Source organism: Carex rostrata, chromosome 31 (genome assembly GCF_964058835.1).
Source record: "Carex rostrata chromosome 31, lpCarRost1.2, whole genome shotgun sequence".
Classification (NCBI taxonomy): domain Eukaryota; kingdom Viridiplantae; phylum Streptophyta; class Magnoliopsida; order Poales; family Cyperaceae; genus Carex; species Carex rostrata.
Window position 1 is genome coordinate 5,105,845 of NC_135948.1, and position 144,179 is coordinate 5,250,023.

Here is a 144,179-nt window from a genome sequence, read left to right on the forward strand (position 1 = left end):
TTTCGAAGTTTGTCGTTGTTTTTCGCATTCTCAGTGAAGATATCGTCTCTCTTATCTTATCATTTGTCCTAACCTCACATGTTTACAAGAGATGCCTTAGATAAATACATGTACAACATACATGTGCTTTAGAAATGAGAAAAATAACTTACAAAAAAATTGATAGAGATGCATTATAACAGAAAGACACAAATTGATGACGTGGGAAAAAATTATATTTCTTTTATCACGCATGGATCATACAATAAAACTGTGTATAATTATTGGAGCATTCATATACATCCTCTGGAAAAAAAAAATCGAGGGCAATTCCAGAAAAATTTTCGTAGGGTATATATAAAAAAATGATAACAAACTATTTTAAAAAAAATTGTTTTAAAAAAAAACAGGGGGAGCAGGGTCAATGGGCTGTCTCATTCTTGGGACCGCAAATGCACATGGCAGCCCTCAAGAAAAGAGTTGCCCATTGGTCATGCAGCTCTAGTATTTTTCAAATTCTAAGAGAGTAGAGAGTTCGGATCCTACGAGGTATATCATCTGAGGTAACAAAATATTTTTGTTTAGATCCGATCTGTCGGATCAAAAGCTGTATGAATACTAAAGGAACTTTGTGCATTCTACCTCAAATCAAATTGACCTGTATTATAATCGGACGGTCCAGATTTAGATATCAATATTATGTTACCTCGGATATGGACTCGAGGTATCGAGGAATCGAGCAACTAGATTCTGTGTGGGCCATTTGCGCATGTATTCAAATTTAAATTAATCCTGAGTCATCTATAGATTCGATGACAATATTCTTTTAATTATTAAATTGATTTTATTTTGTTTCTCAAGATCAACCAAGAATAATCTACTTTCCAGGAAGCCGGGACTTAAAAAATGAGCGAGCGAAAGGTACCGGTACCGCACGAATTCATGGCACATTTATTTAGCTCGTGCCTAATAAGACCAGAGAATTGAAACTTCGACGTTCGTTTTCTTTCCCTTTTGCTTTTTTAAAATTTTGTTACTGTTATTAATGTTGTTGTCACTTTCTTTATCCATTTCAAACTTTTTTAGGTCTCCTGATAACTTTCAAGTTTCAACACTTCGCAATACGCCAATACCCACGTACTCATTTCTGGGGATTTTTTTCATAAACCATAATTAATAAAACGTTTTTTACGGAACCAATATGATTGATTTTTTTTTTCAAAAACCATAAGGACCGTGGGGTTCTCACGGTCTCAACTTTTTTTTTCTTTTTTTTTTAAAAAAATAGATTTTTTTTCCAGACCGTGAGTTCCCACGGTCTCATTTTTTTTTTTTTATAAAACAAAAATTTTTTTAATTTTTTGTATTAAAATATTAGAAATGTTGAATATATTTCTTTGAAAATAGATGAAATATAATATAATTTGATTTATTAGAAAGACTGCAATAAATAACCCGGATAAATATTTTTCAGGTCGGATTTTTCACGGCTGTAAGAAAAATTAATATATTTCTTTATGTGTTATTAGAAAAAAAATAAAAATATTTAGATTCTGAGTTATTGATCCCGGTTCAAAAGTAACTTCTAGGTAATCCAAAAAATATTGTGATCCTTCTAGGACATTTAATTTATAAAAAGTTATATCTATTTTGAGATTTCTTTTTGAATAACAATCATTAAATGACTTAAAAGTTTTTGTTTTTTTCAAAAATAGATACAACTTTTCATAAATTAAATGTACTAGAAGAATCATAATATTTTCTGGATTACCTAGAAGTGACTTTTGAACCGGGATCAATAACTCAGAATCTAAGCATTTTTATTTTTTTCTAATAACACATAAAGAAATATATTAATTTTTCTTACAGCCGCGAAAAATCCAACCTGAAAAATATTGATCCGGATTATTTATTGCAGTCTTTCTAATAAATCAAATTATATTATATTTCATCTATTTTTAAATAAATATATTCAACATTTCTAATATTTTAATACAAAAAATTTAAAAAAATTATGTTTTATAAAAAAAAATGAGACCGTGGGAACCCACGGTCTGGAAAAAAAATCTATTTTTTAAAAAAAAAAAAAAAAAAAATTTGAGACCGTGGGAACCCCACGGTCCTTATGATTTTTGAAAAAAAAAATCAATCATATCGGTTCCGTAAAAAACGTTTTATTAATTATGATTTATGAAAAAAACCCCATTTCTGGACACCGTTAGAAGCTTCCCGTTTTTGGTTGTTTTTTTAACTTTTGATGTAGGTTTATATAGGCCTATTGACTTGAGATGGTATCGTTTGTACCTATTTCAATCTGACCTATTGATGGTTTCGATGAAATCGGTAGAGTTCGCTAGCTACTTCCTTCCAAAATGGAAATTTCAAGTATACCTCAAAAACTTCAAAATTCATAATTACATATTCTCCCTCTAAAATTTATAATATTATACATCCTAATATTGTGTTTGTGTGTTGTAACGGAAACATATTATAAGAAAATAAAGATTCTCATGCAAAATGATATATTTTTATTGAAAAAATAGATCAATTATATCTTGCATTGTTCTATTGAGTACTTCAATTGCTCGTCAATTTGCCATTGTTGTTTCATCCCATTTAATCAAAGTAGTTATTTGCAATAATTGTACAATTTTATTATGCTTATTGACATTACAAAGAGAATTGTCCTCAATTTTGAAGGGAATGTTAAACCTAAAATGTGCAGTTTTTTCCCAGACATATTATGTGCTGCAAATGCTAACGAAGTATTTTATATTAAAACTTATTTTAAATTTATTTTGAATTTATAAAGTACACATTTATTCTTTATTAAAAAATAAAAAATATGTAGTTTATTTAAAATAAATGTCAGTCTTCTATTTGATCGGTTTCCTAAGATAAACATAAACAGTGCATATCTCTATTTCTGACGCTTACAAAAAGCTTGAATTAAAAAAATTATCATTAGTCTTTTTTTAAGGTTATCATCTAAGTAACAGTTATTTTGAATTCAATTTTTTTTTATTATTCTTACGTATTGTTTAGAACTTTTTATTGTCTTTATTTACTTCTTTTATTCAACAACAACGACCAAAAGACTTGGTCAATGGAAATTGAAATTGGGTCAACTACATGGAACAGTATAGTGTGAAGTGTGAACATGTGTATTGGATCACAAATCACAATCACATAATTTGGTGCATTCATTTATTCCTTGTTGTTAAATTTCTAAGCAGTTTCTGCATATTTGGAGCTATCAGGAGGCCCTCTAGTTAGCTGAACCAAAAAATTAAATGCAGGAGATGTATAGATTGAAACACTTTATTAATTATATAATAATATATAGTTGACGTCCGTATTGGTTTTGATTACTTCCTCTATAATTACTAGTAGTGCATGTGCATCTTTTTAGTCATGTGGTTTAGTTAATTGAAATTATTCTCTTATATCAACATTTAAATATACTAATAAGTGACATCGATAATTCTAGGAATAGATTCTCTAAAACATACTTATATAAACGCACGTGATATATAATTGTTGGCTGCTGGGACCATGATGTGGATATATCATTTATAATTACTTGACTGTTATGAAGTAATAATAATACTCTGTACCTGTTGCTATCATGTTTCTAATACTTCCCCGTTTCACCTTCTAAAATTGAAGAACTTGAACATTTGAAGAATATTCTTGACTGTTATTTTCAGTGACATGGAAAACACAAATACTTTTCTTCTTCTTTTTTTCTTTTTGTAGTGTGGGACATGCATGCATCAGTAGTTTCGCATGCAAACCGAAATCTTAATTTGATATATCTTAATTGAATTGACAAGATGATTCCAGGAACCGAAATCTGTGATTGTCAAAAGAGCATTGCCTCCTCCACGAAATCATTGGTACCAAAATGACAAGGGAAGCTTCCAGTCTTCCCCCTCTTGTGAGGATAAATAAAATGGCATGCTGTTGAGGGTAAGAAAAGACCTTTTTGTACTCCTCTAATGGGCCCTGCTGCTGCTCTCTATTTCTGGTACCTCTTTCTGGGAAGCTTGTCTCCTCGGTCTAATACCATTTGACTTGTATTCGGATGTAAAAGTTATTGTGGATTTTTACATAAAATCTAAAATTTTAACAACATCCGGTTCAAATTAAACAACACCTGCCAACATATTAGGCCACTGGTGATAAGCCAACAACTTAGTAAGGGTAAAGCTAGGTGGGATATAATGGAAATCAAAAATGTCAAATGTCTGATTCGATAACTCCATTTGGAACCTACCAGGAAATATGGCGTCAGGATCTTCTGTGGCATATACAAGCTGCAATATCATTAGGCATGTTCAATACTTCTTTCAAATCATAGTAAATAATCAATGATGAGTTTGGCTAATATAACATCAGTGTCATTTCAACCTATATAATGCCAACTCTAAAACCTATCAAATCGACTTCGAACGACTAATCCAAACCGTTCAAACCGATTTACATTATGAGTGATGTGTTTACATACAAATTTTTTATATTTTTGAGTTATTTTAGTATCAGATCAACCGGCAAAAATATTGAAAAATTAAAGTATTAAAATTAATTTAAAAACTCATACATTTGACTGCTTGACTTAATACTACATAAATTCGAAATGTTATAAATTTTGCATGTAAACGCACAAGGCACAACTAATGAAGTAGATCGGTTTGAACGGTTTGGATTCACCGTTTGAAGTCGATTTGATAGGTTTTAGAGTTTGTGTTATATAGGTTGAAATGACACTGACTTGTTTATTATGTACTATACAGGAAATACCACACAGAATCTACGCTAATTGTGTTTTCTAGAATGTAGAAACCTCAACGGGACAACGGTACATAAAATTGGTTTTCAAGTTTCAATACTTGAATAAAAAATTCTAGTCAAGTCCTGAGATAGAAGAGCATTAAACAAAGCATACAATACAAGACAGACGCACATGTTGTAATACAATTCCTATCATGGGTAACATCCATTCATGCTTTTTAGTTTAGCACTTTGACGATTCACGAATCTAAAGTCTCCTCGTAACGAAACATAGAATAGTAAAAACTGAAAGAAACATCAGAGTAGTTTCTCCCCACCAGATAGGAAGGTCTCTATTGCATATGTCGTTTTCACAACGATTCATGCATCTCAGTTCTGGATATTGTGACTTGTACCTACCAATCTGAATTCACAGAAAGGGGTTTATAGGTACATTTTTTTTTACTAAGAAGCAGCTAAATACAAATTTTGGTGTGCTGTTGTTATCATCTGTCTAATTTAAGTTTGATTCAAATGGAAATTCCATCTTACATTTTATTTCTAATTTGTCAAAGGTGAAAGAATCCATCTGTTGCTATTATAAGAAAATCAGTACATATTTTGGGCACAGTATATGAAGAAGCAAGAACAAAACCACCATGCCCATAATTTTTTTTCGCAAGTAATTGAAAATTTTAAATTCCAAACTGGTGCACATACATCAAGACTGGTGCATATACATCAAAATTCGTCAAATTTACAGTTCGTTTTTTATAAGCCAAAATATCAATGATTTTGGACTTGACGAGATGACAGTTTCCATTTTTTAGAATTTTCAAATTACCAAAATTACACTAGCATTAGCATAATGACACAAAAGAAAGGTGGGCATTGGATCCCGCTATTAATATTTGAACAATCCATTTAACATGCACAATTATCTGGCAAAACCAAGCTACAAGTCTCATACCAAGCTTGGAAGTTCGGGACAAGGGCACATCCATTTAATTTTCAAACAAGCATCAGATATAATCATCTAACAAAACAGAGCCATTTCATATTAAAAGAGCTCAGTATAAATAACCCGAATTTCATAAAAAAAAAAAAATGTAATTTGGCATTAGCATCATCTATATTAAGAAAGGTAATGTTTTAAATATTACGTAAGAAACAGAGAGCACAGACTGAAGCAAACAGAGTGACACAGACTGAAGCTTATGCAACAAAAGAGCAAGACAAAGAAAACAGAGATTCAAATGACAAACAATAATAAAATTCACCATCACCAAACTTATAAAGAGTCGACAAAATTAGACTCATTTCTAAGATGAGGATCACTGAAGCCTTCATTTCTACAACCAGAATTCATCTGGATGCCAAAAAATATCATTACAAGGGCGATGAATAAAATTAAAGTACAAAAGGGCGAAAATGGACAGCAAAAATATGCCCATCATTGTGCATGCATGATTTCAATAAAAATACAAATCAAAGAAAGAAAGAATATATCACATGAAGAATCAATAGAACGTTGGCAAGGTGAAATCAATGTGCCAACAAATTTACTAACAGGCGCATCCTCCTCTTTGTTCAGTAGGCTCTGTTGAGGTAGCTTCTGGAAGGGTCTGGAAGTATCTGAAACCAGAGAGAAAAATTTGAACAAAAGGCATCCAAATGCTTTTACTTTACTGAGGGAGAAAAAATCCTGGCAGTATTCTAATATATAACATGTACCCCTGCCAGTACTCATGCACCAGTAGAGGTACATACTCATGCACCCCTGCCAGTACATCCAGATAATACATATCAAGGATGAGGCGGGTTCAAATGCCTCCATTTTTTGTGCCTCCACTTTTTAATTTTATAATAACAAAAATTCTAAAACTTATATGTCAAAATAAAACTGTTAGATATGATCTATATGATTTTCTCTACATGTACATAAAAAATTAACACTTTTCAAGTTTGTTTATATATGGATCAATAAGTTGAAAAATCTAAGTCCAGAAATTGTCCACATCAGTGCCATTTTGCAAGCTCTTGATAACAATGAAAACAAAGTTGAAATGCCATGATCTTTTATGTGTGTATAGAGAAATATGATATAGATCATATCCAACGGTTTTATTTTGACATTTAAGATATAAATTTTAAGTTATAAAAGTTTTAAAAAAGAAGGCACAAAAAATGGAGGTAAATGTTGGGAGTGAGGCTATGGTAGTGCATACCGCAGATTGGCCCGTGCTATGGATCAATATCTCCATTTTTAAAGTCCAAACAATTGATCTGAAATGTTCAACATGATCTCCATATGAAAATGTTATTGTAGATCAAACTTTATATTTTTAGAATTCTTTTACTATTTTTTAGACAGGTGGAAATTCACTTGATCTGAAGATTCTAGACCATTGAAAAGTAGTGATTTTCTACCTATCTAAAAAAATAGTAAAAACATTCTAAAAAATGCAAAATTTAGTGTACAAGTACATTTGCACATGAAAATCATGTTGAACAGTTCAGATCGACTATTTGAACTTTGAAAACAAAAATATTGATCAGTATTACGGGATCTATGCTATGCATAGTACCGTAGCCCTGCTCAAATGTTGGTACCAGGCTGGTAAAGAAATGCTTGCTTAAACTAACATGTCCTGGTTGCGCTCATGGTCTAGTGCGAGTTTGGCAACAGAGAGAAAAGCAGCATCGACATTGTAGTCCTCCTTCGCCGAAGTTTCAAAATAAGGAATATTTCCATTAGCAGCACACCAATCTTGCGCACTCTTCTCAGATACCTGATATCATTTTTTTACTTGGTCAATCTGACTGAAGTAATTTTCAATAATAATTGCCTCATATGTGCTCCATGTAGAAAACCACATCAGAAACCAAAATAACACATCGGAAAATAAAAGAGTCAACCAGAAAATAGGAACACAACAAGTAAAAAAAATTCAGAGTTATAATAAAAATAGTATATTAGACATAGGGATGTTTTTCATTTCAAGACAACAGCACCATCAACTATACCAAGAACAAGTGCACTTGCCATCACATATAGAAGCACGGGGTGGTTAGAAGGTATTCGACCCTTTAAACTATCAGTCTGTGAAAAAATAATTTATAGGAAGTCTTACAGATCTGCTGTTGCCACCATCTATATCAATCTTATTACCGAGTAAAATGAAGGGGAAATTTTTAGGATCTGATGGGCTAGCCTGAAAATAGAAAATTACAATTTCAATTAAGCCAAAGTCCAAAACAATCATATTAACCCCCGTGGGTAAGCTTTCAAGAAGAAATGAAAGCTTCTGGTTCTATGTCACTTTTTCATACATACAACAAATAAGTGTGTAAAATATTACCATGGAAAATACATGCAAACCGAGAAATTATATTTGGGCAATAATTTCAAAATGGGTGATACAATCAGGATGGTATTGATTACGGTACTTCATCAGTTTAGGTTCTTTTTTTTTTAGGTGCTCATTGGCCTGTTCTTGATGTTTGAGCATCAGATAAAATAAAATGACAAACCCAAGAAGTAAAATATAGATAATAAAACCAGCACATAAGAGTTAAGGTACAGCTCTGCACTTAAAAAAAATAATGGGCCGTATAGAAACAGGAATTGAAACACTTATTCATCCAATACTGCTGGACATTGAAGTTAATTTACAATTAAATACCACTTCTCTTTATTGACCTGACTAGAAATGAACCCTTCCCAAACAAAAGGGTTATCCTCAGTACAAACAATCAGTATAGATTTGGTTCTGTGCCCAGTAAAATTACAAGCTGGTCATGCTGGTACCTTTACTACAAGGAGCTTTTTCTTTTCTATTTCTCTGACTTTCCATTTTCATCATCTCAACTGAATTTCTTATAAAAACGCAACAGTAATCACGAAACTTCAGAAAAAAAAAAAATTAAACAAAAAGAAGAATCTACCAGACCTGGTTAAGAAATTCTTCACGCCAGTTGTCAAGTGTGTCAAAAGACTTCTTGACATTGACATCATAAACTAAGACACAACAGTCAGCCCCTCTATAGAAGGCCACACCTAGGCTTTGAAACCTCTCTTGCCCAGCCGTATCCCATACCTATTTAAAAAGGTAGATAAATTGAAAAATCTTAGTCTTGTTGTCATAATAAATACTGATTTACCGCATAACTCATAGCATAACATGTACGTGCATGTTCCTGTGTGCTCAGGGGCGGAACTAGAAAATTTAGTTAGGGGGGCCTGAAACTTAAAATACATAATTATTAATTTGTGGTTAGTGGGATTTGAACTCAAGACCTCCCAAGCACAAAATATAGTCTTAACCACTATACTACAAGCACACATTTAGTATTTTATGAGGGGGGACGAACTATATAAAAACTTTAAGGAAATGGAAATTCAATAAAATTTCAACCTAAGTGATTAAAAATTTCAAAATCATGGGGGTGGCTTAGCACCTCGGGGCTAAATGTAGACTGTGTGAGCTACAAATAGACCCTAAAGGAACCATCCTCCCTTTTTGGTTCCTCCTTCAATAAAGTCTTTCAGTTTCAACTTTTAACCTAAACATTGTGATTGAATATGTATCATTCTGATTTTTACAATATTAATCTTTCATTTAAAATGGATAAATTTCAAGTCAGCAATGACATGGAATGATTCTTTTCAGTGGAGATAATATTTCAGTGTTAGAATCACCCGTTTCACATCTGTGCCCAAGGATTTTAAGCTTTTAAACTAGAGAAAGGTGGTTGGGACCACATTGGAAGTTTCAAGGTAGAAAAACCAAAGACAGGAACCATTGATAACTTTAAGAAGCATTTTCATGCATTGCTCAAGAAATAAGGGGCTGTTGGATTCAATCCTAATTGTACCAAATACAACTCGGGTATGTACAGGTCAGTTCATAGTTTCATACAAATTTTGCCTTAAATTTCAAGCCAAAAGAAACCGAGGGAAGTTTACTTCTGTTTAAGAGTGTGAAAAATTGTATAGAAAAATAGACATAAATTAACTGTTTGCTTTCTTTGATTCTTTGTATAATATCAATCATGGCTGTAAAGTTTGTAATAAAAAAAAATAAAGATGATAGCATACTTGGAGTGTAACAAGTCTGTCTTCGACCAGGATCTCCTTAGTCATGAAATCAGCACCTATGGTGGCCTTGTACTGTTGACTAAATTTCTTATGCACATATCTTTAATCCAATCATTAAGAGAAACCATTATATAAGGCATTCCTTACTATACAAACTATGTTTACCAATCAGAAAATTCAACTATTAGCAAAAATTATGTTCTCTTCTCAGATTTACAATAAGAAAAACATAGCACAGCACATTGATGAAAAATATATCCCAATTGACAGACACATTTATGATAAAAGATATATAGCTGACTGATCCAAGTGTTCAGTGATATATATTTTCATATACTACCAGAGATACTAAGCTAACTTTCAATAATGCAAGGAACCAAAATGGCCGTCAATTTGGTGCTGTTACAGTTAAAACAAGGAAACGTGAAACCCTAGCTGACCAAGGCAGACCTCCAGTCAATGTGATCAAGCTAATATCCAAAGCGTTAAGAAAATAATTGATTAGATAAAAAGAGTACTAATTAATCCCCAAAAAGGATACTGGTTCATCAACGATGTCTTCCCGACTCTGCAGATCAAAACACAAAATAAATTTTATTTCAAAATAGTTAACAGATCAAAAGAGCACGGTCCAATACATCTCAAAAACCTACTAGTCGACGAGATCTGAGCTAGATCGGAACCAGAGACCAAAATCCCCAGAGGAAAAAGAAATTAGAAGAGCAATGAGAGAATTTACCCACTATCGCCAAGTACTATGACCTTGAGCAAGGTTCGGCGCCTCGCAGTTGCCATTTCCGAACAGAGTCGAGGGAAGAATAGATATCAAATAGGAAAAAAGTAAAAGATCTTAGAAAAAAGGAGCAAGGATTGGATGAGAGATTTAATTATTAGTCGGAGAGAGAGAGAGAGAGAGATGAGAAAGAGAAGGCGGAAGCGCCCGTGGTGTCTCGAGAGCACCGTTTGTTTGGTCTCGAGCGCAGAGCACGACCTGGAGAACTAATTATTCAAATACACCCGGAGCAGCAATAAATATTTGTATGGTGCTGTGTGTTTTTTTTACTATTTCCAATAAATATATAAAAAAAAAGTTAAGCTTGTCCAAATTAATTTTTAAGAATCTAATTTATAAGCGATTAAGCGTCTTGGCTAAAAAATATTATTTTGTATCCAACGTTGTAGATTGCATTTTTATCAATGTTCTAAATAGCGCGCTATTTAGGTATAGCGCAATTTTTTTAACCCGGCCGCTATGACGCGATAAACGCTATTTAAATCATTAATTTTTATTAAACATGATATAATAGTACCAGAGGAGGGTTCAAATGCCTCCATTTTTTTAAATTTTAATAATTCAAAATTTAAAACTTAAAAGTCAAAAGAAAACCATTGGATATGATCTACATCATTTTGTCTATGCACGTGTAAAAAATTATGATATTTCAATTTTATTTGGCTTGTCATCAAGAGCTTGTTAAAAACTTACTAATGTGGATCATTTCTAAACGTTGATTTTTGAACTTATTGATTCACATAAAAACAAATTTGAAATGTGATAATTTTTTATGAGCACATAGAGAAAATAACATAGATCACATCTAACGGTTTTATTTTAACTTTTAAGTTTTAAATTTTAAGTTATTAATGTTTTAAAAAATGCAGGCATGGTGGAGGCATTTGAACCCTCCTCATAGTACTATTGTGTATTCAACAATTAATTTATTGTGGACATGATTATTTTTGTTTTTTTGTAAATTTGTAAAAAACTGTAGTTGATTGCCGCATTTATAATGTATAAAGCTATAGTATAAAAAACTATGAAAAAATGAGGGGAACTTGAAATGACATTTCATCGAAAAATAGAAAAATTATGATTTTTGTTATCAAGAGAATTATTTAAAAAATTGAGATTTTGAATTCACAATTTGTGAGTCCAACTTTGTTACGTAATATTCTTACAAATATTAGAATGAACATATCTTTTAGATCCTATATTTTAATAATTTCAAATAGTTTTAAAAACATAAAATACACCAGTTCATCACTTCATCTGTTTTAAACTAATGAGTAATCTTAATATATAAACGTACAAATGTGAATATATGTATTAGATCATGGTGATATATCATATATGGCATTATTACAACACATAAAAATCTCAATTAGTATATTCATATGAATAACTTGACTAGATCTGATTCAAAATTTTACTTTAATAAGCTAATAAATCAGATATGGATGCGTAATGTTTAATCCGATTCGATTAGCTTTGTGTCAAACAATTCATGATCCACCACAGACTATTTCACCGAAGTTGCTCCCTGAATTGAATCTTTATCTCCATTCTATTATTAAGCATGTTGGATGTCCGATCCGTCAATGGCTACGATTGAAAGATGTAATTTTGGATTTAATCTTAGCCCTCCAATCACATAATATGTCTTCTTTTGATTAAATGCATCTGAATAATGTGTAGAAGTCTAAATTTAACTAAAAAAAATACTCGCCACACGATACATCATAATTAAAATTAAACAAATTCTGAAATTTAGCGATATAATTATCTGTTTCCTTATTTCTTCCTTTTCCAATTGAACCGGCTCCACTTTCCATTTCTATACAGCGAATCACAATGGAAATCATTTTTTTTTCTTCACTTCCTTATTTCTTTTGCTTTGTTTCTATAGATATTATCGTGAGTAATTTAGAATAAGTTTTATCAATTTTGTTTCTATATATCAATTAAAATCATTAAAGCACAAATTAGACAGGCCACCTATTTCTCTGGCTTAGCTGCTAGTGCAAACATAAACCAAAAATTAAGGTTTTGTTTGTCACTTTGTGTTAATTCAAGAATATAATTTAAGATAAATTATTATTTTTAGTATTGTCTTTCTTAAAATTTTCTTTTTTGTTGGTTTAATTTTTGAATCAGTATCTGCGCCTCGAACGAGCTCCCCTCCTGTTAGGAGACTGACAGCTGCAAACCTTGATGTTTTCTTTATCAAATTATCTCAGGTATGCAGTGCAAGGTGATTACAATTGTACTTGAAAATAAAAGATTATGTTTGTTTATTACAAAACTGTATCATTTATTCTTAATATGATGATATGTGTGTTTGACTGTGCATGTAGATATAAACGAAAGGGATTTTGTAATAGAAGCACTAAGGTCAATTGCAGAATTATTGATGTATGACGATCAGCATGACGCATCCTTCTTTTAGTGAGTTGTAGCCATCCTAGATACTTAATTAGCTTTGTTTTTTTACTCCTAAAGTAAAAGCTTTATCCTCTCTTGATAATATTTTTCTTATTTTTCATCTGATTTCAATTAGAACATTTCTTTAGCTTGAAACATTTTTTTTTATAGTTGAATATTGTATGCTTGTTTTCGCAGGTTGATCTGGAAAGTGCGAAGATATACACTGCAATTAGTGACGGCACAATCAATTAACTTGACAAGGTGTTTTTTTAACATATTGAGTAACTTCAAAATTTGTAATTATCACAAAATTTATTTTCTAAAGGTTTTGTAATATTGTATTAAATCAATTTTTCAAGATGCAAAAGAATGACGCTATTAGGGCGCTATACATTTATAGAAGAGCCTACCAATAGGTATTTAATAGTTTTATTTAAAGTTTTGTTATTGGCTTGAAAATGTTGCATGTGTGAAAATTAAATTTGTATCAAGAACTTTGCACATGTTGCATGTGTGAAAATTAAATTTGAATTAAGAACTTTGCACTGAGGCTTAGTTAGGCAAATTGAGGATTTATTATGTGATATTTAGAGGGTTGAGATTAATATGGTTTCTTTTTCTATTTTTTTTAATGAAAATATGTCATTTTTTATTATTTATTTTTTCTTATAATATGTTTCTGTTGCAACGCACGGGCACGATACTAGTATTCTATAGCCGAGTTAAAAATATCAAATAAACAAAAATACCAAATAAAAAATAAACCTTCAAAGAATGTAAGTAAATATAAAACGTATAATAGAAGAGGTTCGGACAAATCTTACACTATCTAAATGAGCAAATAAACTTTAGTTACATAAGATATCTAATTGAGCAAATAAACTTTAGTTACATAAAAAGGCAAAATAAGTTTTAAAAAGTAACATAAATCATGTGAAATTCTCAATTTTTAGATCTCTACAAATTAAGAAAAGAAAGAATCCATGTTAAATGTAATGACAACTTTTTTACTATATTTTATATTTGGTTCATAATGTTACATGGAAATTGATGAATAATGAATAGAAAGAAGAGGGATCTAATTACATCTTTTTTTTGGTGACATTGGATTACACCCTGTATTTTCAAGGTCCAAATAGTCAAACCAAACCGTTGAACATGATGGATATATTAAAATGTGATTGCAGATCAAAATTTATATTTTTTTTGAATTTTTTTACTATTTATTAAGATGGGTACAAAAATTCAATGGTCTGAAAGCAACAATTTTGTAAAATAATTAATAAATAGTAAAATAATTTCAAAAAAATGTAAAATTTAATTTGCAAGTATATTTTAATATATCCATCATGTTGAACAGTTTAGATCAACTGTTTGAACTTTAAAAATATAGTGTAATTCGGCGTCACAAAAAAATGGTGTAAGTGGATCTCTCCTATATAAAGAAAGCAAATTATGTATAAATGATGGTCTTTATTAAGTTTGTTCCGTTTGTTAAAAGTAGCCTCACAAATTATTAAAATACTAAGTTCATACTTAAGGTTGGATTAATCTTTAACTAAGTTGGATGAATGTTGACAAAACAATGGATCGAATTAGGACCAAGCCATATAACGATAATATGAATTTATTAATGATTTAATTCGCCGTTAACACCCCACTATCTGTATAATCTTTTGAGAGAATACTACCTGTTTTAATTGAATATTCAGCTCAAATTTAAATCATAGAGTTAAATTCACGGTCGTAATTGGAACACGTTCTGCACGATGGAAAATAATAACCATTTTCAACGACTCTGTATAAAAGAAATGCTCCGAGAGCAGGAAACCAGCAGATCTACAGCCCGGAATTTGGGAGTAGAAAAGGTATAAAAGTATGAACCCATTCGGTGGACCATCCATTAAAAGGTGGGATATTCCAGAAATTAATCCGTGGGGCCCACTGGTCTGTTAGATTAACGGATATGTGCCTGGAGTAGATGAATTACTTAAGAAGTGGTCTCGCGTCGCGCCAGGCGCCAGCCAGCGAGGCATTTGAAAAATGGGATATTATTAAAGAGGCGCGAGATCCACGAGTTGAACAGCGACTACAGAAGAAATGGGCTGCTGCCTGCGTAATAGTTCGGAGTTTTTGCGTGCGGAGCTTTTAATTTGGTCTGTTTGTTTTGAATCGGACGGAACATATCAGATCTTGTTCGAATTGAAAAAAAAAAATTCTCAAAATTTGCGAAGCTTTTAATCTGTTCCGTCCGATTCGAAAAGAACGGACCGGATTAAAAGCTCCGTACGGAAAAACTCCGCAGAAGATACGCTTCCGCTGCCTACTGCCTGAGCACAAGCGGAAATAGTGCATGTACCTGGTGTACCGGCAGTTTGTACAACTTTGTAAACTGTAGAATGAGTTATGGTCCTGCCCAACAGAAATGGTTTTAAATGTGGTTTTTTATGCGGTTTGAGAAAGCTAAAACTGTAGATTAAATTTGCGTTTTTGGAGCCTAAAACTGTGAATTAAAACTGTAGTTTGAACATTTTTTTCAAATATTGTCAAACATATTGTAAAATTTGAAATTTATTATTATTTTTGAATATTAATAAAAATTTAGGGAATTTATATCAAACAAAAAACATAAAAATAAAAGATGAATTCTCAAGCGACAAACATTGTTCCATTTTCTTCATTTTAAATAAAGAGTTCAGAATTACTGGAAAACAACTCAATGCAGATCCTTGCATTATTTTGGCTGCATTTAGTTGATAATGAGTGTTTTAGTTAGAGAAAACTTTTTTCTAATAATGTAGTATTTCCACCAGAGAAAGTAAGGCTTTCAGTAAAAGTATGTATTTATTTTTGAGAGAATATGAAAGTAAGAATGTACCTGTAATAAAACAATCAATAAAATGTTATATAAAAAAAGAACAGCAATAGAGGAATAGTTTTCAATGAAACGTGTAAGAACGTTAACTAAAAGTCACTCTAAAAAAACTTGTAATGAACACAATCAATGAGAACTTGATTTTTTTTTAATTTAGACATAAATTTATTTTAATAATTTTATATGACACATAAAAGACAATAAGATTTTATGTTTATTCTTGTTATATTCTTGAGATTTTAAAATCTTAAAAAAAAAATTATTAACAGAAAGATAAAAAGTTTCATAATATGATAGGCACAACTCCTTAAAAATCTATTACCAACCTCAACTGTTCTGCTCTGCTCTGTGCTAGCCAAGCTTCTAAATAGCGTTTATAGCGGTGTAGCGGGGAGACAAAAAAAAAAGCTTTAACGAATAGCGGAGCTATAGCGAAAGCTATTATAAATAGCGTTTTTTTTATTTCAAAAATTATATTTTATATTTCTACTAATAGTAAAAAGAGTGATGCTTCTATGGACATAAGGGCCTATTTGTAAAATGAATATATTTTTATTTTCAAAATTCAAACAGCCGATCCGAACCGTTCATCTTGTTCTCCATATTAATATATCTTTGGAGACCAAATTTTACATTTTTCTGAATTTATTTACTATTTATTAAGATGGGTATAAAAAATATCAAATTCAGACCATTGAATTTTGTACCCATCTTAATAAATAGTAAAAAAAATCAGAAAAATGTAAAATTTGGTCTCCAAGCACATATTAATATGGAGAACAAGATGAACGGTTCGGATCGACTGTTTGAACTTTAAAAATAAAAATATGTTCATTTTACAAATAGGTCCTTATGTCGATAGAAGGCTTTGCCTAGTAAAAATGTCTCATCAAGAAAAAAAATATCAAATTAATTAAGAAGTTCTAATATTATTCATATTAAACCAATACAAAGTTCAAATTGTCATTCAAAATATCCCTAATTCAAAAACTATCGATATATTTTATATTCAAAATATACCACTGCCATATATTAATGCATGATACAAAATTTAATTGATATAGCGGTATAGCCCGCACATGTTCCATTGTATTGATATAGCTTAATAAAGTAAAAAAAAAAAAACCAATCTAGATATTAAGGTCCGTTAAAATTGCAAAATCATGTTTTCAGAAAAAAAAAATTGCAAAATCATAACCCATGTAGCATAGCGGACCGCTATTGCCGCTACGCGCTATGCACTATAGCGGACCGCTATTACCGCTATAGCGGTCGTAGTTTGATTAGCGCAGTTTTAGCCCGTAGCTTAGCTTTCTGGGTCCAAAACCGCTATAGCGGCGCTATAGCTAGCTATTTAGAAGCTTGGTGCTAGCACAAGTTGTTCCTTGCCGTTTTAAACATAAAATATCACAAAAAATTAATAGCTTTGCAGCTCGTTGAATGCGTTAAGAATATTATTATTTGTACTTAAGTAATGCATTAAAGTATAATAATATACAATCCCAATTAGAAAATTAGGTACTGTCAACTCTTTTATAGCTCCTTTACAATCAAATGGGTTTAAGTGCGCGTTTTGATTTTTGTTCCTTTTCGACCAATTTAATTAATTAATTACGTTTTCCGAGGCACTGCGCACACGGTCCAAGCGGCATTAAATTTTTTACTTTTACGTGGAAATTTTTTTTTACTAATTCAAGTAGATGAGACCCCGACATTTTTATTTTTACTCCATTAAAAATTATTTTAATAATAATAACTAAAGTTTAGTAATAATTTTAAAAATGCCCCATCCGTGAAATTTTTCCACAGATTGAAATTTTAATTTCAATTTTTTTTTTTATAAAACAAAAATTTGTTTTTATTTTTTGTATTGAAATATTAGAAATGCTGGATATATTTTTTTGAAAATAGATGGAATACAATATAATTTGATTTATTAGAAAGATTGTAACAAATAACCCGGATCAATATTTTTCAGGCTGGATTTTTTTCTAATAACACATAAAGAAATATTAATTTTTCTTACAACCGCGAAAAATCCGGCCTGAAAAATATCGATCCGGGTTGTTTGTTACAATCTTTCTAATAAATCAAATTATATTGTATTCCATCTATTTTCAAAGAAATATATCCAACATTTCTAATATTTTAATACAAAAAATAAAAAATAAAAACAAATTTCTGTTTTATAAAAAAAAAATTGGAATTAAAATTCCACGGGTAGGGTATTTTTAAAATTATTAAGTTTAGTTATTATTGTTAAAATAATTTTTTAATGGGGTAAAAATAAACATATCGGATGAGACCCGAAAGAAATTTTAAAAAATATACTTGTATAATTAAACAGAATGAGACTATTAATAACAATGGTTTAAAATACGGTTTTGTTCATGCATGCGGAAGGCCACTGCATACCGCATATGCGGTATGCGGACGCATATGCGGATTTTAAAATTAAAATTCACGTATATATATATGTATATATATGTATATAGAGATGGGCTACGGTGAGTTGCGAAGTAAAACGCGTTTCTACTTCATGCCGTATTTTTATTTTGGAAGTCCAAACGACCAATCCGAACCGTTAGATGTTTAATCCATATTGAAATGTGCTTGGAGACCAAATTTTATATTTTTTGGAAGTTGTTTACTATTTATTAACCATTTTTTAAAATTGCTGTTTTGCTGTGAATACTGAAAAACAGTAAAATTTTCTGGACCATCAGATCAGCGACTTTCAAAATTGCTTAATAAATAGTAAAAGAATTCAAAAAAATGTAAAATTTGGTCTCCAAGTACATTTCAACATGGAGAACAAGATGAACGGTTCGGATCAACGTTTTGAACTTTAAAATCACAAAATATGAGCGTGAAGTAAAATAGTCGCTTTACTTCGCAACTCACCGTAGCCCATCTCATGTATATATATGTATATATATGTATATATATGTATATATATGTATATATATGTATATATATAGAGAGTTAGGCTGGGGTGCTATGGATAGCATAGAGGCCTCTATGCTACGGCTCAATATTCGAGGTTTCAAAATCCAAACGGTCGATCCAAACCGTTCATCTTATTCTTGTTGTTCGTACAATAATCTTTTACGTCTATTTGACTAATTTGCAAAAACATACAATTATTGAATTTTACGATTTCTTCTATTTTAAGAACATATAGGTCCAAGAAGAGAAAGAACTGCGATGAAATATGCTTGGACTGAAGAAATCACGAAGACTTTTATCAAGAATATAAAATGTAAATTCAAAAGATTGATAAAGTATGTGTGAGGTTGATCAAAGTGGGATAAAACGTTATGAACGTTTACAAAACGTTGGTAACGTTTTATAATGATCAGAAGCTTCAAAAATATCAAAAGAAAACCAAGTTATAACGTTAGAACGTTTTATAAAACGTTGTAACGTTTTACAAACGTTATAACGGTTATGAAACGTTGTAACGTTTAACAGGCTCAGAACAACTGAAGAACAGGTGTTCAGTATAAACTAGAAACGTTGGAACGTTTAGAAAACGTTATAACGTTTATAAAACGTTGTAACGTTTTATAAAACGTTGAGCAACGTTTTACTAAGCTGTCAGAGAATTAAAACCCTAAATCGCATTTGAATAAAACGTTGGTAACGTTTTATATCAAACAGCTCATTTTTGAGCTGCCACTATAAATAGATTGAGGGGATCACTTTCAAAAGCACCTGAGCCGACCCTAATTATTTCAAAAGTGATTTTCTGAGAGCTTAGAATCCACCATTGTTGTGAGAGCCTATAACTTCAAAATCCCTCAAGCAACCTCAACCTACTTCACCAATCTAGCTATAGATTAGGTTAGAGTAAGCTATTGAGTGTTTCTCTTGTGTTCCTAGATAAACGAGACCTTGTTCTCACCTCTTTGAGTTGGCCGTTTGACTTCCCGCTTGGTGTGTAAGGGCTCAACGGTTCACAAGTTGTAATCCTTTCGTATTGGGTAATAGGAAGGCGCACCTCACAAGGTTGCGAAGCCCCGGAGACGTAGGCCTTTGTTTTGCCGAACTCCGTTATCACCCCGCGTGTCAAATTTCTCTAAACTCATCTCTTTACTTTCAATTGCAATTTAATTTCAGTTTTTTGAGCAATTAGAGGTGCCCCTTAGTGTAACAATTCTCCATATTAATATCTGCTTGGAGACCAAATTTTACATTTTTATGAATTTTTTTACTATTTATTAAGTATTTTACAAAATTATTGATCCAACGGTGGCTGCACAAAACAGTAAAACCGTTGGATTAGCGATTTTCAAAGTGGCTTAATAAATAGTAAAAAAATTCAGAAAATTATAAAATTTGGTCTCCAAGCAGATATTAATATGGAGAATAAGATGAACGCTTCAGATCGACTGTTTGGATTTTAAAAACTCGAATATTGAGCCGTAGCACGGGAGGCCACTATGCTATCCATAGCACCCGAGCCTAACTCTATATATATATTCATATTCATATATTTGAATTTATTTTTACATAATAACATAACCAACAATAATTTTTTAATTTTTTTAATATAAATTTTAATTAAAATACAATCAAATTATCAAAACCGCATGGAAGACTGCATGGCCGCATATTTCAGTCCGCATGTCCGAATATTTCAGTCCGCATGGCCGCATATTCAGACCGCATGGCCGCATTTTTAATCCGCATGACCGCATATTCGGACCGCATGGAAAAACCGCATGGGTATTCTGAGCACGGCTGCCGATCGCATACGCATATGCGACCCATGCGGCCGCATTTTAAAACACTGATTAATAAAATGTACTTTTTATTAATTCCACTTAAGGTGTTCAGCAAGTTAGTTAGGCTTAAATTTTAAGTTTCACTAAGAGAGAGATATTTAGTAAGAAAAATTTAAGAAAGTGAGTCTTTAGCTTTCTTAAAGAGACTTAATTGCTTAAGCAGTTAAGCCATGTAGAATGGTGGCTTAAAAATTAAAGCAAAGTTAAGAAAGTAGGCAAAAGAGACTTAAAAAAAGTGATTTTAAGTTTTGCAGCAAGTGTTTGACAAGCTTAAGACTCCTTAGTCCCTTAGGCCCTGTTTGGCAGTAAAAAAAAAATTAATTTTATTATTCACGTGGAAAAAAAAAATCGTTCGGACTGAATTTTTTTTTCTTCACGTCAACTGTAAAAATCAGTTGAAAACTTTTGATTCTTATTCTCATTCTTATTCCTTATGGGCTGCCGAACAGAATCTGAAGGAGCTCTAAGAAGGATGTGCCAAACACTAGTACACTACCACTGTAATTACAATAAGAGCTAGCGCTTAACTAACAAAAGACTTAAAAAAAAAAAAAATACTAACAAAAGACTTGTGGGATTTGACAGTGATTCCACATATCAATTGATTAGGCCGCTATTTCCTTTGGATTTATTAGCAAATAATGCGGCCTAAGTGCATTTAACAGCTGCAATTGTTGAATGCATGTCTAATCCTCAATTTCCTAGAATTTGGTCATAAATAAATTGCGATAAAAGATAACAATTTACATGCAAATGGCTCCTCAACTAAATTGATATTTCATTTTGCATGACACAAATTTAGTTGGGTAAATAAGTCTCTCTCAGTGGAACACACACACATATAAAGCTATATATATGGTGATATTATACTAATTGTCCTTAAATATGAAATATATATTACATGAAATAAAAATAGCACAAAGAGTATAAAAAGAACTAAATTGGAAGAAAAAGTACCTTGCTGAAGATATTTATTAAAATATTAAAGTTTTCCCAACGAAGATAAAATTTTGGACGAAATAAAAAATAATTTATAACTGTAAGATATTTATTAAAATATTAAAATTTTCAAAATGAAGATAAAATTTTGGACGAAACTAAAATAATTAATAACTATATAAATCATTATTAAGCAATTTATTAGGTACATTTGCTTCTCAGAAATTTAAATAATTTTATCGTTTCACTTTTTTTAACTCTCACTATTCAATTTTGAACAGTCTCCATCCATATATCTCTTAACTCTAACTCTCTGCTATTGAATTTCCGATTTTTTTATTTATATCCAAAAAATAAATAAAATTTTAAAAAATATCCCAATCCGAACTGAAATTCGAAATTTACCCAAACCGGTTATCCAATAACCAGATTTGGGACAAATGTCCGGTTAGTAGATTCCCGAACTCAAGAAATAAAACCGGTTAACCACTAACCGGAAAGTTTTTTTTTTTTTTAACCGGTTAATCACTAACTGGAATTTTTTTTTTAAAAAAAAACAGAAATTTATAATTTTTTTTATTTTTTGTATTAAAATATTAGAAATGTTGAATATATTTCTTTGAAAATAGATGGAATACAATATAATTTGATTTATTAGAAAGACTGCAACAAATGACCCAGATCAATATTTTTCAGGCCGGATTTTTCGCGGCTGTAAGAAAAATTAATATATTTCTTTACGTGTTATTGGAAAAAAAACGTTTAGATTATGAGTTATTGATCCCGGTTCAAAAGTCACCTCTAGGTAATCCATAAAATATTGTGATCTTTCTAGGACATTTAATTTATGAAAAGTTGTATCTATTTTTGAAAAAAAAACAAAAACTTTAATTTATTTAATGATTGTTTTTCAAAAAGAATTCTCAAAATAGACACAATTTTTTATAAATTAAATGTACTAGAAAGATCACAATATTTTCTGGATTACCTATAAGTGACTTTTGAACCGAGATCAATAACTCAGAATCTAAACATTTTTATTTTTTTCCAATAACACATAAAAAAATATATTAATTTTTCTTACAGCTGCGAAAAATCCGACCTGAAAAATATTGATCCGGGTTATTTGTTGCAGTCTTTCTAATAAATCAAATTATATTGTATTTCATCTATTTTCAAAGAAATATATTCAACATTTCTAATATTTTAATACAAAAAAAATTCTATTTTCAAAAAAAAAAAAAAAGCAAAATGCACAAATGCACAAATCCGGTTAACCAATAACCGGACTCAAATCAAATTTCCGGTTAATGGTTAACCGAACTGTTTCAACTGGTCCGGGAAATGGTTAACCGGAAATGTGATTTGAGTCCAGTTACTGGTTAACCGGTTTTGGTAGTTTTGCAATTTTAATAGCTAGTTGGTTATTTTTTGGATATATATAAAAAAATCGGATTGAATTTTGCAACAAGGATATCAAAATTTTCAGGAAATAATTGGAATTTGAAAGTTACAAATAGGAAGGGGTATCGAATAAGAAATGTCAAGGAAGTTTGATAAATTCAAGTATGAAAAGATTAAGGTTGCAGTGGTTTAATTTTTCTTATCTTTTAAATTTGAATTCAGATTTTCAATTATCGGATTTATTTGAAACTGATTTTTTAAATTGTTGATATTTTCATAAAAGAGAGAAAAAGATTGTTATGTTGCAATTAGGGGCACCTCTAATTGCTCAAAAACTGAAATTAAATTGCAATTGAAAGTAAATAGATGAGTTTAGAGAAATTTGACACGCGGGATGATAACGGAGTTCGGCAAAACAAAGGCCTACGTCTCCGGGGCTTCGCAACCTTGTGTGGTGCGCCTTTCTATTACCCAATACGAAATGATTACAACTTGTGAACCGTTGAGCCCTTACACACCAAGCGGGAAATCAAACGGCCAACTCAAAGAGATGAGAACAATGTCTCGATTGTCTAGAAACACAAGAGAAACACTCAATAGATCACTCTAACCTAATCTATATCAAGATTAGTGAAGTAGGTTTGAGGTTGCTTGAGGAATTTTGAAGTTTTAAGCTCTCACAACAATGGAGTAGGCTAAGCTCTCAGAAAATCGCTTTTGAATTAATTAGGGTCGGCTAGGATGAGTGGGAAGAAACCCCACTGCTCTATTTATAGTGTCAGCTCAAAAATGAGCTGTTTGGACTAAAACGTTACGTTTTAGTTCAAATTGTGATTTAGGGTTTTAATTTTCTGACAGCTCAGCAAAAGCATTCAAAAACGTTACAACGTTTTATAAACGTTACATAACGTTTTGTTCTGTAAAAATCTTGATAAAAACAGGAATTGTTTGAAGCTCAGATTTAATTAAAACGTTACAACGTTTTCAATTTGAATTTTAGCATATACAGACAATACTGAAACGTTATAACGTTTTACAAAAACGTTACAACGTTTAAGTTGATCTGTACACCTGTGCTTCAGCCGTTTTGTCAATCCTAAAACGTTACAACGTTTTGTAAAAACGTTGTAACGTTTTAAGTTATTTCTGAGTTTAAATCAAGCTTTTACTTCAGTGTTTTTGGCATAATTAAAACGTTACCAACGTTTTACTTCTGTAAAAACAGCCTCAAACTTATTTTACCACTTTTGATTTTACAATTTGTATTCTTGATAAAAGTCTTCATGATTTCTTCAGTCCAAACATATTATACTGCAATTCCAACTCTTCTTGGACCTACATAATCTTAAAATAGAAGAAATCGTAAAATTCAATAATTATATGTTTTTACAAATTAGTCAAATAGACGAAAATGATTATTGTACGAACAACATGTTACAGAAACAATGACTCAGAAGCAGAAAAAGCACAAGGTAACATCATTCTATATAAATTTATGTTTTTAAATTTTTTAATATTAAATTTTCTTTTTTCAGATCTAATATTTCATCCGGATTTATTTTATTTATGGGATGTATTGAGTAGTTGATGAATCAGTACTCTGTTTTGTTCAAATATATCTCATAAATAAAATAAATGTTTTGTTTTATTTTTATATATATCTCGTGTTTTGTTTTATTTTATTTAAAATCAAATAATTCTAAAATCATGTTTTGTTTTATTTTTTATGGTAACAGTACTCTGTTGTCCATCCTATCTATGAGGAGGAGCTGATCAATTGACTTGTGGACCTGAGAAAGTTTTGATACTCCTAAATTTTTTAAAAATGATGGATTAATTTAAAAAAAATCTACAGATGTTATAAAATAAATATGAACAAGCATAAAGAATAATAAGCAAGATAGAGAGAGAAAATATGTCAATCTCTTTATTCATACATTTCTCATATGTGTACAATACAATACTACAATGACTCTATTTATAGGCTACCAATTGTAAATGAAAAGTCATTACAATAATAAATATGAAAATGAATTCTAAATAGTAGTGAGATATAAATTCCAATGGTAGTGAGATAGTGGGAATTAATATTGGGAGTTACAAATGAATGGACTATCCACTATATTCATAACAACAGATAATTAAAATTTGCCACCAGATAATTAGTATGGTTATAGTCCGTACGGATTTTAAAGTGAATCGAACGGTCCTGATTCATTAACTCAAAAGACTACTTTTTGAGTTAATGCAGGGGATATGAATTCTGAGCGTAGAGATATAATAGGCTTCGTATAAATATAATCACCTGAAATAAAAATTTGCAATTTATATAGTTTTAAAGACCTCAACGAAAAGAGTACGAATTGACGGTTGTTCTTTTGAGTTTTGAGAAAGTAGGTTTCAATTCATGGAGAAAAATAGATTCTTGCTTTTTCAGAAAAAAATAACAGGAGATTTCCTCGCCAACGAAATACTTGTGAACTTTAGAAAGGAACTTTAAATAAAATAGGAGAAATCTATTTATAATATTTATAAGTTACAACTCTTATATCAATTTAATTTTATAACTTTAAAAATCCAAACAGTCAATTCAAACTATTCAACATGATATCTATATTAAAATGTTCTTGAACATAAAATTTTACATTTTTTTGAATTTTTTTATTTATTAAGTATTTTACAAAACTGATGTTTTTTTTAGTGTTATAGAATTGTCAAAAACAATAGTTTTGTAAAATACTTAATAAATAGTAAAAATATTAAAAAAAGATGTAAAATTTTATGTCTAAGAATATGTAAATATAGATCTCATGTTGAACGGTTTAGATCGACTGATTAAACTTTTAAAATTACAAAATCAAGTTATTGTAAAATGCTGTAACTTACAGTATTGAATCCCTCTACTAAATAAAACATATGCAGCACAAATTCTGCAATTGAAAAATCAAGCAACATCGAGGTTCACAGAAAAGGACAGACGCGCATAGATAAAATACAGAGAAAAGCTATAGATGACGTGGCTCCTATATATGAAGGTTCCGATTTTTTATTAATCGAAAATAAAATAAAAAAATATTGAGAAAATGTATCGTTGTGATGGAAAATCAAAATTTAGGAAAAACATAATTGTTTATCTCATTCAGCTACATGTTTGGACGGGATAAACTATCCCGTCCAAATTAGTGCTCCGCTAATCTTGCTAAGTAGAAAAAAAAATATCTTAGATGGGATAGATTATTCGTTCAGTACTGTAGTAATTTCTTTTTTTTTTTGAGGGTTGGTTTCATCTAAGAGAATGAATTTTTTTAAAAAAAAAATGCTACAGTGCTGGACGGAATAATCTATCTCATCCAATATATATATATTTTTAAGTTAAATTGCTAATTAGAGTCAGGATTAACGGGATAAGATGCATGGTTTATCCCGTCTAAACAACGGGATAAACCATCATCTTTTTATGAGATTTTAATTTTTCAGCAAAATGATCCCTTTACGCGATATTTTTTATTTTTTATTTTTTATTAATAAAAAAATCGGCACAAAGGTTCATACAATTTCGAGTGGGGCCGGGAATTAATTTCTTTAGATCGAATGATCCATAGTTCCATACCACAAATAAATTATCTCATTTTCTTTAATATTGTTAGTGGAAGTTTTTATGAGGGACAAATCTGTCCAAGATGTTTAAAAATTAAAAATTTATTGTTTCGACAATTTCCTTTTTTTTGTTGAAATCAATAAATTCAGGAAAATTTTGGTACACCTGGACTATAGCTGTTCAATAAACACCGTTTCACTGGCCACAACTCGCATCCGAGCATTAACGTATAAGTACATAATTCCATTCTATACGACATGAACGGCGTTCACAGAGTACCTTTCTATCTCCTTTCCGGATTTCCCCGACGAGTGCGTATCCTCTGAGATATCTGAACTTTGGCATGACCGACGTGTCCGGTTCCTATTCGGGAGTGATGTAGGGGTCAGTATTATGTGTGCTTTGAGATTCGTGCAGAACGTATTTAAACGGTTGAGATTTTCCATAAATTCACGCAAAGTTTGAGATATCTCAGAGGATACGAATTCTTCCCCGACTAGTCCTATTAAAACGAACAGAAACCCATCTCAGCGGTGCGATTGTTTTTTAGTATCATCACGCCATGAATCGGATCATCTTACAAAAGCAGCTCTTCGATAGATGCAGTCGATCTTCTTCCAGTCACCTCTGTCCTTCTCTCCCCTTAATTTCGAGGTATCTTGCCTTATTTTAATTGCCTTTAGACCACTGGCAGTGTTCAGTTGCAAATTCAGTGAATGGGAATTTTAGAAACTTCAAGCGGAAAAACTTATTTTTATTTGTTTTGAAGCTGAAATTACAACTGAGGGTGGATTTATTCGAGATAGTGGGACCATGAATAAAACATGTAGCCTTGTCCCAATTTCAATCAAGTTTTTCGAAGGATTGACACTCGTGATACTAATTTGTACCCACACCTAGTTCCTAAAGAAGCGTAACTTAATATCTTGTATTGATTTTTCGAAAGTCGAAGTTAGTATAATTATATAAAAAGCTAATTTTGCCAATCAATTTGGTACTTCATGGGGGTGTTTATTTCAGTCTCATGTTTTTCTTGGCTTAATATGAAAATTTCACCGAATTATCGAGTCCTTTTTCTATTTTCTACTATTTATGTTTTAATTGGGCAGGTTGTTACATACATTTGCAACTGTATCTGCTGAGAAAATTTCAGGGTCAAACCCGGCAGAGGTGCACAACTTGGGTAAATTACTCTGTGACTAATTAGGAATCAACCTGTATAACTAAGCATCACTTTTGTGATTGAGCTACAATTTAACCCTCTATAGTTGTTCTACAATTAAACCTCACCAAAATTTGAGCTGATTTGCTCCAATGTTCAATGGACACCAGTCAAGCAAAAAACAATCAATAAAAGCAATGCAAGCAGCAATTTAGTCCTCTAATTTGCAAATATGCTTCAAGTGAGCCTCAATTTAATCCAATTTGACTAAAGTTAATTTTCAATTGTGCAAATCAAATGCTGACCAAGCAGTGAGAATCAAAAGAGGGAATGTATCAATTGTCACCTAAATGTACTTCTATATTCTAAATTCATTGACCTTTTCCTAATCAAATTCATTGACCTTATCATTAGTGCAGGGTAGCTGGAAACCTTCTGCTAGCTGGAATTGGATAGTTGATCCATTAAACGGTGAAAAATTTATAAAGATAGCTGAAGTTCAAGAGTCCGAACTACAGGTAGATGTCATGACATGACTTGGCCTGTTTTGTTGTTCCATTTTAAGGTCCTTTTTGAGACATTTTGAGATTTATTACAGAATAAACAAAAGAAGAATGAGAAAATAATATATGTAGAAACTTTTGTAATTCCGAACAAAGCACATAACAACTTTGAAGGGTAATGCTAACATGACAACTATTCAGTGCCACTGTACCAGTACAATTTATAGTATTTTTTTTTCTTCTTATTTTGCTGGGTGGGGATTGTATTTTGTTGAGATTAATGAATGGTGCATGCATTTAACACAAATTGTAGCCCTTCGTGTCGAGCCTATCTAGCTGTCCAAAGTATGGCCTCCACAATCCTCTTCGAGCTCAAGAGAGGTTCTCTTCCTTCTTATTAGTTTTAAATTAGTTATTTTGAAGTTACCATTTTTACAAAAGTTTTGCATTTATAGGTATGTTATGTATGGAGACATATCAGCAAAAGCCGCAGATAAACTGGCTCAACCTGAGGTAATATATCTGTTGTCCACTATAGTCCAGTTAACTATTCATCCTCTTATCCATGATATGAACTTAAATAAATTTTTGTTTTCTTCTTCCTCTCTTTCCGTTTCTCTCTTTTGAATTCATGAATGAATTCAGGTGTTAGACTTCTTTGCAAGATTGATACAGCGAGTCTCGCCCAAGAGTTATGCACAAGCTCTTGGAGAAGTTCAGGTCACCCAGAAGTTTCTAGAGAATTTCTCTGGAGATCAGGTGAGTATGCATATCCAATATCTTTGTGTAATCTCACCTTTTCTTAACGAGTCATCTAATTCCATCTCATTAGTTGTTGAACTAATATCTTTTGATCTGACAGGTTAGATTTCTGGCAAGATCATTTGCCGTACCAGGAAACCACCTAGGGCAACAGAGTACCGGTCTCCGCTGGCCATATGGACCTGTAAGTTCTCTCTAAAAAAATTAGCTAATATGTCATCTTTATTTGCACAGCTGTTGTGTCATTTAAATTTATTTCTTCTTTCATTTGTTGAGGAAACAGGTGGCAATCATCACACCATTCAATTTTCCGTTGGAAATCCCACTATTGCAATTGATGGGTGCGCTTTACATGGGCAATAAACCTGTGCTTAAAGTTGATAGCAAGGTCTGCTGTGTTACCATTTGCATTTAGTAGCATGCTTAGCAGGGAGTTCATTTCTTTTCTTGTTAAGCTAGATATAATTATTTATGAAGTACTAGTGTACCACCGGGAAATTGTATTGACCTCATTTTTCAGTGACACTCCGGGGCATCTTTTGCTGGTTCAAAACAATTTCTGTTTGTTACGTTAATGTATTTATTTTGTTTAATAATTGGAAAAACAGGTAAGCATAGTGATGGAACAGATGCTGAGGTTGCTACATGAGTGTGGGTTGCCTCTAGAGGATGCTGATTTTATCAACTCTGACGGTGCCGCCATGAACAAGCTCTTGCTTGAGGTCAATTTTTGCAACTCTACTTAGATGCAGTACCAATTCACATAATTTCTTTTTTCTTTTCGTTTCTCTTTGTATTTTTTCAATCTACACTTGCAAGTCTATTTTCGAAGGCAAACTATTCCAACATTGAGTTATGAAATTCAGAAATAATTTTTTCATCTGTTATTTGAATTTTGTCATCTCAATTTAGGCAAAACCAAAGATGACACTTTTCACGGGAAGCTCAAGAGTGGCAGAGAAGTTAGCTGCTGACTTAAAAGGTCGCATCAAATTAGAAGATGCAGGTTTTGATTGGAAAATACTTGGTCCTGATGTTCAAGAGGTAAAGGAAGTTAACTACACAATGCAACATAAGCTCAATTTGCTACCAAATTTTATTTTTTAAATCTAAATGTAGGTTGATTATGTGGCTTGGGTTTGTGACCAAGATGCTTATGCTTGTAGTGGTCAGAAGTGCTCTTCTCAGTCTATTCTTTTTGTGCATGAGGTACTACAGCGCCATGCTTTTTTTTCTGAACAAGATGCTCACTCTATTCTTTCTATTTTCAGAAAAGTCGGAACAAATTATTATTAATAAACATGTAATTAAATTTTTTATGTGATATTTTTACAGAATTGGGGTTCAAGTGAGCTGATTTCTAAAATGAAATATCTCGCTGGGAGGAGAAAACTAGAGGATTTGACCATAGGTCCAGTTCTAACTGTAAGTCAACTCCCATCATCAATCGTTATTTTGAAATAGGACAGCGTGGGATTGTTCACATTCCTGCTTTCTTTTCTTTATTTTGTCAATCACAATCTTGTAAAGATGTTGCAAAATATTTCTCAAACCTGTGCTGTGAATGCTGCCAGTGATCCTCATATTGAATTATTTTAATTAAATTATTTTCATTAGAAAATATTTCTTCAACATGTTCTGTGTATGCTGTGTATGCTGCCAGTAGTCTCTCAATTATTAAATACCAACTATTTTGCTCTCAAAAATGGATTTCATATAACTGGCTTTGTGCTGTGAGAAAGATAAAAAAAGGATTTAGTGGTATTTTGATCCAGGCAAAGGGAGTGAGTTTTTTATTTGATGGTATCCAACATGATAGTTACAAGAGAGGAATGGTCCTCATTTAAACAAAGTAGGCCTTGTTAAAAAAAAAAAAAAAAACTGTTACATTCGTTACTTTTTCCAAGTTGAAGCTAATTACTTTTTATCTTCTTTTCTTGTGTATGTGTGTTGAATTTGTTAGGTAACAACTGATGCAATGGTGGAGCATATGAACAAACTGCTCAAAATTCCTGGTTCAAAACTTCTATTTGGCGGCGAACCACTTGAATATCATTCTATCCCTGAAGTATATGGGGCTTTTAAACCAACTGCTGTTTTTGTCCCTATAAAAGAGATGCTTAAAATTGGGAATTTTGACCTGGCGACCAAGGAGATCTTTGGTCCTTTCCAGGTAAAATAAATTAGAATCAACTCTTAACTGCTTATAGGAATAACTCTGGTTTTCTATTAAGCCTAAAATTCAGCCCTGGTATCCTCAATTTAACCCTAGTTAGCTTCAAACTTCCTGAGCAAAGAAAGATAATGTTTTTGTATAGGTGCTTAAGTGTAAGATTCTAATCATTGGTAATGTTCTTGTATAGGTCGTTACAGAGTATAGAAATGATGAGCTGGAGTTGGTGTTAGAAGCTTGTGAGAGGATGCACGCTCATCTCACTGCTGCGGTGGTCTCAAATGATCCCTTGTTCTTGCAAGTAATTTTTTTCCTTTTTTTTGTAATAAATACTGTCCATAGTACTATAGTAGTCAGGAAAAATTGTTGCATTTTTTTTTCTGCAAAAGTATGGCATCAGTAACGCATCGATAATTTATGTCTATTTGTTTTGTTTTCTCAGCCAAAATTTACTGCATGGAACTTTGTTTCCATTCTTATTGTGCTTATAAGTGAGAAATTTATGATTTTCCCCATTCAGGATGTTCTTGGGAGATCGATAAATGGCACCACATATGCTGGGATTAGAGCCAGGACAACTGGAGCTCCACAAAATCACTGGTTAGCATTTGTTACATTTACCAATGTGTAAATTTCATCTTAGTGTCGTCGAACCAAACTAACCCATATAATAGCGTTCAATTGGGAAAAAGACTGGTCAAACAAGGTTACCTGTTAAAATGGGACTGAGAATGTTTTAGATTGGATATTGCCCTGGGCGGGGGCAGACTTTCAAGTTATGGGAGTAAAAAATACATTAGGTGGCAGTCATATAAAATTTTCATGCTGTGTATGGGGGTCAATTTTACGGTACTCACAGCATTTTACTCTTAAATTATATATAGAGAATCATGTATAAGCACACAGATATTGAAAATGAATGGGGTCAATTGACCCCTATTCACTTAAAGTGAATCCACCCCTGGGTATTGCACCTTATGTTGTTGGGTCAATGGTCAAGTTTTATAGGACCATCCAAGCCCTATTTTACATATGTATTATGCAAGTCATTTTATTTTTAATAGCAAGATAATGTTTGGGTTGGTTACAACTCGATGCAGACTGCAGAGAGTTGCATACATGAAAGGATGTTAATTTTTTTTACAAAAGATATTTGATATTTGAAAATTGTAGGTTTGGGCCAGCTGGGGACCCAAGGGGGGCAGGCATTGGTACGCCAGAAGCAATTAAGCTGGTATGGTCCTGTCATAGAGAGGTTATCTATGATATCGGACCAGTGCCTAAGACATGGAAAATACCGGCTTCTACCTAGTTAAGTGAAATAATGCACTGTGCTATTGTAGCAGCACAAAAAAAAATCAGAACTTCTGAATATGAATGAAGAAAGGAATATTAGAATTGTCGAATAATAGAGTCCGCATGTTTAGACTTTTCATGAATAAAAAAAACCGAGCAATTTTGTTTTTCTGAATGTCCACTGTTTTTACAAGTTGAAAAATTCACTGGTTACTGTTCGAAGACATGGTAAATCTAGAGTGAGGCTATGGTACTATGCATACATGAATTTTTTTCATAAACCATAATTAAAAAAATTAATGTTACGGAACCAATATGATTACTTTTTTTTTTCAAAAATCATAAAGACCGTGAGAACCCCACGGTCTCAATTTTTTTTTTTTCAGACCGTGGGGATCCACGCTCTCAAATTTTTTTTTTTTATAAAACAGAATTTTTTTAAAATTTTTTTTTTGTATTAAAATATTAGAAATGTTAAATATATTTCTTTGAAAATAGATGAAATAAATATAATTTGATTTATTAGAAAGACTGCAATAAATAACCCGGATCAATATTTTTCAGGTCGGGTTGTTCGCGGCTGTAAGAAAAATTAATATATTTCTTTATGTGTTATTAGAAAAAAATAAAAATGCTTAGATTCTGAGTTATTGATCCCGGTTCAAAAGTCACTTCTAGGTAATTCAGAAAATATTGTGATCCTTCTAGTACATTTAATATATGAAAAGTTGTATCCATTTTTGAAAAAAACAAAAACTTTTAAGTTATTTAATGACCGAAATTTTTATTAATAGGAAAAATAATAATTAAATATCGAGATTGAACAAAGCTTTTGAATTTTTTTCAGAAATAGGGAAAACGTTATTGGGCATCATGGATAATGGCCGTTCTGGGGCATCACGGGCATAGTTAGTGCCTAATTAACCTCAATAACTGATATTACCCTCCTAAACGGACTTCTAACTGAACCAGAGAAAAAAAAACCGGAAAAAACCCTGTCCGTTATGGGTTAAAATGGGCATGCTGTCCGTGATTCCTAGTACCGGCCAGAGGCCGTGATGCCTAATAGCGGCCAGAGGCCGTGATGCCCCATCACGGACAGGAGCCGTCATGTTTTGTGAAGGGCTGACTCTGTCCGTAATTTTCCATAACGTCCCGACCCACTATAAATTACGCCCAGAACGTTCAGAACTTCATTATCCGCTCTTATTTCCAAAATATTACGTTATCTCCTCTGGAAAAAAAAAGAAATTCTCTCTCTTAGGTAATTTTTCAATTATGAGAAAGTAATTAATTTATTGTAGAAAGTGTTGTGGAGTTTTGCATCGTGAAATATATTTTATAAATATTATATGTAGATAATATAAATTAACATAATATGCAATTTATTTTTAATTAACATAATATGCAATTTATTTTTAATTAACATAATAATAAATTATATCTAATTTATTTATTATTGTGTAGGTTAATTTATCAAAACAACTAATCATGCTCCTGCTAAGGATTCATTTCGGTGGTGAAGTACGACACGGTCGTAAAGGAGCGGCATATAGCATTGGTCCCCGATTCTCATTGACGGCAACTGATGAATCGGGCTGGTATGATGTGAAAGGTGAAATTTATCGTCAGCTTGGATATTCTGAGAGTGAGTACAATCTAAAAATACTTGCACGGGTTAATATTGGTACAACATTTGAACGTTATTATGAGATACTAGAAATCGTTTGTGACCAGACTTGGAGAGGTATTTATACCCAAAGTGTGAACACGAGTACCCAATTTACTTATGTTGATTTATACGTTGAGTTGATTCCAATTGTGGGTTCAATGCAACCAGAGCTATTCATTGATATGGTACCGGAGACACAACCTGAAGCTATACATACCCAATACAGTGTTCCACAAGCGGGTCCTAGTCTATTCCAACCCTATCAGACACAACCAACCCTATCAGACACAACTAATCATCACAGTCCATGGATTGAACCCCCAAGGGTAGGTAATTCTTGTCCTGATGACGACGTGCCTCTGAGTGATACCCAATACAGTGTTCCACAAGCGGGTCCTAGTCTTTTCCAACCCTATCAGACACAACCAATCATCACAGTCCATGGGTTGAACCCCCAAGGGTAGGTAATTCTTGTCCTGATGACGACGTGCCTCTGAGTGATGATGAAGATGACGCTGACTCGTGTGAGGATGATACTGATTGGGAAAACGAAGCGGATTCAGAAGGAGATGTCCCTGCTGATACCCCTAGACAATCGCAGCAACCCCGTGTTCAGGCTCAACATTTTCCTATATCTGATCGCGGTATGAGTCACCCTGTGGCAAGTTTCAATGACACCTCAGCATTCCGACAAGCAGACGTCAGCTACTTTGGTAGGACCAAACCCCTCTGTGATGCACTTGCTGTAGGTCAAGAATTCTCTTCGAAAGAGGCTCTAAAACATAAAATATATCAGTATCACATAAAAAACAATATTGAAATAAAAACTACTGGTAGCAATAGAACCAGCATTATAGTCGAATGCAGGGACCCTAGGTGTCAGTGGCGTTTGTATGCCGTGTCTGGATTTTTTTCGTCTAAGTGGGAAATTAGAACAATTTCAGGACCACATACGTGCAATGCCGATGCTTCTCGTACTGATCATGCACAATTAACTGCAGAAATGATCGCCGATGTTATACGAGAAGATGTTAGGGAAAATGTTACATTGACCATTAAAACCGTTAAAGGGCTAGTCCGTAAAGAATACAAGGGAATTATTCCCAAATATAACAAGTTGTGGCGTGGCCGGGAGCTGGCAATCGCACAATTATTCGGTAGTTGGTCAGGCTCGTACAACCTTCTCACCCCCATGTTGGAAGCAATTAAAAGAGCCGTTCCTGGCACAAAATTTGGAGTTGCGCACGAACCCATGGACGATTCAACAGAAAGGTTGTTTAAGGCAGCTTTGTGGGCTTACGGTCCGTGCATTGCTGCAGTTCTTCATCTCAGGCCAGTTATTAGTATTGATGCATGTTTCTTGTCTGGTCGGTATCAAGGGAGATTATTGATGGCATGCGGTTATGATGCGGAGAACCAGTTGCTTCCCCTGGCTTTTGCATTAGTCGAGGAAGAGAGATTTGAGACGTGGGGATGGTTCATGAGGTGGTTGCGTTTTGAGGTAATCGGTCCTAAGTTCATGTGTGTTATTTCCGACCGGCACATGGGGATCAAGAAAGTATTTACTGATAGATATGGTGGTTGGTACGAGGATGGTGGCGAGTGCGTTCACAGATTGTGTTCTCAACACGTCACTGAGAATTTGATGAAAAAAATACACGATAAAAAAATCTGTGACATATTTAAAATACTGGTGAAGAAAAAGAAGCCACGAAGGTGTGAGGAATATTTTGAATTTTTACGGATGAAAAGTCCGGCTGCAGTTGCATACTTAGAAAATGTCGGTAAATACCGAGATTCCAACCATAATGAGATCCCTAAACCATGGAAGGTGTATCAATGCATGGACGGTGGCGCCCGTTGGGGAATCATGACTACTAATGGATCAGAATCGTTGAATGCGGTATTCAAAGATAGTCGAAGACTGCCAGTAGTTGCACTCGTGGAAGACACATTTTACAAGTGTCTCAATTGGTTTAGGGAAAGACGGGAGAAAGCAGTGGCTCGTTTAAACCAGCAGCAACCCTGGTCAGAGCGAGTTCAAGAAATACTGACAAAAAGAATAAATAAATGCAAAGAAATGCATTCAATGCCTATCGGTGAACACGGTGAACACGAGGTCAAGGTCAGAGATGAGAGGGTCGTATACAAAGAACGAGACGGTAATTTTTTTTACAAAAAAGAAACCTTCAAGTATAAGGTCGTCATAAGTGATGGAAACAGAGTAACATGTGCATGTCTCAAACCACAACTTACTGGTATACCATGCGCTCATGTACTTGCTATGTGTCGGGAACGGAGATACAATCACAATATATTCGTGCATCATTTGTATTCCGCTAGCACACTTGCTGAAACTTGGAGTGGCCAGTTCCACGGATTTGCCAACCAATGCGAGTGGCCACGTCATGTCGGTCCAACCATTATTCCGGATAAAGACATAATCAAGAAGGGTAGGAGAAAGCACGACCGTATAGTCATGACGATGGATGAATTACAAGGAAGGAGAAAAGGACACCAAGCTAGACGTTCTACGTCCGACAGACGTGCGGCAGGTTGGTTAATTTTATTTTCAAAAGGGAATTTCGGTTTCATTCCCATTTAAAATGAATGTACCTAATATATTAATGGTCACGTTGTTGTGTTCTTGGTTTAGAGGCTTCTTCTAGTAGGACAATGGGACAGCAAGCTAGGCGTTCTACGTCCGACATATATGCATCAGGTCTTTAAAAAGTTAATATTAATTAAATTTGTTTCCTTATCTAAAAATTGTGTATTCTAGTTAATATTTTTTTTCTTTTGTTGTCAGTAACATCTTCTGGTTACAGTCGAAGATGAAGCCATACGTTCAAGACTCATTTTTTCTATTTATTTTTATCGATCGTTTGAGTTGCAGCTGGAGATTAATTTTGTTATTTGGTTTGTAGTTTGAGTTTATGTTATTTTAAGAGTTTGTAATATATTATTTCTAAATCTTGAACAAGTATTATTTCGACAGATTTTCATTCAGGCAACGTTATATGTATACTCGTGCTATAAAAAGTTCATTTTCAAAACACACATATGAAAAATTACAAGTGGCAATTCTAAGTAGCTCCATTTTGCAAATTAAAACCATCGACTACAAATAATAACAGTCAAGTTCGGCCATAACAAAATAAAAAATATTCTCAAACTACAAACCAAGCTAAAATAAGTAACAGACCATTTAACAAACAATCCATTTAACTAACAGCATATTTAAATACATTCTGATGTAATACCTATTCAAAGGTGAACAAGTCTGGTGCTCGGCGGTCTCGTTCTGGGTATCTTCGTTCTGGTACAACATCTTTTTGTTTGACAACTCGCTTACGCCTGACGTAAAAATTATTGTATGATGGGACGTAATGTGGCGTAACGACCTGACTAGGTTCTATGTTTTCTTGTACACCAGTAACATCTTGGACAGGGACCTGACTAGGTGCTGATATCTCTTGTGCCTCTTGAACGGATGCTTGAGGGTACATCGGGGTGCTAAAAAATTGCTCCATTATTTGAGTACGTGGCGTAACAACAGTCTCATAATCATGTGATCCCTGCAGTAATTATTTTCGTTTGTTAATAATGAACAACAGACAATTATCTGAAAAAAGTTTGTTAACAAAAATTTTACCTGATAGACGTGACTGGGTCCTACAACGTCTTGCGTACCTGTAAGAACTGGCGGGATCCACGGCATGGGATTCTCCGGTCCCTATTCCAATTATTTAATTATTTTAGTGAACAACAACAGACAATTATCTGAAAAACTTAGAATTACGATATTATCACCTGATAGACCGGACTAATTGTTACGCCGGCTTGCGTTTCTGTAACGCATGGCGGGAAGCTGTACATGGCATTCTCCGGTTCCTATCCCAATAATTTTCTTATTTTACTATAATTTATTAGACAATTATCTCAGAAATATATAATTACAAAATTAATACCTGATAGACGTGACTGGGTCCCGCATTACTTGTGTGCTGCCCCTCACGAGCAGTACCTTGCTGGTAACTCGTATCCTCAAAAAACTCTGAGTAGTCCGGGTTCCAAACGTATTGTTCTAAACCCTATAAAAATAGTTGAGTATTTAATAAACATAATCAACACTGACATGAAAAGGTTGGCAATTATTACCTGATAGACCTGGCTAGGACCTGCGTCTCCCTGTGCAACATGATCATGTGCTCCCTATCATAAAAATTACATTAATATTTCAATAAACATAATCGGCATCATAATCAAGACTTTGTTAAAGGTACTGTAAAGTTTTATATACTTACCAAATCGTACTGAGGTGACATGTTCGCGACTTGTGCGAGATAGTCCATCAACCCGTTCTCAGAGTTGATCCAATTCTCTTGATAATTGTGATTATCATCTTGTGGCAAAGGTGGGATGGGTTCTTGATCAGGTGGAATATCACCAACTTCAATGTCATCGGGATTCTCCGGAAGATTGGCCGCTCTCATCATGTTACGATATTTAGTTTCCATACCATTATCTCGCAGAAGGCCACAACTTATTTTTAGCATAAACTTCCCGATAGCCTTGTAAGTGTTTGAGGTTGATTTACTCATAGCTATACTAATGGCATTTAACTTTATCCCTCGTAGTCCCTATAACATTAAAAATATTGTAACTTAATTGATAGAATAATTCCATAAAATAATTGTGTTTATAATTAAATTTTAACTTACAACACGTGTGGATTTCGGGGCACTGGGAATGTACCCTACTTCGCCGTGCTCATCTCTATATTCGGGCATGGGATTATCAACACCCTGTATGAACGTTCTATTCAAGAAGACGTTAAACATACAATTCCTCTGAAACCAAGTTCGATAATCAAAAAGCTGGTCATCCGTCCATATCCCCGTTATTTCAGCCAAGTTGTCGGCAGGATTAATGGCCAATTCAATGTAGAATTGGTGCTCATCGGCCCAATTTTTTCTGACCACACCAACATTGTGACTAATGTTATGTAACATGCGTACCTCCATCTCGTTCAACAACGGTTCAGGAGGTGGGATGGCCTGTGCATACCCAAACTGTCTCATCACTCGATTAGGATAATGATATTCCACTATCCAAAAGTGTATTAGTGGCACACAGGCAAGCCATACATCACTCTCATCGTAAATTCGTAACGGCAGCTTGGACGGATTCTCTAGTAACTTATCTTTGTAAGGCTCCCATTTTACCATGTAGTCTTCAAGATCTTGCAGTGTCGAGCGGAAGTAGCCAACTCCAGCACGACCGTGAGCTTCCCTGTAGTCACGATTATAACACCACTGTTCCCCGATTGCAGGACACCTACAATAAAAAAATACATAATCTTAATAAACATAATAAATGACAAATTAAACTATTGTAAAGTTTTTTTTACTTACTTTTCTAAATCCGGCTCACCCCATTTTGGTGTCCATCCACCTAGGAGACGAGGACGTCCATTCGGTAATCTAGTCCAACACCAATGTTGGAGAAGAAGTGTTGGTCCCCACACTGTTCTTGTCTTACGCTCAACGGCATTACATAGGTTTCTATATAGTACTGCTAGAACAGCACCACCCCAGTTGTATTGAATCGGTGAGTTAAGATTTTCAAGAAATTGCAGATACATTGCCGGAACAGAATCTCCCGAAGAATCAGCATAAAGCATACTCCCGAATAAGTCAAGTATGTAATCCCGAGTGTATTGTTGTACCTGCTCCTCTGTAGGCTCACCCGGTTGTTCATTTGGCATGACAAGAAATCGATTGCGCAGTTCCTTCAGTTCTATGGAATATCCAGAAGTCGTGCGAACAACTTGTTCATTTGGCCCCATTCTCTTCTTTTTTTTAAGCAGCGGAGCTGCAAGCCCAACTCCAAGAAGCCGCTCCACTAATTCAGACGCTTTTACGTCTGCAAAACCAGTCACAGGAGCCCCTTTTATTGGCAATCCCCATAAACATGAAACATCTTGCAGTGTGACTGTCATCTCTCCCACTGGAAGATGGAACGTATGCGTCTCTGGTCTCCACCGTTCAATGAGGCCAGTGAGGAGCCATTTGTCAATATTTATTTCTTTCATTCTAGCAACTTGCAACAAACCTAGCCTCAGCAAGTACGGCTCGCAGCGCTCGTGGTATGGAATCACAGCCCGGGGGTGTCGAACATCCAATCCGTGATAAGTCTGTCATTGGTATAAAATTTGGTTAAAATCAATATCATAATTCAAACATTTATGTGAAATTTGAATTTTACAAGATTCATTGAGTAACTTACAGGATCAGAGAATAACGATATTTTATGTTGTGCATGCGGCATCCATAACAGATTGCTAAAATTTTATGCCATCCTGCAAGGATAATATTTAAATAATTTGGATTCAACTGTACATTTTTTAGATACATAATATGATGAATTTTGTACATACTATTTGATAAATTTTAATTAAACCTAATTAAATCTAACAATAATTTTCAAAAATTACTAATTGGTTGCAATTTCACCAAATTAAACCTAAACCTAATTAAATCTAACAATAATTTTCAAAAATTACTAATTGGTTGCAATTTCACCGAATTAAACCTAAACCTAATTAAACCTAACAATAATTTTCAAAAATTACTAATTGGTTGCAATTTCACCGAATTAAACCTAAACCTAATTCAATCTAACAATAATTTTCAAAAATTACTAATTGGTTGCAATTTCACCAAATTAAACCTAAACCTAATTAAATCTAACAATAATTTTCAAAAATTACTAATTGGTTGCAATTTCACCGAATTAAACCTAAACCTAATTCAATCTAACAATAATTTTCAAAAATTACTAATTGGTTGCAATTTCACCAAATTAAACCAAAACCTAATTAAATGTAACAATAATTTTCAAAAATTACTAATTGGTTGCAATTTCACCGAATTAAACCTAAACCTAATTAAATCTAACAATAATTTTCAAAAATTACTAATTGGTTGCAATTTCACCGAATTAAACCTAAACCTAATTCAATCTAACAATAATTTTCAAAAATTACTAATTGGTTGCAATTTCACCAAATTAAACCAAAACCTAATTAAATGTAACAATAATTTTCAAAAATTACTAATTGGTTGCAATTTCACCGAATTAAACCTAATAATGGTCTTCACAACAAATCAAATTAATCAATTATGGAGAAATTATTAATTTTAGTAAAAGAAAAAAAAACTCACTTGAGAGAATAAATGCAGAGAAGACCTGGCCGTTACTTCCTATAACGTCCTGTGCACGTGCTTGACTTGGTTAGGACCACCGATTTTTTTTTTCATCTTCTGGGCGGGGTCGGCGGAGACAGAGACAGGGGCAAAAAAAATTAGCGAGAGAGCGAGAGAGATAGCGAGAGAGAAGGGTCTGGGAGGGCTTCAATTATTTTTTGCCTTTGTCCGTGATGGCCCATCACGGGCATCTTTTTTTTTTTTCCCCGCCCGTGATGCGTAGTAACGGACACCTGTTTTTTTATTTTTTCGCTGTTTAAAACATGGCCGTATTGCCCCATCACGGACAATGTCCGGTTTAAGCCATAACGGACCGGCTTTTTTTGGTTTTTTCCCGGTTCATCAGTTATATCCAGTTATTGAGTTTAGGGGAGGTTAATTAGGCACTAACTATGCCCGTGATGCCCCAGAACGGCCATTATCCGTGATGCCCCAGAACGGCCATTATCCGTGATGCCCAATAACGTTTTCCCTATTTCTGAAAAAAATTCAAAAGCTTTGTTCAATCTCGATATTTAATTATTATTTTTCCTATTAATAAAAATTTCGGTATTTAATGATTGTTATTCAAAAAGAATTCTCAAAATAGATATAACTTTTTATAAATTAAATGTCCTAGAAGGATCACAATATTTTCTGGATTACCTAGAAGTGACTTTTGAACCGGGATCAATAACTCAGAATCTAAGCATTTTTTTTTCTAATAACACATAAAGAAATATATTAATTTTTCTTACAGCTGCGAAAAACCCGACCTGAAAAATATTGATCCGGGTTATTTATTGCAGTCTTTCTAATAAATCAAATTATATTGTATTTCATCTATTTTAAAAGAAATATATTCAACATTTCTAATATTTTAATACAAAAAAAAATTATGTTTTATAAAAAAAAAAAGAGCTGAGACCGTGGGAACCCCACGGTCTGGAAAAAATTTATGTTTTTTTTTTAAAAAAAAAAAATTTGAGACCGTGGGAATCCCAGTCCTTATGGTTTTTAAAAAAAAAAAGAAAAAGTAATCATATTGGTTCTGTAATATTAATTTTTTTAATTATGGTTTATGAAAAAAATTCTACATACACTCACATTGGTCTGTACTTTGGATCAATATCTTTGCAAATTCATTTGCAAAGTCAAAAGAATTAATCTGAACCATTCAACACCATCTTCCTTGGAAAATGTACTTGCATACTAAATTTTACACGAAAGACTAAATAACGCTCTAGTACTACATTGGCAAGAATATTGTACTGTAAGAAATTTGTAAGGTTAAAAATCAAGCTTGTAAATAGCTAGCTATAGCGGTTTTGGACCCAGAAAGCTAAGCTACGGGCTAAAACTGCGCTAATCATGCTACGACCGCTATAGCGGTAATAGCGGTCCGCTATGCTACATGGGTTATGATTTTGCAATTTTTTTTCTTCTGAAAACATGATTTTGCAATTTTAATGGGCCTTAATATCTAGATTGGTTTTTTTTTTTACTTTATTAAGCTATATCAATACAATGGAACATGTGCGGGCTATACCGCTATATCAATTAAATTTTGTATCATGGATTAATATATGGCAGTGGTATATTTTGAATATAAAATATATCGATAGTTTTTGAATTAGGGATATTTTGAATGACAATTTGAACTTTGTATTGGTTTAATATGAATAATATTAGAACTTCTTAATTAATTTGATATTTTTTTTCTTGATGAGACATTTTTACTAGGCAAAGCCTTCTATGGACATAAGGACCTATTTGTAAAATGAACATATTTTTATTTTTAAAGTTCAAACAGTCGATCCGAACCGTTCATCTTGTTCTCCATATTAATATGTGCTTGGAGACCAAATTTTACATTTTTCTGATTTTTTTTTACTATTTATTAAGATGGGTACAAAATTCAATGGTCTGAATTTGATATTTTTTATACCCATCTTAATAAATAGTAAATAAATTCAGAAAAATGTAAAATTTGGTCTCGAAAGATATATTAATATGGAGAACAAGATGAACGGTTCGGATCGGCTGTTTGAACTTTGAAAATAAAAATATATTCATTTTACAAATATGCCCTTATGTCCATAGAAGCATCACTCTTTTTACTATTAGTAGAAATATAAAATATAATTTTTGAAATAAAAAAACGCTATTTATAATAGCTTTCGCTATAGCTCCGCTATTCGCTAAAGCTTTTTTTTTTGTCTCCCCGCTACACCGCTATAAACGCTATTTAGAAGCTTGTTAAAAATAGAATTTTTTTCATAAACCATAATTAATAAAACAAATTTTACGGAACCAATATGATTGGTTTGTTTTTTTTCAAAAACCATAAGGACCGTGGGGTTCCCACGGTCTCAATTTTTTTTTTTTTATAAAACAGAATTTTTTTAATTTTTTGTATTAAAATATTAGAAATGTTGAATATATTTATTTGAAAATAGTTGAAATACAATATAAATTGATTTATTAGAAAGACTGCAATAAATAATCCGGATCAATATTTTTCAGGTCGGATTTTTCGCGGCTGTAAGAAAAATTAATATATTTATTTATGTGTTATTAGAAAAAAAATAAAAATGCTTAGATTTTGAGTTATTGATCCCTGTTCAAAAGTCACTTGTAGGTAATCCAGAAAATATTGTGATCCTTCTAGGACATTTAATTTATAAAAAAGTTATATCTATTTTGAGAATTCTTTTTGAATAACAAGCATTGAATAACTTAAAAGTTTTTGTTTTTTCAAAAATGGATACAACTTTTCATAAATTAAATGTACTAGAAGGATCACAATATTTTCTGAATTACCTAGAAGTGACTTTTGAACCGGGATCAATAACTCAGAATCTAAGCATTTTTATTTTTTTTCTAATAACACATAAAGAAATGTATTAATTTTTCTTACAACCGCGAAAAACCCGACCTGAAAAATATTGATCCGGGTTATTTGTAGCAATCTTTCTAATAAATCAAATTATATTGTATTTCATCTATTTTCAAAGAAATATATTCAACATTTCTAATATTTTAATACAAAAAATAAATAAATTAAAAAAAATTCTGTTTTATAAATATATATATATAATAGAGAGAGAGGTGGGCTACGGTGAGTTGCGAAGTAAGGCGACTATTTTACTTCATGCTCATAATTTGCAATTTTAAAGTTCAAAATGTTGATCCGAACCGTTCATCTTGTTCTCCATATTAAAATGTGCTTGGAGACCAAATTTTATATTTTTTGGAATTTTTTTACTATTTATTAAGCAATTTTGAAAGTCGCTGATCTGATGGTCCAGAAAATTTTACTGTTTTTTACTGTTCACAGCAAAACAGCAATTTTCAAAAATGCTTAATAAATAGTAAAAAAATTCCAAAAAATGTAAAATTTGGTCTCCAAGCACATTTCAATGTGGATTAAACATCTAACGGTTCGGATCGGTCGTTTGGACTTTCAAAATAAAAATACGGCATGAAGTAGAAACGCGTTTTACTTCGCAACTCACCGTAGCCCACCTCATATATATATATATATATATATATATATATTTGAGACCGTGGGAACCCCACGGTCTGGAAAAAAAACGGTTTTTTAAAAAAAAAAAAAAAAAAAATTTGAGACCGTGGGAACCCCACGGTCCTTATGGTTTTTGAAAAAAAAAATCAATCATATTAGTTCCGTAAAAAACGTTTTATTAATTATGGTTTATGAAAAAAATTCTTAAAAATAGTTTAAAAGTTTATAACTTGATGATTTATTTTTGCTCTATATACGGAATTTTTTTATTTGACACTAGAACACCTTAAACACTTCCATTTTATTTATATTATAAATCACTTAAAGTCATCACTGTTTCACTTGCTAAATACATACATTATTTCATTTACTTATTTGACTCTGCCCGTAACATTGCATAGTTTATTTTACAATTTTGACATCTCGCCAGATTCTTTTTTTTTTTATCAGTATCTTGCTAAATGCAAATGACTAATTTGAGAACAAAATATACATTGTTTTCTAAAGCAAGCATTCTTCTTTTCTCCTTTCTTTGCCAATTTTTAGAAATTGAATATATTAGGGAAACTTAGAGCTGCTAACGAGCCTAGTTAGCTCGAGTGCAGGGTAACTCAAATTTAACTAAAAAAAATAGCGAGTCAAGTTAACTCGAGTTAAGAAGTCTGAACTGAGCTGACTCGCTGACTTGAACTCAACTCACGAGTAACTCGAGTTGACTCGTGACTCGTGATAAGTGATTCTAATTACCTACTAGAAGTCTAGCACTTTGAATTTGAAGATATTGAACTGTTGTTGTATCATAAACTATTTGCAAAAAGATTCATTTGTACAAAAAAACAGCAGTTTTAGTAGAAATTCTTGTAAATATTTACGTACGTCGTAGTTATTTTTGTTTACTAGTAAGAAAGAGCATCTTTTGAAACATTGTCCATTTGTTCAAAGAGTTAAGAGTATGAAACGTGTGTACTAAACTCAACCGAGTCCGAATTGAGTCTAACTCGAACTCAACTCGTGAGTTAAACAAGTTACTCAACTCAAATCAGAGTAACTCGAGTTTTTAACGAACAAATTGTTAGCGTGTTCGTTACCGAGCTGAGTTCGAGCGGCTTACATCGCAAAAGACCTCTTTTTTTAACCTCTCTACGATTTATTTAGAACCTTGATCAATAGTAATATTTAGTAAAGATTTTAGAATCTTCTTGTTAAATAAATTCATAATTTTAACATAATTTTAAACAAATCAACTTATATCTAGAACTGACGATTCACTTCAATTGTTAATTCATTGCCCCCCTTGTTTTAATCGAAGATTTCCTTACAAACGCTTCTCTCAAATTGCGATAATAGAATCTTTTTTTGTTTCTCAGAGAAAATAATAGGATTAATGTTAACATAAAATTATTTTCCGACTGCATATTCTTTTGTTTACATAATAGATAACTAAAAAATATACACCCCACAGGCCCACACATCTGTTTTTTTATCCAAAGTATTATCTAAAAGGATAAATCAATTGATTTTTAGATGAAACCCATCTTTTTTGTTGCAATGAAAATCATGCATGATGATAGAGATAAGACCCGACACTACTGACCCATCATCGCTTTTTAAATTGTAGAGTATTTTTCTAAATAATTTTGACGTGACATATTACTTCATTATTTTCAAAGAAGAAAAGCATGTCGACATAAAATTGTTCCAAAAAATAATTAATTTGACAGATTTATCTAAAATAACATTAAACAAATCAACATCAAATTCCAATAATTTAGCTCTATCTTTGAATCAAATCAATCAAGCTCAAGGTCCTCAACTTCCATCAGTTTGCTAAAAAAAAAGTAGAAAAAAATAAATAAATAACTCTCTACCAAAATTAAGTAACAGGTACCTATTATTGCGGCTGGCAACTGATCCGATTTTTCTATTAATAGAAAATAAATAAATAAAATATCGAATACGGGATTGGTTTTGGTTTCTTTCGATATATGAGTAGAACGGGTGTAAGTAATCCGTCCCATGGGATGAGACCAATTAACCCGTCCGGGTTCCTTAATCTAATTATCGTTAACCGTGTAAACTTAGCGGAAGAAAAAAAAAAGGCGGACGGGAAGGGAAGACCCGTCCCAACTTAGCAAAAAAAAAAGAAAAAAAGAAGAAGAAATGGACGGGAAGGGAAGACCAGTCCAAAATGTGATATATATTATATTATGATTTTATATTATTCTGTTATATATATGATAATATGAGGCGGACGGGAAAAAATATTATTATATTATATTATGATTTTATTATATTATATTATTTTTTGTTTTTTATATTATATTATTATATTATTATATTAATATACTTATATATATTATATTATTATATTATATTATTTTTTGTTTTTTATATTATAGAGTCCGATTAGTATAACATCGGTGTCATATGACACTAACTTCAAAATTGATTAAATAGACTTCAAATGATTAATTCAAACCGTTCAAATCGATTTACTTTATTAGTGATGAATTTATACGCAATTTTTTTTATATTTTCGAGTAATTTTAGTATCAAATCAAGTAGTAAAAATGTTGAAAAATGAATGTATTAAAATTAACTTAAAAACTCATACATTTGACCACTTGACTTGATACTAAATAAGTTCAAAAAATTATAAATTTTGCAAGTAAGCGCATAACTAATGAAGTAGATCAGTTTAAACGGTTTGGATTCATCGTTTGAAGTTGATTCGATAGATTTTGGAGTTGGTGTTATATAGGCTAAAATGACACTAATGTTATAGCCAAACTCTATATTATATTATTTTATATATAAAATAATATAATAATATAATATAAAAAGCAAAAAATAATATAATATAATATAATCATCAAATAATATAAAAAATAATATAACATAATATAATCATAAAATAATATAATATAATAATATAACACAATATTTTTTGCTGTTTTGGACGGGTCTTCCCTTTCTGTCCATCTCTCTCTCTCTCTTTTTTTTGCTAAATTGGGACGGATCTATCTTTTCCGTCCGGCTTTTTTTTTTTTTTTTTTTTTTTCCTCATGGGACGGATTACTTGGGTCCGTTCTACTCATATATCAAAAGAACCCAAAACCAATTTGGTATTTGGATATTTTATTTATTTATTTTCTATTAATAAAAAAATCGGGGCAACTGATAGCACCAACCCTAAACCCTAGGCTTATTAGACCATATAAATGGCGGCCTTTGGCCGATGACGTGAAAGAGCCGTCGGAGATTGTATATCGTTGTTGCTGGGCTCGATGAAGACGGTGATATCGTCATCGTCGCTAGTTCCGGCTACGTCAGACAGTGCTCGAACAAGATCGGAGAACAGAGCCGGAACGACCTTCTGATGCTACACGTGGCGAGCATCGGTTACTCCGACTCCTCCAAGGTCGCCTATGTCCTTTAAGGTATTTTTTATTTTTATTTTTTTGTGATGCTTTGGTAATCAGTTCAAAGTTCCAATTCATCAATACATAGACCTTTAAAAGATTTCTGTTAGTTTAAGCTTAATACATAATTGGGACAATTTGATGAGCACACTATTTCTTTTTTGGGAGTATTGTTTGTGTTGATGGGCCCTTTATATAATTTAGGCTGCTATGAAGATACATATAATCATTCCCCTGTGTTGTTATAGAATAGAAGGGTGAACTTGGAGAAAGAAGAATTCTTTGATCTTGTTCACTGTCTGACGTGACCGGAATTAGCAATTAGTAATGACAATATCACCATTTTCATCGAGAGCAGCAACAGCAAAAGGGTTCGGATGATTGCTGATTCAGGCCTTATATGTTAGAAAGCCGTGTGCCTTGTTGTCCTTTCTCAGAGGACGTGCAAGGAAAGTCCCAATTCACATAATTGTTTTTTTTCTTTTCATTTCTCTTTGTATTTTTTCAATCTACACTTGGAAGTCATTTTTCAAAGGCAAACAATTTCAACATTGAGTTCTGCAATTCAGAAATATTTTTTCATCTGTTATTTGAATTTTCTTATTTCACTTTAGGCAAAACCAAAGATGTCACTTTTCACGGGAAGTTCAAGAGTGGCAGAAAAATTAGCTGCTGATTTGAAAGGTCACATCAAATTAGAAGATGCAGGTTTTGATTTGAAGTCCTGATGTTCAAGAGATAAAGAAAGTTAACTAAAAAGTTTCAACATTAGCTCAATTTGCTACCAAATATTATTTTTTAAATCTAAATGTAGGTTGATTATGTGGCTTGGGTTTGTGACCAAGATGCTTATGCTTGTAGTGGTCAGAAATGCTCTGCTCAGTCTATTCTTTTTGTGCATGAGGTACTACAGTGCCGTTCTTTTTTCTGAACAAGATGCTCACTCTATAATAACTATTTCTCAAAAAGTTTGAGCAAATTATTCTTAATAAACATGTAATTAAAACAGTTTTCTTTGATATGCTTACAGAATTGGGGTTCAAGTGAGCTGATTTTTAAAATGAATTCTCTTGCTGGGAGAAGAAAACTGGAGTACTTGACCACAGTTCCAGTTCTAACTGTAAGTCAACTCCCATCACGAATCATTATTTTGAAATAGGACAGTGAGATTGTTCACATTCCTGCTTCCTTTTCTTTATTTTGTCAATCACAATCTTGTAAAAATGTTGCAAAATTTTCTTTGACTTGTGGTGTGTATCCTTTCAGTGATCCTCATGTTGAATTATTTTCATTTAGGAAGTGTCAATTAAATTAGTAGTTTTTTCATTATTGAATACCAACTATTTTGTTCTCAACAATGGTTTTCACATAACTGGGCTATGTGTTGTGACAAAGATAAAAAAAAGGTTTTAGTGGTATTTTTGTCCAGATAAAGGGAGAGCTTTTTTTAAATGGCATCCAACATTATAGTTACAAGAGAGTGGTCCTCTTTAAAATATATGGAAAATTTCTAGTAAACCCATCAAAACTTTCAAAATAGCCAATTTCCCCATCAAAACATAGAAATTTCTTATTTCCCTATTTTAAATTGAAATCCTTTCTTATTTCCCCATGTGTTGATTAAATTTGAAATTTGAAATTTAATTTAATTTTAAAGTTGAAATGTCTATTTTATCCCTCTTCTAAAATTGGAGACCTCTTTTCTCCTTCATCCCATCTTTTATAGACAATCAGTTTCCTCTTTTAGTGCTCAAGGCACTGCTCGAGGTTGAAAACCTTGGATCAACAGTAAATAGCTGTATTTTTTGTTTCGTTTTTCAAGTAGGTGTCTTGTACAATACCCAAATAAGTAGATAGCTGTACATTATTCCCAATTTTGAATTAAGTATATAAGCTCGAACCAATCTGGACCTGAGTTCTCCAATTAAGAATTGTTGACCTTAATTTGTGTTTCAATAGAGGTATAATTTAAGTGTAACTTGAGCAAATATTTTTGGTCCAAGGTAGCTTATAGAAGTGACGTATCTATCTTCAGTTTTCTGTCCTTGCTCAAATTTCAGTGCATATCCAGCAGTTGAGAGCTTGCATGACGGAGAAAATAAGTCTCCCAAAATCAATGCTTCAATTTATATAAACAAGAAAAGTTGGATCTTTGTACGACTTAATTGCGATTTAATCAACACAAATCATCCTCGCATTACTGATACTTTTTTTTAACTTTTCTTCTTTCTTCTCACCATTGATCTGTTATAGTAATTAAAAATTGGTCCTCCATCCTGCATTTCAATAATCCTTTAAAATGCTAATTTTTCATTTTTAACACCAAGCTTCGTTCAAATGAAATCACTAACGCAAGCTAGAAAGCAAAAAAAAAAAAAAAATGAAAGAAAATAAAAATCAATTCTTTTGTCACATTTTTATCACTTTTCAGCAATTTTTAATTTTTACGCACATATAAATTTGTTTACTTCACAGAAAATAGATTATGAAATATAATATAAAATGAATAAATATATAGAAAGAGAACAGGATAGGAAACTTGCTCTCTATAAAAGATGGAAGGAATAAGGAGAAAGGAAATCTCAATTTTAGAAGAGGGGTAAAATAGACATTTCAACTTTCAAATTAAATTAAATTATAAATTTAACTTAAAATTTCAAATTTAATCAACACATGGTAAAATAAGAAAGGATTTCAAACTAGAATGCGGAAATAAGAAATTTCAATGTTTTGATGGGTAAATTGACTATTTTGAAAGTTTTAATGGGTATACTAGAAATTTTCCCTAAAATATAATAGGCCTTGTAAAAAAAACTGTTACATTTGTTACTTTCTGAAGCAAATTACTTTTTTTCTTCTTTTCTTGTGTATGTGTGTTGAATTTGTTAGGTAACAACTGATGCAATGGTGGATCATATGAACAAACTGCTCAAAGTTCCTGGTTCAAAACTTCTATTTGGCGGTGAACCACTCGAAAATCATTCTATCCCTGAAGTATATGGGGCTTTTAAACCAACTGCTGTTTTTGTCCCTATAAAAGAGATGCTTAAAATTGAGAATTTTGACCTGGTGACCAAGGAGATTTTTGTCCCTTTCCAGGTAAATTAAATTAGTATTAACTCTCCACTTCTCATAAGAATCTCTCTGGTTTGCTGTTAAGCCTAAAATTTGACTCTGGTGCCCTCAATTTAACCCTAGTTAGCTTCAAACTTCCTGAGCAAAGAAAGATAACATGACAAAGACAAATCGATCAAAAACACATAATGGAGAACCTCTCGCCAAAGTGGTACTGATGCCATAACTGTGATAGATATAAATGACTGAAATGTGCTGAAGTGTAAGATTCTGATCATTGGTAATGTTCTTGTATAGGTTGTTACTTAGTATAGAAATGATGAGCTGGAGTTGGTATTAGAAGCTTGTGAGAGCATGCGCATCTCACGGCTGCGGTGGTCTCAAATGATCCATTGTTCTTGCAAATATTTTTTTTCTTAATAAATACTGACCTTATTTAGGAAATAGTGGCATCTTTTTCTCAGAAATATGGCATCGGTAATATGTCTATTTTGAGTTAGATAATTCCAATGGGATGTATTATTATTTTTTTTCTCAGCCAAAGTTTACTGCATGGAACATCATTTCCATTCTTATCGTGCTTAAAACTGAGAAATTTACGATTTTCCCCTTTCAGGATGTTCTTGGGAGATTGGTAAATGGCACCGCATATGCTGGAGATTAGAGCTAGGACAACTGGAGCTCCACAAAATCACTAATTAGCATTATTACATTTTTCCAATGTGTAAATTTCAATTCAGTGTCCTTGAACTAAACTAACACATAAAATAGCATCCCATTGGTTTATAAAGGACTGGTCAAACAAGGTTACCTGTTAAATTGGGACTGAGAATGGTTTACTCATATATCCTGCTAGTCATTTTATATTTAATAGCAAGTTCATTTTTGGTTTAGTTACAACTTACAAACACGATGTAGAGAGTTGCATACATGAAAGGATGTCAATTATTTTTACATGAGATATATGATATTTGAAAATTGTAGGGTCCTGTCATAGAGAGGTTAGTTATCTATGATATCGGACCAGTGCCTAAGAGCATCTACATCCCTAAAACTATTTGAGTTTCTAATTTGATGTGGCGGTTTTTAAACCAGTTTCAGGGATGCAGATGGGTTTCTTATTTAGCAACTTCGCTCCAAAGTTTCTTAATAAGAAACTGTTTATAAACTCTGACGTGGCCAAATAATTCGCTGAAATTATTTTCTCTTATAATTTATTTGCTAATGTGGCAATTACGAAACTCTAATTTTAGCTTCAGGGATGTGGGGGTTTAGAAACTTTGAGAGACAAAATTTCTAAAAATTAGTTAACAGTTATTTAGAAACTCTTAGAAACTCCAAGAGTTTCACGGATGTAGATGCTCTAAGACATGGAATTATTCTGATATCTCATATTAAAAGCGGTGATAAAAATTAATTTGTTATCAGTTTATTTTTTTCCTCTCTGACATAATAAAAAGAATTCATCAATAGTAATAATTAGTAACGATTTTAGAATCTACTTGTAAAATAAATTCAGAATTTTAAACAAAACAACTTAAATCTAGAATTGACGGTTCACTTCAATGTTAATTCATTGTCCAATGTCCACCTTGTTTTAGGCGATGGAGTATTCATTACAAACACTTCTCTCAAATTACGATAAAAGAATCCTCTTTTTTTTTTTTCTTAGAGAAAATAATAGGATTAATGTTAACATAAACTGCATATTATTTTATGTACATAATTTATATCTAAAACAATACTCGTCACGCATCTGTTTTTATATCCAAAATATTATCTAAAAGGACAAATCAATTGATTTCCAGATGAAACTCATTTTTGTTGTTGCAACGAAAATGATTGATGAAGAATTGAAGATAAAGAGTTAAGACCCAACACTAATAATCTGTCGTCGCGTTTTAAATGAGATTTTTTTTATAAAATACTCTTCCATATTAACTTATCAAACAAAATACTTATTTTTTTCTTTTAAATCTTTGACAAAATGCCTTTGTGGATTCAACTTTCCCCTCCCTCATCCCTCCTACCGAAATTTTTAAAAATACCATACCAAAAAAAAAAAAAAAGCCAAACAATCACATTTTCTGAAAAATTTGAATTTTGACACAGCCGCATCCCTAAATGCGGCCACCTTTCTGCGGCCCGCATCCTCTAAATGTGGCCCAACTTTTTTTTTTTTTTTTTTTCCTTTTTCCCTCCATTCAATAAAACCAGCCGAAATTGTTGACCTTGATACCACAGTTCCATTAGAAAAAAAAAAGTTTGACCCGTGTCGTGTAACAGACAGAGAAGAAAAAAGAAAAATGGTAAAAAAAAAGAGTTTGGGCCGCATCTAGGGGATGCGGCTGTGTCAAAATTTGAATTTTTCAGAAAACGTGGTTGTTTGATTTTTTTTTTTTTTTTAGAGTATGGTATATTTAAAAATTTCCGTCCCTCCTACTCCTCCCCATGATCCTTAATTAATGCATATTTCTATTTTTTTTTTTTTAAACTTGGTATCTAGAAATACATATTTCTATTTTAAGTTAGGTTATTTAGATAAACCATAAACCACTCATACGTTATATATTGTAAGTAATCTAATTTAAATAAATTAGCATATTTCATTTTCTTTTTGCAAATTACATACAAAAAATTTATGCAACTTTGAATAAATTTGCTTATGTGAAGCTATTTTTTATTATAAGAATGCTAAATATTTTGAAATTACATACTTTTTCAAAATTATAAAAGATTATTATTTTAGTACCTCTAAAATTTAATAAATTGAATAATATTCTTGTTTTTGTAGTACTTCTAAAAGATAATTATTTACAAGGTTTTCACCTTTTTGACAATTTTTCTAATTTTTTTGACTTTCTTAAACGAATTTATAGCTTGGAAAAAAAATGACCAATTATAACATGTTACCTGACGTAATTAATGTGGCTTAAGTATACTCTACGCAAATGAAATATAAATTTCTGACAATATATAATATGTATGAATAGTTTCTGATTTCTTTAAATATGCTAACTTAAAATACAAATATGTATTAATTAAGGATCCTAGCGAGGAGTTGGAGGGAAGAGGGGAAGGAAGGAAAAAGTGAAGTTCATAAGAAGATTTTGTTAAAAAATTTAAAAGGAGTATATTTTATTTGATGATTTGATTAGAAATGATATTTTATAAAAGTTCCTCTTTTATATTATAGAGTATTTTTTTCTAAATATTTTGATCAGACATATTACTTTCATAAAAACATTTCAACAAAATTTGTCCCAAGAAATAATTAACTTGACAGATTTATTTAAAATAACATTAAACAAACCAATATCAAAATTCATTCATTTAGTCCTATTTTAAATCAATTTCTCCAATTAAGCTCAACCTCCCATCAGTTTGCTAAACAAAGTAGAAAATATCCAAAAAATAATAAAAAATTAACTCCATACCAAAATTAAGTAACCGCTTTGCGGCTGACAACCCGCTACCACAAAACCCTAATCTCTACCCTAAACCCTATAAACTGCGGACTCACCTGACATAGCCGTCGGAACTCGGAGGTGCTTTTGTTCTCCTTGCATAAATTGGAATTCTGAAACCGGCAGACGTATAAGGTCTGAATTGGCCATCATCCCCTTAGTTGTTGCTGCGCTCCATGAAAATTGTGATATCGTCATCCCTAATTCCGGCCACGTCAGACAGTGCTTCAACAACATCGGACGAAGCATTAAGCATTGCTCCAAAGTCGCCTATGTACTTCAGGTATATATTTTAATCAGTTCAAATTTCCAATTCATCAATACATTGGCTTTTAAAAGATTTCTGTTAGTTTAAGTTTAATACATAGTTGTGGCAATTTGATGCTTATGTACTATGAATGATCAATAGTTTAGGGAAGCACAATATATATTTTTTTTTGTGTGAAGACATATAATAATTTCCCTGTGTTGTTATAGAATAGAAGGTGACAAAGAAGAATTCTCTGATCTTGTTCACTGTCTGACGTGACCGGAACTAGTGATGACGATATTACCATTTTCATCGAGCGCAACAACAACGAAAGGGTTTGGATGATTGCCAATTCAGACCTTATACGTTATAAAGTCGTGTGCCTTCATGCTATTGTTGGCCTTCCTTAGGGGGGTACAAGGAATGTGAGAAGGCTTTGAATTGCGATATGGTTTCAGAATTCCATTTATGCAACGAGGACAAGACCATCTCCAACGGCTCAGGTCTTGGCCAGGCCGCCATCTTCTATGGTCTAGTAAGTCTAGGGTTGGTGGTATGGGTTTTTTTTTTTTTTCCTACTTTGTTTAGTAAATTGATGGGAAGTTGAGATTAATTGGAGAAATTGATCCAAGTACAGGGCTAAATAAATGGATTCTGATGTTGATTTGCTTAATGTTAAATTAGGTAAATCTGTCAAGTTAATTATTCTCGGGGTAACTTATGTTCATGGGCAATTTTTTTGTTGAAATGCTTCTCTTCCTTGGAAATAATTAAAGTAATGAATTGTTCACTGTTTCTTTTTTTATTATTTTTTTGTTCAAATGCTTCTCTTCCTCTGAAATGATACTGTTTCTCATGCTTGCACATGGTTTCAAGTATTTCTGTCTTTTTGTTCAAATCCGGTTGCATATCGAAGAAGGCCTCTAACACTTAAATTCAATGCATCTTAGATCATCTTTTGTTCTTTTTTTTATCCGCTAGGTTTTATGCATGCTCTAGAAACCTTGATATAATGGGAAACTGTTGTAATAGGTTCTCTGGTCTCTAAACACATGCTTACCATAATTATCCCTTTGAAAGTGAACAAAGGTAATTTTCGGAATTTACAAGGTTTAGTTTGAAGTTATTGCATTTCATGGTTGTCAGTACCCTTTATTAGCTAAGAATAAGAATCATCCTATCTCTGTAAACACATGCTTACTTGGTTGGTACCAGTTATTTCTGGTATGCATATTTTTTTTTTCTGAATTTGCAAACAGCACTCCAAAAATAGAAGCTTTATGCATGAATATCTAAGTTGTTCCTAAAATTGAAACGATTGTCCTCTCATGAAAATAAAGTAGTGTCAATACTGGTACATGAAACTGGCCTTCTGGTGCAACACTGGGACACTCTTCTTTGGAGGAAGCTCAATAAAAGCTGACGGAACAAGGAGCAAATTAACTACTTTTGCCAGAAACTCAAAAACAGAATGAATTGAACCAAGAACTGTCGGGTGACCATTGACTAAAATAAACAAAATGAATGACTTATGCGCAGGTGGTGGTCAATAAGTAATTACTTTACTGTGAATGCGTATCCTCTGCATTAACTCAAAAGAGAATCTTTTGAGTTAATTAATCTCAACCGTTTGATTTTAAACGGAGCCAATCTGCCACCTGCCTATAATATAAGGGGTCTTTCAATATTAGTGCAGATTTGGTCTGCACGAATTTGTAAACAGATTGAATGGTTGAGATTGATTAACTCAAAAGATTCCCTTTTGAGTTAATGCAGAGGATACGGATTCTCTGTTCTGTGGGGGTTATTAGATCCGTTCTCTGAATATTCGTTTTTTTGGTTTATCAGATCATGCCAGCTACATATTTTTCAATTTCATTCTTGTTAATTTTGTATTCTCATTTTCTTTCTTTCATGTTCAGATAAGGCAACAATAGGCTATTGTTGTCTTTTTAAGTCTGCACGAATTTTTAAACAGATTGAATGGTTGAGATTGATTAACTCAAAAGATTCCCTTTTGAGTTAATGCAGAGGATACGGATTCTCTGTTCTGTGGGGGTTATTAGATCCGTTCTCTGAATATTCGTTTTTTTGGTTTATCATATCATGCCAGCTACATATTTTTCAATTTCATTCTTGTTAATTTTGTATTCTCATTTTCTTTCTTTCATGTTCAGATAAGGCAACAATAGGCTATTGTTGTCTTTTTAAGCTCTCTCTCTCTCTTGAAAAACTTGACAGTGGCTGAAGCTCTCTCCTTATCAAATTTTTCTTGGTTGGAAAAGTGCGCCGTATTTGATCCTGTGTTTGATGCTAATCTTTCTATTTCGTGTGCTTGATTATCCAATTCCAGATTGTGTAATGTCTGAATTTCACAAGTCCATGTACAATTACAAAGAAAATAGTAGCCCAGAGGTATTTGAGTATCAAAATCTGGAACTGGTGCAATTATGAAATATATTGTAGACCTGTATTTCTCAATTTATTAATATGATGAAAAAATTGAAAATTCGGATAAATATGGGCTAAATGGAAAAAGTGCGTTTTAGGTATTTTATTGTGTTGGTACCAGCATACCTATATGGCACAGTATTGTGCTGGATACACAATTTTATTCAATGCTTAGTATTAAACTGATTATCCAAGAAAGATATAGTATTGTGTCTTATCTAATTAGTTTAATAGTAAGCATTGACTGAAATTGTAAGCATTGACTGAAATTGTGTATCAAGTACAATATTGTACCATACTGGTACGATGGTATCAAGCACATTTTAAATCTTATTTTAAATTGATTATTCAGGTCTAGCTAAAACCCACCAAAAATAAAGCATTAATTAACCTGCACCTGCTCAATTTATAAATGTTAAACTGAACAAAAACAAATGTAACTACGTCAATTCTATTATAAATTTTCAGAAATCAGGTTTCCATTATGGTTTTCTGTTCTATTTAATAAATTTTCAATGAAGACTGATCCAGCGAGTTTCGTCCAAGAGTTATGCACAAGCTCTTGGTGAAGTTCAGGTCACCCAGAAGTTTCTAGACTATTTCTGTGGAGATCAGGTAAGTATGCATGTCAAATATTTTTCATCTATTTATGTGTCATTACTCTCATAAGTTGTTGAAGTAATTATCTTTTTCTCTGGCAAGGTCATTTGCTGTACCAGGAAACCATCTAGGGCAACAGAGTACTGGTCTCTGCTAATATGTTGTCTTTATTTGCACAGCTGTTGTGTCATTTTTATTTATTTCTTCTTTGATTGGTTGAGGAAAAAGGTGGCAATTATCTTACCATTCAATTTTCCATTGGAAATCCTGCTATGGCAATTGATTCGTAATCATCTGCTTCCTGTAAATAACTTGAAGGGGTTGCCAGCTGGACCAAGTGTCAACAACAAGGACATCACGCAATATCATCCTGGATATAACTATTTATGATTATGATGTACCAGTCTACCACCTGGAAATTGTATTGACCTCATCTTTTGGTGACCCCAACTATGTTTATGTATTTATTTTGTTTAATAATTGGAAAAACAGGTAAGCATAGTGATGGATCAGATGCTGAGGTTGCTACATGAGTGTGGCTTACCTCTAGAGGATGCTGATTTTATCAACTCTGATGGTGCCGCCATGAACTAGCTCTTGCTTGAGGTCAATTTTTGCAACTCTACTTAGATGCAATACCAATTCACATAATTGTTTTTTTTTTCTTTTCTTTTCTCTTTGTATTTTTTTCAATCTACACTTGCAAGTCTATTTTCAAAGGCAAACTATTCCAACATTGAATTACGAAATTCAGAAACAATTTTTTCATCTGTTATTTGAATTTTCTTATCTCAATTTAGGCAAAACCAAAGATGACACTTTTCATGGGAAGCTCAAGAGTGGCAAAGAAATTAGCTGCTGATTTGAAAGGTCGTATCAAATTAGAAGATGCAGGTTTTGATTGGAAGTCCTCATGTTCAAGAGATACAGAAAGTTAACTAAAAAAATTCCAACATTAGCTAAATTTGCTACCAAATTTTATTTTTAAATCTAAATGTTGGTTGATTATGTGGCCTGGGTTTGTGATCAAGATGCTTATGCTTGTAGTGGTCAGAAGCAGTGTAGTAATATTAGGTAATATGCGGCGCATATGCGGCCGCATATGCGTATGCGGTTCCGAACCGCATAGAAAATCAATATGCGGTTTAATATGCGGTTCCGCATATGCGGCCGCATATTAGGCCGCATATTTTTGACCGCATATGTTTTAACAGGCCGCATATAATCCTTGAACCTGTTATTTGTTCTAACTATTTGTATTTGTATTTGTATTACTATGTATTATTATGTATTTGTACTGTTACAGAACTTGTTGGTTTTTACCTGACCAAACTGATAATAAATCAGCTGTTATTCCTTGAACCTGTTATTTAGATCCCAACCATTGGACTTCATTGATGTTGGAATCGGAATAACAGTAACAGGTTACTGTAATTCTCAAGGAAATGTATTACTATTTGTATTACTATGTATTACTAATATAATTTACTATTACTGATGATATTGGCATGTTGTTATTACTATGTATTTCTATTTGTACTCATAAATTCTTATTCCTATTTGTATTACTATGTATTTCAATTTTCAAATATATATGAATTCTTATTTTAAAATCCGCATATATAAATCCGCATAGAAATCCGCATATGCGGCCGCATACCGTATATGCGGTATGCGGTGCCCTTTCGCATACCGCATAGAAACCTAATATTACTACACTGGTCAGAAGTGCTCTATTCTTTTTGTGCATGAGGTACTACAGCGCCATGCTTTTTTTATGAATGGTCTAGAATATTTAGATCAAGTGATTTTCTACTTATCTTAAAAAATAGTAAAAAAATTCTAAAAAAATAAAATTTGATCTACAAGTATATTTTGATATAGAAAAAATATTGAACGGTTCAGATCGACCGTTTGAATTTCGAAAATGAAGATACTAATTCATAGTACGGACTTAGTACGGACTAATCTGCGCAATGCATAGCCTTACTCTTTTATATTTAGAGTTGCATACATGAAAGGACATCAATTCTTTTTACAAAAGATACATAATATTTGAAATTTGTAGGTCTTGACCAGCTGGGGACCCAAGGGGAGTACGCCGGAAGCAATTAAGCTGGTATGGTCCTGTCATAGAGAGGAGAGGTTATCTATGATATTGGACCGGTGCCTAAGACATGGGAATTACCGGTTTCTACCTATAGTTAAAACGTGCAGAGATGCTAACAGTTAATAAAGTAATGCACCAGTTATTGTAGCTGCATGAATAATCAGAACTTTTAAATGTGAGAAAGCAAGAAATATTAGGATTAAAGAGTAAAAATAGTCTTCAACTTTTCATGTTTATACTTTTCATGAATTAAAGAGTAAAAATAGCTCCTTTCGTATGTCCACTATTTTTCCTTGTAAAATGGACATACGAAAGGAGCAATTCTGTCCTCGACGTTTGCCACGCCAAAATCCTCGCAGAAATCAGGCCAGGGGTAAAGATATTAACAGAGTAGTTTTGGTTCATGCAGCGCTCAAACCTTATGGAGCACTGTTATAATTCCATAGTATGTGCGCTGCATGAAGCTGAAAAATGTTATGTTAAAATCTTTACCCAGGCCAACAAGAAATGTTTGTTTCGAGAGCAACTATATATTGACAACGAAGAAACGACATTTCTTGCATTTAGCAATAAAGTTAACTCATTTTTAAATTTAACGTATGATAATAGTAAAGTCATATACAAAACAATTTTGAATGAAAGACTAAATTATGCTCATCTACTACATAATCTATATTAGCAAGAAAGTGGTAATGTAAGACATTTGTAAGGATAAAAATAGTTAAAAGTCCAAATTTTGATTATTGAATTTTGCTCCGTATACATAATTTTTTAACTTTAGTTCAGTTTAAAACACCTTAACACTTTCATTTGACTTTTTTAAAGCACTTAAATCATCACTGGTTCACTTGCTAAATACATTTTTTTTTTTGACAAAGAAAAGTGAGGCTAGCTCTCATATTTCATTAATCATTGACACCAGAAGTGTCGATTTTACAATATAGTAAGATAAGTTCCCCAATATTATCCATGATTTCATTTACATTAACCTTACCAATCAACAAAAGATAATCCTACCATAGAAAAATAATCAGCAGCCTTTGTGGCAGAATCAGCTACACCTAACCTACATAATTGTCTTATTTTCCTTTTTCACCCTCTTCTTTTGATTTATTTTTACAGCTCCGACGGTTATGTCCCCTTATGCCACACAAGCCACACTTAATCTGCATCACACCTAAATTTTTTCTTAGTTCAGGACAATAAAATCTCCTGTGCCCCTCTTCCCCACAATAACTGCACCGAAATTTTGCCCCTGTCAAACCATTACAACCTGCCAGTAACAATCATGAAAAACTGAAATGAACAGAGAATTTGAAACTTATAAAAGAATTAGCACAAGAAGCATGTATAACCTTCAGTTTTCCTTGAACAGCTGCGCTTATTGTGCCCTTTTTTACCACACAAGCTGCAACTAAATTTAACAGCACCTTTCTTGCGCTTTAACTTTGGGCAGTAGAATTTTCTATGCCCTTCTTCCCCACAATTGCTACAAAAGAATTTCACCCCTGAAAAGCAGGAGAATCTCAATATCAAATTAGATGAAGACCCTCAATTCTTGTTTTGAGTGCTGGCCTGGGAGAGAGAGAAGAAGGGGGTACCTTTCAGAGATAAACTTCTCTTACGGCGATTCTCTGGATCACTGAAAAATATTTTCATTACTTCAGATGCTTGTTTCCTTGCTTCAGGAGCACCTTTTGTTTTCTTCAAAATAGATGAGGCACATAAAAAATTTCATCAAATATTACGTCCCAATTTACATCTATAGCAAGCAACTTTTGCACAAAGAGAAAAAAGAAAGCAAAAGCACACTCCTTTACTAGGATGTTCAAATGGTATCTTTGTGCTTATCCCAATGAACTTAACAATAACTCAACATAATCAAACCTTGTATTGGTTGTTTTAAGAAAGAAAAAAAAGGACAACCTTGAAATGGCCAATGAACATGTTTTCCTTTCTAAAGTTTGTTCTTTATTTTCATTTTATCCTTCATCTTTAAGACTAAATCCCTAAAGCATCCATTCGTACTTGCAAGAAGAAATATTATAATAAACCCAATGGAAGTGCCAAATTTATGCAAGAAAATAAAATTTAGAGACAGAATATCTTGTCCATTTCAATGGTCACCAAAAAAAAAAATTATACTGCAAAAGAGGTCAAAGAAGCGTGTTTTTAATATCAAAAGAGAGAAAAAGACATGCATGTCAGAAGCCTTCCTTACCTTGATTGAGGCGATTCGTTGAGCACGTAAGATGGGGTCTCGGTGCACTCTCATCATGTGCTTGGTAAACAAGCCTGTTTTTTCATTTAAACTCTGCATTCAGAGCTATTACAGCTGCCGATCAAAATCAATGTTATCTGATAGCTAATTTTCTCTGGTACAATAAATAAAACCTGATTTTCTCATTGTTGTATCCTCAAAGTCAGTACCAGTATGTAATTCTATCATGCAGGGGTTTTTGATAACTTTCCAAACTTGATGGTATTGGAAAATATTTGAAGGAAATTTGGTTTAAAAACAATAATTAAAAGAAATTACTTTGAGAGATTGGCTAATCTTCATGATGACTTCAGGTGATGGTGACTTGTACACACGCTTTGATTTACGTCCAGCATCGAGTTTAATTTCTAAGTTGTCCACCTCATCATCCTCTTTCACTTTCAGCAGAGAACTTCATGAAAAGATAAATGAAAAATATAAATTAGCAGTTGATGTTTCCTAGCAATTTGAGGTCTATTTTTTAAGACGCACACTGGTGAAGCATAGACCTTGCTATTATTTTCTAATTCTAGTAACATTTTTAATAGCTAACCTAGACCGAGCCTTCTCCCATGGCTGCTCATCAATAGATTCTTCCCATAATACGCAATCACCATGACAGCGCGGACATGTTGTTTTTCCCTAGATACAATTCAAAATAGAAATTTCATGTATAATTGAGAAACTAATGGTTCACGTGGAGATTTTCAGTTTGTCCATTCTGCAATTAAGCTAAAGTTAAGATCAATTAGGCCTCAATAAACCCTCGACTTATACCCTTCAGTTAAGATATCAACCTTTGACTAATTCAGACTATCTAATATATTGTACAACAATTCCTTGATTAACCAATAATTTTAGTCTCAAATAAACTTGCTCGCAACCCCTGTCTAAGCAGAAAGGAACTCAAGGAAATAAAAAAGCTATGAAAAATATGCACAGAAATGCTCCACCCAAATAAAAGGGCGCAAAATCCAGAAAAATCCAGAAAAAGAAAAAAAAAAAAAGGAGAAAACAAACCAAACACCTTGCCATTGCACAAATTACAATCTGATCTGGGTCGATCAATCCCGCATTCAGTGCATGGGGAGTAGCCTCGTCCTCTACAGTTGGGACAAGGTAATTCGCGAATATACTGCCCATTTGAGCCAAACCAAGACTTCAATTTTTCTGGTTCTGAATTTGATCTCCTGAAATTAACAAAAACAGAGCACAGACAATTGAACAAACCTCAAGTACTATTAGTTTTAGCATGTGATAAAAAGGAAAAAAGAAAATATTACCTCGGGGTAGTATCTGGAGCTTCAAAGCCTTCAACTGACGAACTATACTCAAGCTGTATTGATTTTCAGAAAAATATGAGTTCGATTTATTTTTGAATTTTACAAAAATGAGGACCAAACAAAGTTGGAGAGAATACTGGAGCTGAGCCCTTGGTAGTGGAGAAGGGAGTTCGCCAATAAGCGGGTCGGATCCGGAAAGTGGGACGAGGGTCCGATTTTGATCGGACGGTGCTGCATCTCCGCCAGATGACAAGAGAGCGTACGGATTGTGAATGGATTGTGAGCATGAGAATGGTTCGTGAAATTGTGATAGATAGGAGAGGGAGAGGCCAAAATTAAATGCTGGTTCAGTTCTCTTCGTCGGGGAAATTCATATCCCTAAAGTAACTTAAATTTTTATTCTCCCCTTATCTACTTGGCATCCACATGAAGAGGCTGATACTCCAGGAGGAAGGAATAGAGCTGCCAATAGTCCTTATGAAGTCTAACGCAAAAAGCTGATTCTAGGCAATTCAGCCGCAGTTTGTGTTTGCTTGTGATTTCCTTAGCCTCAGTGAGAGGCTTAGATATATACTTGTTTTGTCTAGTGTTATGTTGTTTTGGTTGTGTCGTTTGTACTCTGTTATGAACTTATTTGTTTTGTCTGCATCTTTGGAGGGTTTAGCAGCTTGTCTGCTTCTCTTTTTGGGTTCGAGTAGCTGCTTCATGTAAGCTCTCGTGTTAACCGGGCCGTTTTTAATTAAGGTGCAGTAGCTAACTGAGTTACTAGGGTGTAAGTTAACGTTTTTTTCTTCAATGAAGATGGGCCTATGGCCTTTTTAATAAAAAAAAAGTAACTTAAATTTTAAGTTTGAATCTGGATCGTCAGATCTGTTTCGGCACAAATATTAATGGTCCCCGAGCAATTACCTAGGACTAGATTGGCCAGAATTCTGATCGAACGGTCCTGATCTAAACTCAAAATTTGAGTTAGTTCAGTGGACCGGACTCTTGGCGGGGACCACCTATTTGCTTTTCTTTCCTCCGTGGAGATTTCTGTTTATAGCATATTTATAAATAATTTTTGTGATTTTGAGAGCTAAGAGAATTTTTTTTCTTTAAATACCGATTTTATTTTTCCACTTTTCTCTTTCACTTATTTAATAAAATAATTAATAAGGAAATAACTTCAAAAAAAAGTTTCCTTCCTTGAATGAAACAAATATGTATCTCTCCCTACTTAGATTTGTGGTAATTTTTTCATTATTTAATTTTACAAAAAAATGTGCATATTTTTAGATTGATATGGCTACTGCCAAAAAATTGTTTGATATTTATCACTGATGCACTAATTTCAAAGAAGCATAAACGCTTTACTTTGTTGCACTTCTACTCTTTCAATGATACCGGTATGTTTAGATTTCATTAAAATCAACTATGAATATCCTATGTTGCATGGATACGGGTACGGATATCGTATTGGATACGATACGGATACGGCGATACGGTAATTTTAAAAAATCAAGGATACGATACGTTTATTTTATATATTATATTTTATTTATATTACTAACTCAACATTTATATTATATAAATTAAACATAAAAAAATTATGGATATGTTAAGATAAAATAGTCCAAATATATATTAAATATGGATGCAACTAGGATTTAGCAACAAATGGAGAGTAGTGTAGTGGTAAAGGGTCTTGGTTCTTGTGCCGCACAATCAGGGTTCTATTCTTGCTGCTGAAAATATAATTTTTTCTCAACAATCGGTGTATGCGCGGTGTATATGGTGTGTGGTGTATGCGGTCCACGGTCTACGGTCCTATTCTGCAGAAGTGTCGCTGGTGCAGCAGTATCTTGACCGTATCCGGACGTGTCAGAACCGTATCGCAGCAAGTCAATCCGTATCCTTGACCGTATCAAGGAATTAAGGATACGCCAGCTGGCGTATCGGATACATATCGTGGCCGTATCGGGCGCGTATCGGTATCCGATACAGATACGGCATCCAATGGTGGAGTATCCGAGTAACATAGTGAATATCTATACAAACAAAGAAATGGACAACAACACAAATAAATAGAGTAAGACTTGATCCTTGTGCATGTACATTATAGATGCATACAAAGAAAGAGAGCAAAGAAAAAAAATGCAATCAGAGTAGGATTTCATGCATCTCATACATAATAGATGTACATCTGATCCTTAAGTAGATCTATTAATTAGCTTAGAACCCTACAATGCCTTTTTTTTAAGAAATGAACATGAAAAGAGAAAACTGACGAGAAGAATGTACAAAGTTACAAATCAATCCTTGGAAATATGTGTATTAATTTATCGATGATCTAAGTCTCTGATTACATTGTTTTCATATTACTCATAATATTTATGCCGAATATATGTGTATTAATGTAAAAATAGAAATAAATTGAAATCATGAAAAAGAAACTGTACTACAAATCAGATACTTGGATTCTCATGCATATTCATTTTATCTATTAGACTCATTATTTTAATTTTACAACATGATTAATAACAGCTTAGTATTGTTAAAAATGCAATCTAATGCAAAAGAAAGAAAGAGGAGAAAATTACATAGAGTTTAAAGGATTGGTACAGCTACATGCAAGAATTATACAAAAGAATACATAGAAAGTTTCTTTCTGTAGATAAATTTAATATGTAATTATAACTGTACATAATTAATCATGACCAAAAAATAAATAAAAGAGGAGAACAATCTTAATAGTGAAAATGAAATACATATCAGTATATCACATAGAAAATAAGATATCCTGTTAAATATATTCTCAAATAATAATAAACTTTATATTTCTAAACATGAAATACAATTATTGTATTAAACGTTTCTTTTTAAGGTACATTGTTAATAAGAAAATTACCTGTCCATTTAAAATTTTAATTACTGCAGCATTTAATTGGAAGAAAAATAAGGAAGTTCTAAGAAGGGCAAAAAGAATATTTAGAAGAAAATTTTCTCTCTGCTCTCAATAACTCAAATTATGCAATGAAAATAGCAGTCTCCATTTTCTTAATGATCGTCTTACTAATCTCTGATTCTCTGTCACATTTTCTCTGACTGAGAGCATTCTAAATGTACCAATTGCAACACTGGTTTTTAAAAGGTAGAACTATTATTCATTTAACAGCTTTGTTTATTTGATAGCTTGATTGAAATTTCCAGTTGTAATTGGCAATAATCAAGTTACATTAAAGAACAAATGCGTCGCATAAATTAAAATTATAGATAATTTATAAAAATGAATATAAATTGATATTATTTGGAAAATAATTGTTAAATTTATTGACGTGGCATTATTAATTATTATTTATAATTGTCGAAATGCACATATTCTAGGACTTATAAATTATTATTAATTGAATGGTTTCTAAAAATATACTGGTCTACAATCAAAGAATTAAATATCATATTATCATTAAATATAATCTAGAATTTATAAAATATTATTTTCGATAATGATTTCTAAATACATAATATATTAAAGTATTAACCAATAGATAGCAACCCGATTTTTTTTAATATCCTCAATTAAATATAAAATTACATAATTGCTCAGGTTTATTTACTTTTAAAAATGTCCAGACTGTCAGAATTTCTGGCGGTCCATTTCTTTTCAGGACCGTTAGAAATTCTTGCGGTTCTGTGTTTTTTTTTATAATCTCAAAATTAAAATAACAAACTAAATTTTTTTACTAAATTTAATGAAGGATATTAATAAAAATTCAAGATAGCAACGCAACCGAACGTCCATATTTTTTACTGAATATTTTTGGATTCTATCGAAATTCCCAAATCCATTAAAATATAATAACGATGGACCTGATTGTCTATATATACTTTTTTGATCGATCCCTACTTTGTATGATTCTGATCTGAATTTTGCATTATTAATTAATTAAATAAAAGTGTTTGAAATTTGTACCATTTAAAAATTACGGTGCTGAATCTTACCAGTATTCTAGTACTCAAGAGTCCGAATTTAATCTTCTAAATTTTATCATGCAGGAATTTCGACGAAAATTAATAATTGAATGAGAAAAAACAGATTTCTGTTTTTTCAAAAGAAAAACAGTTTTTCCAAAAGACAAATTTCATTCCATTACTCAAAGGTGATGTTTGATAATTGGATAACGTCAAGAGATAATAAAATACCTCTTAAACAAGGAGATAAAAAAAAAAAAAGGTTGATGTTGAATTTGTCATTTAATTTTTTTTTCTCTCTATCAGAAATATTAAATGAATTCATCAGCATTAAAATTTAGTACGATTAAATTCTACTTGTAACATAAATTCAGAATTTGAACTAGATAACCTAAATATACAATTGACAATTAATTTCAATTGTTAATTTGTCATTTATTAGCGGTACTTCTCTCAAATTACCATTTTTTTTTCATACCACCCTCAAAAATCAGAATTAAATGAATACCACTCGGAAAATTGGAATTCAGATTTCTCCACGTTTGCACCGTGGATCTGCGGACGGATCGCCAACCTGTTCGCAGATCCACGGTGCGAACGGGTCACGCGAGCGGGTCAGGGCGGGTCAAAGCGAGCGTGTCAGTGCGCAGATCCACGGTGCGAACGGGTCACGCGAGCGGGTCAGGGCGCGAGCGGGTCAGTCCGCAGATCCATTTCGCGAACGGGTTGACGATCCGTCCACAGATTCACAGTACAAACGTGGCGGAATCTGAAATCTGATTATTCGGGTGGTATTCATTTAATTCTGATTTTTGAGGGTGGTAGGAAAAAAAAAAAAACGGCTCAAATTAATTAGGATAATAAAATCCTATTTTTTATTTCAGAGGAAATAATAGGATAAACGTAAACATAAATTTATTAGCCGACTGTATATTATTTGGTAGAAAAAGATAACTAAAGGCTTTCTTTTGCCGACTGTTTATGAGTTGTTTTCATATTCGTGACGGCATCGGCTCAAAAATCCCACGTGATGTGGGGAAAAGATGAATTCGTATCCTCAGCATTAACTCAAAAGGGAATCTTTTGAGTTAATGAATATTGACCATTCAATTTATTTTAAGATTCGTATAGAGTAAATCTGCACTAATATTAAAGGGCCCTCTATATCATAAGCAGGGATCAGATTGGCTCTGTTTAAAATCAGATGGTTGAGATTTATTAACTCAAATGATTCCTTTTTGAGTTATTGCAGAGGATATGCATTCGGAAAAGAGAATGCTGGAATGTTGTCGAGTTTATTGATACCGTTCAATTTCCTTTAAAAAACAAAAAAAATCCATAATTGGATTCGCCTGTTCTAAACCTCTCATTGCTGTCGTCTCTGGATCTGGTGTAGGGCTGTAGCCGCTGTGCCCCGAGAAACCTATCTATCTGTATCTCTCAGTGCTTTTTCGCAAACTACTTCGAGCAACAACTAAAAATAGCAACAATCAAATTAGTGCTAAGACAAATTGAGTTAACAAAAATACAAGCAAAACTCTACAACCAAATTAGTGCTCTGTCGACTCATAAACGCTATAAACTGTGATGTCCAGCTTTTATTTTTATTTTTATTTTTATGTTATTTCGAACAAAAACAGTTTTCAGACGTTGTGTATCAGAGTGGACGTCATAGTTTAGACGTTGTTCCTATCAAACGTAATTTTCAAAATTCTAATTCTATTTCTTTTAGTTTATTCTTTTGTTCCTATTAATTGAAAATTCGGCATCTATTTTCTTATCCCAAATAATATTCGAAAAGAAAAATCAATTGATCCTCGGATGAAATTATCTTTTTTTTTTTTTGTTGAAACAAAAACAATAAATGATGATAGAGTTAGGTCTTGTTCGCGCGTGTTATTGTTCGTGTGGAAAGAAAAAAAAATTCAGTAACATATTTTTTTTTTTCTCCACAGAAACCGTAACAAATAGTTCATTTTGACTCGTATTTCAAACCCATTTCCAATTCCATGTGTCCGCTGCATATGACTTCAAAAGTTAAGAGCCGACGTTATTAACCAGTAAGCGCTTTTAATTGTAGATGACAGGTTCAGTATTTTTTTTATAGATATATTAAATATTTTGATGTGAGTGTGACATAATCATTTTTTTATTTCCCAAACTAGTAGCTCAACGTAGCCTTGAACGAACCAAAACTTTGGAAAGAGATTGAGGTAGGGTATAAATCTTGACTTTTTAGAGGGCACAGAGAGAGTACATTCCACACACTCTGCATTGACATGTCACACTCTGCATTGACAATTAATCTAAACCGTTGAATATAATTTTTATATAAAAATATATTTGCAAATCACATTTTATAGTTTAAATTTTATTTACTACTTTTTTTAAAAAAAAAAAGTCTGCCTATCTAAGAAAATAATACAAATTTAAAAAATGTATATTTAATTTTTAAATACATTGTTATATGAGATCACATTCAACGATTCACAGTAACAACTTGAATTTTGAAAATAAAAATATACTAATATTAATCACTTCCTAATATACATATCACCGTCACCTCACTCTTTAACTTAATTATCATTTTTTTCATTCTCTACTGATATCCTTTTTCAATCAATTATCCAAACATTGATTTAAAACATTATATAATGGCAACGATAGAATTTTGTATGACTAAGATGCCCTCAGAAATGAGCAAAATATGCTTTAAATGTATTTATAATAAAGTCATCTCATCAAATATGTATAAAAGTCCGGTTAATATGACATCAGTATTATATGACACCAACTTCAATAAATAATAAATTTCAAATAGTAATTCACACCTTTCAAATGATTCAGTGTATAAGTGATGTGTTTACATACAAAATTTATATTTTTTTTTCAAGTTACTTTAGTATCAAATTAAACAGTAAAAAATATTTAAATTTGAATGCATTAAAATTAATTTAAAACTCTCACATTTGACCACTTGACTTAATACTAAATAAATTCGAAAAATTATAAATTATGTATGTAAACGCACAACTAATGAAATAGATTGATTTTAATTCATTTGAAGTCGATTCGATAAATTTTAGAGTTAGCGGTGTATAGGTTGAACGATGTCATACTACCAGAATTCTATATATAATATTAAATATTTTGAATCGATTAAATTTATTTACACTTTTAGAATTTATTTTGTTTATTTATTATATCGATTCTTGTACGCAAATTAAATTTTCTCTTTAAATCCGCTCCACGTAAAGTACCTTAACGATGATATAAGTATCTTTTCCCATTTCACACTCATCACGAGGCATTGTAACTTCTCTCCTCTTCTCTCTCATTTCTAATTTCTCTTCTCCTCCCCTCCACCGTCGAAAATGTCGATTGTGCGATGCAAACCGCTTATTCACCAATCGCCTCTGCTTAGAGACCCTAGCCTCTTTTTCAGAGAGCAACGCAAGAGAGCCAAGTTTCTTCCACCACCTTTCGTCCGATGCTGCTCAAAGAACCCCTCGTTCTCCACCTCTAGCTGGATAAATCTCGGCTTGAAACCGGATTCCGGCAGAAATTTGCGCCCAATTGTTGAAGCAAAAGTTGCTCAGAGCCCCCCTCTCGCTGAAGAGACTGATGTGATCTTCTCCGAGAAGTTTACTATCGAACGAATTAAGAAGGTATTTTGTTTTTGTGTATAGTTGCGACATGCTCAATAAATCCTTGAAGAATTTAATATTAGTTGAATTATTTTGTGATGATTTTAAAATTTTCTGTTAATTGAATGACAGACGGATGTCAAGGTGTCAGTCAGATTGGACCGCTTGGCCGGATACGAGTCCAGGTGGATGCTTGTGGTTGGCTGCGACCTTATCGGTAAATGGATTCTACACTGGGGGGTAGCTTACTCCGATAATCCAATGTAATGCTTCCTCTTATTTTGCTACTTCTCACAGCACTTGTTTGTTCTATAAATCAATTTTGGGAGAAGCTTAATTTAATTTCTTGTTTGGTTTGTTAAAGACTATTGCATGTTGTCCTTTTAAATATACTTGCATTGTTTACTTGGTCTGCTTAATTTTATAAACACAAACATTAGATAATGTATAGTAGCTTCCTTCTGTCAGTCAAATAATTGGCCTATTGATTAGTTGCAAAGTGGGCATTATTTTTTATTTTTTTAGTATATTTTTCTAACTATTACTGCATATATTGTTCCATTGTATTATAATGCAGAGAGTGGGGCCAACCTCCTGTGGAGATGATACCACCTGGCTCAGTTCCTATCAAGGTAATTTTTTTTCCCCAAGCTTAATAAAGTAGCAATTGATAGAATTCAACTCAATAATTCAGATGTGTGCAAAGATTCCTTTTGCTAGTTTCTGTTATTATAGATTGCTTTGGTCATTTGATCTTCTTTCTGGGACCAAACACTTCAGTTCCGATGTCTTCGCAAATGGCAAAAATGTCGCAAAAGGCCATTTTTAGTAATGGTTAACCAGGATAACTAAGTGATTCTTTGGAACGTATACTTTTCAGGATTATGCAATTGAAACACCTCTCAATGCACCTTTAGATGGTCAACCAGCAAGGGAAGTGCATATTGAAATTGATGGTGATCTCCCTATTGTGGCCATTAATTTTGTTTTAAAGGTAATCATTTAAGTAATCCTTACTAGTTGTTGTAGTCATTAACTTGAATCTGTTTTTGTCTATTTGGAATCCAGTGCATGCCGATTCATATTTCTCTTACATTTCTTTCTGTTCTTGAAGTTTATGCTATCTGTGAATTTAATTGATGCTTAAACATCAAAATATGACCAAAAACTTCAAAAAAGATTACCAGATTCGGCACCTGTACACCAGTAGTACAAATTGGTACTGTTATTCTTTGATTATTTTTAATGTTTCTATATTTCGTATTATACTAGGAAGAGGAAACAGGGAGGTGGTTTCATAATAAAGGGAGAGATTTTAGAGTACCATTGAGGGGTTCTTCCCAAGATGGAATCGCATCAAGTGGGAAACAAAGTTTAAACATCTGGCCAGGTTTTAAGTTAATTACTATTTGCTTAATAATGTATTATTTTTTAGAAAATCTCACTTTTTGTAGGTTGTAAGTTGTTGAAAGAAATATGCAAATTTAACACCAAGAGGTATAAGTTTGATAAAAGCAATGTTGTCCATTTTCCACATGTTGCCTGCTAGTGTATGTGTCCAAATTTACTTTGGAGCAATTCCAGCTAATGATTGGCACTGATCCTTGTCTATCATGTTCTTTTCCCAGGGGCATTCATATCCAGCATGCTACGAAGGAATGAAGAGTCGGCACTTGACCCAACTATCGAAGATAACACAGACACTTCCACCAAAAAACCTATTGTTGCATTTAATGAAGATTATACCATTGTAAAAGAAGAACCCATTCAAAATTCCATGACAGTTACAGTGAGAAGTGATAAAAATTCAGATAAAAATATTGTGGAATTTGATATGGATATACCAGGTCATGTTGTTCTGCATTGGGGTGTATATTTGGATGAGAGTAAGAACTGGCATGTGCCTCCACCACCTTACCCTCCAGCCACAAAACTCCTTCGCAAAAATGCCCTCCAAACTCTACTAGAGGTAATGCAGGAATATGTTGACTTTTTTGTTATTGACCTCTTCCCTTGCTCATTTATCTTTTAACACTCCATTGTACTTCCTTTCTTTTTGAAAATTTTAAGTTGTGTTCTTTAAATGTATTTACAACACTCCAAAGTGAGAAATATAATCATTAATCTTTTTCCCCTTCTTTTGACAGCAAAAAAGTTTGGGATTAGGTAACAAGGGTTCATTTGCGTTAAATAAGGAGGTCAAAGGACTAGTCTTTGTTCTCAAGCTGGATGAGTACACTTGGGTGAATAATATGGGGAGAGATTTCTGCGTACCCATAATAAATCTGACCTCAAGTAATGAAGCACAGGTAGAAGAAAAACAAGATGCAGTCTCTTCTATGGACAAATCTGCTGATACTGGCGTGTCAGTATACACAAAAAATATAATAGATGGAATAAGAAACATAGTTGATGACATATCATCACAGAAAGAGAAAGACCATAAAACAGGGGAAGAACAAGACAACATCTTAGTGGAGATAGAGAAATTAGTGGCTGAAGCATATAAAATTTTTAGAAGCTCAACAGTAAGCTCTGTCGTGGAGATGCCTGAAGAATTGTCTGATGACACCTCAGTGCCGCCTAGGCAGGTGGTGGTGAGTTCTGGCACGGGAAATGGGCATGAGATCTTGTGTCAAGGTTTTAATTGGGAATCAAATAAGTCAGGCAGGTGGTACCATGAGTTGGGAGAAAAAGTGAAGCTGTTGTCTGAGTTAGGGTTTAGCATTGTATGGTTACCACCTCCTACTGAGTCAGTCTCTCCTGAGGGTTACATGCCTACAGATTTGTACAATTTGAACTCGAGGTCACTCTCTCTCTCTCTCGCTCTTTCTTTCTTTCTTTCTTTTTTTTTTTTTTTTTTTAAACTTGGCAGTGATAAGCAAGGATGTTTTCAGTCTCTTTCTCATGCACCCAGTGGCAAGTAGGAAAAAATAATCATGCACCTTGATATGCAAAGAAACTTGCATACAGTACACACCAACACAAACCCACACATGCACCCCTAGAGACTTAAAATATTATATACATACATGCAAACTGAGAAATGTCTCATTTTTCCTCTAATACATTGGAAGTATATATTTTCAAACAACCACAACTGCCTGACCATCCTTCTCTTTCATTATTTAAAGAGAGTATCTGCAACAGAACTATGCTGTGAGTGAAATAGTTCAGGGTACATTATGATATATAATTCATATGTTTTGCTGGTTATGATTTTTATGTGTTTTACTTGGGCATGCACGACTAATATGAATGTATGAGCTCAAAAAGAAAAAACTACCAAAAAATATTTGTAATTCTTCTTTCTTATTTATTTGTGCTTAATCCTAGTGAGGCTTACACACACACACACACACAAAAAAAAAAAAACCTATCGAAAGAAGGTGACAAAGGACACCTTGAGCTTATTGATTTGATCTTTTATTCACTCTTTGTTGCTCTAATAATTTACAACAGGTATGGGAGCATGGAAGAGTTGAAGGAAATAGTGAATAAGTTCCATGAGGCTGGGATAAAGGTGCTTGGAGATGCAGTCTTAAACCACAGATGTGCCAGTTCTCGCAATGAAAATGGAATTTGGAATATTTTTGGTGGCCGCTTGAATTGGGATGAACGAGCTGTTGTTGCTGATGACCCCCATTTTCAGGTCAAAATATCATCCTTTTTATTTTAGTTTTGGATCATGTTAACTACCGCAAACTATGTGATTGGTAATATTATAGAGTTTGGCTAGTATAACATCAGTGTCATTTCAACCTATATAACACCAATTCCAAAACCTATCAAATCGACTTTAAACGACTAATCCAAACCGTTCAAACCGATTTACATTATGAGTGATGCGTTTACATACAAATTTTTTATATTTTCGAGTTATTTTAGTATCAAATCAAGCGGTAAAAATATTGAAAAATTAATGTATTAAAATTAACTTAAAAACTCACATATTTGACCGCTTGACTTAATACTAAATAAATTCGAAAAGTTATAAATTTTGCATGTAAACGCACAACTAATGAAGTAGATCGGTTTGAACGGTTTGGATTCACCGTTTGAAGTCGATTTGATAGGTTTTAGAGTTGATGTTATATATGTTGAAATGACACTGATGTCATACTAGCCAAACTCAATATTATATGCTTTTCACATGGCAAATGTTTTCTGGTTCTCTTGATGAAACTAAATAGTTATAAATAGAACTTCTACTTTGAAAAGATTTACCTATATAGGTCCCAGCACCAAGTACAGAGAACAAGTATGTGAAGCACATACCCAATTTCAATTTTAAATTCGATTGCCTTTTCAGAATAGAGAACTGTGCTTAGAAGTTTTTCTGTATCTTATTTTTTTAATTTTAAATCAACAAACGCACCAGGCTCCCTTTAACCATAAAAGCTATTATGTTTAAGTACGCAGACGATATTTGCGATGTATGTGAAAAGGGTGGCCCAAACAAGGAAAAAACAGTGAGGAGATTTATCGCTTCCAAAGTTTTGAGTACTGTTCTATAGATACCAAAGTTTTTTTGGATCTTATTTTTTTGCACCAGGTTCTATGTAACCTTAAAAGCAATTACATTCAAGTACGCAGACATGTTTTGCGATGTATGTAAAAAGGGGTGGACCAAATAAGGAAAAAAAAAGTGAGGAGATTTATTGCTACCAAAATTTTCGGGAGTACTGTTCTATAGATACCCAAAAAATACCTGCAAATGTGGCAAAAATTGAATGCTTATGACTGCAAAACAGTGCGGCAGTTAACATTACCTTAGAGTCATCTTAATCATTACCATCCTTCTTGTTGTTTTTTGTTTTTGTTTTGAAGAAATACTTTAGAGCCCATTTCATTATTGAAACAAAGAAGTACAAAAACTGGAAGGGACCTATCACCTATCACAAAATTAACACAGTGATCATTATTGTCTTGAGGAAGTAGGCAAAATGCCTACTAATATTTCATGCTGTTGTTGTTAGTATCTCCTTTTTGCCAATTACTGGAAGCATTTTATTGGGGTATTAAGCCTCTCAGATAGGGATTGTATGATCTTGATTTACCATGTATTGGTTCCCAATCTGAGTACTGACAGCAATCACCAAAAGGTTGCCTAGAACTTCCAAAACTATAATCAGTTTTAGTACTTCAATTATGATATTGGCGAGCTTTTAAAATTTTATGTGCTGTTTATTTGTACTTGTTATGGTTCAAAACTCTACTGTTGTACTATTTTAATTTTGATACTGACGGCCAAAATACCTCCAAAATTTGCACTTATTTTCTAGACTGTAGGTTTGTTGTGTTACTATTAACAGTATCATCATTATTAGCTTGAACATAAAATCTGGCCCAAAAAATAAACTGAAGTATCCTAAATTTATACTATTTCAATGACAAAATTAGCATCTGAAATACTGTTTAGATTTTTCACCTTTGTATACGTCATTACTGTGAGGCTTGAACATTGCATTTTGGTAAGAGAAGGATGGGCCAAACACGATATGCTATTTAGGCCACCCTATACAGTTGCATGATTATGATGGATATGATTATTGGTACTAGTCTGGTATTGTAATAGTACAGTGTTATTTGTGTTCTTTATAACAATGATCTTGCTCCTTTAAAAGTACTAATGCTGCATTACTGTGACATTTTCTGAATTTGATAATGCTCCATGTCTGTTGGATCTGACTATTGGTACTGGTTTGCTATGATAATATTTAGAGAGTCCACCAATATTAATTAGACAGAATTTGGTGATCTTCAATTTCAGGGAAGAGGCAACAAGAGTAGTGGGGATAACTTCCATGCAGCACCAAATATTGATCACTCTCAAGAATTTGTCAGAAGTGATCTCAAAGAATGGCTTCGTTGGTTAAGGTAAGTTTTTTTTTTCTTCATTTATAAATTTGTGCTTGTTTTAGGCATTTAAATTATGATTACCAATGCTGAAGCATTGCTTAGTTTAAACTTTTGAGGCTTACAAATTTCCGATAGGAATGAAATTGGATATGATGGGTGGCGGCTTGACTTTGTGCGTGGCTTTTGGGGTGGTTATGTAAAGGATTACTTGGAGGCTAGTAAACCCTTCTTTGCTGTTGGGGAGTATTGGGATTCTCTGAGTTACACCTATGGTGAAATGGATTATAACCAAAATGCACACAGGCAACGAATCATTGACTGGATAAATGCTACCAATGGGACTGCAGGTGCTTTTGATGTGACAACCAAAGGAATACTTCATTCTGTAAGTACTCTTTATTGGCTTTTAAACTTGTTTCTTGGACAACATTATATCTTGGGTATTGCTACTGTGTAAAGAACTTGTGTGTATTGCTTGGTTCGATTTTTATTTCATATCATACCAATTATACTAAAAGTTGGAGAAGGAAAGAACAATAATATAATAATGGGGGTTGGTGGTATGTTATCTGTTTATATAAGAAACTTCTGTGTATTGCTTGGTTCCATATTACCAGTGTATATAAAAGTGTTTGGAGACTGTCGACTCACACCATGAATATCCTGCACTGGTCACATTCAACCAAACCAATATACATTTTTTTGACCAAAACAATAACTTTAAGTAGATGAATAGACCGACCCCCCCCCCCCCTCACGCACACACACGAAAGGTATTCAACCTGACTAGTGTTGGCTGTATTGAAATTGAGAGACAGTGTTGTTGTATTTAGGTACTGGAGAGGTGTGAGTACTGGAGATTATCAGATGAGAAGGGGAAGCCACCAGGCGTGGTCGGTTGGTGGCCGTCACGTGCTGTCACTTTTATTGAAAATCATGACACAGGCTCCACTCAGGTATCTTGTTCTGGATTTTCTTATGAGCATGCAACCATCTACTTGTGTGATGCTGATTGTTTTGGTACCAACACAGTTATAGGTGATGGCAACATGAGATGAATAGCGACACCATTTTAGTACCTGTCATGATTTCATGCCAATGTCATGCAGTCCAACACTGGTTTGGTCTTTATTGAGTGTTCAATTGGATCCTGCAGTTCTCACTTACTGTTTACATATTTTCTTTGTTTTCTAGGGTTGGTAAAACCTCAGATTGGCTTCTAGAAGATAGAATTACTGTAACCAATTATTTGATAATTAAATAGGGTCATTGGAGATTTCCGGGAGGAAAGGAGATGCAAGGGTATGCATACATACTGACGCATCCAGGCACACCCGCTGTTTTCTTTGACCATGTCTTCTCTAACTATCAGCAAGAGATTCGTCGCTTGATCTCTCTTAGGCTACAAAAGAAGATCAACTGTAGAAGCACGGTATTGATCTTAACATATTTGAAAATAAGAGTTATCTTTTATATTTACTCAAGGAAAAAAAAATCCTGTAATAACCCTCTTCCTTAACTCTCCTCTAGAGTTGGAGACGAGGGCAATACTGGAACATGGAAATTTAGATAATGGTACATTGTTATTTCATTATTGTTTAATTTGGCAAACAGGTTTATTAATGGTAATTGTTTGCCCACATTGTCTTTTATAGATCAAGATAACAAAGGCAGAGAGGGATGTGTATGCAGCTGAGATAGACGGGAAAATAGCCATGAAAATTGGGCCAGGATTTTATGAGCCCGAAAATGGACCCAAAAATTGGTCTGTGGCTGCTGAGGGAAATGACTACAAAGTCTGGGAAGCGTCATAAAAGCATGTAAATTCATTTGTTTCCGACAGTTTGTATATTTTGGAGAGATGCGAAAGCAACATAGAAGAAACTAAATCGGATGAGACAAGTATATAATACTAAATAGCTTGTTGGTTATTAGGTCATTAGGGTCAGTAGCACTGCATTGGTGCTTATAAAGAAAACTCCTCACTGAAATGCGGGTCCTGCTTGATCCTTGTGCAACCTAGTAGCAATCAATAATGGCCCCTCAATTTCTGTGGCGGCCTTCTATATTATTATGTGTAGTGATTATCATTTCCGAACTGACTATATCAATAAAAAATATCTCAAAGAATTGTTATTGTGAACAAGTTCGTTACTTTTCTGTTGTTTTTTTTGTTGATGTTGACCTGAGATGTTAAAATTAATCTTGAGTTATATTTTATGTTTCCTCAAGAAAAACCGAGCAAACAAAATTATAAGGTCTTCCTCTAGCACTAAAGCTTTGCATCGCCTAACTTGGCCGGAATGACTATTTGAAATATCCATCCATACTTGTTTACTCGCAAAAAGAAAATATATATATAAAAAATGAAGAAAAATAAAAACTATCTTCTACTGGAGATTGGAGGAGAGGGAAAGTAAACAAAATTCCAAGGGATTGCGGCTAACTGGTGATACTCATCAGGATGTACAGTACTGCATCCAGTATCTGTCTATACATAGCATGTTATAGACTTATTCCCATGTTTGATTGTGGTTTAAAGCCAAGGAGGTCTGAATTGGTTATTTCAACTTAGGCCGGTCTAAATTATTCATGTTTGGTTGAGGCCTAAAGTTAAATCATAGCTTAAACTATTTCTTTGTTTGGTTAGAGTTGGTGGAGGACTAAAGTTTTGAAAGCCTAAATTGGTTAATTATTTATAATAAGATACTAATTATATAATATTAATATGTTAATAATAAATGTAATATATTATATATTATTATAAAATTTATTTAATATATTAATAATATAAAATATTTATTATATATTAATAATAAAATACTAATTATATAATTATAAATTAATAATAATTATTAATAAAAAGATACTAATTATATAATCTTATTAAAATAATATTTAATATATTAACAATATAAAATATTAATTATATATTAATAATAAGATACTAATTATATGATATTAATATAACAATAACAACTATAATATATTATAATATTATTATAATAATGATTTACTATATTAACAATATTAATTATATAATTATAAATTAATAATAATTATTAATAATAAGATATTAATTATATAATATTAATATATTAAGAACAACTATAATATATTGTAATATTATTATAATAATTATTTAATATATTAACAATATAACATATTAATTATATAATTACATATAAATAATAATTATGACTAAGAAAATATTAATTATATAATATTAATATATTATAATATTATTATAATAATTATTTAATATATTAACAATATAACATATTAATTATATAATTACATATAAATAATAATTATGACTAAGAAAATATTAATTATATAATATTAATATATTATAATATTATTATAATAATTATTTAATATATTAACAATATAGGATATTAATTATATAATTATATATTACTAATAATTATTAATAATAAGATACTAATTATACAATATTAATATATTAATAATAACTATAATATATTACAATATTATATAATAATATTTAATATATTAACAATATAACATAATAATTATATAATTATTTATTAATAAATAAGGATATTAATTATATATTATTATTATAATAATTATTTAATATATTAACAATATAAGATATTAATTATATAATTATATACTAATAATAATTATTAACAATAATATACTAATTATATACAAATAAAATATTATTATAATCATTTAAGTTAGGCCACGAGGTGGAATAAAAATTAAACTACCATGTGAGGTGGTTTAATTTAGGCCGGCCTAAAGATTGGCTTATGCCATCTTAGTCCGGCTCAATTAAGACACGTTTGGTGAAATAACGAGACCTAAACTCCTTATTCCACCCTTTAGGCCACAACCAAACATGGAATAGGAAGTAAGCTAGTTCTATTCGTACTACAATAGTCATTCCAATTGTAATCCTATAAAAAGATAAAAGGATAATATATTTTTAGAGTAATCATTCAAAATTATAACAAAAATTAGATTGTTAAAAGTAAAATTAAAGATTTAATAGGAGACTGAGGTACCAAAAATAGTAAAAAAATTTCAAAAAATGTAAAATTTGGTCTCCAAGCACATTTTAATATGAAGAACACGTTGAAAGGTTCGAATCAACTATTTGAACTTTGAAAATGAAGATATGAGGGGAAGGTGCACGTTAGGAGCACAAAAAGAGGGTACATTTTAACCCTCCTTATTTTGAAATTACATATTTCGCTCTCTAAACTTCAAAAACTCACAAATTTACCCATTTGATTGTCTTTTATATTAAAACACATTCTAAATTTATAAAATACCCATTTTACCCTTTCATTAAGAGCATAAAACGCTCATTTGACTCAAATTTGAATCTAAAGGGTTCCTCTGTCCGAACTACTTTAAGATCCGTACTCGCTAGATCAACACGAATCTTGAAGCAAACACGAAACATATATTAAAGCAACGTGCACAGATTTAATGTGTTGCGCATGGATCAGGATTGCTTTAAGATTTGTGCGTGCTAGATTAGCACAGATCTTGAAGCGAGCATGTACATATATGGAAGCGATGTGCGCGGATCGTACAGTAGAGAAACCTTTCAAATTCAAATTTGAGTCCGATGGGACTTTTTATGTTTTTAATAAAGAGCAAAATGGGCATTTTATAAATTTAGAGAAGAGTTTTCATATATAAGACAATAAAATGGGTAAATTTGTGAGTTTTTGAAGTTTAGAGGGAGAAATACGTAATTTCAAAATTTAGAGGGAGAAATACGTAATTTTGAAGTTTTTGAGGGGTATACATGAAATTTCCCCTAAATATTAGGACGGATTAATTTTCCCTTGGGGAATTAATGTCCAGGCGTCCATCTTCTGGAAGCATGCTCTAGCAACCGGAGGCTTGTATTCACCCGGAGCTGTATTGCGGTCCAGGGGTGCATGAACTCGTACATCCAAATTTTGCATTTCTAACTACCCATTTAAAATGTGGAGGTTATACAAAAACAACGTAGTTGTGCTGTAACCTGTATTGACTTTCTGTTCAATACAAAAGTTGGCAACCTTGATCAGTTGGCCTACATTTTCAAAAAGGTGAGGGAAAGAGATAGGCAATAATTAATACTAAAAAGGGTTGTTGATCGTAAATTAATTATATAGATGTAACTTTTCCTTGGAACCAAGTACAAGGATCTACTCTAGTTAATTAAATGGATGCTATACTAATTAATACTAAAAAGGGTTGTTGATCGTAAATTAATTATATAGATGTAACTTTTCCTTGGAACCAAGTACAAGGATCTACTCTAGTTAAATGGATGCTATACTAAACAAGCTTTTAAAGAAAGCACTTAGAAGATTCCATTGATGAAGCATGTCTCAGCATGAGATGATTTCATTTAAGCATATCTGTGGTTACAAATTTGTATCAGTAAGCTATAAATTCATGTGTATAGCTTTCTATACATACCCTGTACAATGAACAAAATGTACATATCATAAACTTTCTGATTGGAGGTATTATGCTAGTGCTAGTGCTAGCATATTATAATATGGCGCCAAGAAGGAAGTAGTATGCTAGTGCTACTGGTACTGCAAGGAGCATTCCAATAATAATCCTATATAAAAAAAAGAAGATTAATATTTCAATGCAATCATAAATATTGTAGTTAATATTCAACAATTGAAAACTGTAAAAATTAAATATAGAAGGTACCCAGTGCTCAGAATATCTGGATGAACACCATACTCTTTAGCGAACACGAATGGCACAATGCCTTGAGGTAAAGCTGCCTACACCAAAATTTACTAATTTAATTTGACTTATTTATAGCCAAATTTTAGGATATGCATATATGTTACAATTAAAACTGACAACTAACCTGCACAATTGCAACTTTTAGCAATAAGCCCCTCATTTCAATAACATATGACGAAAGTGCCATCAACAAAGGCCCCAAAACAAACCTTAGCGCCAAGGATAGTACTGCCATGCGGGTCCCGCATGCTATGAGTTTAGATTGATAAGCCGTAAAGAGCCCTGTATGAATGAAAGAAATTATCTACTGTGCAAACAATGCCATACAGATATATGATGTTTACTTTTAATGTTTTGTAAACCAATTGATGATTATGATATTTTTGTTTTAAGCTCTTGATTAATTAATGTAATGACAAGTATTAAATTGTACCTAAGCTGAACATTGCCATGCCAAGGCCCCCATCAGAGATTATATGCAAGGCATTATTAGTGATTGTCGGTAGCTTTATTCCCCACCTGAAGCAAAACTTCGTTGATTAAGAAATGAACATCGATACTATTTAATTTGTTGTTTTGATGGTCAGTACTACATAATTTATTGTTACATTTAGAATTGGTGAGTTGCACCACTATTATCAGACATTTACAATCATGAAATGTTGCAAATTGTACAGTGGAACATCCTGCTTAACTTGTGTTTGTTTTCGCAAGTTGACTATATTTTCAACTTACTGTACAGATAGTATCACAACCAGCATTCAACTTCTATTTGGTATTAGTTTTGAGTCACCATTTACCAAGTGAATATATATAGATTCCACATCAAACTATTTTTATTGGAAATCTGGATTTTATGTAATTATTGTAATTTATATTACCTATAGCTGATTAGTGACCAAACCAGGCCAGCGATGCTTGCATAAGTGTTGGGATTTAATACAATCTTCTTTCCTACATTTAATACAAAAGATAGGGCTTTTGGGCATTTTTTGTGTGTGTCCTTTCTTTCTTGATTTTCTTCACTTGCTTCTATTGCTCCAATGTTTACTAATTCTGAAATATTAGTAGCAGCAAAAAAAAAAATTCTCTGCTTTTATACACAATAAATTTGCACCTGTGGTAGAATGTTGCCAGAAATGAGATTGGCAGAAGGTTTTTGCTAAATTTTTTCTTCTCCATTTGTTTCAAATCTCTTGATGACTTGGTTTTTCTTTAGATAAATTTGATATATTTCTAATTTAGATTTTATTATTGTTGTTCCATTTAGCATAATCTCAGAAAGTACCGGGCTTGAGCCTTTTACTCCCTTTAAAAAGAGAAGCTAAATAAAGAACATATATACCTACATTTAGCAATTCTACAAATTGATAAAATACATAAAAGTACAAAACAATTAAATTTACTGTTTATCTTATATTTGGATAATTTGTACAGTAAGATTCTTCATTCTTCACAACACTGAATTTCAGACTTAATTTGATACAATCAAGAGACGGGAGAGTTTTTAACCATGTTTTCGGTGTATCAAACAAAAATGCTCATTTTGTTAAACTTATATTTAATAATGTTTGTAGTTCCGTATTTTTATTTTCAAGATCAGTATCGGCTTGGTATAACTTGAGATGAGATGATCATTTACCTGTAACTTGAGTTGCAGTTGCCGCCTCTGACCTGATCACCTTTTGTGCCCGGAATTCGAAAAACAACAAGAGAACATTATACCATACCATACTTTGTAAAACAACTATCTGAGTTATGAGCCGTACCGCCTCTTCTCCATACATACCTCTCAACAAAGGAATACCAACAATCAAAGTATTAGGCAATGTGGAAACTGATATACCAGTAATTATCCAATCCACACTCTTCCCGCAAAATATGTTGGCCGCGAACAAAAAGATGAAGAATGAAAGCGATTTCTGAAGAACATCAGAGAGTATGAGTTTGAAGTTCATCTGGTAAGGATTGTTTGCAGCGATGAATTGGAAGGATAGAAGAGGTATCGAAAATTTGGAAACAAATTTGTTTACTCCGGCGCATTGCTCCGGTGTGAACAACTTCCACCATTTAATGGATAAGTAGCCTAGGATCATGGCAAAGTATAGCGGCACTGTTTCCTCGAGCACATTGTAGAGGTTTTCTAAAGAAACCATTAGCTTTTCTTTCTTTAATTATTTTTTTTGAATATATAGGTAAAATGTGGATCTCAAATCAGAGCACTTCTCTGGACCTCTGGTATATATATAGCACAGACATGGCTTTAGTTTGGAATTGGAGAAATGTCTAATATAACCCCCCAAGAAAGAAACACATTTTGCTTAAATTGTAATATGAAGGTTTTGTGTTAATTGAATGGAGATATCCATTGTTGGATGGAATGGAGTAGTTATGGTATATGCACTCCGAATAAATGATGATTCCTTGTTTTATTTTTGTATGGATCTAGAACTGGTTAGATTTATTTGATTCTACATGTCTCACCTTTTAATTTTACTTACAGAGATTTCTGACCAAAAAGTGCATTGATTTTCCTTTTGTTGACGGTTGAAATGACTTTTTATATAGTTGATCACAATGAAATGAAATGAGGCATCTAATTACATCTTCTCTGTGTATTTTAAGAGGAATTTGGCGCCACCTGTTGCTATAATAATTTTCTTGAATTAATATTTCAAAAGCTAACATTTAAAATGCAAACCTGTTTGTTCGTTTTATGAACCTTTTTCACGAGTAATATGTCCATATAAAAAAATATTTTTTATGACACTAGCTAATATTTGAAAGCATTAATATCAAGTATTAAAAGTATTTATATTTATGTGATCAACTATTTTTGTTAGAGAATGTTGATGCAGAGATGATTGGAGAAGGTTGATGCGGGAATGCGGGGTCCCCACTACATTAGAGGAAGGTTGATGCGGAGACCATTGAGGGATTGGAAAAGAGGCTGGTCATATCAAGTTACGCATGTAAGTATTAATATTTTAGTTTGCTCTCACTAATTTTTTTTATCTTCCAAGTACTTATACCTTTGAAGATTCACACAAAATGAGTGTGGAGACTGAACAAATGAGATCATATAATTAGTGGGGACAGCGGGGAGACAAGAGTGTGGGGATGAATATAATTACTCTTTATATAAATGCATCAATTTAGAAGGTAAAAAAGTTACTGGTTCTGAAAATTTTAAATATCAATACAAAATAATGGTTGTGGTAATTTATGACATTTTGTATTTTTGATATATTATATACAAATATGTATATTAGAACAGGGGTGCCCAAAAACATAATGCTGCATTAGATGCAGATTTTTCTCCATTAACTCTAATGAAAGAAAAGTGCTTTAGTTACTTCTATGATATAAAAGGATGCCTGAAACATTGTCGCCATCTCGGTCTTAGTTATATGTCTCTATCTAATATATTCTTCATGAAATTAGTATAAAGTTATTTTATGTATCCCCTTTACATGATCCCCTTATTAAATTGTTATTATTATATCTAATAATAATTAAGCTTCGTATTCTAAGCACTCAACTTTGTTACATGTACTTTTCTGTGCCATCTGCAGTGGTTTCTCTTTTTATCTTAGAACTTTTGGCTAACATCAACATTTTTTTAGACTATTAAAATGAAGATTAAAATAACAAAAAGAATTAAGGGAAAAGAAAACCCAATACTTTAAGAACATAACATTTTTAATTGAGAGATGCTCCACCAAACCAGAGAGTTTATTCTTGGGAATTTCATAAAATTTGTTAAATTTATTTTTACATTGAAGCTTCTCAGAAATATTGCAATTTTTCTATGGTTTCCAATGTAATTTTCAGTAAATTTTCTCAATGTATGATCTAGACAACTGTTTAATTACATTAGCCAAAAATATCATGAAATTTACTTTATATGTGAATTATGGTTTGCAAGGAGGATATCAGATGGAAGCTAAGAATAAAGAACTGGATTGAAGGAGAAGCAAGCAAGAGAAGGCTGCGCCTATACAGTGCGCTAGATTTCATGTGTTTCGCCAATTTTAGTGAAAAGTGATGGAATAAGTGTGCGCTGAAACTTGCTTTAAATTTCAGAATTTCTTCTATAAATGGTGAAATGCATCTTTCTCTTTAGTTAAAAGCCGTTGTTTACTCCTTTCGGTTGGCTCAAGTAGCAAGTCATAAGATTTTACTGTTATATTCTTGCATACATTTTATTTACTCCGTACAAATTTTGCTCATCCCCAATCCAGCAATTAAAACTAATTTCTAAATTAGCAATTATGAAAATTTTAAAAATTAAGCAATCCACTCTTACATTGGTGCAATCAACCAAACAATTGAGAATTAAACATTTGACCAATAAGAATTAAACATTTGGTCAACTCATCTTTAGAAAATGATTTCTTATTAAGCAATTCTTTCCAACAATTGCTAAATAAGCAATAGCCATACAACCCAGCAATTACAAAAACAATTGACACATCAGCATAAGCAATCCATAAGCAATTACTGTTGGAGATGCTCTAAAAATCTTTTGATACCTTGTTAAGTTGTTATCTGAAAATTATGGATATATGTATTATGAGCAAAACTAGCGTGTGATGTGCTCACCAAGAGAGATTGGTGAGCACATCTCTAAAAGACTATTAGATTGACTTTGAAATACGAATTCAAACCGTTAAAATTCAAATACTTCGTGAATGATGTATGTGCATGTAAATTTTTTTAAATTTTGAATTCATTTAGTACATAGTCAAGCAGTCAAAAAAATGATGAAAGATTAATACATAAAATAATTAAAAAGTTAACTTATAAAATGTTCATTGTTTTAACCGCTTGACCGTGTACTAAAAATATTTGAAACTTCAAATTTTTTACATGTACATACATCACTCACAAAGTACTTGAATTTCAATGGTTTGGATTCATAATTTGAAGTTAATCCGATAGTCTTTTGGAGGTGTACTCACCAACTCCTCTTGATGAGCACATCGCACCCTAGTTTTGCTCATGTATTATTGCTTGATTTTCATAACTTTAAAAAAAAAAAAAAAAAAAAATCAAACTCAAACTTACAAAGATGAAAGCATCAAATTAACTCTCCTAGGTTATATCTCCTAATTAACATTTTAATACCAACTTTTTTCCGGTCAATAGGTAGATCTTAATATAGTAATATTATTTTTCTTTATTTATTTTTTATAAATTTAACGTAGCAGCATTACCTTATTTCAGCAAAACCATAAATTTTGGGCTTATTATATTGACACTGCCTGTTTCCAGTTTATATCTAATGGGACCGGAAGGAACACAAAATAAACAGAATATATAGTCTCCTCACTAGGGCTGGCAAAAAAATTCGTAGTTCGTGATTCGATTTGGGTTTGATTCGAGTTTAATTCGATTCAAAATGGGTTCGAATTGAAACGAACCAAACCAGGTTCGGTTCAAAATTAATTCAAACCAAACTCAAACCTAGCCTTGTTCGATCGAAATGGATTCGGTTACTTTTATGGTTCGAATCTCATAATAACATCGGCCATCCATTTACCTGATGAAATTAAAATCCAAGATAGAGAGTCATAATTTAACTTAGCCGACACTTCCTCGCTCTCAAATCTCAATAACCTAGTTCTCTCTCCACCTCTTCCTAACTCACTCTCCCTCTAGCTCTAAAATCTAGCCGACGCTCTCGGCGACTGGCTGTCTCTCCGGCTGTCACTCCTCTCTCCGGCCTAGATGACTGTCTCTCCTCTCTCTTCGGTCGTCTCTCATAGTTCATACCAGGAAAGCCGTCTCTGATATATTTTTTCATGAACAATTTTTCAACTTAAAAACACTCATTTCATAGTTCATACCAGTAAAAGGAAGTTATATGAATTTTGTCCCGCGAGAAAAAATTAATGTATAAACTACCGGTATAACTAGGGCTACTAAAAAATAATTTAGGTCGTAATTCGATTCGGGTTCGATTCGAAAAATGTGTAGTTCGCAATTAATTCGATTCGAAATAGGTTCGATTCGAAACGAATCAAACCAGGTTCGGTTCGAAATTAATTCAAACCAAACTCAAACCTAAGGTAAGTTCGGTTCAGTTCGATTCATTGCCACCCCTACTCCTCACTGCGGGAAATATTGCTTGCGCTATGTTTATGTTTACAATATCTTAAGAGTAAGGCTTGGGTGCTATGGATAGCATAGAGGGCTACGGTGCTACGGCTTAATATTCAAGTTTTCAAAATTCTAACGGTCGATCCGAACCGTTCATCTTATTCTCCATATTAATATGTGTTTGGAGACCAAATTTTACATTTTTTGAAAATTTTTTACTATTTTTTTAGCTAGGTAGAAAATCACTTGATCTAAAAAATTCTGCACCATTCAGATATTTGATTTTCTACCTATCTAAAAAAATAGTAAAAATTTCCAAAAAATGTAAAATTTGGTCTCCAAACACTTATTAATATGGAGAACAAGATGAATGGTTCGGATCGACCGTTAGGATTTTAAAAACTCGAATATTTAGCCGTAGCACCATAGGCATCTATTCTATCATAGCACCCAAGCCTTACTCATATCTTAATTACCTGACATGTGGGACCTTCTACAAAATTATCTTTTCAGTGAAATTAATTGCCTCCAAAGCAGCTACTCGTAAGAATCAAGAATGGTCAAGGTAAAACGAGGAGATATTTTAACAGAGCAATTTTGGCTTCATGCAGCGCACCAACCAAATGCAACCGTGCGCTGCGTGAAGTTAAAACTGCTATGTTAAATTTTTTACCTGTGATAACGATCAAGATTGACAAGCTACCTACCGGCTACCAGTAAAGGAAATAGGCTCAAATTAGCTTAAGTTGGTTTACTTTGTTTAGATTTGCACCTCAAGCCCAAATTAAAATTTAATTGCAGTCTCCTCCTCTTTCTCGTTGAAAGCAAGGAGTGAATTTTTCAATCTCCTCTCAAATCCGATCTTCAAAATTCAAACCCGAAACTAGCTAGAAACGAAGCGAAATGGATCACGAAAAGGAGAATTCAACGGATCCGATCGAGGAAATACAAGCCGAACCGTCTTCAGACCGAAACCCTAAACCTAAGTCGGTGCATATAAAGACGCCGGAGGTGGAGGTGAGGCTGTACCAGCGGGGACGGGGCCCGGTACAGGTGTTCCAGTCGAGGCTAGGTGGGTGGGACCAGAACCAGCTCGAGGTAGGAGATATACTCGAGAAATACGGATTGAAATCTCTCTATGCGTTCAATCCAGAGGAGGGGAAGAGAGCTGTTGCAATCAGGTTTAATGCGAGAAATGGTCGGTCAATTCTTCCTTACACTGATGGATCGGTTGTTCATGTTGATGGAGAACCTAAGGTGATTTCAATTTTGTGTTTATGTTTTTTGAATTATTTCAACCTGAGGTGCAACTTTATAGTTTCACTTGGAATTATTTCAATCTAAGAAGAAATATAACCCCAGTTTCGTGTGATTGTGATGGCTTGATTTGGTTTGATGAATGGCTTCATGTTAGATTGTTACTGTGGTCGTATTTGTTGGGAGTAATCAAATTTGTTGAGGTTAGTCTATATGCTAATTCATCATCTAATGAAATCGATGGTTACTGTGCTGCTCTGTTTTCGGAACAATAACTTCCCATTCCAACCAGAACATTAGTCTGTAAAAGATTTTTTTTTTTTTTTGTAACTTTTAATTAATCTAGTAAGGTAGTGTCTTTTGGTGATGCAAGTTGTGCACAAGTTGTTCCCCTGTGGGTTAATTAAGATAACAGTGAGTTGAACTCGGGCTTAATTATGCTGTTTGATTATTTCTGCAATTTAGGCTATTTGAGATTTAGCCGGGCAAAATTAGGCCTGTCTTATTTCTAAAGGAAAATAAATTCAGGCCAAGTACCAGTATTTACCATGTTAATTGTAGATATAAGTTGGAAATCAGCCTTGGTTCAATATTTTAATCAATTGCATTGAGGTTAACCAAGGATTGGTGGGGCAGTTTTTTTATTTTGGAGGAATAATAATTCATACCTAATAGTACTATGTACCAGTGGACCTTATGAGACTTTCTATTCGTGGTTAGTTTCTCATACATATCTGTTCCTTTTTTGTTCAATTTTATGTAGGATTCAATGGTGATGCCTGTTACAAAGGTTTTGTTGGCAGTGACATTACTAACTCTTTTAGTGGCAATTTACCTCAGAGAGACTCCAAAATGGTTAACTAGCTCAAAGTTATCAAGCTTGAATTTTCCTCCATGGGTTTTGGCTTGCATTATAATTGCTTTCTCTCGACTCCACAAGAGAACCAAGGATGTCCTCAAGAAATTTGGTTGGTGAAAACCTGAACCCACACTGAGTTTTCTCGGAGGAAGTTGTAAACTTGATATTCAAAAAATAAGCTATGGGAAGTTGTAAACTATCATTCACTCTAAAATTTTGTAAGAGCATCAAGATTAAATGCTTTTATGTGATTAATTTTTCAACGAGATTGGAGGTAGATTTTGATCTTTTGATTTCATAATATAATTTGGATGTGCATAATATGTATTATTGTCTCAATAAAACAAAACGGGCTATTGACATCTATGTTTGTCACAAAGAAACATAGCAATAACCCAAGTTAGTTTAAAACATTGATCTCAACCAACTTGATAAACTTTAGCAAGTTCATTTTGGATAAAAGAAATGATGAGAACAATCTCACTTGTTATTTAACTCAAACAAAACAACACTATATTGTTATATTTGCCAATCTTCTAATCACATTCGATAAAAACAAATTGTTATTTATATAGAGCCAAAAAAATTATTACTGTCACCAGTAATCTTTGCAAGAGCACAGTCCATCTTTAAAATGATGAAACCTATTTCTATCTCTTACGACTATCTTTCTATCAAAAACTTTAGATACAAACTTGGTCCAATCATGGCAATCCCTGCAAACCCTCAAATTTTTTACAATTCTCAGTTCCACCCCTTCTTCCAACACAATCAATCCGAGAGCAATTGCAAGCTTCTCGCTGTGCCAACTAATCGCATCCTCTTTCTCTTCTTCTTCTATATCGAACAAAACCTCCTTTGTGTTTGCCTGATAACCTGCTAATCTGAGCCTCCTATTAACCTCTCCTAACATTGATTTGATCTCTTCATACCTTGGGTGTAACTTGTCTCTGACAAAGAACTGGTGGACCTCACCATGAACCTCTATAACACTACACCCTGGCTCCTTTCTCACTCCTTTCTCCTTCATTCTCTCTCTAACACTACTAACCCCCTTCCAATTTCTATTATCAGCATAGATGTTTGATAAAAGAACATGGGCACCATCATTGTTTGCGTCAACATTTGTTATTTTGTCCACAGCATATTCACCTAGCTCAACATTATTATACATCTTACAAGAGTTCAATAATGCACGCCATGCACTTACATGTGGTTCAATTGGCATGTTACGGATAAATAATACCGCCTCATCTAACATACCAGCTCGGCCTAACAAATCAATCATGCAACCGTAATGCTCATGCCACGGTTCAATTTTGTACCGGTCACTCATCAAGCTAAATATCTCACGACCTTCTTGCACTAAACCAGCCACACAACAACCTCGAAGCAACCCGACAAAGGTGACTCCATTTGGTGTAACTCTTTGACTCTCCATTAGTTCAAACAACCGGAGGCTCTCCTCAGCTGCCCCATTCATGGCTAAACCGCTAATAGCACTATTCCATGTGAAGACATTTCTCTCTTCCATACTCCAAAACACCTCCATAGCTCTCTCCACACTCCCGCATTTAGAATACATGTCTACCAAAGATGTCCCAAGAGTAACATTTAATCGTAGCCTATTCCTCTGTATAAATGCATGAACCCACTTCCCCTGATCCATAACCCCTAAGTGTGCACATGCTGCTAACACCGGCACCATTGTCGACTCATTAACTTTGGTACCTTGTTTTAACATTTCACCAAATAGGTCTAAACCATCCTTATACCGACCCACGCGTACATAACCTGCTATCATGGCATTCCAAGAAACAGTATCTCTCTCAGGCATTCTGTCAAACATCTCCCGGGCAGAATCAACCTCGCCAGACTCGGCCAATGCAGCTAGCATGGAAGTGACTGTGACCAGATCCGGGTTTATAATTTCACGAAAAATAAGATGAGCATGAGAAACCAGACCAAGTGAAGAATACATATGTATAAGACTGCTTTGCACATGGTGGTCGAGACCAAACCCATGTCGGGTCACGGCACCATGGATGGCCAGAGCCAATAACCCGCCACAAGCGGCAGCTGAACGAAGGACAAAAGTGAAAGTGAAATTGTCGGGAGAGAGGGAAAGAGAGAGAAGGTGGTGGTAGAGGGAGAAACAGAGGTGGGGAGAGGGGCCTGTGGAGTGAGCCCTGATGAGGGAGTTAACAGTGTAAAGAGAAGGGGGGTGAGGAGGTGAGGTGAAGAGGAGAGAATGGGAGTATGAAAGAAGGGGAGGGGAACTGGAGAGAGCAAGACTGGAGAGGAAGGAATTGAAAATGGAGGGGTCATGAGTGAAGGCACCGGAGGTGAGGAGGTGAGCGTGGATTTGAAGCGCTTGGCGGAGGGAGGTGGTGGTGTCAATGAGAGAGAGGGGGCTGTGGTAAGGTATAAGATTCTTTAACAACGCCATTTATTACAGAGTTCTGCTTTGGTTGAGTTTAACAAGTTTTAGAGCTGGATTATTCATCAAGGGTAAAGATATTGACAGAATAATTCTTCATGCAACACAGGAATAATAGAGTAAGTGCTACAAATGACATGCGCGCTGCATGAAGTAGTGAGGTGGATCAACTAGTGTATTCTCGCTAATGAGGTGGTTGGAGGAAGGATGTATTCTCGCTAATGAGGTGGATCAACTAGTGTGGAATGGTATGGAGGAGGTCAAGGTAGCAGACATGATGGACACTAGTGGGAATTGGGATTGGGGAAAATTGAATAGACTGCCGAGGCATATAAGGGTGATGTTGGAGATGATTAAACCTCCGAATACAAATGAGGAGGATGATAAGGCTGTATGGGGCCTTACTCCACAAGGTAAGTTTTCTACAACCACCGCTTTTAAGTTACTGATACTTTCTTTTGATTTAAATTATAGATTATGGGAAGAGGTATGGGGATGAAAAGGTCCACACAGAATTAAACTATTCTTATGGCTAAGTGCTAATGATGCATTGTTGACCAACAAAAGAAGGACTAGGATGATACTTTGTGACTCAAGCTTATGCGGAAGATGCAATGCACATGAGGAGACAACACTTCATGTACTTCGAGATTGCACACATGCAAGGAGTATTTGGGAACAGGTTGTACCCTATGTCAATTGGAATAAATTATTTGCTCTACCATTAATTGATTTTATCATGGCAGGTTGTAGAGAGGAGTTTGCAATGGAACAAGGCGCAGTAATGTTCGGAGTTGGCCTTTGGTTGATTTGGAAGAGACAAAACATAGTGATTTTTCAAGGGGAAGATCAGATCATAGAGGGCCCACTATATGTATTGCGCAACTTCATTACACATGTGAGGATGGCCGAACAAATTGAAAGAACAACGGGTCCTAGTATAAAGACAGAAACACAACCAACAGGGTGGAGGAAGCCGGAAAAAGGTTGGTGTAAACTGAACACGGATGGGGCACGAAATAGACCAATAGGTAATGCTGCTGCTGGAGATCTAATACGAGATGAGCACGGCTTTTGGTTGGAAGGATTCCAAGCATCTTTAGGTTCGATTTCAGTTCTAAATGCTGGCTCAAAGCTGTCCAACTCGGGCTCCAAATGGCATGGGAAAAGGGGTTTGGCAAGATGATTGTGGAGATCGATTCTGCAAAAATTTTCCAACTTTTACAAAGTGAAAGGGAAGAAACTGAAAACAGCACTTTGGAGCCGTGCTGCTGGCCAAAGATTGGGAGGTGAAGATCATGCGAACCGAGAGAAAATGGAATGATTGTGTTGATCTATTAGCAAAAAAATGCACTTTCAAGTGGCATTATTTTTAAATCCTTAAGTTTTATTTCCCATTTTATAAATAATTTGTATTGTGCGGATGTATTAGGTGCAAGTTGTAACAATTTGTTTAATTATACTTAATAAAATGGGAGGTATATTTCTCTGATGGCTATGCCGAATGAGGGATGTGCTTTATTCCCATGTTTGATAAAAAAAAATATATATTTACCCAATATTTTGGAGTTCTGATTTAGAAATAGAGCAACCATGGCTGACAAAATATACAAAAATGATTGTTACAGAAGCAGGGAGGTCCCGACCAAATGGATAAGAGCGGTTCAGCCCGACTTTATATTGGGCCGTTCATTTTATAGAAGGCTTGAGAGGCTGACTTTAATTCAAGGACAAATGGACAATGAGTAAATTAGTTGTTGTAGGTCTAAATCGCATGATTTTGAAAGGTTCACTAACTTGCATGAGCTAAAACTTGTAAATGCGCAATTTTCGTCTTCTCATCCATAGATTGTGTACAAGCCAAATTTATATCATGCCTCAAAAGCCGAGTTCAGATATTATCAAAATTCAAAAGTAGTTGCAATAATTTTTAAGAAAAAAATGTTAACATATAACATTTTCTAAAAGATATAATTACCGATTATATGAGATTTTAGAGGCAATCAAGTTTTTTTATAACTATGGAAAATATTTATGTCATTCTTACATTCTTGTGCAATTGAAAATATAAAGATGGAAAATTTTACAGAAGACGTTTTACAAGATTATTAAAAAAATTGTTAATTATAACAAAATTGTTGAAATATAATAAAAAATACATAAATTACTATAATTTGTATTTATTTCTTCAACTTCTATTCTATAGTTTTTAAATTTGGTTTCAATAAAATTTTCACCAAAATATTAATCTTACAAATCAACCCAAATAAAATCCTACACAATCCAAATCTTATTTAGAACAATTGCAAGACCAAATCAAAACTAAAACGTGCTTCAGTACTGATATTTTTTTTTTCTATTACTTGTACATTTTGTATTTTGAATGTTTGTATTTTTGTATGATTCAGGCACGTAAATTTATACATATTTATAGATATATCATTTACAATTTTCAAACTGATATGATTATGATTTATTTTTATTTTTTATCTGGTTCATATAATTGCTATTATAATATTCATATAATTGTAATTTTTTGACCATAACACAAAATACCTTATGCTATCTATAACATCTAAGTCTTACTCACTAGATAAATATTATAAATTTATATATCTTTTTAACAAATATCCATATCCGTTCTATATTCAATCCGTATCTGTATTTAAAAATTAAAAACATATATACCGTTTGATTTATAGAGGACCTTATTAAGAACGGTTCAGCCCGATATTATATCGGGTCGTTCGATTTATAAAAGACATGAGAGTTTGACTTATAATTTTTAACGACTCGCTAGACAATTCGATAAACGGGCTTAAAGATCGTGAAAGTGAACTCGTTGTCAAATCAGGAACAATGAAAATTAGTTGTTGTAGGTTTAAATAGCATGATTTCAGCCTACGGGCAAGTTTCATGCAAAAAAATAAATAAATAAATCGCATTATTTTCAAAGGTTCCTTAACTTGTACGAGCAAAAACTTATAAATGCACTTGTTAAAAATAGGAAATGCAATTTTCGTGTTCTCATACATATCGCTTACGAGCCAAATGCATATCATATTCCTCAAAAAAAACTGAATCCATCTATTTAGCGAGAGTAGGTAAAATATTTAAGTTTTTTTTTAAAAGAATGTTAACATAAACATTTTTCTGAGAGATACAATTACTAATAAAATATTTCATATTATCTGAGATTTTAGAAGAAATCAAAAATTTTATATAATTATGTAAATTATTTAGGTTAAGCTTTTATTCTCAACATCACCAGATATCTGAATGGATCAAAACAATTAGCAAAATTAGAGAAAACTTTTTTTTTTGTAGAGATTGAGCTTTATATTTAGTATGTCACTGGAGCTGATATTTGGACTAGAAGAATTTTGAAATAAGAAGAACAAAGGCAAAAATAGAGAATTGAAATGCATTTTCTTTACATATTTAGTAATCAAATTACAATTAAATTTAGGTCTATTATTTCAAATTATAATTAAGTTTAAGCATTTTAGCAGAATGCTGCCAATCCACCGCCCGATTTGCCTCCGATTCGTGAGACCGCAACGTCTGCATTAACAGAGTATCTTTTGAGTTAATAGATATTGGTCATTCGATTGTAAACGGAGCCCATCCAGCCCCCGTCTAAAACATAGATGTCTCTTCATTATTAGTGAGGATTTAATTTACACGAATCTTAAAAATTATTGGACGGTTCAGATGTATTAACTCAAAAGATTCTTTTTGAGTTAATGCAGAGGATACGAATTCCCGATTCCGATTCATGAGAGAGAATAAAAAAAAATAAGATAACGGATCTAACGTTGCTATTTTCCGTCTCCTCTGACCTCTCTTCTTGTCCTTGTGTAAGTCCATATCCTCTGAGGTAACAGAATCTTTTATTTATATCAGCACCGTCTAATCAGAATTAGGGCAAATCCTGTTCGAAGTTGAATGCACGGGCACCTATAATATTCGTGCGGATTTTGATCGAACAATCAGGGCGTGTTCGGCCGATTCACTGTTCACGTGGGAAAAAAAAAATTCAATTCAACTGAATTTTTTTTTTCCCACGGGAACAGTGTTTTTCAGTTCAATTCCCGTGCCCGTGCCCAATCCCATTTGTCGGCCGAACAGACCCTTAGCATATAAATCAAAGGGAAAATTGGTTATTTGCCACTCCAAAACCTTCAAATTTGAAAAATGTCATCCCAAACTTTGAAATTGTAAAAATATCACTCTAAACTTCATTAATTCATAATTTTGCTACTCCAAATAATTAATGATGAAAATATCCTTCTCCTCTTCTTCTTCTCCTGCCATGGTGAAAGTTATTATTAAGACTATGTAACACTAAATTAACTTTTTTATTACGTTAACATCAAAGAACATAATTATATTCCAGGAGGAATATAATTATTTCATCACCCAATTATATTCCCAGTATTAAGCATTCAAGAGAGGAGAGGCCCAGCAGTGCAGAAACGTATCCCCTCAGGTATCATACCTTACGATATATAAATAATTGTCTGGATTTAATTTCAGCCGGACTAAAAGAAATTCGGAGTCTGCTTTAAATTTCATGCCAAGTTAAAGAACATACTAAATTTAGTAATTCTACCTTAGGTAATCTCCATTCTATTATTAAGCATGTTGGGTGTCCGATCCGCCAACGGTCACGATTGAAAGATGAAACTTCGGATTTGATCTCAACCCTCCAATTACATAATTTGTATTCTTTTGATTAAATGCATATGTTTTATGTATAGAAGTCTAAATTTAATTAAAAACATACTCACTACATGTGCTGCCACACGCTACGTTACAATTAAAATTGAACAAATTCTGAAATTTAGCGATATATTTATCTGTTTCCTTATTTCTTTGTTTTTATATATCTCTTCTTTAATTGAGAAGACTCCACCTTCCATTTTCTTATTTATTTGTTTCCTTACTTCTTATTCATTTCTATACGGATCACAATGGAAATCTTTTTTTTATTTTTATTTTCTTATTTCTCTTTCTTTGTTTCTATACATATTGGTGTGGGCAATTTAGAATATATTTTCAATATAGAATATATCAATGTGTGTGTGTGTGTATATATTCTAAATTGGAAACAAAGAAGAAGAATAATATAAATTGGAAACAAAGAATAATATAAATTGGAACGTGTGTGTGAATATATATTTCTCTTATAATATGTGTGTGTATATATATATATATCATGAGATGGGCTACGGTGAGTTGCGAAGTAAAGTGACTATTTTACTTCACACTCATATTTTGCGATTTGAAAATTCAAACGACCGATCCGAACAGCTCAACATGATCTCCATATTGAAATGTGCTTGGAGACCAAATTTTACATTTTTTGGAATTTTTTTACTATTTATTAAGCAATTTTGAAAATCATTGATCTGGTCTAGAAATTTTTACTGTTTTTTACTGTTCACAGCAAAACAACAGTTTTCAAAATTGCTTAATAAATAGTAAAAAAATTTCAAAAAAATATAAAATTTGGTCTCTAATCATATTTCAATATGGAGATCGCATCTAATGGTTCAGATCGGTCGTTTGGACTTTCAAAATTAAAATACAGCGTGAAGTAGAAACGTGTTTTACTTCGCAACTCACCGTAGCTCATCTCTATATATCATATACATACACACGATAACATTTTTTATTTATGTTTTTTTATATCATATTATATGTCGATATTGAATTGTTTGTATGATATTTGATATTAGATTCGAATCGAGCTATTATTTAATATCATTGGTACTTAAAAATAAAGAATCATCACATCATCAAATTGTTATCAGATATCACGATTAAAGTTAATTAAAAATACAAAATCATATAAATTTTTTATTAACATGTGTCTTGATTTTTAGTAATTATTATTTTTTATTAATATATTTGTTTCTTATAATATGTCTCCGTTGCAACGCACGGGTATGATACTAGTATGAAGATACGGATTCTAACATAGTGAAGTAATCAAATCACATAGTCTTAATAAAATAAGAGGTATGATAACTAGGCCTTATGGTCTACTGGGCTTAGCAAATATCAAGGGCTCATGGATCTTGTTGGGTGGGGGAAGGCCAGTACCTATGACCGACTTCAAAACTTCATATTAAAATTCAAATTCAAATTCAAATTAAGAAGATCGAATAGGGCAGGAGAAGGAGAGGGGAAGGTATTTTCGTTATTAATTATTTGGAGTGGTAAAATTATAAATTAATGAAGTTTAGAGTGATATTTTTACAATTTTAAAGTTTGAGATAATATTTTTTAAATTTAAAAATTTTGAGAGCGGCAAATAACCAATTTTCCCTAAATCAAAATATTCCGTTACCTTAGACGATATGAATTACTCGTCTCCTGTCTTCTCTCTCTCAATGTCCAGCCGCCAAGAGCCGGCTCTCCTCTCGCCTATCACGATCTCCCTCCGCTGCTTGGCTCTGCTTCTCGGGTTTTTCGCTCACTTTTGCGCGCTCAAAGCATGGCGTCTTTACACGCAAGTCCACACCCAGTCAAATCCCTAGCCAATGGTCGCAGGAGACCTTGTCCGGCGCTGAATCGGACGAGATTGAGGTGTTCGGCCTTTGGAAAATCGGGAGAGAGGAGCTACAGCGTAACTCTTCTCCCCGGCGATGGGATAGGACCGGAGGTTGTGGCGGTCGCCAAGGATGTGCTCTCTCTCGCTGGTTCTCTCGAAGGCAAGTCTCTATCTCTGAAGATTCACATTCTTTCGTGGTTTTTTTTGGTTAAAGGGGGTCAATGTAACGAAAAATGATTCAATGGATTGGTAAAAGGACAAATTCAGTGTGTACATTGTTTGTGGGATAATGTGAGGGGACGCAGAAATTGAACTGCTATAGCTAAAAGTGAATGCCACTGGTACTTCAATGATTGATTTTAAAAACTTAACAGTTTATGCAACTTAGCTGCTCTCATCAGGTGATTTTTCCTTAATTTTGTTTTGGGTATCCATACTAGAAATGGTTCTCAATGTGGGAATCAACAAAGTAACTTCTTTTTGTATCATTATCTTGATACTATGCGGAGAGGATTTATGTAATGCATCAAGAATATACTCCCTCACAATAGATCTAAGGCAAGCCTTTCTAGTTGAGCTGCATTGCCATGAAAACCGTGGGGACTATCTAAGCAATTTCCATTGTCATTTGCATTTTTTTTTTTATAAATATAGGGATAAAGTTTCAATTCAAGGAAATGCCAATTGGTGGTTCAGCACTGGATGCAGTGGGGGTCCCACTTCCTGATGAGACACTGGATACTGCAAAGGGTTCAGATGCAGTCCTTTTAGGAGCCATTGGAGGGTTGGTTTTGTTCATTAACTTAATTTAGCAAATCGGAACCTTGGAACGCATTTTTGTGATGATTGAATAATTTTAGATATAAGTGGGACAATAATGAGAAGCATCTCAAGCCTGAAACTGGACTTCTCCAGATACGGGCCGGACTTGGTGTATTTGCTAACCTCCGCCCAGCTGCTGTCTTGCCACAGGTTTTTTTATGTTCTACTATAATGTGTGTTTCATTCATTATTTTCTTAAGAACATTTCAATCATACTGGTTTTCAATTATTTGAATGTTCTTATTTAGCTGGTAGATGCATCAACTTTGAAGAAGGAGGTAGCTGAAGGAGTTGATCTCATGGTTGTAAGAGAACTTACTGGAGGTTAGTGCATCTTACAATTGATATTGGGATGTTTTTGCTATGATTGCTAAATTTTATTTAATCTTAAGTCATCTAATTTATAGGGATATACTTCGGTAAACCAAGAGGTTTTGGAACCAATGATAATAATGAAGATATTGGTTTTAACACTGAAGTGTATTCTGTTTCTGAGGTAACTACAGTATTAAATTACTAATAAAAATTCCTCCTGTTTGGGTTGTTTTTGTCCAACTGTATTATTTGTTTCTGTTAATATTTGTCTCTTATTTGATTGAATCTAATCAATTGCTCAGATTGACCGAATTGCACGTGTGGCATTTGAAGTTGCGAGAAAACGTAATGGCAAGCTTTGTTCAGTTGATAAGGCAAATGTGCTTGAGGTGGGTGTGTATTCATTTTTGCATTCCTTGAATCTTGTTAAAAATTACTGTGGTTAATCTTAGTGTTTTCTTTCTAATTTTGAAATTAATAGGCATCGATGCTATGGAGAAAAAGAGTTACTATACTTGCATCAGAGTATCCTGATGTAGAGTTATCACATATGTATGTAGATAATGCGGCTATGCAACTCATTAGAGATCCAAAACAGGTCATATTTCTATTTCTGATATGTTTTTTGTTATTATTATGACTTACGAGTTTTGTATTTCAATTGTCTATTAACAAATAAAGCTTGTACTTTTTACAGTTTGATACAATTGTGACAAATAACATTTTTGGTGACATACTGTCTGACGAGGCATCGATGCTTACTGGAAGTATCGGCATGCTTCCTTCAGCAAGCATTGGTGAATCAGTATGTAAAAAATGACTGCAATTCATTGCCCGAATTTTTTTTAACAATGAGGTAAGCATGCATCTTCATATGTCATTTTATCCTTTTTATTCAGGGACCTGGTCTTTTTGAACCTATCCATGGATCCGCACCTGATATTGCTGGGCAGGTTAGTTTTAAGATGCTTTGTTTATTTTGTATAGTACCATGAAATACATTGACTGTTCTATTTATTTTTGTTAATAAATTATGACATGTAGGATAAGGCAAATCCGTTGGCAACAGTGCTAAGTGCTGCTATGCTATTAAAATATGGCCTTGGTGAAGAAAGTGCAGCAAAAAGGATTGAGACTGCTGTTATAGAGACTTTAAATAGAGGGTTCCGAACAGGCGATATCTTCTCCTCTGGAACGGTATTTTATTTTATTTTTCTTTTTCAATCTTTGTGTTGTTACCTCATGAATGTAGCACAGGTTTTCCAAATGCTTCATTTATGGGATGTGCACCTGTTCATTTTGACATGTAGGTAGTGAAGCACCATTTTATGGGAGTGTTAATTCATGCCTTACAGATTCTTCTAATTAGCATTTTTTCATGAAGCTCACAAACAGAATTACAAAGACAAATTTAAGTCCAGTACAACCAGTTCTATTTATGATATGATTACAGCAGAAACTTTGGCATGGCCTATCCTATAATCCTTGTATTTATTTGTTTTAAATACTACAAAAATATGTTAGGGTTAGGATAATATCATTTGATGTTCTATCAAATGTCGTTAAGTATGAACCGTGCCCGTTTGTAAATTTCAAGTTCTTTGATGAACAGTGAAATTCTATCATTTTTCATGTACTTGAGTCTAAAGTACAGATAAAATACTAACTGCTGGGTTTCGGAATTATAAGTTATTTTTACAGTTGTCAATTTGTCAAGTTAATCCGTTAATGATTATCCACCCATAATTTTATTTTCTTTCTGTTGATAATACTGGCACTAATATTACTGCTGCTTTTGGTCCTATTTTTTTTACTCCAGACATTGGTTGGTTGCAAAAGGATTGGAGAGGAAGTATTGAAATGTGTTGATTCATAAAAAGCCAGCTGCTGCTTTAACCTTTTGATTTGCAAATTAAAAAAAAATGCAAGAGAAATTTTGGTTTCTACAGCACCTTGTTTTTAGCAGAATGAGAGTTGTTTCACTCATTGGTTATCATGTAACTTTTTATTTGCAAGGTATTGGAATTGGAAGGAGTTCTGATATATGCTATTGTAGAAATTTGCTGGAGTAACTTCTGGATTTGTTTATTTTATGATAACTTAAAAAGAAAGTTTTTGCAAGAACTTCGAGGGATTTTTTTTTCTTTTGTTGTGATTTAAATATTGTTGGTTGATTATGCTGATGTGGCTATTCTCTGATGAGCTTCATAGTTGGATTTAGTTAAAATACAACTGGTATGAATTTGGTTGGAGAGTATTGCCTCTAAAATTAAAGAAGGCTCATAAACATTCCTCGGTATGTGTGGGATTTTTGCCTTTTTCTGTTTAATCACAAATTTAAAGCAAATAATTTTACACCTTAGGTGGAATGAAGTCTGCTGCTTTTTTTTTTTGGGAAAAGCAGGCTCACCCAACCATTCAATTTAGTCGAAATTTGCGTATGAAAAATATTGAACGGTTGGATGAGGAAAAAAGATTCCTGCTCTCCAAAAGAAAAACAGCAGATCCCTTAGGTACCCAGTATCCTCTATTGCTTGCAAGATCCAGCGCAGGATAGGCTCGGTTGAAAGATCAGATCTATGATAAATAATGCACAATGGCTTTCAAAATTGGTTTTCCACCAAATTTTTTTGTTTTCTTTATCTGTGTTTTTTACTAAAAAATTTTAGTACAGGATTTTTGGTTTTCTGTTTAATCAGCTAACTAAACAAAATTGAATTTGTAACAAATCTGTGCAGTAAACAGCCCTGCATAAAATAATTTCAAATAACTAAACAAGCGTCACGGGTGGAATTTCCAGGAATAGCTGCTCTTTCCTTGTGCATAATGTATTGGCTGCGGACCTGCGGTTCAGGAAATCATGTTCACTAACTCAGAGACTTCTGTCAGAGGTCTCATGCACATTATTTAATCTACTCATACAACGAAATAGAGCGCGCCACTAACTCATTTGCAGAAACCAATAAGCTTGGCTCAGGAGGTTATGGCATGCACTGTGATGCACAATCTATGCAAATAGCTACGGACGCTGTAGCGCATAGCGTGTAGCACAAATAGCGCGCACTATGCAACATGAGTTTTTTTTTTTCTTTTCAATTTATACGGGCTTTAAATAAAAGCTTAGATTGGATTTAAACCGTGATTTTTTTTGCAATTGACGTACTAAGCTTTATATTAAACTATTAATTATTAAATGAGAGAACGATCACGAAATCAAATAAGGAAGCTACAACGCGCTATGCAACATGAGCTGTTTTTTTTTTCTTTTCAATTTATATGGGCTTTAAATAAAGACTCAGATTGAATTTTAACCGTGATTTTTTTTTTGCAATTGACGTACTAAGCTTTATATTAAACTATTAATTATTAAATGAGAGATCCATCAAACGAAATCAAATAAGGAAGCTACAGTGCGCTATGTAATACGAGTTGTTTTTTTTTCTTTTCAATTTATATGGACTTTAAATAAAGGCTCAGATTGAATATATTAAGATATTTCTTGAAGTAACAAAATGATACTTACTATATGGTAGTTTGAATATTTTGAATAGATTAAGATAATTAATTATGCCATGATGTCTAGGTTATTTTGAAATTTAAATAGAAAAAAAAGATAGATTATTTCATGATGCTGAATATATTTTGAATAGATAAAGATCGATAGTTTATGATATTAGTATTACTATGGATATTTTGAGTCGCAATTTGGACTTTGTATTGGTTCAATATGAATATTATACTTTTTCAATCAATTTGATGTTATTTATTGTTCTATGAGACTTAGATAATGTTGATAATTAGTACAAATATATGATATAATTTTTATAAAAATAAAAAACGCTATGTAGCATAATTTTCTCTATAGCTTTTTTTGTAGGCTTCCCTCTATGACGCGATAAACGCTATTTAGAACCTTGCTAATACTTCACCTTCTCACATTTTTCTTTTTTGTGGTATTCTAAGATTTAGTTTGGTACCATGTCATGGTGATGGTGTAGCAATATCAGATTAGCAGACTGGTCTTATTTGATAAAAATATCTAGATAATAGTTTGGTTCCCAGAATCAGAAATGTAATTTCTTTGAACTTTCTTGGATTCTTGGTTGGTTTCTCTTCTCGTCTGCTATTCTTCACAAACCATGCAATAGGCAATATTGTTTTAAATTTTTGTAAGCTTCCTTGTTGAGAACTGTTTATAACCACGATCAGTGTCTCTTAATTGAGAATCATTTTTTTTACTGGAATCATCCCTTCTCATCGGTCCCACAATTTTCTTTGTCGATTTTTCATTTTAGTTTTAGGATATGCTATTTTCATTTTAATAGAAATCAGATTGAGAGAAATAAAATTGTTTTCTTTAATTTCTGTACAGATATTATGCTTATCGGTCAGGAGAACGGGCAGCGAAATGTTAAAAACAAGCAAGTCTAAAGAAGGAGCCATGCATTAATAAAACTGACCGAGAATTTAATACCAAGGTTACACAAGAAAGGGAATTCGTATCCTCTGCATTAACTCAAAAGGGAATCTTTTGAGTTAATTAATATTGACCATCCTATCTGCTTTAAGATTCGTGCAGCCTAAATCTACACTAATATTAAAGGGCCCCTAAATCATAAGCAGGAGCCAGCTTGACTCCGTTTAAAGTCGGACGGTTGAGATTCATTAACTAAAAATATTCTTTTTAGAGTTAATGCAGAGGATATGCATTCCAAGAAAGGGGGGCAACAGTCAGAAATGGAGAATAGAAGAAAGTGCGGAAATGGAGAGGAGAAAGTGTTAGATGGTAAGAACATTGTTTGGCCAGATCAGCGGAGTTTGTCCAACACATCACTTACGTGTCACGTCGTAAGTTAATTCTCGAGTTTTAATTAGCGAATTAATATAAGATTATTTCTTTTGTAACAGTATCGTCTATATAAGGCAAGGGCGCAAGGCAGACCCTTGTATGGAATCTTGGAAAGACATTACGAAAAAGGAAATAATAATTTGTTTCAATTTTACACTTCCATCTCTTCTCTGTCGTTACCACAGTTCCACTGATTCTTGAGAAATTTCTCTAGAATCTCAGTTCAATCCGATTCTTCTGAGCATCTTGAATCTTCGCGCATCTCTCTTACTCAGGCCTCGCCTATCTTCGAGTAGCAGCCATCTCGCCGGGCCGTGCACCACCACTTCAGGTTTTTCTCAGTTCCTTCATCCCTGAAAATAGTTTCTTGTTGAAATTGAGTCCGACTCCCTCTCGATACTTGCCTCGTCCACTCAATATTAGTTTAGTTAAATTAGCCTTGGTTAAGAACCTTGTTTGCCCCAAGGAGTTGTCTCCTATTTGACATAGCTTAATCACAGATTTTTAATTTATCTTTTTCCATGAAGAGTTTGTATTGGATTGTCGGCCAAGAATGAAAGAAATGTTAATTTAAGGTCAAATAGTTCCTCAGCTGTGCAATTATTAGATTGACCTTGGTTTGCAAATTTGCATAATTTCTTGACCTTGCAACCAAACATTGTCTATTGCTTATTTAACTTCAATTATTAATTAAGATTGAGCATTTCATTTATTCAATTACAATATGTAGCCTCAATTAATCATCTGTATAGGTATTTGCAACATTTCATTTTTTTTTTTTCACGAGGAGTTTGTATTGGATTGTCGGCCAAGAATGAAAGAAAAATGTTCATTTAATGTCAAATAATTTCTCAGCTGTGCAATTATTAGATTGACCTCGGTTTAACAAGCTTGCATAAATTTCTTGATCTTGCAACCAAGCATTGCCTATTGTTGATTTAACTTCAAATGTTAATTAAGATTGAGCGTTTCATTTATTCAATTAAGATATCTGTCCTCAAGTAATCATTTGTACAGGCATTTATAACATACTAGAGTTCAAAGAACAAATCTGCAGAAAATTAGATTAGGATGCTTTGTCTGTTTTTTTCAACTTAGTGAACAAATTTGAACTCAAATGAAATTAGGTATGGTGTTTATCAGAAACTTAAAATTTGGTTGAATTAGTTGATATTTTGAGTGATTGATTATTGAAACTAAAGATTTGGTTGGTGTTTATCAGAAACTTAAAATTTAGAAGCTGTTGTGGTATTATTCTAAAATTTACATTTTATTATTCTATTTTGAGTACACTAATAATATATTTATAATACGTGTCCCGATTCAGTACGCATGTAAAATTATGCATTTTCTTAATTTTACATGCATATTCCTTTATATACAAATTATATATTATTTTTTAGTTAGCTATGAAGTTTAATAAAATGGATGACATGTAACTTCTCATCAAATTCCTATTTTATAAATAACTATAATCTTCCATGTGTTGAATGCTTCTCTCTAATCACAGTGGGGCAACATCCTTTATTTTGTAGATGTTTCTCTCCTGTTTTGTTTCAACGCAGAATATCCATATTTTTGAGCTAAATTTTGTGATGGATAATGAAATTAAAGAATATGGTTTGCAACCTTGTCATCATTCTCTTTTCAAGACCAAATATGTAGTTCACTTTTATATGATTACTTCAATCGATCCATTTCCTGTCTGTTATAGTCCCAACAGAGAAATACTGTTTGCTTTTACTGATCTGGCTGCTTAGAGGTTGACTAAAGTTTTGTTATACATAATGGTCAGGGTACTGGAGTTTTGTTGCTGGCAGCAACATGTTGTCTGAACCCTTTTCTTTAATTTGAGTAAATCATTGAAAAATTGCAGGCTTTTTTTTTTTTTTTTTAAACAGAGGAGTTGTTCTTTTGAGGTGCTTTTAAGAACGACGCCATGGACTGGTTTTATAGCTTGCCCGATGATATATTGCCCCACATACTATCCTTCCTGAGTACAAAAGAGGCTGTTAAGGCATGCATCCTTTCTAAACAGTGGAGACATGCATGGACTTATGTGCCGGTTCTAAAATTTGATATTACTGATTGGGGGGGTGAGAGTGTCGAGGCTAAGGAAAGATGGAGAGAGGGCGAACATAAGTTCAAGAATTTTCTGTCTGGCGTATTGAAAAATCGAAAGCCAGTAGAGTTGGACATGTTTGAATACAAGAATTATATTTTGATGTATGATTCGGAAATTTCATTCGAACTTATTGACCAAGTAGAGCTAGAGTCTCGGAAGGCTTTTGTCGGTATTAGTAGAGATAGAGTGGATCAGCTGGAGTTGCCTGATTTTATTTTCTCTTGTACAAGACTAGAAAATCTGGAGTTGCGTATCTACACTGCTAATGGAAAGCCTATTATTTTGCCGGTATCAGTGAACGTGCCTGCTCTGAAAATTGTAGATCTGACGGGCATAGCTCTCGTGGATAATGATAGATCAATACAAAATCTTTGCTCTAAATGTCCTGTCCTTGAAACTATGGTTTTACGACAGTGTGATTTAGATACTACTGAAATCTCGTCTAAAGTGTTGAAGGAATTGACTATCTATAAGTGCTCTCAAACAAGACGAACTCGAATTTCTTGTCCCTCTCTTGCTTCTCTTGTCATTCAATCATATGAAGAAATGGAAGGCTTTGAACTTAAGAACATGACATCCCTTAAATATGCTAAGATCTGTTTTGATCTGGATGATGATCATGGTGATCTGGACCTCCTCAGCAGCCTTTCAAATGTTTCACATCTGAGTCTTGGTTTGTGGGGTTCTCAGTTCAAGGTATATTTCTCTTCTCAAAATAATACTAAAAAAAATTAGTTTCTTGCATAAATTTATTGGGATCACAACACTGTCCTCTCAAACAGAAATACATTTCTTGTATGATGATGTAAACTTTTGGTGTTCATCCGCCGTGTGCCCATGAATTAAACAGTGTGCAATACAGATGCGTGCAGCTAGTCGTTATACATATCTCTTACTACAAATTATAATTTAGTTTGTTTCCATGTGCGGTTTGTTACTGTACCATATTTTGCTAGCTGTTGCCAGCTGGATAAATCATGAACAAAATAAACTAAGGAAATTCTTGCTTCCATATTCAAAATTTTATTTTGTTGTATGCTAATCATGTTGATCTATTTGTTGACATATTCTGTGTTATAAATGACAGTTTAAATTTTGATTTTTGCTTATTGATGTTTCTTTCTCAATATAAAGGTAAAATTGGAGGAGGACATTTCTAAGTGCAGAACCTTCAGAAACTTGCGGACTTTGGAAATTTTTTACTGGGATTTGAGTTATGACATTGATTTAGTGGTTTGTTTTCTCAAGCATTCTCCTTCTCTAGGAGATCTCACTTTGTGCCTCTCTGCAGTAATCGATGTGGCTTGTTCTCTGGAGCATTCTTCTTCTCTAGAAAAGCTCACTTTACGCTTCTGTGAAGTAATCTCTCCACCTCCGTCCCTCCCTCTCTTTTTTTTTTGAAAATTAATAAGAGGCTGTTGTGTATTGTTGTCAAAGTTAAACCATTTACCAGCCAATAGAGCAAAAACAAAAAAGAACATTTTCGCTATAGCCCTAGTTCAAACACAGGAAATGAACAAAACACACTGTCAAGAATAACTCAAGGAGCGATCATCCCACATCATTTAGAGCATACCTCCCAATGATCTCTGGAGAAAGGGGGAGCATAATTTGTTGTACTATAGTTCTTTATAAAATGTTCAAATAAATAAATATCAATTTAATTAACATTTGTATATTACGATTGATTCTTTTGAACCAAGCGTTTTGTCACTGATATAATGTTTTATTTGTAATTTCAGATACTGTAATAATAAGTAAATCAATTGCATTTGCATTACTATATTAATTATCACACTTTCAATAAGCAAAATAATTATAGTTCTGAAGTAATTTGATTAATTATATTTTAGAAATATTTCAATTGCATTATAATTAATTGTATTAGTTATATTTTTAGCAAGTATATCAATTGCATTAAAAATATATAATCATTTTTACATGTTAAATGCTAAGGAGGTGATGGTAATTTGGTCAATAAAGAGCCATCAGGATTCTCCTTAATTACTCCATGATTTCTTAACTAAGCAATCTTTTAATCCTCCGTATGAACATTTTTTTTAATGCTTAGCATGAATTAAGGCGCCAAACATCATTAAGAAACCTTAAAGAAGGCGTTGCTAAACAACCTATGTGTACTTTACTAATCAAAGAATGACTAATGATTGGTGCGTCTGATGACATCCACATCGTTATAATCTGGTTATGTAATGATTTGCTTCTCTGTTTCGGCTGATGAGTAAATTGTGGCCAAAGCCAACCTTGACTCATCACTCTGGGTTAATAACAATTTATTTATAAACTCTTTATATATTAAGCAAGGCCGGAGCTGTTATGAACTGGCTGGTGAGTGGTGACTGGTACCTATATGACGATCACCTATCTTATTAGACTAATATGATTTTTTTTTAACAATTATAGAAGCTGGAGGAAGGTGATCCAAAAGAAGAGCTAAGCCAGGAGGAATTGGGAAATAGAAGAAATGTGTTATTCCAGAGGGAGTACCTTAAGACAGTTAGGATTATAAGACCAAAACGACGGCCTGATATGGTGGTTGATAGACTGATCAACAATTTGCGCACTCACATCAAGACAATTGGAGAAGAAATTATTATCTGATGTTTCAATATTTTTTTTATGTGAGTTTGGTGTTTTCATTATGTGTGAGACATGGATGTTGAGGTGATATCTGTACCTGTTGATTTGTTTCTGTCCTCAATTTGTTGGTGACAAAATCTGTGAGTTTCTGCTGTTCCTAAACTTTTGAGGCCTAATGGACACTGAATGATTTAATAGATGCAGTTAGGTGCGGCGGCTGCTTTATGAAATTAGATTCTTTCTAGGAGAAGAAATTAAGAAAGAATTAGGTTCATTTCAACAAACTTATGTTAATTAGAAAAAATGAGAGAACTTTTGTTTTCCGTGTAGTAGTAAAAAATAAATAGATTCTTTTTTCCGAGAGAAGCAATGTAAAATAGTCATTCTGATTTTTATCTTGTTTTTTTAAGAATAATGACCACACCAGGAAACATAACAATGATATGTTTTGATAGTTCCCACTTTTGTGCCTTAAAAAGGGGATCATATAATAATTATTTATTATTTAATCTTGATAATCATCACAATTAAGTTCAATGTTATTAGCATGATCTTTATAGTGCACATATCATGTCTATGAGAATGATGAGAATTGATGCTTGTGATGATTATCAAGATTAAATATTAGGCCCACTCAATATTAGGCCCATTTCTCTTCTCCCTCTCTCTCTCTCTTCTAAACAGTCTGTTTGGAATAGATTAATAGGACCCCATTTCTCTCAGGTTATTAACTTAGTGCTGATTGCAATTTATGACTTACTAACTATTGTTAAGATAAGTTTTAGTTCTTACTCGCCTTTAGCCAACACGAGAATCATGTATAAATTATTCAGATAGTATGGATTTATGTACATTTATTCTTTGTATATGTTTCATTTTTCTTTTTCAATGTGTGTTGTGTACTAATGTGGTGCAACGTTATAAGCTTGCAAACTGATAACGAAATTTCTTTCGACGAGTCAAATAATTTTCCTTGCAATTTTAAATTGGAATTTGCTTTGTAATTCTGCGGTTTTAGTACAGAGCAATTTTTAATATTGTAAACCTCAATTGCCCGTACTTTTTGCCAAGTTTGAATGTACAAATAATGTTGGGGCAATAATGTATTTTTTTTCTTCTAAATTTAATAACACAAATAATTTGAAGCAGAAGAAGGTAACAACAATACATCGTCCATTTGGTGTTTTAAGTTCTCAGTACAGATGCAAAAATACATATATATTTTGGGAATTTCGTTTTGATTGACAATTTGATAGCATAGATATTTATTGAAACACTTCAAGAAGAATCATTAAATAAACCTTTTCCAATCGTTTTCGATTTCGTTCAAAATTAAATGATTAACTGTAATTTATGTCCCAGCAAACTACACTTATTATTTCTTATCCATGTCTCACGAAATAATTAAAACAATCATTGCCGTGTTGTTTCTTACCAATTGCATGTCTAATAAAGTTGCAGCGTTGAATTATCCAAAAATTGATAGAAGTTTGACTTCTCGTTGGGACAGTATTTGCCTATTTGGGTAATAATGGGTCAAGGAAGGAACCGAGAAATGATGCAATCCAAATCAACGGTCGTCTGTCAATTATGAATATATACACATGATTTTTTATTTGTTCGGTCAACCTTTTATTCGTCACGGAAATCGTATAGAAATAGGCATCAAGGCAACCAATGGAGAATCGGTAAACCTTTTATTCGTCACGTTGTTTGTGCTTTTCGTTATTTTATTATTATGGGGCAGAGCTGCTAATGAAAGCAACAAATAATAACTCCGCAAATTATCACCAAACATACAAACAATTGCTTTGAGCAAGCAATCTTTCTGTATCTTATTAGAATTTTGGTTTAATTCTCTTAAATAATGCGAACAAGAAAACATGAAAAAAGATTGCCTCCCAAAATAGTACAATGTGTCAATTAAATATGTGTGATTAAAACTTTTCCATCTTGTTTGGATGGAGAGTAGAGGAAGGAAGGGGAGGTGAAGAATACAAGGGAATGGAATGGAATAGAAAAAAAAAAGATTAATATATTTAACGTTTTTGTGTTTGAATGATTAATGAGGAAAAAAAAATTAACTTTCATTTATGTCTTATTTCTTATTTTGTTTGATTAAAATTTAGAATGTTAATGAAAAATTGGTGATTGTTGTTAATTTCTTTCCATCCGTTATATTCTAAATTAAGAGGAAAACTGATTCTATTGATTCCAATGATACAAGGTTTCACCTCATGCACTATTTACTTCCAACATAATTTTATCAACCAAATATGATTCGATATAAAGTTTTCTTTTCTTTTTATTTCCTCCCGTCCTCTACTCTCCATCCAAACAAGATGTTTTAAAGGATAAATATTTTGTTAGTGTAATAATCTAGAAGTCAATAATACGATAATTGATTATATATAAAGCTTTGTCCATGAATTGGATGATTAATATCATTTTGTTGCCTTGAGTATTATTGCATTTATGGATCATTTCGAGTTCATGACTGAAATTGTGAAACTTCATAATATAGATGATATATACTCTTAAAAGGTCACTGACCAAGGTAATTAGCAGGAACACTAATTACCGCTGTAAGGTTAGTATGTGGATTAAATGATAGTCAAGTTTTACAGACCATAGACAAGGAGTTGTCATTTTAATCACATAGATATATGTTCCAAGAACATGATATTTGACAGACCCCGAATGAAACATTATACGGAATTGTGTTCGTGTCATTAATGTTTTCATTCAGTGTTAAGTTCTAAAGTATGAGGTATTCATCTTTCCTACTAAGAAATGTATATGTGTGATTGTTATCAAACGCTGTCGGTAAAATGCAGTTATAACGGTAGCTCTTCGGTATACATGGCTTAGCTGAGGTAGTGATAGTTTACCAAAAGTACTATTGTCCCTCGTATCTCTATACGAGCTATAGCATCACTGGGCCCCTTGATAGAGTAAGATTATCAGCGCGCGGTATGATTACAAGAGTAATCATATTTGATAATCTGCTCAAGATCAAGAAAAGATTAAGTTTACAAGGATGACACACACCTACCTTGAAACTAATCTGATAGCTATAAGATAGAAGAACAGACACAAGTAAATTGTTTACTGGATCATGATATTGTACTGTACAGCATCATCTGTGTAATTGGATGGTCATGATGTATACTGCCAAATACCGCTCATGATTATAGAAGTTAAAACAGTTTTAACTCTATTTACCAACATAACACAGATCCTATTGGGTCACGCCATATAGGAGTTAATCGGAGAATCTTATTGTGATTGATTATAAATTGGTTATGATCAATAGTAAGATGGTTATAATTAATTATACGTGTTATAATTAAATTATAAATGTTATGTAAAAATAACAAGCAAAAACATTGGTTAATTTATAAACGTGTGTGACACGTTGTATAAAAGTTAACCGGTTAATTTATAAATGTGCATGACACATTGTATAAATTACCGAAACAACAACCGCAAGAAATATAATTGTTCAGAATAATTATACGAATATTATTTGTATTCGGGCCGAGGGCATTTTGGTCTTTTCACATGTCATCCTTATCCACATGACACGTTATCGATCTTATCCACATGACACGTCATCGATCTTATCCACATGACATGTCATCATCCTTATCCATTCAATGACATATCTTGTAAATAGGCATATGTTGAGGGGTATTTCGGTCTTTTGCGAACCTCCTCAAAAACCTATAAATAGAGGGGTGCATGTAGAGAGAAAAACCACTAATTCACTCGTATTGTTTCGTGTCGAAACGAATCGGTATTTTCTCTCTTTCTCGGTTTCTCTCCCAAATAGTGTTTCGGTTGAGAAAAAAAAGTTATACGTAGTTGACGTATAATCTTGCGGGTTGTTGTGAAGTATATTTACGGGATTGATGAATAGTGTTTTCTCGAATTTCGCGGTATGTCAGTTTTGCTTATTTGTGAAACTGAGTAGCTGAAAATTTGTGTTTACGGGTTTTCGTCATTTCTCCGTGAATAGTATTTTTGCAGAATTTCGCGGTTTATAGTATTTCTGGCAAAAAAAATAAACCGCTCTCTGGCTAGTCCTGGTAGATAACCTATAGAGGCACCATATGTTTGGTGCTCCGAGGAGAATCATTCCCGTGATGAAGCTCTACTCGCTCGGTCTGCATTCCAACTGTGATTTGGAAACAAGGTATAAATATGTTATATTAATCTATTTAATTGGTAAGTAGATTAAAGTTTTAGAAATCAATCATGGAGTAGATCTGTAAAAGGATTAAATTGGATTTTGATGCCAAAGGAATACTGAAGGTGGACCGCTTTGGAAAGTTTCCTGACATACCCCGTTTAATCCTTGGCTTAAGTTAGAAGTAAAATTTTTGTTTTACGTTCTTTCCGCAGCTTAAGCCTAAACGAGTTTTGGTTACCCGAAACCCAACATATTTCCCTTACATAACAAGAGCGAAATTGTATATTTATAACTTTCCTAATTTGAATAACCAGCCATTCTCATTGAATGCCACTGTAAAGTAAAAGATTTGTTGTTTTAATTATATCTTAATTGCACAATTTAAATTCAATTTAGCTAAAGTAACGGCCTCTAGGAACATATAAATTTACAGCACTATATATTACTAGAAAATAGTGCATGATGAACAATAAAATCAAAAAAATATATATATACATCATTGTTCCTCTCTTCTATTATCTGATGCATTTTATAATTTCTTAGTGTAGAGATTATATTATGAATCGTTTTGAAGGTATTTAAGGCAGATTCAGTGCGAGTCACCCATATGATTTTTGAAATTTTAATCATTCATATTAAAATTTAATTAACATTTTTTTTGTATGTACTAGTTCTTTCTATTTCACTTTTGAAGAGTGTGTTTTATTCTCAATTGAATAGGAGGAAGTTGTTTTTTATCATCCGAAACACTCTTCGATTGTTCTTAGATTATTTGGTTTGCTCAAAATCAATTTTTGAACTAGTAGTTAAATACAATATTATTTGTGTAAGAGATAACAAGTTCAGAGTTCACATGAAAAAAATTGCCACCACCTTTATTTATTAGTAAAAACTTGCACCCTCTTTTATTAGAAAAAAAAATTAATATGGTGATTATATATAAATTTATTTCTCAGAAATGAAGATTCAATTTTTAACTTTTCTTAAAAATTATCAATTTTGCTCGTTTTTCTACCAATGTGACTTTTCAAAATAGCATGTGGTTTTATGTATTAAGCTTCAAGAAATGAAGATTCAATTTTTTTACTTTTCTTAAAAATTATCAATTTTGCTCATTTTTCTACCAATGTGGCTTTTCAAAATAGTATGTGGTTTTATTATGTATAAAGCTTCAAAAATCATATGCGATTTGTACAAGTTTTTATGTCTTGGGACCAATACATGAAAAAAGACAAAAACAAATGAAAATATATACATCAATTATATCTTAGGTGCACATTTTGTACCATTTGTCATTCCCTCACTTATTACACAATTACATATTCATACATTAATATATTTAATTTTCAAACACATATTTGATTTTGCATGACATTTTATTTTATTTAAATAAAGACAAAACAAATTGTGAGACAGACAATATTGATTGTGATTGACATATATCACAGTTCGTGAGAACAATAATCGTATGACGTTTTTTTAGATAAAAATAGTTTTAAGCTATCCAATTTTAAATATTCATAAGAAATTTTTAATTAGATGCAACCTCCTACTGAAAGCAGGGTGGATCCAGAATTTTCGTCAGGTGGGGCAAAAAATATCGAATTTGGTTTAAATAGCTTATCGGATTTAAACCCATTAACTAATTGAGCACTCGATAAAAAAACAATATTTTGACTTATATTTTCCAATACCTTGACTTACAATTTATGATCCTCCAGGGGAGGCAACCCCCCCCCCCCCCCCCCCATGCTACAGTAGATCTGCCCCTGGCTAAAAGGAGATGAGCTACAGATCAAAATTTAGTTTTCCAATAATCCGATAATGTGAAAATATAAAGACTGAAATTAAATTTCACTCCTTTAATAATTTTTAAAATTATATGTTATTTGGCAAAAAATAACAAAAACAGGACTTACAACTTAACAAGACTTAATAATTCTATACATGAATCAGATGTGAGTTTAAAACATAAATTGTTCATGGAATCATGTGTGTGTGTGTGTGAAACTCCAACAAGGTACTAAAAAAAATGCACACTTCCGCAATTTTTGGTATTTTTTTTCTTTCGCACATAATCGAATATACTTATCTATATAACAAGGAAAAAAAATTACAAGTAATGACTAATGACATTATGTAATTAAAGACAACAACCATTCTTTGACGACTTAATATTTGTTTTTAAAATTTTAGTTTTAAAATGAACAAAGTGATTTTCTTTGGACATACCCTTAGAACAACTTAATTAATTATATTGACAAGATAATTGGAAGACCCGGAAACGATAAACTGATAATATCAAAATATAACAAAATGATAAGATAATTTTGGAAGTCAATCGCTTCGTTTACTCTTAAAATGATATAATCGTAATCAAACACTAAAATAGGTTCATGTTGGAGATCATTAACAGCGCTCAACATACATATATTCACACAATTGTTCCCCTAAACAATCATGATATTGAAAATAAAAAATAAAAACTACAATATAACAAAACACCGGTCCCCTAAAACAAGGGTTACAAGATCTGATATATTCATGCTTCGGATTCTAAGTAAGACTTGGTTGCACCGTGTGGGACCTATTTCATATAATAAAACACTTGATCGCTACTGATAGCATTTTTCAGTCAAACCAAGTCGTCGCTACTGACACGTGTTGGCACTGACCCAAGGAGCCGGTGGTTTTGGATTAGCAGGAACAAAAGATTTTTTTTTATAAATCATAATTAGAAAATTGATTTTATTTTTTTTATAAAAAACTATAAGAACCAAAATGTTATTTCGGTTTCATTTTTTTTTTGAGATCGAAATGACAATTCGATTTCAGATATTTTTATAATTTTTCAACGTATTTTTTTCTCGAAATTTGTGAAAATGACTGGGATCAAAATAACAATTCGATTAAAAAAAAAAAAGACTGAAATGACATCTCGATTCTTATGATTTTTTGTTTTAAACAAAATTATTAAATTGGTTTGATAAAATTTATTTTTTATTTATGATTTTAAAAAAAATTCAGAACACAAGATTAATCCGTCTATACCACTTGGTTGTTCGTTTGCAGTTTCGCACGCGGACCCACCATCCCAATTCCCAATTCCCAACCAGTGCAAAGAATCACACGTTGGGAGAAAAAATAAAAAGAAGCGACCGAATAAACGTCGGACTCCAAAAAACATTTATTTTAATTTGGACTTCCACTTGGAGTCTGAATCTAAATTTTTTTCGTATGTGCCCTCTTAAAAATTTGTATTTGGTGAAAAGAACCATAGATTATTTTGTTGTGGATAAGCATGGCTTGACATAAACGGATTTAAACCAGCTAAAATTTCAATCTTTATCCGGTTGAATTAGAAAACAAATCAACAGTGCTTGCATGCAAATACAAATAAAGGTTGGGATGAATGTTTTGGAAACTGCAACTTGATTTTAATTTCTTGTGAAATATAATATAAAACCATGCAATCAACCGTCCGCTTCTAATTCATTCATTATCAATATTTAATGTGTGCCTAAGTTTATTAATTCAATTTTGTAAATGAACCAAATAATGCGAAGATTGAAAATATTAATTTAATAATGAGGACGTAAAATTAGAATAATTTTTTTTCAGATGGGTAAAAGCAAAAGAAACATAACTATGACAAGTAAGCACATTGACACCATATTAAAAAGAATTTAATGTATGCAAGAGAAACATATTTTAAAAAATAGCATACTTTACAAAACATTGCTTTCAATAATAAAAATTATACAAATATGCGAGAGAATCAGTTTTAAAAAAAATATTTTGATAATGTTGTGTTAATATCATTGCCAACTATGAACCCTTATTATTTTAAGAGATGAAAAAACTTGAATTGCCTTCTACATTTTCAAATATTTCTTAGTATTTTAGTGCTTCCCAAGATTGACTTGAATTAGTTCCCAATTCTTATCCGCAATATTACTTTGATGTAACCTGAAGTATTTATTTATTCACACTTTCAACGAATGTTGTTCAGAAGGGATCGTATATAATTATTGTTAATTTCCAATAAATTTTCTAGGCCAAACTAGCGATCTTGCGTTTTAATAGTATATAAACATTATACCGCAGTGCTTGATGCTGGATATATAAATCTGTTGTTATTTCAAAAAAAAAAAAATGTTATTCCGATCCCAATTATTTAATTTTTTTTTTTTTTGTATGCGGATCTCAATAAAGAAATTTTTTTTTTTTCATGCGATAAGTGTTAACAAAAATCAACAATTAAAATAACTGGTTTCTATATTTATTTCACCTGATGCTACAAATCTTATCTGAAACTACATAATAATAAAAGTCTTGGTCATATAAAGAAGCTTGAATCCTCTCAATTTTCAAATAAATGAAAAGTATATTTCGCTAATATATAATATATTAAGTATTCATATTTAATATACTATTTTTTTCATGCTTTTAAATTATATTTTATTTTTTATTTATTTAATGGAAGATAATTGTTCTTTCCAGGAACCGAATTTCGTTAAAATAAAGCGAAACCAACGACAAAATTTGCTTACGCTAACCATATTCTGAATTTATCAGAAACCACAAATTTGCACATAGAATAAATACGCGTAATTTTGCTTTCTTCATCGGTAAGCATAAAACCTTTTTACACTCATTTTGGGTTCAATATTTATTTTTTCTGAAACTTCATTTTAACATCTCTCCATTATGTGAACTGACAGGAGGGATCTTATTTTATTCAAAACGAAAAAGAAAAAAATAAAAATAAAATCATAATAAATAATATTGTATCTATAGCATCTAGATTTTTGCCAAATATGAATCCAGATGCATATAAAATTTATATTTTATTAATTACGCAATTTTTCTACAAGGCCCAATTTTATATCATTTATCCCTACTGGGGTTGCATAAAAAAATTCGTAGTTCGTGATTCGATTCGAGTTTGATTCAAAAAAGTTCGTAAAAAATTCGATTCGAAATAGTTTGAAATTAATTCAAATCAAATTCAAACTAGATTTGGTTTGTTCAAAATAGGTTCGCGAACTATTATAATTCGAATCTTAAAGTAACGTGAATCGTTGATTTTCGTTGATGACTTATGTTCGTTAATGACTTAAAAATTAAAACATAAGGCCATCCATACATAAGTCTGAATTCGTAAGTCATAATTCTCGCTTTCAGTTCTAAAACCCTAGACGACTTTTACCTCTCGCTTTCAGCGACTATAATCACTATTCCTTGTTGTAAAAAAGTTCCTAAAAGATTTGAAATTGAGTTCGTAAAAAATTCGATTCAAAATTAATTCATACCAAACTCAAACTATGGTAAGTTCAAATCAGTTCGATTCGTTTGCAGCACTAATCCCTACAAAAGAATGGAAAATAAAATATTTAAACTGATATTTTTTTTCTCTTTCTATTTCCTTTCAAAAAAAAATTTTAAATAAGTTGCTTGTCCCACAAAAGCTGGAAATAAGTTATAATCAAGTACAATCAAACTATTTTATATCTAATTAATCTCTCTTGTTTTGCTGTCGTTTTATCTGTGACTCAGTAAAATAGAGTACAAAATCTATCTTTTAGAAAAGAAAAAACTTCAACTTGTTGTACGGAATGAAAATGAAAAAAACTTTGACACTAACATTCTCTGCTGCAAAGGAATCTTTTTTTCTAGCATTAATTATTTAACTGATAACAACAGTGTGTTTGTCTTTTGCTTTGACTTATATTTTGTGGTTCAAAAGCTTATCACAGAATTCAAATTTCCCAAATTTTGTACCTTGTCATTCTAATTTTCCCGATTGAAATCTCCGTAGATTTGCTTTGAAACAGGATAAAATGAAAAGTATTCTCGAATATTGACAAGAATTTGTACCATCTGGAATATTGAAGCAGAAAATCTAAATAATAAAAGTAAACCAGAAAAAAAAAAAAAGGTATGTATTCTACAGTCACAAATTAAATTATTGGTTAGCAGGAGAGACGGTTTCATGAAGAGCACTGTCTAAATCCAGTACAAGAAATTTTTAGTGGGTAAATAATATCTTTCCGTAAATAAAGGTTACTGATGCACATGAATGTCAAAAGGACCCACAAAGGGAAAATTTGCTTTGCAAGAAATCAATTGAACAGCCGATTTAAATGTACTGATGGTCTCCAGCCGATTTAATGTGAGCCCGCATCGTCAGCATTAACTCAAAAGGGAATCTTTTAAGTTAATAGATCTCGAGTCGTCTTATTATAAACGGAATTCATTTGGATCCACCTATAATGTAACGTAGGAATCTTTAATATTTGTGCAGATCTAATTCGCATAAATTTTAAAGCTTATCCTACGATTGAGATATATTAACTCAGAAAATCCCTTCTTGAGTTAATGCAGAGGATCCGAATTTATTTAATGTAGCAAAACATTTTTTTTTTCTCCGTTCCTTTGAATGAAATCGTGGCGAATCCATATCATGTAACATAATATTTATGTTTAGATTTTAACCGTCCGATCGTGTACATTCTGATTGCACGGTATGGATCCAAAAAGAAATATTCTGTTACCTTAGTGACACGAATTTCATTCATCCATTGTGGCGGTCCCCATCGAATTCGTATACTCTGCGATATCTCAAACTTTGCCTGACTTTATGGAAAATCCCAACCGTTTAAATACGTTCTGCACGAATCTCAAAGCACACATAATACCGACCCCCTACATCACCCCGAATAGGCACCGGACACGTCGGTCACGCAAAAGTTGAGATATCTCAGAGGATATGCACTCGTCGCCATCTACCTGCCCCATTTCGACTTTCACTCCCATCTTCCCTTATCTCTATCCCTCTCCCACAGTCTCCACCCTTTTATTCCCATCTCCTTTTCTCAACTACTAAAAGACCCCGTGCGCCATACCTTTCTCTTTAACCCTCCCCATCCAACCTTATTCATTCCTATTCCCACCATGTGCAGCGGTCCAAAAAAACACTCCCCCACACCGCCTTCACTCTCCGATCCATCACTCCTACTCGAATTTGCAGCCTCCGATGATCTCTCCTCACTCCGGCGATTGTCAGACAACCACCTCCCCTCGCTCTCTTTTTCTTCCCTATGGTATGGGCCTTCCTCCGCCTCTCCCACCTACCACGTCGCCATGGAGCAGCGTACTCCTCTCATGATTGCATCTTTGTACGGAAGCACCTCTGTAGTAAGCTTTATTGTTGCCTCCTTTCCGTCCGAAGCTACGCGTGCTTCCTCTTCCGATGGCATCACAGCGCTTCACCTCGCAGCCTGCGGCGGCGCTGCCGCGGCCGCCGACGTCGTCTCTCTCTTGATCTCTGCTGGCGCTGACGTGGAATCTCTAGACTCCTCTGGACGCCGACCAGGCGACCTAATCCCAAGAATCCTACCTCACACCCTTGATAAGTCACTTCGCTCACTTCTCAAAGCAGCATCCGCCTCTCCTCCCTCGACCCCGCCCAAGAAAGTTCTCACAAGGGAAGACTCGAAAAAGGAATACCCGCCTGATCTTACCTTGCCAGACATAAAAACTGGGATATATAGTTCCGACGAATTTCGCATGTATGCTTTCAAGATTAAGCCTTGCTCTCGTGCCTACTCTCACGACTGGACAGAGTGCCCCTTCGTCCACCCTGGAGAGAACGCACGCCGAAGAGACCCACGCAAGTTCTTTTACAGTTGTGTGCCTTGCCCCGACTTCCGTAAAGGCACTTGTCACAAGGCTGATAACTGTGAGTATGCACATGGAGTGTTTGAGTCATGGCTCCACCCGGCGCAATACCGCACTAGATTGTGTAAAGATGAGGTCGGCTGCAAGCGTCGGATTTGTTTCTTCGCACACAAGCCAGAAGAGCTCCGATCAGTAAACCCTTCAGCAATTTCTGTCGGGTCATTTGGGTCACCGCGGGCTGGGTCCGCCCTTGACATGGCAACTGCTAGTGCTATGCTAATGATGCAACAGAATGGGCCCGGCTCCCCAATTGCTTCTTCTCCTATGCCCACAAGGCTGAATACTCCAATTGGGGCAAGGGATTTTGATCTTGATATGGATTTGCTCAGTTTAGATCAGTATGCCCAGGCCCTGAAGCTGTTCGACAAAATGCCCAATACTCCACCTCAACGTGGAAACTGGGGTGCACCAACTGGTAACCTGAGTCCTGGTCTCGGCTCATTTTCTTCTGTTGATGCAGGTTTATTATCTCAGCTCCAAGCCATATCTCTCAAGCAGAGTTTACCCGAATCTGAATTGCACCCGTCACAATTGTTCCCAGGCTATGAATCTAACCTCCCCTCTTCTCCAATGACAAGCCAGCTTAATGATTCTAGTCTGGACCACTCAATGGCAAGGGCCATCATGAACTCACGAGCAAATGCCTTTGCAAAGCGGAGTCAGAGCTTTTGTGACCGCCAGTCAAGCCCAGTAGCACGGCCATCCTCCCTTTCTGTCATGACCTCAGCTGCCACATCAGTAACTGTTACCCCATCTGTTCTCTCCGATTGGGCATCACCGAATGGTAAACTGGACTGGGGATTTCAAGGAGAGGAGCTCCAGAAGTTGAGAAAGTCGGCCTCTTTTGGAATTAGGAGCAACCAAGCCACACCCATTAAGCAATTGGCACGAGAGGAGCCGGATCTTGCATGGGCTGCTCATGGGTCGGGTCTTTATAATACCGACCTGTTTGGCCCCTAGCCCGAGCAAGAGGCAACAGCCGCTTAAACTGGGCCGGTCACTTGAGTCATTTGTTTTTAATAAGCTAACCGGTTCTTTCCTTCATTTGTTTGTATTCTTTCTTTTTTTTTTATTTAATTTTACAAAAGTCAATTATTTATAGGAATCAAAGAAAGGCTGTGATAGCTCATCTCAAGAGAATTGGAAAGAGTCCCCAAGGGAATTCTTGAGTGGATGAGCGACGGCTTTGCTGTTCTTAATTCTTTTTAATTCATATTCCCATGTATTATTACATATATATAGGAGGGTTAAGTCAGAGGTTGGGTTATAGAAACCCGGTGGGTTTGATTTTAGTTTATGGTGGGGAAGGAATGTAACATAGAGGAATAAGTTGATAACCTGTGGAGGAAATTTTATTAGTGTTAGATCATGTATAAGAGATTATTTTATTTAATCATTGCCCCATATTTTTGTATGCTGTTAGCTAAGTTTTATCTCTCTTCTTTATTTATCATTTTCTGTTTTTGTGCAAGATTTTGCACGTTTAAATGTTTTGATTATGTGGAATAAAGAAAAAATAGCTGTTTTGATTCGTGCGATTTTTCATTAATTGTGCAAAATTCACTAATAATAAAAAAAAGTTTAGATGTTTCTTTCTCCTATCAGACAAGGGAGGAGTTGGATACTTAATTTAAAAGGGTTCAACATTGCTCCACTTTGGTGCAGCCTTCAATCAGGCATTTTCGGCATATCATATGGAGGCCTGGCACTGCTCACTGGCATCATGCCAGTCGTGCATTTAAACCATACCTCGTGTATTTTTCACACGGATTTAAGGCAGTTATTACACTCTCTGGCATCAACAAAGTTGCTGATTAGTGAGGATTGGAGGGCCTACATGGAAATAATGCATATTTGGGCTCTTCTAGCACTAAATCCCAATTTTAGTTGTGTCTATTTACTCGGGGATCTGAATATGGAGGGGGACGAATTGGCAAAGGCTGCACGAATACATGGGTCTGTCAAGGTAATACGTACCAACACTGATACCAGTACCTACTATTTTGATAAACTGTTCAGTTTCACTTTTTATATAGCCTACCCAATTTCCACTTTTGCCCTTTCCATAATGGTACTGGTTTCAGTGGTTTTCTGGTACGTTTTTTCCCATTTTGCTCTTTAAATAATGGTACTGCGTTCACTCGTTCTCTTGTACAGTTATCCTCTACCCACTGGTATTGTTTTGGTTTCACACTGTCTATGGTACGGCTACTGGATCTTGTTTTCACTGCCACTGGTACGGGTACTTGATTTTGGATCTGACTGGTACTGGATTGTGCCTCACTGATGCACTTCCCTTACTGATACTGTTTTGGCCATGCACTGGTTTCCCTCTGGGTTGTACATTTTTTTCTAATGCTGTAAAGTATGGGTTGGTACCTTATGTACAATATCTACTGTTTTAACTTCATTTCCTTTTTCTTGGGTTTTATGGGTGGTTCGCTTTTATATATGAATATTTTTGTAATTTATAACATATATGCTGGTACTGCTTTTTTTCAAGTTTTTTTTAATTTTTATAACATATATGTATGTATCATGTTTAAGGTAGCTGTAAGCCTGTAACATACTAGATGTACTGTAAGGTTAATTTCATTTCTTAGGGAGTTACCATAGTTTCAACTTTCAAGGCTGTGCTGAACTCCATGGGATGGCAAGGGTTAGCTTATGAAGAGGTACAGATGTAAAGGGCATCAAAAGCACTGAGTGCTAATACTGCTGGTTGGGTTACAGGTTGGTACTTGTTACTACTAAGTATTTAATGAATGCCTACGGGCTACTTTCTCAAAAAAAAAAAAAATGCAAATGCTTGCTGAGCCAACAAAACATAAAACACATTTTATGCAGGGATAATGTGATGTACTTCTAAGTAGTGCTCCACTATGAATTGAGAATTTACTCATGTAAAAAGGTTAGTGTATAACTCTACTTTCTACCTTAAATTCTTTTATCAGGAAAAAGAAACTATAAAAAGTCAGTCCCATATAAAACTATGAAATGAAGTTTCAAAATTTCATCTTACCATATTGAAGATGTGTTCTAAAATCTGAATTGGTTGACATTGTCTTCCTCTCTGTCTCTTTACTAAAAGTGGATTCAAATTCTATATTCTCACAAAAGCTACTTTTCCCTGCAAAATATGCTTTTGGTACAATATTTTGGCTTGGACCTCTGCACGCTCACGCTGTCTTGGGAAAAGCAAACTACTCAGCAGAATACATGGTGGAGACTGAACTAATTTTCATACCATGATCATGGCCTCTGCTTTAGTGAATGTTTATTATTGCAAGAATATGCATTCTATACGGTGGAATTGATTGCATTTGGATTTGGCACAATTTTTTAGAGGCTTAGTGCGGATTAATATTCCACTTAAGCGCTAATGCTCCATTTTTTGTACCAATCACTTTTACCTTTTCTGAAATGGAATTATAGAAGAAAACTATCTTTACACTGTTGCACAAAACGATTGGGATTTTTAAAAGATAGCCCCAACTTTATACCCGATATACTTATAAAAATAAATAAATATATGCACGTTTAAGAAACCTATCGAATAGCTTGGAAAGTAAGGCTATTTTTGTTACGGTCTTAAAAATCTATTGAATAAATTTCAAACTTCGATTTAAGTAGCTCAGTAAATTTGTTATATAATGGACTTATAGAATACTAATTTTTACTATTTTTTATGATTTATGAAAGATGACAAAGAATGATTTAAAAATAATAAAAAGTTGTCAATATTTTAAGCCATTTTTTGCCATATTTCATAAATCATAAAAATAGTGAAAAAATTCCACAAATAGTAAAAATTAGTATTCTACAATTTTGTTATAGGGTAAATTTCGCTAGAGGTCACTAAATCTTATTGTTTGTCACAAATTGGTCATTAAAGTTTGATTTGTCCATTTTTAGTTACTCAACTTTGTTATTTGTCTCAATCAAGTTACTCTATACTTTACCATTCAAAATATTAACGGAATATACTCATTTCATCCAAAATAATAACATAATGAGCATATTTCATCCAAAATACTAACAGAATGAGCATATTCTGTTAGTATTTTGAATGGAAAAGTATAGAGGGACTTAATTGGGACAAATAACAAAGTTGAGTGACTTAAAATGGACAAATCAAATTTGAGTGACCAATTCGTGACAAATAACAAAGTTTAGTGACCTACGGAGAAATTTACCCTTTATTATATAATCAATTTATTGAGCTACTTAAATCAAAGTTTATACAATAAGTTTTTGAAGTCGTAGCATGGATGACCTTATGCAATCCATAGCACCCAAGCTTTACTCGAGCTTTAATTACTATTTTATAGGACAATCAAATTTTAGTTTAGAGGAAAATGAAAAATATTTTCAGTGTAAGATGCCGTGAATTCGAAATTCAAATAGAATCTTCTAAGAATATCGATATTTACATGAGGGATCAAGTACCTGTACCGGTACATGTCCAGGTACCACTTGTACGGCAACTGGTAAGACATATTGCTTAAACAAGCGCACGGAAAAAGGTGTACAAAACTACATCATCAGCATCTTTACCAACGACATTAGAAACAAAATCATTTATTTTCAAAAAAAAAAAAAAATTTGGTATTTTGTTGTTGTTGTTTTACCAGTACTACCAGGCACTGGTACGCGACTGTGCTTGCATCTTTTTAATTTTCAGACTGTTACCATGGAACTGCCAATCAATAAAATCAAATGGGGGCATAAACCCCATTTTTTTCTCAAAAGAATATCGAAATTTAAAAGGTTTAGTTCCTCATTTTTCTCTGAAAAAAATTGTCTTACACGATTATACCGTTCCTTGTATCGCAGAATTGCAATGTCAGATATTTTAATAATACGTGGTCATTTCACCAATTTAAAAAGAGATGATGCACATTTAAGAAATCCCATGATCGAACCCTAATTATTTAAAACGATGAAAAAAAACGTGATTTGACTTCTTGATTTTCAAATATTTCGTACTATTTTAGTGCTTCCCAAGATTGATTTGAATTATTTCCCCAATTCTTGTCCACAATATTACTTTGATGTAACCTGAAGTATTTATTTATTCTCACTTTCAACGAATGATGTTCACAAGGGGTCTTACATATTTATTGTTAATTGCCAATAAATTTTCTTGACCCATTCAAATTTTTTCCTGCAAGCATTCTATTTTAAACCATATAAAAAATGGACGTCTAGGGACCTTGCGCTTTAATAGTATATAAAAATTGAATACTGTTATGCTTGATGCTACAAATTTTATCTGAAACACAATCATAAAGTCTCGGTCTTGTAAAAAAAATAAAATAAAAAAATAAAATAATGAAGTCTCGGTCGTATAATTAAAGAAGCTTGGATCCTCTCAAATTTAAAATAAATGGGGAGTATGTTTGCCTAGTATTATATATCTCAAGGGTAACTCTCCCTCTTTAAAAATAAAATAAAAAATAAAAAATAAATTCTAAACTCTTAGGATGTGCTTCAAAGACCGGTTGTGTAATGGAAAGGAAAAGGAAGAGAAGGAAGCGAGTTCATCTTCTCTACACTTCAAATTGAAGATGAATAAAATCAGAAAGTTTCTAAAATCAGTTCACATTCTCTCCCTCTCGTTCCGCTTTGATCACCCTAATATAATAATTTTCACTTTTGGAGCAAGTAAACTCCTCCAATCACTCAGTCAGGATTGGTTATCCCACCATTTCTTTCCCCCTGCCTTCTTTTCCTTCAATGTACCCCTTCTAAAGCACATTTTAAGAGAGAACTATTTCCCTACCTTCGATATTTCTCCAAACTAATGAAATATATATTAGTGAGTTGTAGAAAATCAGTCTTTGATTTAGTGGCAAAGACACATGTCCTCTAATATGGGAGGTTGTGAGTTCGAAATTTAGATGAAGAAATCCTTGTTGAAAAATCAGGTGAATTATTGGTGCAACAATTCATTTTAGTTCAATATATTCCGAAATAGAATTCAAGTGTAAAAATTAAATGCAAGATAAAGTTTACCATTAGATGCGCAGCGGAGATCTTTGTCTAGTCGTAGGAGCAATGACTTTCTTTCTCATTCTCTTGTCAAATGTATGCGACAACAACAACACATCTCTATTGATATTCATACGAACAAGTTAAAAACCAATTGCGAATCGAAGTGCTAGCACCGACTAACATCCATATATTTTATCTCTTACTCTCTATCTTGGTTTTATGAAGAAGTGAGCAGAATGGATAACATAAAATGAACTGCTGCATGTATATATAGAATACTTTGCACCATTTGACTGCATCTATCCAGATGCATCTAATCCGAGACATCTATCCAGAAAGAGAGAGCGTATCTTACGGCTCATAATTATGCATCCCAATTTGTTTATTCCATATTAATTTCAGAAATTAATTACTAACTTTGCCCAAAATATTCTGGCATGAAGAATATTTCCAACAATTCTTTGCTGTAATAGTATGAGTTTAAAAAAAGATGTTGAGTGGTTTGATCTCAACTCTCTCATTCAAAGGAAATAAATATGCTGTTATTTCAAAAGAATAACACGACTCTGTTATACTTATCTCAACTTTTCAAACTTTTTCATGCACGAATCAATGAAGTAAATTTTTCATGCGCAACTCAATGAAGCAAGTTTTTCATGCGCAAATTTCAACAACAATCAACGGTTGGGATCAATAACAGTTCCTGATATTTCTTTGGAATAACAGCAGATTTATTTCCCTCATTCAGAAACAAAAAATATTAGTGAGTTGTATTGTCTGGAGAAACGTATCCCATCGCAATTGATCAGTTCCATTTTGGGTAATTTTAGTGTGAATAGATACATTAATTTCATCTTATAGAAAATATTATTCAAACAAAAAAATAATTAAGATCTCCATTGCTTAAACATAACGTGTATTAGATTTGGATCAATTCAAAACTCAATTTATTTTATCAAATAATTTAAAATCAATTGACAATTTAGTTTTAACAATTTTTTGACGGATAACTAATCAAATTTCACATTAACTCAAATTGGATATACATCATATCTAAATGATGGACAGCACGTCTCCAAATTTTTTCAAGATATACCATTTACATTTAATTTATGCTAAAATTACCCTATAATTTTAATTGTTATGATCAGGGCTGGTTCTGAAGATTTTGGGGCCCGGGGCGGAAGAAATTTTTGGACCCTTTATTGTCACACCCCGCGGCCACGGGATACGACAGTCTCCCGCCGTAAGCATACAACGTCGTGTATACTTACAAGGCTATTCAATTTATACTTAACAATTCAAAACTAAATAATATAAACCAAGTTTATATATACACAAATCAGAGTACACAGTCTGGACAGTAAATAATACAACAAAAGTATCACATCCGGATACCAACCATGAGGCCTACCCTAAACCTATATAACAAAACATATCTAGGGTTATCAAGTGGTAAGCTACTAAGGCCTACTACTCTCGTGCCTCTCCAGAATCAGTCGCACCAGTAACTGTAAAGTAACCCAAAGGGTGGGGGTGAGAATAAATTCTCAGTGCGAAATTTGCCACAGTTTAGATTATTGGACTTGCAATCAAACTCCATATTCAAAAATGAAACCCAAACAATAACAATGCAAACAGATATATATTCATAATTAACAGAATGCCAATACTCGACAACAATTAATCAGATGAATCACAGTTTACAGAATTTCCAAGATGAATTTCAAACACAATACATATTTTGGCTTAACTCGATTCATTAGGGCTTGTAGCAATTACAGATATTCTTTCGAGCTGGACCCTTTATCAAACCCACATCTGTAGGGTTACTGACACCTACAGATGGCCAACCGAGCTGGACCCTTTATCTGACACCCATCTGCAATCGCTTGGCTTAACAATTATTAAGGTCTGGTTCAAGTCACATAAAGAAAATCTTCTTTAGAATCGGTTCCAATATTCGTAATATTCAATTGACCTTCCAAATGCATTAACACGTAGGAGAATGCCACCGAGCCATAGACGTTACACATGTCACCCACGATTCCCAATTCACATATCATAACATAATCACTCTCCCTCGTCCCAACCGGTACTGGGAAACATTGAGGGCCATTCACCTAAGGCCACTAGGATCCTGGGAATCAAAGCCAGCATACAGCCCGACTTTGCAAATTCATTGGATCCAAGTGCTTAACTTCGTAAATCCATTCACATACATATCAAATCGTGGTGACTTTCAATCAAATCAGATCATAATAGATCGACATAACCTACAACCATACCAGCATGCAAATCACTCAAGTCACATCAATTCGAGTTTAATTTGATTGGGCTATGCAAATGTTTTACACAATTCAATGATGCAATCAATGATATTCAACATGACAAATGAATACATAGTTTAATTCCTGAAAATAAAGTATCAAACAAGTCCAAGAATCCCGCACCTGAATACGACGAGCGTACCGCTTAAATTATGGTTCAGGCGTCTCGAAATGCCTCGCAACGTCTTGCTCGACCGAGCCTACACCTATATTGCACGTATACTAGGTTAACATTGGTTCACGGTCGAGAGGTTTACTCGAGTTAATTCTCGGGCTTATACCTTCTTTAATCAATTCCTATGCTTTTTGTATCAATTTGTTCGGTTCATTATTTCTTACCAAAATCCTCTAAAACCGCACACAATCTCCTCTAGGTCCTCTGGACGATACAAACTCTCCATTTGGTAACAATTTAGGTACCAGTTCTCTATTTTGGTTCTCGTAACAGTTCGATTTACCGTTTGGTTAAACCCTAATTTGGTCGAATCTCAAATCAGTCGTTAAATGTTCTAGAAATTCAAGATCAGGAGGCAACCCTACCGATTTCAAGTCTAATTGGTTGGGTTAAGCAAATCAATTCACGATTATGCCCAATTTCAGTTTTGGCACGAAACCCTAGAAATTCAAAATCCACAAATCGGAAGAAATCGGGAAAAAGATTGACAAATAAACAAGAAAGGAGTGTAGAGGAACTAATCCTCGAGCAATTCGAACACAAATCTCAAGTTTAAAACGAGCATCTGATAAATCGAGAAAATTCGAGGTTTAGAAAGAGAAAAGGAGATAAAAGAATACCGAATCAGGGAGTTGGGAGAGATTCACGGGCGCTTACTCGGTTCCAGTTTCGATTTCTCGCAACAATCGGGGGTTTGAGAGGAAAGGGAAGCTCTCTCACTCTCTTTTTTCTCTCTTGGCGAAAATCACAAAATAATGGGGAAAGGGGCGGAGGGGAAGAGAGAGAAAGAAAGAAATTTTGGGCTTTTATGAAAAGATACCCTGAGTGCGGACGCACTCAATTCAGTGCGGGTCGGCCACCCGCACTCAGCACTTAGAACAGATTTTCAGCAGTTGAAATACACAGAAATATACACGAGTGCGGACGCACTCATTTTCAATGCGGGTCGATCACCCGCACTCAACACTTAGCATAATTTTGACAGCTTGAAAAACACAGAAAAGAATACTCCAGTGCGGACGCACTCAGTACTTAGTCAAATTTTCATGAAAACGGCACTGAACAAGGGAAATGTCTGAGCGTAATGCGGACGCACTCAATTTCAGTGCGGGTCAGTCACCCGCACTCAGTACTTAGACGGATTTTGTAAAGAAATTCAATCAACACAGAAGAATACTCCAGTGCGGACGCACTCAGGACTTAGTCACATTCTGGAAAATTCAGTCAATACAGAATTTCTCAGTGCGGACGCACTGAGAAGAAATTCAGAAAACAACTCAAGGAAAACAGAATCCAGTGCGGGTCAGTCACCCGCACTCACCACCAGTGCGGACGCACTGGACCTATAAAGGTTCAGAACTTCAAAATTCCGACGCGGTTTCGATTCATACTTAATTTACTTATTTAGGGGAACCTTAATTAAGGTTTAAACTTCCATTTTGTTAGCACGATTTTCGATTCTTGCCTTTAAATCATTAAAAATTAATTGTAAAAGTTTCGTAACGTAACATTTATATATACCTGTGTTGTAAAAAATGGCTTAACAGCCTATTATATAACTGTTTAATTGTTAATGGCTGTCAAACATTTATGAATACACTTATCGGAGGTCTATTAGTGAATTTTTCCGATTAATTGGCCGATTATTCTCGATTATTCCCAATTATTTCGTTTATTCTCGTTTGATCGTCCATTTTTTTCCGTTTATTCCCATTTATTTTCGTTTATTCCAGTGATTATTTATTTTTACATTGTTTTTTTTTCTGTAACTGTGTGATAATAAGTTTTATAAACATGTATTGCAATTTTATTTGTGCTTGACTATACATTCAATTTTTTTATATATATTTTTTCTTCAAAAATTCAATTTTTTTTATATATGTTTTTTCTTCTTACTTATTTTGAATTAATTGATTAATTCCTCTATTATATATATATCGTATATTTTTCTTACTTACTGATGTAATTTTTTTCAATTAGTACATCTTGTTCATATATTAAATTAAGTTGTTATTACAAACTAACTTTAGTGATTTTATGTTGAAATGTTTCATGTCTTTCAAATAATATATTGTTAGTGTTTGAAAATGCTTAATTCTCGAATTTATTTTTTAATTAAATAAATGTGTTACTTACACATGTAAAGTGCATGTGTATTGTTAAGCATAGTTTTATGTTATAATAATAGAACTAAGTTAAGTTTATTTGATAAGTTTGATGAGTTAAATAAATTATTTTTTAAATAAATTATCAATATATACACATAATTTTAATGAAAATATAAAATTATCCGCATAATTCTGATTAATCGACCGCATACCTATTAATTGCTTGACATTATCTCGTTCGTTCAACAAGCGCATACCATTATTTACAATACTGATATACACTTTTATTGATATGCAATAGATCATACCTATTTATAGAAAAGTTTGAACCCTTTGAATATTCAAAGTTTGGACCCTAATATTTTATTTATTTTTAATATATAGAGATTAATTTTTTTTAATATATTTAATATATTTTTGTTTCTTTTGGGGCCCCATAAATTTTGGGGCCCGGGGCGGTCGCCCTGGCTGCCCAGCACCAGGGCCGGCCTTGGTTATGATGTAAAAAGATTATACAATATTTGATATCAGGAATAAATTAAATAATCAATGTTTATTTGATTAAATCTGATATCTGTTATATTATTAAAACCAAGCCTGAGAAAAGAGGACCTAGGAGAGCGAATGCTTTGTTTTGGTCTAGTTTCAGGCACGTTTAAAAATAAATAATTCTCCTTTATTTTGGTGCGTGATACCTAAAACTAATTCAAAACAAACATAAATTATTTACTTTTTTTTTTCCAACATACATATAGATAAATTGGCGCAAAAAAATTTGTGAAAAAACAACAACAGCAATACCCGCTATTTATCTACAGAAAACAGATGGAGCAAAAGATCCCCTGCTCTAATACTTTAAGCAATAACTTAACAGAAAGCTAACCTTATTAAAAAAAATTAACCCATGGTATGTTTGGATGAAGTGAGAATAGCACGCTAACTCAAGTTAGCAGCTATTATTTTCTCTGTTACACGTTTGAATGGACAATGCTAACCTGAGTTAGTGAGCTATTCTTGATTTTTTACTAATCCTACCAAAATATGAAATTGTTTTCTTACTAATCATCAGAACATCTCTAAATCAAGACAGGGATCAAAGCTATCCCACTCCAAATGTAAGCCCAGCAAATCAGCCACATCATATATCTCGTCTTTCTCGGAATGATTAGCGTCTCCCACTAGAAACTTGTGTACCACCCCATCCAATTCAATCCAACTGTAAGCAGCCAATTTTTGCACATTTCTATCCTTCATAAGATCCCTTATTCCATGTGCCTTGTCCCACTTTCCAGCATCAGCATAAATATTTGCAAGAAGAACATAATTAGAAGAATTTTCTGGCTCCAGAATAAACAACTTTTTGGCTGCTATTTCAGCTAATTCTATGTTAGAACAAGCCCTAGATGCATTTAACAGTGTGCCCCAGATCATTACATTTGGTTCAATTTCCATCTCAGAGATGATTTTATAGGCATCTTCTAGTCTCCCCGCCTTACAAAATAGGTCAGCTACGCAAGAACAGTGCTCGATTTTGGGGTCAGTACCATGTTCCAATTTGATACTATTGAAAATTCTCAACCCTAGGTCAACTAATCCTGCATGGGTACATGCAGTTAGCACTGCAAGAAAGGTTACATCATTCGGCTGGAAATTTTGCTCTTTCATCCTTTCGAACAAACGAATTGCATCCTTTGCAAACCCATTCAGTGCAAGTGCCCTTATCATGGAGTTCCAAGTGACAACATCTTTGTGAGGCATTTTATCAAACACCATATGTGCTCTGTTAATTATCCCGCATTTTGCGTACATATTTATTAGCGCAGAACCAACATGCACACTAAATGCATTCCTTTGATTTTCCACATATTTTCCAATGGTTTCTCCAATTTCAATTGAACCAATCTGTCCACAAGCTGACAAAATACTTACAAGAGTTACATCATTAGGCTTGCAATATTGCATTTTCATCCTTTGAAAAAGCTCTAATGCTTTGTTGGGCCTCCCATTTTGGGCATAACCAGCTATCATGGCACTCCATGCAACTACATCTTTATTCTCGATTTGATCAAACTCGTTTCTTGCCTCAACAACTGCACCACACTTCATGTACATTTCCATCAAAGCCGTTCTTACAATGACGTCCTTTCGCACATTATTAGTTTCAATTAAGTCCCTGATCCGCAATCCATTTTGGAGATCACCAGCTTTGGCACACAATGACAAAACCGTTACAACTGTAATGGCGGTTGGTGTAAATTTCTCGACTTGCATTTGTTCGAATAATATAAAAGCCTCTCTAAAGTTTCCAATACGGGCATAACACGCAATTATAGAATTCCATGTCGAGGCAGTTCTCCTAGGCATTTTATCGAACAGTTTTCGTGCTTTGAATAAATTGCCTGATCTAGAGTAACCACTTATCAAGCAGTTGGTACATACCGGGTCTTTCTGAGGTAATTCATCAAATAACTTTTGGGCAGATAACATGTCGCCACTTTTCACGTAGAAATCTATCAGAGAGGTTTGAATATACACAGGTGAACTAAACCCATTAACCAAAATGTACGAATGCAGCTGTCTTCCTTCAATTGCTGCATTTACTGATGTACACGCTTTTAAAACAGGAGGTATCATGCCATGTGATATCTCAGTTTTCCTTTTGTGTGCCGAGAAGAAAGTTGTAATCACCTCTCTATGCAAAGAGAGCTTTGAGCAGGATAAAATAAATGTGCTACGTAGTACAGGGTCTAATTGGGGAATTGTGTCGAACAGGTGGCGTGCGTACCTAATTGTAGAGGAGTTGGATACAAGATGCATAAATAGACGGGTTGGGTCGAGATTATGTTTGAGGTGAACGGCGTAGATTTGCTTCAGTTGGTTTGTTTTGACGGTGGATTGGAGGAGAGAGAACAAACGAGCCTCCATTTGTTATTTTAGGTATTCGGAATTTAAATTTCAAATGAAAAATCATTCGGAGGCAAAGAAATAAAGGAAGTTCTTTTAAAACCAATTATTATGAACTGCCGGGTTTGATCTATGCAAGATCGGTTATGCCAAACTCACTGTCACTACACTATACAAAATTTGTTCCAGACCAAATCCAAAGAAAAAGTTGACCCTGAGAACTGCAATATCATCAATTCTCCAAGGTTGTTAGAGTAGGGAACGCAGTATTCTCGTTCAAGAAAAATGCAAATAGAGGATCTATAATCTTTTATCTTCCCAATCTGTTTTTGAAAAGCAGGGGTTCTCTGTTGAAAAATGCCAAGTCGCCAAGTCTGTTTTACACATGATTCGCGAGATAAGCTGGTAGTTAAATGGGCCTATGTTGCTCAGGAGGCCCGATCCGACTGCTTGTTGGATCCATCCTGTGGTAATTTCTCACAAAGAGAGAACAATAAAGAATTTTGAAGGAACAATTTGGAAATCTCTTTTGGGTCACTTTCAGTCAGTTTTCAGTTTTCACCTGTCTTTCAATTGATATGTGATAATTACCGTATATGCTGTGCCCACAAAATGGATAGCAAGCATCCCTAATGGATGTACACACAAATACATCATACACTGATTTCTTTTTCATTTTTTTGTGCATCACCAAGGGTCAGCTGATTAAACAACTGAAATTCCCTTCAATCGGTGTGTTTGCAGAAGAATAATATAACATGCTTGTGTGAAAGCAGCTTTAAAAGTATTATTTTCTTATTTAACTAGTTCTTAGAAAATTACTTGAATACAGCTATTTCTACATACCAAAAAAGGAACACATGAATTAACGCAACACAAAAAAAGCACACTAATAAACAAAACATGAGTTTTAAATAAAGATTAGAAGAGTTCAATCAAGCAATCCTGGCCGAAAGGTATTAATCTAGGGTTTTAATGAAAACCAAACGAACTAACCAAAAAGGGCTATACAAAAGCTCATAACAAATCCTATTAGGGGAGAGATGTAAATAGCATCTATTAAGACAACCAATCAAAAACAACAAAGTAGACAATCTACTCAGTTACAAAGAAGAGAGAAATAAATAGATCTTTTTTCCATCACAAACACAGCAATAAACCATCAAAAGATAAACTTCAACTCCTCTTTCTGCTTAGAGAAAAGTCAACGCCTCCATTCCACAATAGGCTTATCTGCTTATTTACAAAATTAACAAAAAAGCATTAGAGGCAAGTTCTATTTTTTTTTTCAGGAAACTACACCCAAAAATTTCCCCAAGTTGTAAACATCACATAACACCATGTAATCTAACTATATATTATAATTGTGTAACTAAATTATCTAACTTACCAGCACCATCTCTAGAAGAGTGCATAGACTTGTCATTCTTTGCTCCACCTTTAGCATGTACCGGTCTTTGAGTGCGCGGTGAATGAGAACTCAGCTTACCATTATTGGTGCTAGTAGGGAGGGAATGGCGCCGGGTCGATCCGTTCTTCTCACCTGAGCTCTGATCTGACCCAAATCGAGGTGAAGCCTGGCCCCTGAGCTTCGTCTTAGCTGATGCGGTCATTTGCATGTAACTTGGAACAGATGGTGAATTATTCTGTACCAAAATGTTGTTATTCTCAGTGTACTCTGGTTTTGTTGAGAGAGAAGACCTTCTCTTGGTAGTTTTGTAGTTCTCATTAGAAAATGGAGACTCTGACTCGTCCTTTGATACAATTACCTCCTCCAGTGGCTTCTCTTCAACTGAAGAGACAGTGGCCTCTGTGAAATTAGTAATCTGCCCCTCAATTTCAGTTTTTTCCTCATTTTGAACAATTTCAGCTGTTTCTCTCTCTCTCTTAGTTTGTAACTCTGTTGGTACAGAACTGTCTTTTTTTGGTTTGATTTCAGGCAGTGTACCAGTCAATGCACCTGTGCTGTATTTTTTGGCCTTCTCTATTAAACTCCCATTAGAAATATCAGAGCTATTAGATCCGGGGACAGAAATGGAATTCCTCTCAGCTTCAATCTCAGCAGATGAATCTTGTACTGAACTCGAGACCTTTCTCAGGCTACGCTTAACTTTTTCAAGCTCAGTCAATGGGCTGCTCTCCTGAGCTGGCTCTGAAGGTGGGGCCGAAAACTTCTTAGGGTTCCTAGTTGAGTTCATACCAGTGCCTGTCTGAGAGGATTCACTAATCACATTGGCTGGGGTTTTGCGGGTATTGCGCTTGAGCTTGCCGGATTCGGTCTCCATGGCGTAGCTGGACCTGCGGGTAACTGGTTTTGCATCGCAAGTGGTTTTCTTGGGCTGACAAAATGGTTTCCAGGGTTTAACAGCTGTCCACATAGACAGCCAAGATAAGACTGAGTTCGGGTCTCGTTCGTCATACTGGAAATGTAGAGGCTCGACCTTCATATGGAAAGAGATAAGCTGGAACAAATATGAGGAATGTATCAGTTATTTCATTGATTTTATATTAGTCAACTTAATTTAACTAGCAAGCTAAACCATACAGTTCGGTTTAAGGCACCAACTGGCAGTATATGCCAATACTTGAATAAAGATATCTGTCATTGTTTTTTTTTCCGGTGCAGAAGTAGATAACGAGACCTCAATTAACCATTCAATTACGCAGAAAACATTCTAAACCGGACAAGTATACTGGTACCTTTTATCTGACTATCATGCAATTGAACAAGGGTACAGATGCATTAAATGTATACCTTGCGAGCAAATGCATTACCAGATGCATACTCCTTCCACGTATCAGAGCAGCTCTTATTAAACTGAAAAGCAAAAGGAGCAATAAATATTGTATTATTGAAGTTCGTAGATAACTTCACTTGAACAAATAAACGAAGTCAAACCATATTAGTGCAAAGACATATAAGCGTACAAAGGCATCAGTTGTGCAATTCATATTGAATGATCTCATATGACATTAAAAACCATATTATATGTTTACCTGGAGCTTGGTAAGCATATTAAGGCCATTATTTGTGCTTCTGACACTGTTCCCACGAGCTAGGGCTTGAATCTTGACAATAGCATATATAGCACGGAGAGATACAACAGCTTGCCTCCTCACAAGATGGCCTCGAATCAGGGCTTGCAGCCTTATAATCCCCTTTAATGCCTTAAACGCCCTCCGTGCCTAATCCAATATAATAGAACTCCAATATTATGATCTAGAATTAAGGACTATACCACAGTTGATTATGCAATGGACCTCAATTGAGCCTCAGTTGAGATCGCAATTTCATTCGTCTAAACAAAGCTACAAAAAGAAATTACAGAGAACAAAAACAAGTACAATATTTTCATAGTTAAATATTCAATGATGCAATTTGAAACCCAAAAACTGCAAACCAAAAGATTACAAGTAAGATCTAGTCAAATCTCTCAGAGTATATGCTCTAATTGTAATTTTCAAAATCAAACTAAAGTTTTTTATGTTAAACCAAGTAACTTAAATAATTACCAAATAACCCCTGAAGGCAGCTTGGGCCCGTACTGCAGCCATCTCTTCTCTGATTTTCTCCTCATGATTCTCTGATGCATCCAGCTCTACAACCCTTTGTGTGTCAATTTCTTGATTTGTAACAGGAAGCGTGACAGGAGTATCTGCCTGAGTTCTAGAGTTCTCCTCCTGTACCCCTGCGGGAATAGTAGCTTCATTGCTACGAGTTGTCACAAGAACTGGATCAGATATAACTGGAGAGGTCTCAGTAAAAGCAGGCCCCTTCCCTCCAGTATTGACTTTCTCATTTGCACCTTTCTACATTTAGAAAGAATAAAGTGAAAGATAAGGTTGGTGATAGTAGCTCAATATTTCAAGTAAAAGAAAAAAAAAGAATTTGATTTTGAAATTATGGTCAATGTGCTTGCCGCTTGCCATATAATGAATAACTTAATTATTAAAACATAATTCTTTCTAAATTGATCCCTACAAATGAATTGGACTTAAGGGTTAGTTTCATGTCTTACCCAAGAACTTAGAAGTAATATCACACAACATGCAAAACCAACAATTCCATGTGTGAACCCTTTTTTTTTAAAAAAAAAAAAATATCACATACACCCCTTCCTCACGAGTACTTTCGATATGTCCACCGTTATCTTTCTCTTTCCAAAGATAATTAATTACCCCTCCTCTTTTGGCATTTCAGCTACAAATCACAAGGGAGGATGCATGCCAAATTCCCAATCCTCACATGCCTATATGAGATATTCTTGTCCCAGAAGTGGTATGCAAGAAATTTTGAGGTTTTTCAGGGTTCAAAGTTAGCTTTATACAAGAGAAGCTTCACATGATCCATTAAACCGGCAAATTCAACAAATAATTAATTCAATCAAAGAAAAAGTCTGACCTTTGTAGAATTGGATCGAGATGATTTCTTCCCAAATAGAACTGTCTTAATCCACTTAGCTGGTGACTTTCCCATTCTGGAAACTAAACTTTAAACAACCAGAAAAGAACAAATTAATATAGTTTTATGACTAAAGCAGACTCTTTTGAGAAAAAAAAAACTAATTAATGTGTCTAACATAATCTTGAAGCATGTTTTACATCTAAGTGGTACTACACGTAAGTCAAATTGCTGAAATACTTTATTTAAAAATGGCCTGAGACGAGCGTTATTTAATAGAACTGAAGAGATATTTTTCTCAAGTTAAATTGGTATAAAAACCAGCAGGGCGCTGTATTACTATCCTTACAACAAATACAAGAGCAGGTTCCTTTTTATTACCCAAACGAAGAAATAGTAGTTCAAAGCAGAACGAAAATTCAGATCCAAGTAAAACTAGCTCCGTTGTCCGATAAAAAGCAAATGTGGGTAGTAAAAACGAAAAATCTTGCTAAAATGACAAGAGATACCTTAGATCTGAGAGCCCACCAGACGAAGCAGTGAGGTTCCGAACCCTAGTTCGCCACTCTACTCCATTCTCACAAGCTCAAACTACCAAGTAGTGAGACTGTGAGAGAGAAAGAGAGCGTAAAGCACAGAGATCTGGAAACACGGATAAAAGAAATCTAGAGAGGAGATAGAAAATTTGAAAAGAAAAAAAAAAATTGAGAAAGAGGAGGCGGAGAAAGGAAGAAAGCAGAGACAGAGAGAGTGGCTGAGAGACTGGGAGAGAGTTGCAGAAAAGCATGCGCTGGGAGGACAGCCCGGGGCCCACATATAATGCTAGAATTAAATCAAACAATTTTCGCCGTTTCTTTTTTCTAAGCCGACCATTTCATTCTGAAATGGAGAGACCTGTCTCCTACTTTTTTTTGAAGAAATTCACAAATTGGGAAATGAAACCGGGATTTGTATATTTTTAGTTTTTGGTTAAAAAAAAATCCACCTGAATATAATATACAACATTACAGCTTGACTTTATTCAAAAATTTATTTGCATTTTATTATTTACGAAAAGAACTTCACAAAAAATATAGTTATTAATCTTTATATCTATAAAAACAGTGTTGTTGTGCTACTTTGAGATCAAATTACATTTTTTTTCTAACATTTGCAAAAAATTATAATAATAATAATAATAATAATAATAATAATTGTTTGAAAAAATTTAAATCGTTAAAAATATGATTTTTTTTTTTATTGAGTATTTAAACAATCACTTGAAACAGCAAGATAAAAATAAAAATAAATATGTAAGGCAAAGACCCTCTCCATTATAAAAAAAAATGAAGAGGAGAGAACAAAGAAAAACTAAAAGAGGGGATCAAATGCTATGGAGACACAGTAGTAGACCCAAGATTACAACTCATCCTTGTTGGCGCTGTTTTGTGCTCTGTGCTCCATTTGGTAAAACGGAAATAAATCTTCTACGATCCTTAGGGAATTGTAGGGTCCTAAAATTTCAAATCCAATCTTTCATTGGTTTTGAGATTCATGCATAAAAAAATAACTTCTATAGAGATTCGTATAACTCAAAAAATGAAAGATTGGATTTGAAATTTTAGGACCCTACAATTCCCTAAGGATCGTAGCAGATTAGTGGCTTTACTGTATCCACTAAATTAAATAGTCCCTCTATTAGTGGCTTAAACCAAGGCTTACACAGAGACATTAATTAATTAATTATACGCCAATGTTCTATTTTTATTTTTTTGCATTTGACATACAATAATTATGCTCCGGACTGGGTGGTGGTGATCTTATCTGAAATTCTTTTTTAGGGTCTGTTCGGCATTTACTGTTCACGTGGGAAAAAAACAAATTCACTCAGACTGAATTTTTTTTTCCCACGAGAACAGTAATTTTTCAGTTCAAAATTTCCCGTTCCTATTCCTATTCCTATTCCCAAGCCTCTACCGAACAAGCCCTTAAGCTAAGCACCTTTGGGGAAAGAATTTTAACAGAGCAGTTTTGGCTTCATGGAGGTCATTGACTATAGAATTAAAATAGCTCTGCGTGTGATTTTGTGCTCTGCATAAAGAGCCGTTCGACAACAAAGAATTAAGTCTTCTTAAGACTTAATTCATTTTCTTTAGCTTTCTTAGTCGCTTAATCCTACCGAACATCGGTTTCTTAGCGCGGATTAAGAATACCTCATTTAGCTTCCTTTTGTCCGAATCTTAATCCTCTGTCCAGACTTTAAGGCACACATACCCCTTCCTTTAGCTTTCTTAATTTTTATCCACGGATTAAGATTTAAGACAATTAAACATTGGTTCATTAGCGCTCCTTAAACCCTTAATTCTTTGTTACCGAATGATTCCAAAATTGCTTTGTATCTTTCCACGCAAATTCTAGACCGTCCGATCAAATTTTTCATTAAGACTCGGAATAAATGTCTGACGTGGAATAGGAGCATTTGCATTTATAAATGTACTTCTTCATGGGCATTGGGATTTTATATGGAAGTGCAGCTATCTATGTAAATATATTGAGGATTTCAGTCTTTAAGGTTTGTTTCGCATAATAATCAAAGTAATATTTATAAAATTATCATTTATGTTTTATTTTAATGCGGTTACCTTTTACATTTAAGTATTATAATAAATAAAATCAACTATTTAAAATGAATTGAGTTCGGATGTCAATGAACATGTCATATTTTCTCTTAATTTATGAACAAGTTAGATTATATTAAATATAAAAAAAAAATAACAGTCGGCGACAAGATATATTGAAGGTTATTACAAATTTCCATAACCATAAGTAAAAAATAAAATAACAATAAGAAAAAATATTATATTTCTACAAGCATTACCTTTAATATTCATTTAACACTTGAAAAACATTTAAAAGTTTTATCCATTTATTATGCTGTCCGCATCAAATCCCAGTTCAGCATTCAGAATTGTTTCCATCGTTTCAAGCTTTCAAATCTCAATGCTCAGCATTTAATAATAGTCTCTTTTTTTCAATGCGTACACCATCGGACGGCTTTTTTTAGTTAAATTGGCTCATGTGGGACTAATTGAAATTTAGATCCGGACAACATCTTCCTCTTTGTTTTCTTTTGTTCGGTTTGAAAACTGCTTTTTATATTTAATGCAGCATAAAAACATTAATTTCAATGGTCAAATAATCATTTGACAATCAAGTAAAAATTTAAAATTGTATATTAATAAAAATTAATGCTAAGAAATAAAAGAATACGCCATTTATT

At 33.3% G+C, this 144,179-nt stretch overlaps 12 protein-coding genes and 1 pseudogene across 21 annotated transcripts; 7 read left to right on the forward strand and 6 right to left on the reverse strand.

Moving 5' to 3' along the window:
- Positions 1–6,071: 6,071 nt before the first annotated feature.
- LOC144547361 (ras-related protein Rab7-like) lies at positions 6,072–10,856 on the reverse strand. The gene is made up of 7 exons (XM_078295987.1): positions 10,593–10,856; positions 10,395–10,421; positions 9,854–9,953; positions 8,706–8,852; positions 7,887–7,967; positions 7,399–7,544; positions 6,072–6,387 (listed from the first exon to the last, which is right to left on the reverse strand). The coding sequence occupies exons 1-7, from the start codon at positions 10,646–10,648 to the stop codon at positions 6,318–6,320; spliced, it is 627 nt and encodes a 208-aa protein (XP_078152113.1). The 5' UTR covers positions 10,649–10,856; the 3' UTR covers positions 6,072–6,317.
- Positions 10,857–27,160: 16,304 nt separating this feature from the next.
- Positions 27,161–52,469, forward strand: ALDH12A1 (aldehyde dehydrogenase 12A1). 5 transcript variants are annotated; one of them, XM_078296265.1, is made up of 16 exons: positions 27,162–27,318; positions 27,774–27,847; positions 28,241–28,344; positions 28,643–28,710; positions 28,785–28,842; positions 28,975–29,088; positions 29,192–29,275; positions 29,375–29,479; positions 29,700–29,813; positions 30,004–30,135; positions 30,211–30,300; positions 30,427–30,516; positions 31,055–31,264; positions 31,455–31,565; positions 31,785–31,864; positions 32,438–32,731. In XM_078296265.1, the coding sequence occupies exons 1-16, from the start codon at positions 27,227–27,229 to the stop codon at positions 32,574–32,576; spliced, it is 1,665 nt and encodes a 554-aa protein (XP_078152391.1). In that variant the 5' UTR covers positions 27,162–27,226; the 3' UTR covers positions 32,577–32,731. The 5 variants fall into 5 exon arrangements, with proteins under 5 accessions (XP_078152393.1, XP_078152394.1, XP_078152395.1 ...); XM_078296266.1 differs by having other exon boundaries at positions 27,191–27,282; positions 27,771–27,847; XM_078296267.1 differs by lacking the exons at positions 31,055–31,264; positions 31,455–31,565; positions 31,785–31,864; positions 32,438–32,731 and adding exons at positions 51,323–51,532; positions 52,125–52,469 and having other exon boundaries at positions 27,161–27,318.
- On the forward strand, positions 34,052–36,962 carry LOC144547160 (uncharacterized). Its single transcript, XM_078295753.1, has 3 exons — positions 34,052–34,562; positions 34,652–36,787; positions 36,889–36,962. The coding sequence occupies exons 1-3, from the start codon at positions 34,052–34,054 to the stop codon at positions 36,960–36,962; spliced, it is 2,721 nt and encodes a 906-aa protein (XP_078151879.1).
- Positions 52,470–61,269: 8,800 nt separating the features above from the next.
- Positions 61,270–64,329, reverse strand: LOC144547591 (zinc knuckle (CCHC-type) family protein). Of its 3 annotated transcripts, none has more exons than XM_078296271.1 (9): positions 64,067–64,326; positions 63,930–63,982; positions 63,674–63,836; positions 63,200–63,288; positions 62,926–63,058; positions 62,608–62,700; positions 61,988–62,090; positions 61,742–61,894; positions 61,270–61,641 (listed from the first exon to the last, which is right to left on the reverse strand). In XM_078296271.1, exons 1-9 carry the CDS (start codon positions 64,214–64,216, stop codon positions 61,466–61,468), a joined length of 1,113 nt encoding a protein of 370 aa, XP_078152397.1. In that variant the 5' UTR covers positions 64,217–64,326; the 3' UTR covers positions 61,270–61,465. The 3 variants fall into 3 exon arrangements, with proteins under 3 accessions (XP_078152397.1, XP_078152396.1, XP_078152398.1); XM_078296270.1 differs by having other exon boundaries at positions 61,270–61,659; positions 64,067–64,323; XM_078296272.1 differs by having other exon boundaries at positions 61,350–61,622; positions 64,067–64,329.
- A 6,847-nt stretch (positions 64,330–71,176) lies between these two features.
- Positions 71,177–79,526, forward strand: AMY3 (alpha-amylase-like 3). Its single transcript, XM_078295920.1, has 13 exons — positions 71,177–71,548; positions 71,660–71,790; positions 72,105–72,159; positions 72,408–72,521; positions 72,800–72,917; positions 73,156–73,496; positions 73,675–74,333; positions 74,990–75,179; positions 77,301–77,407; positions 77,525–77,774; positions 78,223–78,345; positions 78,654–78,821; positions 79,045–79,526. The coding sequence occupies exons 1-13, from the start codon at positions 71,255–71,257 to the stop codon at positions 79,201–79,203; spliced, it is 2,709 nt and encodes a 902-aa protein (XP_078152046.1). The 5' UTR covers positions 71,177–71,254; the 3' UTR covers positions 79,204–79,526.
- Positions 79,527–82,793: 3,267 nt separating this feature from the next.
- Positions 82,794–85,331, reverse strand: PIN8 (Auxin efflux carrier family protein). The gene is made up of 6 exons (XM_078296322.1): positions 84,777–85,331; positions 84,016–84,190; positions 83,568–83,653; positions 83,259–83,416; positions 83,093–83,169; positions 82,794–82,994 (listed from the first exon to the last, which is right to left on the reverse strand). Exons 1-6 carry the CDS (start codon positions 85,288–85,290, stop codon positions 82,922–82,924), a joined length of 1,083 nt encoding a protein of 360 aa, XP_078152448.1. The 5' UTR covers positions 85,291–85,331; the 3' UTR covers positions 82,794–82,921.
- A 4,642-nt stretch (positions 85,332–89,973) lies between these two features.
- Positions 89,974–91,634, forward strand: LOC144547376 (uncharacterized). The gene is made up of 2 exons (XM_078296003.1): positions 89,974–90,496; positions 91,260–91,634. Exons 1-2 carry the CDS (start codon positions 90,143–90,145, stop codon positions 91,470–91,472), a joined length of 567 nt encoding a protein of 188 aa, XP_078152129.1. The 5' UTR covers positions 89,974–90,142; the 3' UTR covers positions 91,473–91,634.
- A 235-nt stretch (positions 91,635–91,869) lies between these two features.
- On the reverse strand, positions 91,870–93,849 carry LOC144547371 (putative pentatricopeptide repeat-containing protein At5g40405). The gene has a single exon (XM_078295995.1). The coding sequence runs from the start codon at positions 93,802–93,804 to the stop codon at positions 91,951–91,953; it is 1,854 nt and encodes a 617-aa protein (XP_078152121.1). The 5' UTR covers positions 93,805–93,849; the 3' UTR covers positions 91,870–91,950.
- Positions 93,850–100,217: 6,368 nt separating this feature from the next.
- Positions 100,218–103,621, forward strand: LOC144547375 (3-isopropylmalate dehydrogenase 2, chloroplastic-like). 2 transcript variants are annotated; one of them, XM_078296001.1, is made up of 11 exons: positions 100,221–100,517; positions 101,012–101,141; positions 101,218–101,329; positions 101,428–101,503; positions 101,587–101,675; positions 101,797–101,883; positions 101,976–102,092; positions 102,192–102,299; positions 102,394–102,447; positions 102,539–102,691; positions 103,314–103,621. In XM_078296001.1, exons 1-11 carry the CDS (start codon positions 100,301–100,303, stop codon positions 103,368–103,370), a joined length of 1,200 nt encoding a protein of 399 aa, XP_078152127.1. In that variant the 5' UTR covers positions 100,221–100,300; the 3' UTR covers positions 103,371–103,621. The 2 variants fall into 2 exon arrangements, with proteins under 2 accessions (XP_078152128.1, XP_078152127.1); XM_078296002.1 differs by lacking the exon at positions 102,192–102,299 and having other exon boundaries at positions 100,218–100,517.
- Positions 103,622–106,470: 2,849 nt separating this feature from the next.
- On the forward strand, positions 106,471–111,350 carry LOC144547374 (F-box protein At4g22280-like). Its single transcript, XM_078296000.1, has 4 exons — positions 106,471–106,674; positions 108,245–109,164; positions 109,603–109,827; positions 110,890–111,350. The coding sequence occupies exons 2-4, from the start codon at positions 108,283–108,285 to the stop codon at positions 111,085–111,087; spliced, it is 1,305 nt and encodes a 434-aa protein (XP_078152126.1). The 5' UTR covers positions 106,471–106,674; positions 108,245–108,282; the 3' UTR covers positions 111,088–111,350.
- Positions 111,351–122,163: 10,813 nt separating this feature from the next.
- Positions 122,164–124,415, forward strand: LOC144547372 (zinc finger CCCH domain-containing protein 33-like). Its single transcript, XM_078295997.1, has one exon. The coding sequence runs from the start codon at positions 122,219–122,221 to the stop codon at positions 123,962–123,964; it is 1,746 nt and encodes a 581-aa protein (XP_078152123.1). The 5' UTR covers positions 122,164–122,218; the 3' UTR covers positions 123,965–124,415.
- Positions 124,416–134,458: 10,043 nt separating this feature from the next.
- LOC144547370 (pentatricopeptide repeat-containing protein At1g08070, chloroplastic pseudogene) lies at positions 134,459–136,693 on the reverse strand (annotated as a pseudogene). Its single transcript, XR_013509078.1, has one exon. The product of XR_013509078.1 is annotated as a pentatricopeptide repeat-containing protein At1g08070, chloroplastic pseudogene (transcript).
- A 690-nt stretch (positions 136,694–137,383) lies between these two features.
- On the reverse strand, positions 137,384–141,720 carry LOC144547373 (protein IQ-DOMAIN 31-like). Of its 2 annotated transcripts, none has more exons than XM_078295998.1 (7): positions 141,430–141,720; positions 140,921–141,008; positions 140,032–140,328; positions 139,516–139,704; positions 139,274–139,336; positions 137,909–138,980; positions 137,384–137,751 (listed from the first exon to the last, which is right to left on the reverse strand). In XM_078295998.1, the coding sequence occupies exons 2-7, from the start codon at positions 140,993–140,995 to the stop codon at positions 137,723–137,725; spliced, it is 1,725 nt and encodes a 574-aa protein (XP_078152124.1). In that variant the 5' UTR covers positions 140,996–141,008; positions 141,430–141,720; the 3' UTR covers positions 137,384–137,722. The 2 variants fall into 2 exon arrangements, with proteins under 2 accessions (XP_078152124.1, XP_078152125.1); XM_078295999.1 differs by having other exon boundaries at positions 140,921–141,003; positions 141,430–141,712.
- Positions 141,721–144,179: the final 2,459 nt, after the last annotated feature.

Bases quoted from the DNA above. Each gene is read 5' to 3' on its own strand.
- AMY3 (XM_078295920.1), top strand. From the start codon at position 71,255: ATGTCGATTGTGCGATGCAAACCGCTTATTCACCAATCGCCTCTGCTT. The intron at 75,180-77,300 runs GTCAAAATATCA...CTTCAATTTCAG, and splicing joins CTGATGACCCCCATTTTCAG to GGAAGAGGCAACAAGAGTAG. The intron at 78,822-79,044 runs GTATTGATCTTA...TGTCTTTTATAG, and splicing joins AGATCAACTGTAGAAGCACG to ATCAAGATAACAAAGGCAGA.
- LOC144547375 (XM_078296001.1), top strand. From the start codon at position 100,301: ATGGCGTCTTTACACGCAAGTCCACACCCAGTCAAATCCCTAGCCAAT. The intron at 101,676-101,796 runs GTAACTACAGTA...TCAATTGCTCAG, and splicing joins AAGTGTATTCTGTTTCTGAG to ATTGACCGAATTGCACGTGT. The intron at 102,300-102,393 runs GTATGTAAAAAA...CTTTTTATTCAG, and splicing joins CAGCAAGCATTGGTGAATCA to GGACCTGGTCTTTTTGAACC.
- PIN8 (XM_078296322.1), bottom strand. From the start codon at position 85,290: ATGGTTTCTTTAGAAAACCTCTACAATGTGCTCGAGGAAACAGTGCCG. The intron at 84,191-84,776 runs GTAAATGATCAT...CTAATATTTCAG, and splicing joins AACTGCAACTCAAGTTACAG to AATTAGTAAACATTGGAGCA. The intron at 82,995-83,092 runs GTACCTTCTATA...TTTTTTATATAG, and splicing joins CCAGATATTCTGAGCACTGG to GATTATTATTGGAATGCTCC.
- LOC144547160 (XM_078295753.1), top strand. From the start codon at position 34,052: ATGCTCCTGCTAAGGATTCATTTCGGTGGTGAAGTACGACACGGTCGT. The intron at 34,563-34,651 runs GTAATTCTTGTC...CAACCCTATCAG, and splicing joins GATTGAACCCCCAAGGGTAG to ACACAACCAATCATCACAGT. The intron at 36,788-36,888 runs GTTGGTTAATTT...TTCTTGGTTTAG, and splicing joins GTCCGACAGACGTGCGGCAG to AGGCTTCTTCTAGTAGGACA.
- LOC144547373 (XM_078295998.1), bottom strand. From the start codon at position 140,995: ATGGGAAAGTCACCAGCTAAGTGGATTAAGACAGTTCTATTTGGGAAG. The intron at 140,329-140,920 runs GTCAGACTTTTT...TTCTAAATGTAG, and splicing joins CTCGATCCAATTCTACAAAG to AAAGGTGCAAATGAGAAAGT. The intron at 137,752-137,908 runs GTAAGTTAGATA...GTAAATAAGCAG, and splicing joins CTCTTCTAGAGATGGTGCTG to ATAAGCCTATTGTGGAATGG.
- LOC144547361 (XM_078295987.1), bottom strand. From the start codon at position 10,648: ATGGCAACTGCGAGGCGCCGAACCTTGCTCAAGGTCATAGTACTTGGC. The intron at 7,545-7,886 runs GTAAGACTTCCT...AAATGATATCAG, and splicing joins ATGGTGGCAACAGCAGATCT to GTATCTGAGAAGAGTGCGCA. The intron at 6,388-7,398 runs GTTAGTTTAAGC...CTCTGGTTTCAG, and splicing joins CATGAGCGCAACCAGGACAT to ATACTTCCAGACCCTTCCAG.
- ALDH12A1 (XM_078296265.1), top strand. From the start codon at position 27,227: ATGAATCGGATCATCTTACAAAAGCAGCTCTTCGATAGATGCAGTCGA. The intron at 29,276-29,374 runs GTAAGTTCTCTC...TTGAGGAAACAG, and splicing joins TCCGCTGGCCATATGGACCT to GTGGCAATCATCACACCATT. The intron at 29,814-30,003 runs GTCAATTTTTGC...ATCTCAATTTAG, and splicing joins TGAACAAGCTCTTGCTTGAG to GCAAAACCAAAGATGACACT.
- LOC144547371 (XM_078295995.1), bottom strand. From the start codon at position 93,804: ATGGCGTTGTTAAAGAATCTTATACCTTACCACAGCCCCCTCTCTCTC.
- LOC144547372 (XM_078295997.1), top strand. From the start codon at position 122,219: ATGTGCAGCGGTCCAAAAAAACACTCCCCCACACCGCCTTCACTCTCC.
- LOC144547591 (XM_078296270.1), bottom strand. From the start codon at position 64,216: ATGCTCACAATCCATTCACAATCCGTACGCTCTCTTGTCATCTGGCGG. The intron at 63,289-63,673 runs GTGTTTGGTTTG...AATTGTATCTAG, and splicing joins GTAATTTGTGCAATGGCAAG to GGAAAAACAACATGTCCGCG. The intron at 62,701-62,925 runs GTAATTTCTTTT...CTCTGAATGCAG, and splicing joins AGATTAGCCAATCTCTCAAA to AGTTTAAATGAAAAAACAGG.
- LOC144547376 (XM_078296003.1), top strand. From the start codon at position 90,143: ATGGATCACGAAAAGGAGAATTCAACGGATCCGATCGAGGAAATACAA. The intron at 90,497-91,259 runs GTGATTTCAATT...AATTTTATGTAG, and splicing joins ATGTTGATGGAGAACCTAAG to GATTCAATGGTGATGCCTGT.
- LOC144547374 (XM_078296000.1), top strand. From the start codon at position 108,283: ATGGACTGGTTTTATAGCTTGCCCGATGATATATTGCCCCACATACTA. The intron at 109,165-109,602 runs GTATATTTCTCT...CTCAATATAAAG, and splicing joins TGTGGGGTTCTCAGTTCAAG to GTAAAATTGGAGGAGGACAT. The intron at 109,828-110,889 runs GTAATCTCTCCA...TAACAATTATAG, and splicing joins TCACTTTACGCTTCTGTGAA to AAGCTGGAGGAAGGTGATCC.